The sequence below is a fragment of the Hyperolius riggenbachi genome, chromosome 2, assembly GCF_040937935.1.
Source record: "Hyperolius riggenbachi isolate aHypRig1 chromosome 2, aHypRig1.pri, whole genome shotgun sequence".
Classification (NCBI taxonomy): Eukaryota; Metazoa; Chordata; class Amphibia; order Anura; family Hyperoliidae; genus Hyperolius; species Hyperolius riggenbachi.
In genome coordinates, this window is record NC_090647.1 from 557,214,453 (window position 1) to 557,340,645 (window position 126,193).

Sequence of the window (126,193 nt, forward strand, 5' to 3'; positions counted from 1 at the left end):
ATTTGTCCCGGTTATAAAACCGTTTAAATTATGTCCCTATCACAATATTTGGCGCCAATATTTTATTTGGAAATAAAGGTGCATTTTTTTCAGTTTTACGTCCATCCCTAATTACAAGCCCGTAGTTTATAAAGTAACAGTGTAGTACCCTCTTGACATAAATATTTAAAAAGTTCAGTCCCTAAGGTAACTATTTATTTATGTTTTGTTTTTTAATTGTATTTTTTTTTTTTATTACAAAAATGAAAAGTTGGGGAATGTGGGAGGTAATGAGTTAATTTATTGTGTAAAACTAATGTATTTGTATATGTAAAATGCTTTAGGGTGTAGTTTTACTATTTGGCCACAAGATGGCCACAGTGAGTTTGTATTCATGCTACCTGTAAGCGTCCGGAAGGACACTTACAGGAAGCAGTATGAGGCTGGGAAAATCACAATGATCGCGCTGTTTCTCATAGAAGCAGCAGATCATTGCGGGGGCTTAATCAACGAACGGGAATGGATTTTCCCGTTCATTGATCTCCGGGTGAGCGGGTGCCGGCGTGCATGAGCGGCGGGAGCGCGCGCACGAGCGGTGGGAGCGCGGACAGCGACGGTAGCGCGGGAGGTACGGATTTCTCTGTCCCTTGGTTTTTTAAGGGTGCAAAAAGGGACGGAGAAATCCGTACCGCGGGGGGTAAAGTGGTTAAATTTTAAGATTTTTGCGATAGTTCCTCTTTAAAGAGGAACTGTATTCAAAGTAACATAATGAATATATTTTTGTTTTTTGACAAGATTCATTTATAAATTACTCAGTCAGTGTTTGCCCATTGTAAGATCTCACCTCACCCTAATTTACATTTCTGAAATGTATCACAGGTGGCACCATCTTTACTGCTGGTAGGGGCATCTCTGCGGAATGTTTGTTTACTAATAGTTCTAAAGTCAGTAGAAAATAAACTTGGTCTCCCAGAATGCTGGGGAGATCCCACTGATCAGATTGAAATATGAAGAATTTAGAGGCCACAGAATGTATTTATCAGACCAGGTCACCTCCTTGCGTTGCTCCTCAGCCCAGTTCTGATTGAGGTGGTAAAATGGACCAACCAAGATTGGATGTGTATACCAGGATCTGCTGCCTGCATCTCGGTGCTGCAGTCCACAGGACACCTTCTCAGTTGTTGTGGGGTCCCGGCCTCAGCGGGTCACACAAGGGCCTATCATAGTATAAAGCAGATGGTTTTCATGATGTGTACATATATGACATATTGGGCAGTATGGTGGTGTAGTGGTTAGCGCTCTCGCCCTGCAGTCCCAGCCAGGGCATTATCTGCACAGAGTTTGTATGTTCTCCCATGTCTGTGTGGATTTCCTCCAGGCAATCCAGTTTCCTCCCACATTCCAAAAACATACAGATGAGTTAATTGTCTTCCCTCTAAATTGGCCCTAGACTATATGATACATACACTACACTATACACATGTAGACATATGACTATGGTAGGGATTAGATTGTAAGCCCCTCTTAGGGACAGTTAGTGACAAGACAATATATTGTACAGCGCTGTGGAAGACAGCGCTATATAAATAATAAATAATATGACATAATATATGGATTGCCTGGTCCCCACGCCTCATGGAGTCATCCTTTATCAGCCCCCCCTTCTTCCTGCGCGCAGTGACAGAGGCGGCGGCGTGAAGTGCTGCGGGTGACAAATGATCATCGTGTTGAGCCAGCTGAGCGCCAGACTGCTTAATGGGTCTCATTTAAGCTGCACGTATATATGTTTATCATGCCTGTAACAGCTGCTGGTGGGATTTCTGTATAACGCAACAATGTCATCCCAAACTCCCAGCGTGAATCTGATGAGAACACAATGTGATGTGTTATATCGCTCCGCATCGCTTCATTACACTGATTACAGGAGCCGCCTCCTCCCAGACACGAGGGAGCGAATGCAGTGCGCAGGCTACCGCTATACATACACTATATACACAGCACTCTACTGCAGCCTCCCAGACATGAGGGAGCGAATGCAGAGCGCAGGCTATGCATACACTATACACACAGTGCTCTGTACTGCAGCCTCCCAGACACGAGGGAGCGAATGCAGAGCGCAGGCTATACATACACTTTATACACAGCACTCTGTACTGCAGCCTCCCAGACAGGAGGGAGCAAATGCAGAGCGCAGGCTACCGGTATACATACACTATATATACACAGCAGTCTGTACTGCAGCCCCCCAGACACAAGGGAGCGAATGCAGAGCGCAGGCTATACATACACTATATATACACAGCACTCTGTACTGCAGCCTCCCAGACATGAGGAGGCGAATGCATACCTCCCAACATTTTGAGATCAGAAAGAGGGACACTTAAGCCACACCCCTGATCACGCCCCATCACACCCCTAGTCACGCATACCATAAAGATTTCCTAAGAAAAATGTTGTTTTATAATTCAAAACACACTGGTACTTTCTATCCTGGTTCGTTTTTCTTCATAGTAACATTTTAAAATTAGTAATATATCAATTTAAAGGATGGGAATAAAGTTTAGAGTCAATTAAACACATTTTTTAGTAGAGAAATATATATATTTACAAAGAAAGAGGCACAAAGTCCTGAAAGAGGGACAAATGAGGAGGAAAGAGGGACAAAGGGACAGGGCACCCAAAGAGGCACTGTCCCTCTGAAAAAGGGACAGTTGGGAGCTATGAGCGAATGCAGAGAGCAGGCTATACATACACTATATACACAGCACTCTGTACTGCAGCCTCCCAGACATGAGGAAGCGAATGCAGAGAGCAGGCTATACATACACTTTATACACAGCAGTCTGTACTGCAGCCTACCAGACATGAGGAAGCGAATGCAGAGAGCAGGCTATACAAAGACTATATACACAGCAGTCTGTATACACAGCAGTTTGTATTGCAGCCTCCCAGACATGAGGAAGCGAATGCAGAGAGCAGGCTATACAAAGACTATATACACAGCAGTCTGTATACACAGCAGTTTGTATTGCAGCCTCCCAGACATGAGGGAGCGAATGCAGAAAGCAGGCTATACATACACTATATACACAGTCAGCAGTCTGTATTGCAGCCTCCCAGACATGAGGGAGCGAATGCAGAGCACAGGCTATACATACACTATACACACAGCACTCTGTACTCCAGCCTCCAAGACCCGAGGGAGCGAATGCAGAGAGCAGGCTATACATACAGTATACATACAGCGCTCTGTACTCCAGCTTCCCAGACACGAGGGAGCGAATGCAGAGAGCAGGCTATACATACACTATACTAGAGTGACCAGATTTTTGTGGGTCCAACCTGGGACGGGGGCGTGGGGGGGGGGGGGGCGGCGCGCTACGCGCGCCGCGGCGAAAAGTGGGGAGGACTGAGTAGCGCGTAGTGACGAAGACTGGGGGGGGGGGGGGCTGCGGCGCGCGCAAAAATGGGTGAAAAATGGGCGTGGCCATGACATTGTATGGGCGGAGCTAACGTAATGATGTAACAGCGAGGCATAAGAAAGCAGTGTTTACGCCATGATGTGGACAAACGAGACTTTGCATCATGGGTGTGCAGAAACTGTGTGATGCTAATAGTATACCGTAACCACAAAGCAGCAAACATAGCCATCTATGACCATTAAATAATAAATGCAGTAACGGTTACCCCGGACACCAGAAAATAAACGCAATAGGCAACATGTCAGCACAAAATAACCGCAATGCGGGCAACATGTCAGTATAAAATAAATGCAATGCGGGCAAACAGGTCAGTACAAAATAAACGCAATGCGGGCAAACGTCAGTACAAAATAAACGCAATGCGGGCAAACGTCAGTACAAAATAAACGCAATGCGGGCAAACATGTCAGTACAAAATAAACGCAATGCGGGCAAACATGTCAGTATAAAATAAACGCAATGCGGGCAAACATGTCAGTACAAAATAAACGCAATGCGGGCAACATGTCAGTACAAAAGAAACGAAATGCGGGCAAACATTTCACCAGAAAAGAAACGCAATGCGGGCAAACATTTCACCAGAAAAGAAACGCAATGCGGGCAAACATTTCACCAGAAAAGAAACGCACTGCGGGCAAACATTTCGCCGGAAAAGAAACGCACTGCGGGCAAACATTTCACCGGAAAAGAAACAATGCGGGCAAACATTTCACCAGAAAAGAAACGCACTGCGGGCAAACATTTCACCAGAAAAGAAACGCACTGCGGGCAAACATTTCACCGGAAAAGAAACAATGCGGGCAAACATTTCACCAGAAAATAAACGCACTGCGGGCAAACATTTCACCGGAAAATAAACAATGCGGGCAAACATTTCACCAGAAAAGAAACGCACTGCGGCCAAACATTTCGCCGGAAAAGAAACGCACTGCGGGCAAACATTTCACCGGAAAAGAAACAATGCGGGCAAACATTTAACCGGAAAAGAAACAATGCGGGCAAACATTTCACCTGTAAAAGAAACAATGCGGGCAAACCTTTCACCTGGAAAAGAAAGCATTGATTTACTCACCTGGCAGAAGTCTCCGGCCTCTGGCACGCTGCTCCCGGGACCACCTTCCTCCTGAAGTCTCCCGCGCTGACAGCCTGGCAGAGCAGGGCTACGGCAAGATGGCGCCCGAAGCCCTGTACTAGAGACACAAATAGGTCTCCAGTACAGGGCTTCGGCAGCCATCTTGCCGTAGCCCTGCTCGCCTGCCGGTGTCGGAAACAGACACCGGAAGAGGAGGCTGGAGCGGGGCTGCAAGCAATGAACTGGCACGGCGTCTATAGACGCCGCTGCCAGTTCATTGAGGAGAGAGTGGCCAGAGTCCCGAGGCCGGGACGTCCCGCTGCTGAAAGCGGGACGTTTCCCGGGACCTCATTAAGCCTGGGACAGCGGACCCCGAATCCGGGACGTGTCCCGGGCAATCCGGGATGTCTGGTCACTCTAATTATACACACAGCGCTCTGTACTCCAGCCTTCCAGACACGAGGGAGCGAATGCAGAGACCAGGCTATTCATACACTATATACACAGCCGTCTGTACTGCAGCCTCCCAGACAAGAGGGAGCGAATGCAGAGTGCAGGCTATACATACACTATATACACAGTGGTTTGTACTACAGCCTCCCAGGCAGACACGAGGGAGCGAATGCAGAGAGCAGGCTATTCATACACTATATACACAGCCGTCTGTACTCCAGCCTTCCAGACATGAGGGAGCGAATGCAGAGAGCAGGCTATTCATACACTATATACACAGCCGACTGTACTGCAGCCTCCCAGACAAGAGGGAGCGAATGCAGAGCACAGGCTATACATACATTATATACACAGCGCCCTCTTCCATGTGTATCATCCATGTAAAGCAGCCCCCTCCCATTCCATGTGCAGTCCCCTCTCCCATGTGTATCATCCATGTACAGCTTCCCCCTCCCGTTCCATGTGCAGCGCCAGCGCCCTCTTCCATGTGTAACATCCATGTACAGCAGCCCCCTCCCATTCTATGTGCAGCCCCCTTTTCCATGTGTAACATCCATGTACAGCAGCCCGCTCTTCCATGTGTAACATCCATGTACTGTATCCCCTCCCATTCCATGTGCAGCCCCCTCTTCCATGTGTAACATCCGTGTACAGCAGCCCCCTCTTCCATGTGTAACATCCGTGTACAGCAGCCCCCTCCCATTCCATGTGCAGCCCCCTCTTCCATGTGTAACATCTGTGTACAGCAGCTTCCTCCCATTTCATGTGCAGCCCCCTCTTCCATGTGTAACGTCCGTGTACAGCAGCCCCCTCCCATTCCATGTGCAGCCCCCTCTTCCATGTGTAACATCCGTGTACAGCAGCCCCCTCCCATTTCATGTGCAGCCCCCTCTTCCATGTGTAACATCCGTGTACAGCAGCCCCTACCATTTTATGAGATGGGCCTTTGTGGCCTTTTCTAGTAATCCAGCCCTGCTAGTGACGCGGTCTGTACAGCACACGGCCACAAAAGTTCGTCAGAGCGATCGACTCCCGATACCTGTGGACGACAGTGTGCGTCTGTGCACATCTTAACACCAAATTTATCAATATCAATGAAGTGTAAGCTCCGCCCAGCACAGTCCCCTCCCCCTCACTGGGTGTGAATAGTATCCTGTCCCCTATTTGTCAGATTCCCAAGCCCCATACACCAACACAGGAAATATTTCATCCCGTGAGTGAGGAAGGGAATAATGAAAGCTGCCTGTAGTTTGGCAGCAATTCCATTTACAGAAATGATTGTGACTGCATAGTCCCCATACATGTGTGGAGGGCTGCTGGGTAATTGCTGCTTACAGCTGGAGGATCCCCGGAGGGCTCTGCAGCCACCTAAGCATGCAATTGTCTCTGCCAGGAACCCGGCCCCGCTGCCAGATCGCAGATTACGCCCGCAGAGCAGCCGCCGGACTAATACGACTGCAACGGGAGAGCATCAATTGCAGCCAGCCTCGTCCTTATCCATTTTACTGACGCTCATTCCGTCCATGGCGAATCCAAAACAGGAGAGCGTCAGAACGATGGAGGGAGGAGCACAACTCGGGCTTCTCTGAGAAATTTCAGGGTAATGACAACCAGGCCCGGATTTACATCACAGAACCAACAAAGCCCTGCCGGACTGCACCGCAAGTGTGCTGGCTGGCCCAGCTGTCACTTCTCCCTTACTAACCTTGCCTGTCACAGGTAGCTACAGGTGTCCCTTAGCAGTAGCTAGTCAGAAGCACCCTCAGTATTAAGTAGCTAGAGGTGCCTCTGACTAAAGGGAGAGATCTGGTTAGTGCAATGCTGAGAGCTGGGTGAGTAACCTTTCATTTAGGCCTAGTGCACACCGAGCGGTTCAGTTGCGTTTTTAGATCCGCTTGCGGCTGTGGATACGCTAGGGTAATATATTTCAATAGGCTGGTGCACACCAGAGCGGGAGGCGTTTTGCTGAAACCAGGGACGGATCAAGACCAAGTTGTGCCTGGGGCAAGGTCAGGTTTTGGAGCCTAAACTGCCATTCTTTTTGCTGCCTTTTTAAAGAGACACTGAAGCGAAAAAAAAATGATGATATTATGATTTGTATGTGTGGTACAGCTAAGAAATAAAACATTAAGATCAGATATATCAGTGTAATTGTTTCCAGTACAGGAAGAGTTAAGAAACTCCAGTTGTTATCTCTATGCAAAAAAGCCATTAATCTCTACGACTTTCAAAGTCGTGGAGAGGGCTGTTATCTGATTTTTATTATCTCAACTGTAAGTGAACTAATTACTTTTTCTCTGCCAGAGGAGAGGTCATAAGTTCACAGACTGCTCTGAAAGAATCATTTTGAATGCTGAGTGTTGTGTAATCTGCACATGTTAGAGAATGATGCAATGTTAGAAAAAACACTGTATACCTGAAAATAAAAATGAGGATATTTTCTTTGCTGCTAATCTTCTAGTAATTATTCATAGTACACAACCAATTCACTATATCATATATTTTTTTTCGCTTCAGTGTCTCTTTAAGAATTCAACAAACTGCGCCTGGGGCAAGAGACCCGCCTGCCCCCCCCCCAGATCCGTCCCTGGCTGAAACGCATACTCCCGGGCTGCAGCATTTTTTGGATTTCAGAGGCGTATCTGCCTCAAATGTTAAGTATAGGAAAAACGCAAAACGCTCTGAAAAACGCCAGATCAGAGCGGTTTGCCAGACATTTTTGTTACAGTAGCTGTTCAGTAACAGCTTTACTGTAACAATATATGAAATCTACTACACAAAACCGCAAAACGCTTCATAATAAGAAAAAATGCTTCAAAAAACGCTAGCATTTTGCGGATCTGCTAGCGGTTTTTGGTGTGCACCAGGCCTTACTCTGCTCGGGACTCTGCATAGGGAGGGAGGGAGGCACTCAGGGAGAGGAGTGAGCCAGCTTGCCATCATCAGGCGCCTGTAGGCACGTGCCTACACTGCCTTATGGTAAATCCAGCCCTGGTGAGAACTCAAGGGAGTTTAACCCCTGAATTACTCGGGCAGGGCAAATTAGCCACTTACCTGGGGCTTCTATCGGCCCCCTGCAGCTGGAATGTCCCGCGCCGTCCTCCTCCGATGCGCTGCCGGTCCCGGTGTAATTATTCATCTAACTAAACAATTATTCATCTAACTGCACCCACGCAGTAAGCTCCCGCTGTCGCATGCAGGAGCGCGCACGTGCGCGGCCACACCTCTATTCGTCTAGTTAGACTAATAATTACACTGGTGCCGGCGGCGCATCAGAGGAGGACGGCGTGGGACATTCCAGTTGCAGGAGGCCGATAGAATGCCCAGGTAGGGATGCTCGCTGGATTCCGCGATTCCGGACGGAATTAGGTCAATTCCGATTCTGACGGTCGGAACGGAATTGCTAAACCTGTAAAACGGAGTTCCGCGGAATATTTTTTATTTCCGCGGAATTTAAAAAAAAATCTCTCTCCCTCCTCCTCCTCCTCCTAGGGCATACATGTCAAACTCCGGCCCGCGGGCCAAATTTGGCCCCCAAGTGGTTTCCCCACTTTACATTATATTTGGCCCACTCTAGACCACAAGGGAAGCTATATTTGAAGTGAAGTCCTAGATCACCAGGAAAGCCATATGGGGGAGGTAGAGGGAAAGTACTAAACACTAGGCAACTGTATAGGGGAGGGTGGGGGCCTCTAGACACCAGGGAGCTGTATAGGGGATGGAGGGAGGACCACTAGACACCAGGGAATTGGGGATGGAAATGGTCCACTAGACACCGGGAAACTGTATAGGGGTTTCAGGGGAGCCATTAGACACCAGGGAACTTTATAAGGGAAGAAGGTGGCCAGTAGACATTGAGGTTGGCCCACGACTAGGTTCCAGAGTTCAATTCCGGCCCACTTTGTATTTGAGTTTGACGCCCCTGTCCTAGGAGGATATCATCTTCCAGGGAATTGTAGTTTTTCAAAAGCCAGCTTACATACCATGGCTGGGAATTGAACCCAGGTCTCAGTGTGTGGGAGGCAACTAAGTTATCCACTATACCACCAACCTAGCATATACCAACACTATACCATGCCAGCCTAGCATGTACCATTATGATCAATCCAAGAGAAAAAGTAGCTTGCTTAAGGATTCGTAGCATGTCAAAAACAAACTCACCGTGGCTGGGAATTGAACCCAGGTCTCAGTGTGTAGTAGGTAACTGACTTATCCGCTATACCACCAACAACACTACATGCTGAAGCCAGCCTAGCATGTACCATTATGATCAATCCAAGAGAAAAAGTAGCATGCTTAAGGATTTGTAGCATGTCAAAAACTAACTCACCATTGTGATATACCCAAGAGAAAAATGAGCTCTCTCTCTCTAGGACTTGATGCCATTGAACTGAATTTTCAGCTTAAAACCATCAACCGGTACCGGCAGAATTTCACAGGCATTTTCGGAATTCCGCCAGAGGAGAATTTTTTTCCGACGGAATCCTGCGGAATTTCGTACAAATCTGGCGGAATTTTCATAGCGACGGAATTTAACACTGACAGAATCCGTGATTTCCGGCGGAACGGAATTTGCTGGTTACGATCATCCCTAGCCCTAGGTAAGTGGTAGTTTTTGTTTTTTTAAGAGAACCCCTTTAAAGGACACCTGAAGTAATATATGGAGGCTGCCATGTTTATTTACTGTTAAACAATGCACATTGCCAGCCTGTCCTGCTGATCTCTTTGGCTGCAGTAATGTCTGAATCACACACCTGAAACAAGCATGCAGCAAATCCTGTCACAGTTCAGTCAAAAACACCTGATCTGCATGCTTGTTCAGGGGCTATGGCTAAAAGTATTAGAGGCAGAGGTTCAGCAGGACAGCCAGGCAATCTGCATTGTTTAAAAGGAACTAAATATGGCAGCCTCCATATCACCCTCAGTTCAGGTGTGCTTTAAACAGACACCTGAGTCCCACAGCTGACATGAATTCTCCTGCGATGTTGTGCAGATAGCCCTGTAATTCACATGGATCTGACAGTCCAGCTACCCTATTAGTGCTGTGACTTCACTACTGGAGGTAGCAGGGACCAGCACACACTGAAGTTAGTTTACTATCAGTATAAGCAAAGAGTAACAGCTTATACTGTACATGCTGGAGTTAGCAGATATCAGCAAACGCTACAGCTAGTTTACTATCAGCACAGGCACAGAGTAACAGCTTATACTGTACATACTGGGGGTAGCAGAGATCAGCACACACTGCAGCAAGTTTACTATCAGTAGAGGCACAGAGTGACAGCTTATAATGTACATACTGTAGGTAGCAGAGACCCACACACACTGCAGCTAGTTTACTATCAGTACAGGCATAGAGTAACAGCTAATACTGTACATACTGGAGGCAGCAGATATCAGCACTCATGCAGCTAGTCTACTGTCAGCACAGGCACAGAGCAACAGCTTATACTGTACATACTGGGAGTAGCAGAGATCAGCACACACTGCAGTTAGCTTACTATCAGCACAGGCACAGAGCAACAGCTTATACTGTACATACTGGGGGTAGCAGAGATCAGCACACACTGCGACTAATTTACTATCAGCACAGGCACAGAGTAACATCTTACACTGCGCATATTGGAGGGGTCATACCAGCATCTTAAATTTGGACGAAGGACAATAACGCAATTCTATTGCAAAACTGCAGGGACACTGAAGTCCAGGATAGGCTGTTGTCACATAACTGCTGAGTAACAGCTGTCACCAGCGCTCTCTGCATTCTGAAGTGACCCAGGTACAGACAAGGCCTGCAAACATTTCCCTGGTAATAGCAGATAAGTAAACAATAATCAAACCCAGGTGATCGGTCCTGTTTTCCACTGTCATATAACCTCAGTAAATCACCCCGTGTCATTTGTGTACACAGACAGGGGTGACAGAATGGCCTGTCTCTGGTGACACAAGCCACAGAGCCACAGAGACTTCCTGTCCTCGATAACAGCGACAGCGTCATCCGCAGACTAGTCATGTAAACAAGACGAGTTTTATCACAACCTGAATGACTAATCATCGTTTCCTTCAGGCCACCACCGGAAGCAATGACAGAGGGCCTGTGAGCGTCACAAACTGACTGCGCAGCAATGGAAGATCGGGGAAATAGTGTATTGGTTTCCTCCAAACTGTCTGATTGATCATCTGTGGGATGTGCTGGATCCATGGAGGCAGGGGCGTAACTAGAAACCACTGGGACCCCCAGCAAAACTTTGGATGGGGCCCCCTCCCCCTGCACACTGAATAGGGACGATCTACAAATCTTTGTCTACAAAACTTTGTATGATTTCTTATCAGTGGCTGAGCAGATGCAGTCATTAGAACAATTGTAAGAAGAGCAGAACGTTTGTTCTTTCCTTGCCCTTAGTTGTCAGTCTCTCAGGATGGGGCCCCCAGTGGCTTCTGGGCCTTCCTGCGGCTGCATCCCTTGCAGGGTCTATTGTTACGCCCCTGCATGGACGCCTCACCTCATGGCTTGTCTGCTGATACCCTCTCAAGGCCGGACACCACAGGACACCCTCATAGCTCTGCGGAGTGCAGGTCCTGATGGCTCAAACATCAATAGGCTGACAGGAATGCATACCAAATATCATTAAAGGACACCTGAAGTGAGAGGTGTATAGAGGCTGCCATATTTACATCCTTATAAACAAAACCAGTTGCCTGGCAGCCCTGCTGATCTCTTCGGCTGCAGTAGTGTCTGAATCACACCAGAAACAAGCATGCTGCTAATCCAGTCACACTTCAGACAGAGCACCTGACCTGCTGCATGCTTGTTCAGGCTCTATGGGCTTAAAGTGAACCAGAGACGAAGCACCGTTACCATATATATATATATATATATATATATATATATTTATATATATATCAGTGGAAACATTAGAGTAAACACCTACCCTGCTTTCTGTTTCATCCTTCCCTGCTCAGCCTGCTTCTAAGCAGCCCTGATAAAATCCCCCACTGAGCATTCAGTCTGGCTTTGCTCAGGAATCATTATAGCTGAGGCTGGCTTCTCTGATGTCTTTTCAAAAAAATGTGAAGGCCAGACATTGTTTTATCAAAAATTTATTGTATGCATTTTTTTCCAGTATCTGAGATAAAATATAAATACAGGCCCACTATGAGGGCCTGTACACACTGAAAATCGGCAAGCGCAATGAGATTTTAAAATTGGATATTGTACATTTTTGTAAAACTACATTTTTGTGATTTTTGAAATGCTGTTTGCATTTTTCTTGTGATTGGCTAAAAGTTCTTCCACAGGAAGTTGCAAGGTCTCTTGGGATTTGACCTTGCAGACATGCAATGCAGTCGCATTGCATCAAGCTTCTGTATGAGTTTTTTCAAACACAGCGCTCAAAAAGCACTGCAGTCGCTGCCATTTTCTAACATCGCATGTCACCACTGTGTATAGTTCATCATGGTTTTCATAATTATTAAAAAGGCTCTGTGATTAAACAACACATGCAATCATAAAAACCCAGCGCAACACAGCCAGTGTATACAGGCCCTCAATGGAAATTTCATAAAGAAACCCCCTTAAGGTGCCTACACACCTTTGACTCGGCGCATGTCACAAGGTGCGCGGGGGAGCGGAGTGTACAAAGAAGTTGGGCATCGCTCAGCCAAATTATTTCGCCCAGATAGCTTGTGGAGCGGCAGTCGCTGTACACACGTGACTATCAGCTGAAGCGATCGTTATCAGCCCACCTCAGATGACTTTAGTCAGGCTCATGTACAAGACTTAAATCCTTACAAATGGAGTATAAAACGTTGGCTACTGACATCCTTTTAAACCTTCCCACCTGCCCAGAAGCCACTCCGGATCCAGACACAGCTCTTTACAATTTATTTTGGTTTTGTGGCCCACTAGCCTTTGTCATCTCTAGAGATAAAGTCTTTAACTCCATCTTACAGTTTTAATGATTTTAGATTTTTTGAGTACTTCTGGTAGCCTTAGTACGGACTGCGCTTAGAATTTGTTTTGTTCAGTTTTGGGTTTCATGTAGTTTTCAGTAATATATGGAGCAAACTGGAAGACAGTTTGTTTAGCAGTAAATCACGGCAGCCAATCAGATGTCAGCTTTTAGCACATAAGCAAGAACAGCGCTAAAGGTGCTGGCCTGTGATTGGCTGGTTTAAACTGTCAATGAGTGCTGTGGTAGGCTGGAATCTATAAGCAGCGGCGTACGGTCAGACTGGTCAGTCTCAGGACGTTGGTCTCTGGATCTCCTCTCTTAGCTGTCACTGAGTGGTGTGGTAGGCGGGAATCTAGAAGCAGCGGTGGAGGGTGGGACTGGTCAGTCTCAGGACGTCGGTCTCTGGATAGTCTCTCTGAGCTGTCACTGAGTGCTGTGGTGTGGTAGGCGGGAATCTAGAAGCAGCGGTGTACGGTCAGACTGGTCAGTGTCAGGACGTCGGTCTCTGGATAGTCTCTCTGAGCTGTCACAGAGTGCTGTGGTGTGGTAGGCGGGAATCTAGATGCAGCGGTTACGGTGGGACTGGTCAGTGTCAGGACGTCGGTCTCTGGATAGTCTCTCTGAGCTGTCACAGAGTGCTGTGGTGTGGTAGGCGGGAATCTAGAAGCCGCGGTTACGGTGGAACTGGTCAGTGTCAGGGCGTCGGTCTCTGGATCTCCTCTCTGAGCTGTCACAGAGTGCTGTGGTGTGGGAGGTGGAATCTAGAAGCAGTGGTGGAGGGTGGGACTGGTCAGTCTCAGGACGTCGGTCTCTGGATAGTCTCTCTGAGCTGGTGGAGCTTGCCATCTTGGAGGGCACCTCGCACCGAGCGGAAGAAGCTGAAGTAATGCTGGAAGTTGTGGATCATCAGCAGGATCCCGCCCAGCAGTTCTCGGACCGTCAGGAGGTGGTGGATGTAGGCGCGGCTGTGGTTGCGGCAGCAGTAACACGCACATCCCGGCACCAGAGGCCTGAAGTCTTCCTGAAATCTGGCGGACAGGAAATGGTCATAATTAGTGAGAGAATATAACCCCCAACCCTCCCCCCCCCTCCCCACAAACTATATGTGATAGTATTCAACAAGAATGTCAATGTTATGCTAATATTTCTGAGTTGATGCGGCTTGAAAATGATAACATTTTAAAACAGCAGCAGACTCAGAATTCTTAGCAAGCACAAGTTATGCAATCAACTGAAAAAGTTCTATATCAGTGTCAAGATTAGAATTTACCATATGCACTTTATTGCACTTTCAAAACTTCTTGTCATTGCTTATTATTTATTGCACGGAACACTTTTGTATTTGATACCCTATTCACATTGTCAACCAGAGAAGCTTTTTCTATATAGACTTTTTGCATTTGCACGTTTTTGTATAAACTCTCAGTCATGGAGTGACTTTTTTGCACAGTGGTAGAGGTTTGCAGCAACTTTGGCACTTTACGTATTCTGTAGGAAACCCCTGCCATTATTTAAAATGCTTAGCATGCTTAGAGGGGTGCTGCTTACTTGCAGTGTTGGGGGATTTTATTTGTATTGTTTTTAAATGTTTTCGTGGGATATGTCACTAATAAGTGGATATTTTTTGAGGACTTGAACTAGTCGGATCATTTATATATTCGCTTGATACTGTATGGGGTGTTAGTGTAACCCACAACCATTAACAGGCATCTTTTTTTTTCTTGTGAACTAGAATTTACCATATTCAGAGGGGTGCGGTCAGAGTGAGGCTAGCCATGTAATTATAATCACAGCTATGTTTTATTGCTAATTAGAGTTAATGATACCTTTAGCTTACAACTTTGTGCACATGCTACAGGGCTCTGAACAAGCATGCAGCCAGCGGAGTCAGAGCATGTGATCTGTATGCTCATTCTGGGCCAGTGACTTATAGTATTAAAGGCGGAGCATCAGCACAGAAGCCCGGTAACCAGCATTGTTTATTAGAGAATGAAGGAATGGCAACCTCATATCCCTTTCACTTCAGGTTCCCTTAAGACAATAACTGAAATGCCTTCATCAACTTCTGCTTCCACTTCTGTGTTTTCAGCCCAGGGAGAGGAAATACAAATATAGGAGAAATGTTTTCTATTCGTGGGACATCCTTCCTCAGCGTTGCCAACTACTTCTGTAAAGTGTCATTTTTACTGCAAGTCCAATTACAAGTTTCTTCAGTAGTTCAGCCTCCGTTTTTTTAAGGCATGTTATAGTGAATTGGAATGAATAGCGATACACAGACGTTTGTACATTGCATTTCTGCACTCTTTGCAGTGACCATATTAAAATGTACCTGGCTGGCTGGCTCCTGTAGCTCCATTTCAAGGTGAGACGAACACAGATTGTGCAGTTTTATTGGGCAGACCGCTGTTCAAACTCCTCCCATTGTCCTGTCACCACACACAGGACTAGGGAGGAGCCTAGGTGTCACCTGACCATGCTCACCTCATGAGAGTAAATCTCCACTCTTAGATCAATGGCAATGGGTGTAGTGTGTAAACAATGCATGGCCAACCCGTGGCGCTGTCGGAGCCAATGGGAATGTGCCCACAATTTTATGACCACTGTGATTGGTTTGGCTAAACGTCAATCATGATGCTGGCGTCCGTTTCCATGACCCCCGTGTACCCACCCACAGCGCTGTCAGCACCTATTGATTCAAGTCAAGGCGGATGCCTGACTTGTGAAGGATACAGTCAGTCAGATCTTGCGTCCCCGCCTTCCTAACAGGCCATCTTGAAGCTGGAAAGACTCAGAGGCAAACCCAGGATTTTCAACGGGGGGATTCCTGAAAGGTCTCCCTCAGTCACGCACAATATAATATAATAACATGGTAGGACATCATGCTGGGTACACATATTGCAATTTCCCGTCAGACCGACAACGGGATCGATCAGGAGCAGTTTGCGTACAGATAGTAATGAGGACAGTCAACATTGGTAATGAAGGGGAAAGTGAAGCATTCACACAGCAAGGCACTGGCTGTGCTCATACTGTACCTGACTCTGTTAAGTTCCCCAGAGCTGCTCCATGCTCTGTACACACGCTGTTGCTCCATGCTCTTTACACACGCTGCCGCTCCATGCCCTGTACACACGCTGCCGCTCCATGCCCTGTACACACGCTGCCGCTCCATGCCCTGTACACACGCTGCCGCCCCATGCCCTGTACACACGCTGCCGCCCCATGCTCTGTACACACGCTGCCGCCCCATGCCCTGTACACACGCTGCCGCCCCATGCCCTGGACACACGCTGCCGCCCCATGCCCTGCACACACGCTGCCGCCCCATGCCCTGTACACACGCTGCCGCCCCATGCCCTGGACACACGCTGCCGCCCCATGCCCTGTACACACGCTGCCGCCCCATGCCCTGCACACACGCTGCCGCCCCATGCCCTGCACACACGCTGCCGCCCCATGCTCTGTACACACGCCGCCGCCCCATGCCCTGGACACACGCCGCCGCCCCATGCCCTGCACACACGCCGCCGCCCCATGCCCTGCACACACGCCGCCGCCCCATGCCCTGCACACACGCCGCCGCCCCATGCCCTGCACACACGCCGCCGCCCCATGCCCTGCACACACGCCGCCGCCCCATGCCCTGCACACACGCCGCCGCCCCATGCCCTGCACACACGCCGCCGCCCCATGCTCTGCACACGCTGCCGCCCCATGCCCTGCACACACGCTGCCGCCCCATGCCCTGCACACACGCTGCCGCCCCATGCCCTGCACACACGCTGCCGCCCCATGCCCTGCACACACGCTGCCGCCCCATGCCCTGCACACACGCTGCCGCCCCATGCTCTGCACACACGCTGCCGCCCCATGCCCTGGACACACGCAGCCGCCCCATGCCCTGCACACACGCCGCCGCCCCATGCCCTGCACACACGCCGCCGCCCCATGCCCTGCACACACGCTGCCGCCCCATGCCCTGCACACACGCTGCCGCCCCATGCCCTGCACACACGCCGCCGCTCCATGCCCTGCACACACGCCGCCGCTCCATGCCCTGCACACACACCACCGCTCCATGCCCTGTACACACGCCGCCGCTCCATGCCCTGTACACACGCCGCCGCTCCATGCCCTGTACACACGCCGCCGCTCCATGCCCTGTACACACGCCGCCGCTCCATGCTCTGTACACACGCTGCCGCTCCATGCTCTGTACACACGCTGCCGCTCCATGCTCTGTACACACGCTGCCGCTCCATGCTCTGTACACACGCTGCCGCTCCATGCTCTGTACACACGCTGCCGCTCCATGCTCTGTACACACGCAGCCGCTCCATGCTCTGTACACACGCTGCCGCTCCATGCTCTGTACACACGCTGCTGCTCCATGCTCTGTACACACGCTGCTGCTACATCCAAAGTCAACTGTAGCAGGGAAAGACAGGGAGCAGTGCTGTGAGCTGCAGGATGCCTGCAGATATTCTGCTGTGTCTCAACTTGTTCCTGTCCCCAGACACTGCACCGGGCCTGGTCTGGGCAGCTGTTATCCCCCCCCCTGCGTTTGCCTATGAAGGTGGTTGGCTGGAAGTTGTATTGCAGTCATCCATGTGACTTTCTGTGATTGGGAGATAAGAGTGATTGGCTGGCTAGTGTGCCTGCATCATATCGCGTGAGAGAATAAAGCAAAAATACAGTTTGATAATCCCTGCAATAAGGGATGTAAATCAGATGCTAATCATTTTGAGATGATGCAAATTTTATATAGCTTGTAAAACGACCAATCCAAGCAGCAAAGATTAGCGGCGAATGTGCATGAGTTCAGAGTTCATTAACATCTCATTAACTAGCCCTACTCGCAATCTATAAGGACTGGTTCACACCGGCGATCAGCAAAGCGCTAGTACAGTGTTACCCCACGAGGGTGTTCCCACAGATTTCCCCAAAAATCTAAAGCTTTTTTTTTCTTTTCTTTTTTTTTAATCGAGCAAGAAATCTAATCAGATTTCACTTTTTTTTAGTCGATAAAGGTCAATCGGGAGTGGTGGATTTTTCTGATCCATTTTTATGAAAATTGAATGGTGTGTGGTAGATTGTCAATATATTAATATATTCATCCGAGCAATTTTCTCACAGTTTTCAATCTTTTTTTTTTACATACTTGGGGAAAAATGTAACCCGTGTGTGGTACATTGGTCAGAATTTTGAAATGTTACAATCAGTCAGAAAAATGTATTGCAATTATTGAATTGGAAAGATATTTGGAAAATTGTATGGTATGTGGCCAACTTAACACAAACAGGAATGTCCCTTTAAAGAGTACTTGAAATATAAAAGATTGGCTTAATAATAGGACTTGGGGAGGGATCTCGGGGTTAATGACTTACCTGATCAGCCGTAATTAATTCATACAATGCTCCACCTCCTGGTTTTTTTTTCAAAATTCTGTTGAGGCTCTAGCCACCGCAATCTGTATTACCGCAACCTGCCCCCTAACTTGGCAGCCGAGACCTTATTGGTGGCTGCCAAGTATGGGGTGGGCCGTGGCAAATTATGGTGGATCAGGTAATTAAAGAGGAGCTCCAGCCTAAACAAACATACTGTCATTAAGTTACATTAGTTATGTTAATTAAAATAGATAGGTAATATAATCACTGTTTTAAAAGAACAGGCAAATGTTTGATTTCATGATGGCAGCCATCTTTTTGGTTGAAAGGAGGTGACAGGGAGCATGAGACACAGTTCCAACTGTCCTGTGTCCTGAGCACCTCTCCCAGTTGCAAAGGCAACGTAAATAACAACATAGGAAATCCCATCATGCTCTGCACAGCATCAGGGAAAAAAAGCCCGGGCTTTTTTTCTTTAATGGGTGGAGCTTAGCTAAAAATGCAGCTAAAAATGATGCTTTGGTAAGAAAAACAAAGTTCTGATGCTGTGAAACTGTTAAACACCAAGCCTTTTCAGTTTTGCTAAAATGATTTTTATTCCGGAGGTTCACTTTAAGTAACCCCGAGACCCCTCCCCATTCTGCAGCACTAAAGAAAACCTGTAACATAAAAAAACCTCTGGGTGGTACTTACCTCCGGAGGGGGGAGCCTCTGGGTCTTAACGAGGCTTCCCCCCGTCCTCCGCTGTCCCAGCATTGCGACCACCCAAACAGCAGCGAGATAAATATTTACCTACTGCGATCCAGCTCAGGCCCAGTAGCGGCTCTTCGTTCCAGTAAGGCAGAAATAGCCGAGCCGGATCATATCTGCTCTACTACGTAGGCGTAAAGGACTCGAGCGGATACATTCTGGCTCAGCTATTTTTGCCTTAGCCTGAACAAAGAGCTGCTACTGCGCTAGATAAATGTTTACGAACAGACGCAGAACTTGTCAAGGAGATTTTGGGGGAGCCAACACTGGATTCCCCCAAGCTACAGAGGACGGGGAAGCCTCATTGGGACCCTGGGGCTTCCACTCTCGAGGTAAGTATCTCCCAGAGGTTATTTTTTTGTTACAGAGTCTCTTTAAAATAAAAAAAAAAAAAACAGATACTCACCCAGGGCCGGTTCTAGACTTTTTGCTGACCGAGGGAAACTTGTGAGGATGCGCCCCCCCCCCCCCCCCCGATTTGGAACGATCGCGCAGCACCCGACAATTTAGATTTACGCTGCTTCATTTAATGTTCTCACGTTGACATGCTGCTTGGCTGTGAGTCTGTGACAAACAAACTGCTCACCCTCAGCCAGTCCATTCCTCCTTAGTCGGGACAGCAGTGCCACCTCCTTCCTTCTGCTGTGCAAGTCAAATGAAACACTGCTGCTCTCCTGCCTCCTCCTCCTCACTGTCAGACTCCTCACACAGCACAACAAGCTGTTTTTCCCCAATGATGACCTCTTCACCTCGCTCTCCTCTCACTTCTCCTCCTACTCTGACTGCATGCTGTTAGTGTAAACAGTACAAACATGCTGCCCCTGGAATCTCTGCGTCTGATGCAAATGTTTCACCTTGCTTCATGAGAGAACCGGCCCTGTACTCAGCTAAGGAGAGGGAAGGCTCTGGGTCCTGTGCAGTCTTCCCATTCCTCCAACGGCGGAGCCAACCCTGGAGCGTGGAGACCGTAGGAGGAACGGGAGGGCTCTATAGGACCCAGACCATTCCCTCTCCTTAGACGAGTATCTGTTTTTTTTTTTTTTATTTTAATTACACTTTAGACTCCCTTTAAGACAGAGCATGACATGACAGGTTCTGTCATTTATACTGGAGGAAGTCTTTAATCTTTACAGAGACTTTTATCCCTGGCCACACCCACCTTTTCTCCTTCAGGCAGATCTCGTAGGAAGTCATTTGGGATTGGTCAATCTCTGGATCACAGTTTTTCTTTGGTTCCTCCCCATTCTTATCCTCATTGCACAGCTCCGCCTTCTCCAGGACTAAAAGGGAGAACCGCATTTTACAAGTGTGCAAAACTGGCACTCACAATCTGATTTTCTACAATACTGACTTTGTAAAATGAACCAGTGTTCAATTAATATGTCCAAGAATCTAATCATACAAGAATTGCAGAGCTCTCCTTTAAGGCAAACTTTTCATTTCTTTCTTTCTTTTTTCTTGCTGCAAGTTGCAGATAATGTTACATTTATTTTAAAGGACAACTGTAATGAGAGGGATATGTAGGCTGCCATATTTATTTCCTTTTAAGCAATACCAGTTGCCTGGCTGTCCTGCTGATCCTCTGCCTTTAATCCTTTGAGCCATAGACCCCGAACAAGCATGCAGCAGATCAGGTGTTTCTGACATTGTCAGATCTGACCAGATTAGCTGCATGCTTGTTTCTGGGGTAATTCAGACACTACTGCAGCCAAATAGATCAGCAGGACTGCCAGGCAACTGGTATTGTTTAAAAGGCAATAAATATGGCAGCCTCCATATAACTCTCACTAGAGGTGTCCTTTAATTCTGCATAACAGACGAGCTGCCACAGTATGTCCCTATTGTTACTTCTCCCACAGCTGACATTTATTGCCTTGTTTTTAGAGACACACTGCAGAGTGCTTTTTGCTCCGTTTTCATTTTTTTTAAAAAAGCGCTCCCATTGACTTGCATTAAAATCGCGGCGCGCAAAGTTACAGTCACACCACTGACAGGCCAGGCACGCAAAGTGACAGTCACACCACAGACAGGCCAGGCACATAAAGTGATAGTCACACCACAGACAGGCCAGGCGCGCAAAGTTACTGTCACACCACAGACAGGCCAGGCGCGCAAAGTTACTGTCACACCACAGACAGGCCAGGCGCGCAAAGTTACTGTCACACCACAGACAGGCCAGGCGCGCAAAGTTACTGTCACACCACAGACCAGGCCAGCAAAGTTACTGTCACACCACAGACAGGCCAGGCGCGCAAAGTTACTGTCACACCACAGACCAGGCCAGCAAAGTTACTGTCACACCACAGACCAGGCCAAGCACGCAAAGTTACTGTCACACCACAGACCAGGCCAGCAAAGTTACTGTCACACCACAGACCAGGCCAGCAAAGTTACTGTCACACCACAGACAGGCCAGGCGCGCAAAGTTACTGTCACACCACAGACCAGGCCAGCAAAGTTACTGTCACACCACAGACCAGGCCAAGCACGCAAAGTTACTGTCACACCACAGACCAGGCCAGCAAAGTTACTGTCACACCACAGACCAGGCCAAGCACGCAAAGTTACTGTCACACCACAGACAGGCCAGGCACGCAGAGTGGCAGCCTCACCACAGACAGGCCGGACATGCAAAATTACAGTCACATCACTGACAGGCCAGGCAATTGAAGGGACAGTCACACCACAGACAGGCCAGGCACGCAAAGTGGAAGTCTCACCAGGAATGCAAATTGGCAATCACACCACAGTTAGGCTGGGCATGCAAAGTTACAGTCACACCACTGACAGGCCAGGCCCACAGGCAGGGCAGGCACGCAAAGTGACAGTCACACCACAGGCAGGGCAGGCAGCCTAAGTGATGGTCACACTACAGACAGCCCAGGTATGCAAAGCGACAGTCACCCCACTGACAGGCCAGGCATCCTAAGTGATGGTCACACCACTGACAGGCCAGGCATCCTAAGTGATGGTCACACTACAGACAGCACAGGTATGCAAAGCGACAGTCACCCCACTGACAGGCCAGGCATCCTAAGTGATGGTCACACCACTGACAGGCCAGGCATCCTAAGTGATGGTCACACTACAGGCAGCACAGGTATGCAAAGCGACAGTCACACCACTGACAGGCCAGGCCCACAGGCAGGGCAGGCACGCAAAGTGACAGTCACACCACAGGCAGGACAGGCACGCAAAGTGACAGTCACACCACAGGCAGGACAGGCACGCAAAGTGACAGTCACACCACAGACAGGCCAGGCATGCGAAGTGACAGTCACACCACAGACAGGCCAGGCATGCAAAGTGACAGTCACACCACAGAAAGGCCAGGCATGCAAAGTGACAGTCACACCACAGAAAGGCCAGGCATGCGAAGTGACAGTCACACCACAGACAGACCAGGCATGTGAAGTGACAGTCACACTACAGACAGGCCAGGCATGCAAAATTACAGTCACACCACAGAAAGGCCAGGCATGCGAAGTGACAGTCACACCACAGACAGGCCAGGCCCAGAGGCAGGGCAGCCACGCGAAATGATAGTCACACCACAGACAGGCCAGACCCACAGGCAGGTCAGGCACGCGAAGTGACAGTTTAGACACAGATACCGGGAGACACACATGGGTGATGTTCAGGGCTTGGATGTCCACCTGCAGTCTCCGGGTCCGGCTGGTACTGGTGATAGAAGGATAAGGCACAGCCTCTTTCTGTCACCTCATATGGGAAAGTGCTGTCAAACAGATCCACACCCCGCTCTACACAATCCAGAACCTCATCCGGCCGCCCAACACTATGAATGAACCTGCAGAGAGAGAACGAGAAAGCAAAGAACATCAGGAACCTTCGAGAACTTCAAAGCATAACATCAACCAAAACTTTATTCTTTTGAGCTTTGGGGGGAGAGGGAGAGAGAGAGAGAAAGAAAGACACTGTTAATGGCAGGGTTCTCAAACTTTGCACAGTTGGCCACGGGGTGACTGGGATTAACCCTCCTGGCGGTATATTAAAAACCGCCAGGGGGCAGCGCAGCCGTTTTTTTTATTTTTTTTTTTATTTTTATATCATGTAGCGAGCCGAGGGCTCGCCACATGATAGCCGCTGCTCAGCGGCATCCCCCTAGCCCCGCCGATCGCCTCCGGCGATAGGCGATCAGGAAATCCCGTTCAAAGAACGGGATTTCCTGGAGGGCTTCCCCCGTCGCCATGGCGACGGGGCGGGATGACGTCACCGACGCCATGGACGTCGTGACGTCTAAGGAAGTCCCGATCCACCCCTTGCCGCTGCCTGGCGCTGATAGGCCAGGCAGCGCAGGGGTCTAGGGGGGGGGCTGTCTTGCGACGCGGATAGCGGCGATCGAGCGCGGGGCGGCGGCGATCGAAGTGCTGACGCAGCTAGCAAAGTGCTAGCTGCGTTCAGCAAAAAAAAAAATATTCAAATCGGCCCAGCAGGGCCTGAGAAAACCTCCTGCGCGGCTTACCCCGAACTACGTTCGGGGTTACCGCCAGGAAGGTTAGTATTCAGAAATGTGGGTGGAGCCTACAAAAGCCAATCAAAATTCATCTATTGATTTTTCAAGGGGAATAGTTAATTGCTCCTATTCTTCCACTGTTAATGGCACAAGCCTCAAACCTAGTACAGTTGGTCATTGGGTAACTTGGGTTCAAATTCAGAAAAGGGGGTGGAGCCACAAACAGCCAATCAGATTTGTTTCATTTCAATGCAAACTATTGATGCCAAAGACCGCAAAGCTCGCAAACTAGGTCATTGAGTCATTGTGTGTGAGAAAAAGTGGGCAGAGCCACACCAGCCAAATACATACTCGGGCAACGCCGGGCCATCAGCTAGTTTAATAATAAAAATCAATCAACCCTTCGCACTCTCACATGCAAATGTTCAAACAAATGCATTTACAGATTCACTCATCCAGGCACAACTGTTATCCCTACAGCTAAATTAAAAGCCGGGGTTTTAGTTCACAGAAGAATGCATTCTTATGCTTCGTCACCTATACTGCGTAGAAGTACCCAGGTAAACATAGGTGTCCTAACTCTGGCCCTGTAACATGCATAGTGCAGACAAGCAAACACATTCATTGCATCAAACCTATCAATGGATTAGGAGCACACATCCTAACTTCCTCTCCTGGGAAAGACAGTGCATCTTACCAATCGCACAAGGGAGCTAACGTTATGTGTCCATGTGCACCATGCACATACACCAGCATAAGCTGTGTGCATGCTGACAAACATACAGGGGAAGGAGGGAGTGCACTGAATTAGACCCTAGCCACAGGGGTCAATGATAAGAATAAAAATACATATATCCAGGCACATCGCCTCTAGTTAGGACATTAAATAAATTATTAGGGAAAGGGAGGTGCTGAAGGGGGTGTGGCTAGAAACATCAAAAATCAATTAACCCTTCGCACTCTCACATGCAAATGTTCAAACAAATGCATTCACAGATTCACTCATCCAGGCACAACTGTTATTCCTACAGCTAAATTAAAAGCCGGGGTTTTAGTTCACAGAAGAATGCATTCTTATGCTTAGTCACCTATACTGCGTAGAAGTACCCAGCTAGTTTAATAATAAAATGGAACACTGGCACAGACAGCGACAGAAATTAGCATTATAAACCAGATAAGAAATCTCAGGTTCATCATCATTAAAAAAAAAAATAAGAAGAAGAAGAAAAACAGACGGACCGTGGCTTGTCCTCCGGAAGCTCGGCCGTTATAGACGTGATGAGGTTCAGTTTGGTTTCCCGGTTCATTGCGTCTCCCTGAAAGCCGTCCAGTAAGAACCCACCCACCGGTCTCTTGGCCGTCTCCCGTGCGGATCTCAGCCTCTCTTCCAGGAGGTCACACCCTTCAATGGCTCCGATGACGACCTTCTCCTTCAGTGCCTGTGGCCAAAACGGTCCAGAATGTCAACAATTCGAAGTCTGTTCACATAGGCCTTGTTCACATCATAAACCGAAATCACTGGCACCAGCGATTTGCGATTTTTAGCACGATTATTTTTAGTGCTTACCTGCGTGTTGTGATTTTTTGTAAAGTGCTTTTCAAAGCGCTTTTGCAGAGCGATTTGTTTTTTCACATGTCAGGAGGCGAACTCTTTGACCCGGAAAATAATAAATACAATGTATTTATTCTTAAAAGCGCGGGGTAAACCGCTATACACAGCGCTTTTTCAAGCGCTGTGCGATTTCCCTATACCTTCCATTGAGGCAAATCGCCCCAAAAAATGGTACAGGCAGCGCTTTGGTGAGCGTATCGGAATGGAACCGCTCATACGTGAGCACTCTCATAGGGAATCATCGCACAAGCGATTTTAGGCTTTTGAAAATCGCTGGTACTTAAAAAAAGCCAAAAGCACCCTTAGTGTGAACAAGCCCTTACTGAAGAACTCCGCCGCATAATATAACAAACTAAACAAAAACAAACTTTACTTATTGAAGTATTTATAAAGCACCAACATATTACGCAGCACTGTACAGAGTATATTGGCTTCAATTCATCAAAGGGTGTTCGATAACAAAATCCCAGTCCTTAAAATACCGCATTCGGTATTTTACACTTCACTGTGCTAATTCATCAATATTTTCACACATGTGGTACATATTCGGTAAGTTACCGAAGAGGTCCGTGCAGTGAGGGCATTACAATAGGAAAGAGGCAGCACCGACATCCCTATACATGTGCCTTTTATATTTGTTGTGCTGCCTCTGCTCTTGCTGAATCTGTCTCATTAGTCTTAAGTTTCTATTTACTTGCCACAGCTTAGATGAACTGCTGAGAAACATTACACATTCCCTGCTTAGGTCATTTTGCCACGAGCTCCCACTTGCATCCCTGCATATTTAAACAGGCACTCAAGAGGTTACACTACCGAAGGGTGCCTAGAAAAGAAGGGTACCTGGAAAATAACTTTAATTCTTTTCTCTCCCCTGGCTGCCTGGGGGGGGGGGGGGGGTCTGTTCCACCGGAGAAGCCTGGCCAACCTATCAGCAGCACTTGCAGGGGACAGGGGAGGTTTCTATGGTCCTGTCACACACTGAGAAGGCATTCCAAGCTCCTTATCCACAGGGGAGAGCTGGAGATAAACACCGCACATGTTATCGAATGCTGTGAGCTTGATGAATTACCATTTGCTGACATTTTACTGACATGTGTTGAGGTAATCACTTAACAAGTCGGTAATTTATCTCTCTGCACAGGAATGTCTGCTTCTCATGCGGTAACTGCTTTGATGAATTAACATTTTACTAAGTGCTCCGTAAAGTCAGCTGTTTTCAGCATTACCGAATGCGGTAATGCTTGATGAATTGAAGCCATTGTCTTGTCACCAACTGTCCCTCAGAGGGGCTCACAATCTAGTCCCTACCATAGTCCTATGTCTATGTATGCATTGTGTAGAGCATGTATCATAGTCTAGGGCCAATTTTAGGGGGAGCCAATTTACTTATCTGTATGTTTTTGGGGTGTGGGAGGAAAACGGAGTGCCCGGAGGAAACCCACACAGATACAGGGAGAACATACAAACTCCTTGTAGATGTTGACCTGGCTGATAGAATAAACAAATATTTAATTGCCATATTGCGGTGAGATCTGATTTTTTTTTGTAAAGCGTACACTAGTACATATTTTATAAGCAGGTTATAGAATATAATGTATTTCTCTAAAGTGCATTTGTCTGGACTCACTTCATTTTTGGCCAGAAGCTGCAGGCACTCATCTAAGAAGCTCAGAGAGCGGTCCACCGCCTTCCTGGCCCTCTTCCTGGAGCATCCAGCGGGCATCACCTCCCCATCGGCCAGACACTGGAACCAGTCCACCTTCAGAGCGCTCTGCAGAGAGATGAACTTCTGAGGTGTCATCTCCAGCCGTCCTCCTGATCCCCACACCGACACGGTCTGTGAAGGACACAACATCAGGACACTAACAGTCAGTCTCTAGTGTATAGGCCATGTATAGGCCGTGCTTCTCTACAATTCATTTAGGGACAATGGGGGACATTTATCAAGAATGAGACAAAATATTGCTAAGTTCTTAGAAATCCATGCAGAACTGTCTCAGGCATCTTAAGAAATCACTGAACTTGTTGTAAAATAGGAGGAGTTAGGAAGGTCTCTCAGACAGTGCAGTGTATGTGAGGGGAATTGCTGTTGCTGAGGTAACCAATACATCTTCTGTATTGATACCGACAGGCTCTGAGAGGAATTCAGCAGGGGGGAGGAGCCCTTCACAAATCATGCCTAGCTTGCACTGCTGCACTATCTGTAGAACTGCTATTAAGCACTTTTTAATATGTGGCAGTTTGGGGAGGGATTTGCACTTTTCTTAACTGTAGCGTAAGCTCTAGAATATCACACTAAACTGTCAATATTAAGTAGGATTTAAGAAGTTTCTTATTATCATGCAGAACAGTCCCCCTGCTGTTTAGAACTGTTTAAGAAGAAAAACCAGTCGGTGAAGCTTTGATAAATCTGGCCCAATGTTTTGGGTCCATATGGATACGTTAGATGGGACACTTTTGCTTGCTTTATTTAAGGAAACACAGCAGTTATGTCCTCGGAAATAATAACTGGCACCATAAGATCCCGCTAGAAAGAAGTGCCGCCATAATGTCCTCACATAAGCAATGGCAACATAAGAAGTGCTATTGTGATGCCCCCCTGAAAACAAATCTGCCGTAAAATCCCCTCCTAAACAATACTCCCGAAACAACAACCCTTATAATACTTCATACTACAAGTGTGCCTATAATATTCACCCCCTGAATCAAGTGTACCCACAAAATTCCCTCAAAAAAAAAATAATTATGTGAACCCCTCCCATCCACCTCAGAGAACGCTCTGAAACAAGTGTTCCCATAAAAAGGTTGGCACACCTGAATAAAAAAATGGGTATGTACCCAAGTAGAGGGAGGCCTCTGGATGGCCCCACCCGAGGCTACCCACTACCTCCCCACCCCCAAAGGCTTACTGCCCTGGTGTGGTCATACTCTCGCATGTCCAGCACACCCTAACACTTCTACATGGTAGGAAGCGCGGCCACAAGAACATATCTGACCAGGGAGTCTCTTTTTGTTGAAGGCCGTGCTGTGGACTACTGTGCAGACGCAGATCACACTCACGCATGTGCTTTACGGTTGCGTTCTTTCACAAATGGGTGCACAGACACACAAGCGTATTTGACAAGCCCTTGTCAAATATGTTTAGAGGGTCCCAGCGCTGGATTGGTGGGCCATAGGGAAAGCCTCTGGACTATGAATTGAGGTATCTATCATTAATCTTTCAGGTCACTTCAGGTGCGCTAACTCTATATCAAGCATTACTAATCATTCTGACATGCACTTTGTATTGCAGAAGTGTGAAGCTGCACATTTTGGCAGCTGTAGGTAAGTATGAGCGGCCAGGCCATTAAGAGGCAACGCTGGTCGGGCCTGGCTGCCGTCTACTAGGTAATTATAGGGCAGACAGGCCATTAAGAGGCAACGCTGGTCGGGCCTGGCTGCCGTCTACTAGGTAATTATAGGGCAGACAGGCCATTAAGAGGCAACGCTGGTCAGGCCTGGCTTCCGTGTACTAGGTAAGTATAGTATAGGGCAGACAGGCCTTTAAGAGGCATCACTGATCAGGCTTGGCTGCTGTGTACTAGGTAAGTATAGGGCAGAAAGGCCATTAAAAGGCGTTGCTGTTTGGGCCTGGCTGCTGTGCACTAGGTATGTATAGGGCAGACAGGCCATTAAGTGGCGTCGCTGGTTGGGCCTGGCTGCCGTGTACTAGGTAAGTATAGGGCAGAAAGGCCATTAAAAGCGTTGCTGGTTGGGCGTGGCTGCTGTGCACTAGGTAGGTATAGGGCAGACAGGACAATAAGAGGGGTCGCTGGTCGGGCCTGGCTGCCGTGTACTAGGTAAGTATAGGGCAGACCGACCATTAGAAGGTGTTGCTGGTCGGGCCTGGCTGCCGTTTACTTGGTAAGTATAGGGCAGACAAGCCATTAGGAGGCGTAACTTGTTGGGCCTGGCTGCCATGTACTAGGTAATTATAGGGCAGACAGGCCATTAGGAGGCGTCACTTGTTAGGCCTGGCTGCCATGTACTAGGTAATTATAGGGCAGACAGGCCATTAGGAGGCGTCACTTGTTGGGCCTGGCTGCCATGTACTAGGTAAGTATAGGGCAGACAGGCCATTTGGAGGCGTCGCTGGTCGGGCCTGGCTGCCATGTACTAGGTAATTATAGGGCAGACAGGCCATTAGGAGGCGTCACTTGTTGGGCCTGGCTGCCATGTACTAGGTAAGTATAGGGCAGACCGGCCATTAGGTGTCGCTGGTCAGGATTGGCAGCCTTGTATGCGTTACCTTGTTGGTGTTGTATCCGGAGGGGCTCGGGGTGAAGGGGTCACTGACTGAACAGTAGAGGAGGGTGTCTGACAGACCTGCATGATAAAAACACAAACAGCCTGTGTTATTGGGGTCATTTCCTGCAGCGGAGTTCCTCCTTCACATCTTTCCAGCCACAAGTCGTCATTGCTGCAGAGAAGATGTCACCACACAGGACAGGAAGTGCTGCAGAGAGCACAGCGAGGTCACAGAGAGCAGAAGAGGAATCCCAGACAGGAGGAAGTGAAATCACAACCTGCAGAATCTCCCACTTCCCCCGGCAATCTATTCATGCTTCTCTGAAAACATTCAAGAGGAACTGTAGTGAAAATAACCTAATGAATAAAATAACTTATTTATTTATTTTTACAATATTAAAGGGGTACTGTAACGCAAAAATAAAAAGAGAGTTTAACTTACCTGGGTCTTCAACCTGCCCCCCCACAGGAACAAAACAGTCCCCCGGTGCAGCTTGCTTCCGGTATTTTCGACTTTAATGTTGCAAGCCACTGCGCCTGCACGGCCCTGGCCACGCGTGTCCTTGCTCCAGGAGCTACCTGCGCAGGCACAGGATGTCTGGGGGGGGGGGAGCCGGTAGAACCACGGGGTAAGTTAAACTCTCTTTTTATATTTGCATTACAGTACTCCTATCTAGCCAGATGTTTGCCCATTGTAAGAACCTTTCCTCACCCCGGATTTACATTCTGAAATTTATCACAGGTGGTGAGATCTTTAAGCCTGTCAGGTGGAGCTCTGCAGAATGTTTGTTTACTGAAAGTTCCAAAGCTAATAGAAAATATACCTGGCCTCGCAAAATGCTCTAAGAGGAGAATTTTGCATAGCTTCTCAGCCTGGACTAAACGAACTACCATAAAAGTGGGTAATTTACTGCATTTTACTATATGTCACCACAGGGCCTCTTCAAAAACCATGCCCCCCCCCCCCCTCAGGCTGCCAGAGCAGCTCTAATCCATCCTGGCCTGCACTCCATAATAGCTCTGATGGTGCCCTACGGCATCTGACACCAGGATGTTACCAGCAAATCCTGGTAACATCAGATTATTGCCCCAATGGGTTATTTAGGGTGTGCTATAAACTTCAGGTAGGTGGTCTGTGTCAGAGTGATATGCACATGAACTGAAAGTAACCACGACTCATCAAGTCAGGCCACCGACTTCCATCCCTTCAGGTTTATGCCATGTAGAAATAGAGTGGTCCGCACCGCCGAAAGTAATTAAAGCTCTTTATTGATCAAACTCACATAAAAGCATTGAAAGCGACAGCCCGCTGTTTCTAGGGGATGACCCTCTTTGTCAGCTGCTTTCCAGTTTGGATGCCGCTGTAGACCCTTTCAGTGGTGGGCGGGGCTTACACGGGCACTCTGATCTGTTTCTATGTGACCCCCCCCCATACCTAGCAACCAGCGATACACTGTGTAATGCCCACCCTTCTCTATGGCCAGCATTATAATTTCTTAGCAGTTTGTTGTGTAGTGATAACTCTTCTGTGGGACCAGTCGGGATACACGTCACTACCCACATTCATCAATGGGACTTGTGGACCCGTCACCCGCTGTCCTAACATGCAGCTTCTCCATCCACTAGGGGTCAGTGTTGCTTTTAATGACATTAGCTGAATGTACCTACCTGCAAATTTTCCGATCCCATCTTTGAATTCCTCCAACACTTCCTGATGCTCAGCTCTGTAAGAAGACATAAGGGACAGGCTTCAGTGAAACATGGAAATGTATGGGAGGGGCTTGCCACGGTTAAAGGAACACTATGGATTAACATGCTTTGTTTTTTTTCAATTGAGATAGAAATAGTTTGGAAAGTGCTGCTAAGTACTGGTGCATAAATGTGAATGCTTATATCTTTGTTTACTGTTATCTAATTCCTTTCACTCTTCAGTGTCACCAAAACTAACGCTGAGTGAATAATGAGGGGAGGGGGAATTCCCTCACAGTGCATCTGTTAACTCTGTGTGTGTGAGAGAAAGCTCTGCCCATGTTTCTGACTGAGATCTATGCAGAGAGCAGAGGAAATGTATCTTATGTGCAACATAAACATTTTTAATAGTGTGTGAAACCCTACAGCTTTTCATGTAACTCTGCTTCAATATAATACTATTCTAAGACTGCAGAGATTCACCTTTTCAAATGAGATATTCCAACTGAACTAAAATGCACACACAATCAATTACAGCTTTTGCCTCTGATGTTTAACATGCAAAGTAGGAAAATGTTTACACAGCTACTTAGACATTATTTGTACATTGTCATTATAGAACACTTCGTTTGATAGTGTTCCTTTAACGTGTAGCTCCACCTTTGTTACAGGAAATTTGAACAAGAGCAATAAGGAAAAAGCCATTATTGACTTTATTTGAAAAATGTCACTTGACTGACACTGTGCTGATCCTTTGCCTGTGAAATCATCTGAATGAGAATGGTAATGCGGTACCCTGACTCTGCTGACTGCATGTTTGCTCCAGGAGGAGGCTGGGCAATTAGTTTGGATGGGGAGTGCAGGAGAAGGTCTGGAGAACAGGTGGGATTAAGTCTTCATGCTCCAAATGCCAAACTCAGGGGAGGGAGGGAGGGAAGGAGGCTGGCAGAGATATATGGCCCGTCCTTTGGCATCCTAGTATTGGATACCTCCAGCCCCCCAAAAAAGTCACTCAGAACACATGACCACCTCAGCATTGTCCCTAGTTGGGCCAGTTTCTCAGAGGCTAAATAATTGTATTCAATGCCAAGCAGCTGCAGCTAAAGCAAATAACATTTTGGGATATATTAAAAAGGAAAATAAAAATTTAGGATGCTAGCATTATACTGCCCCTGTAAAGCCGTATCTGGATTATGGAATGTAGTTCTGGGCACCGCATTACAGGAGGGACATTGCAGTTTTAGAGCAGGTGCAGAGATTAGCAAAAAAAAAAACAAAACTTATTAGAGGGATGGAAGGTTCCACTTACTAAGAAAGGTTAGATAAACTGGGCTTATTTAATCTGGGAAAAAGATGCCTTAGAGGAGATCTAATTGACATGTATAAATACATAAGAGGGCAATATAAAAGCTTGGCAGATGGGCTTTCTGTCCCTAGGCTTGTGCAAACGACTAAGGGGCATGGTCTGCGCATGGAGTAAAAAAAAAAAGTTTTAGCCATTCATTTAGGAAAGGTTTTTTTTTTTTACAGCAAGAGTCATTAAAATCTGGAATATTTTCTATAAGAAGTAGTTGTGGCAAATTCTATATCTGCATTTAAAGTGGCATTATACTCCCAAAACTAAAATTTCACTAACTGCTCTTAGTTACATAACATAACATTTGGATGCATTCCCAGGCATTCCTTGTCTGTAAAATTGTTTATTGCCACTGCAGAGAGCAGGAGAAGTTTGATTATCTCTTATCGGCAATCATTTCTGTGCCTGTGTCTTAACTCTGCCCCCCCCCCCTTTCTGCTGGAATGACTCAGCTGTTGCCAGGGCGATGTGTCTATTCAAGAGGGAGGAAGGAAGAAAGACAGTGCAGAGAGCTTCAGCCAGCAAAGATCGCATTTACGGATGACCAGAGATAAGCAAGCCTCTACTGCTCTCTGCAGCAAAAATAAACTTACACTCAGGGAATGTTTGGAAATGCTTTCAAATGTTCTTTTATGTAACTAAGAGTAGTTACTGAAATTTGAAAGTTTTGGAAGTATAATCACGCTTTAAGGGGGGCTTGGATGCTCTCCTTGCATTGAAGGACATCCATGGCTATAATTACTAGGTCAGTGATCTGCAAACATGGCTCTCCAGCTGTTAAGAAACTACAAGTCCCACAATGCAGTTGCCTTTATGACTCATGACTGTCAGAGTTCTGCAATGCATTGTGGGACTTGTAGTTCATTAACAGCTGGAGAGTCAAGTTTGCAGATCACTGAACGAGGTCATTCTTGGTGGTGTTGATTCAGGATTTTATCTTGTTGCCATCTGGATTCGAGAAGGAATCTTTTTCCCTTACAGGGCTAATTGACCCAAGCTTTGTAAGGGGCTTTTGCCTTCTTCTGGATCAAGTGAGCTATGTGAGGGTGCAGGCCATATTTTCTGTTTGAACTCAATGGGCTAATGTCTTTTTTTAACCCCACTAACTATGTAGCAATGATACAGGAAGAAGATCCAAAGTCAGTGATGGCACCTTCTACGTTCCTCTCACTTTATGGGATCTGTAAGATAAGACAGGTCGCCCTCCCTGGAGCGGTCAGATTACTGACACAAGGATCTCAGCACACCCAGAGCAGCCGAGGGTTCAGGATCAGATTCCATACAAGTCAAACTTCGTGATCCCTATAGGCTGGTATTACAGAACTCCCTGTAGCCCCTCTGAATCAGCCCCCCATCACCGCCTGTCCTGTATACTCACAGGCTGGGGAGGGTGACATGTGTCACTGGGGGGACCCCCTCGATGGTCTTCAGCGTGTCTTGGGTCAGGTGGGGTGGTGACGCAGTCTTTGTGTACAGAAGACATCCGGGAACCTCCAGCGTTTTCTCTCCGCTCTGGCCGAGGCTGGTGATGATCCCAAGGCGCGCTCTGCCTGACACTTTACTGATGGTCAACTTCATCATTATGCCAAGACGTCACTCACCGGCAGCATGGAGGCACCCCGATCCAAGACTGAGAGGAGACAGAAAACACATTAAGTGGCTAATAGGAAAATGTAAATACACTGCTCAAAAAAAATTAAAAATAAAGGCAACACTTAAACAACACAACGTAACTCCAAACCCTGTGCTCTTCACAGAGCAGGTTCACACTGAGCACATGTGACAGCTGTGACAGAGTCTGGAGATGCCGTGGAGAACGTCCTGCTGCCCATCCTCTAGCATGACCGGTTTGGCAGTGGGTCAGTAATGGTGTGGGGGTGGCATTTCTATGGGGGGGCTGCACAGCCCTCCATGTGCTTGCCAGAGGTAGCCTGACTGCCATTAGGTACGGTGAGATCCCTTGTAATGTCTCCTAATGTCTCGCTCCATACACCAATGCCACGTTGCACCACAGACTGTCCAGGAGTTGGTGGATGCTTTAGTCCAGGTCTGGGAGGAGATCCCTCAGGAGACCATCCACCACCTCATCAGGAGCATGCTCAGGCATTGTAGGGAGGTCATACAGGCACGTGGAGGCCACACACACTACTGAGCCTCATTTTGTCTTGTTTTAACCACCCTGGCGTTCTATTAAGATCGCCAGGGCGGCTGCGGGAGGGTTTTTTTTCAATAAAAAAAATACTATTTCATGCAGCCAACTGAAAGTTGGCTGCATGAAAGCCCACTAGAGGGCGCTCCGGATGCGTTCTTCTGATTGCCTCCGGCGGCCAGAAGTAACACGGAAGGCCGCAATGAGCAGCCTTCCGTGTTTCGCTTACCTCGTCGCCATGGCGACGTCATGGACGTCAGCCGACGTCCTGACGTCAGCCGCCTCCGATCCAGCCCTTAGCGCTGGCCGGAACTTTTTGTTCCGGCTACGCTGGGCTCAGGCGGCTGGGGGGACCCTCTTTCGCCGCTGCACGCGGCGGATCGCCGCGCTGCGGCGGCGATCAGGCAGCACACGCGGCTGGCAAAGTGCCGGCTGCGTGTGCTGCTTTTTATTTGATGAAAATCGGCCCAGCAGGGCCTGAGCGGCGTGATGGACGAGCTGAGCTCGTCCAGACCGCTCAGCTGGTTAAGTACATTACATCAAAGTTGGATCAGCCCGCAGAGTTTTTTTTCCATTTTTATTTTGAGTGCGACTCCAAATCCAGACCTCCATGGGTTGATACATTAATCATTTTTTTGTGTGATGTGGTTGACGGCAAATTCATCTATTATTGTGTGAGAGCGGTACATAGAGGACACAGAGGCAAGTCATGGGCCACGGTACATACCTCTGTGTCCTAACTGCCACCCCTGTAAATTACTTTTTCCTGTGTCACTTACAGGAGGTATTAATAATCTGATGACCTCTTACTGACAGGTTTTAGAATAGTCCATCTCCTCATGGAAGATTTTCAAAGTTTCCTTTATTCATTTATAAGAACTCCCTGACCAGAATTTATACAAAGATGCCAGCCAACCAGGCTTCCTACTCGCTCACACAGTATTCTGGCAGTTGGACTGTACAACTGCCATTTAATAAGTGAAATCCTTATGCTGGGTACAAACGATGCGTTTTTTCGGTCGATTTTCTTTCCGATTGATTTTTGATTTGATTTTCCGATTGATTTCCGATTCGATTCTGTTATCTTTTCTTATCAATTTTCATTCACTTCTATGAGAAATTGATCAGAAAACCGATTGAAAATAAGATCAGACATGTCGAAAATTATCTATCGAACCATCTAAAACAAAATTGTATGGTGTGTACCTAGCAGAAGAATCCTCCTGAAGAGATGGACTAGTCCAAAACCTGTATAACATATTAAAAAATGTCAGATTATCGACACTTACTGTGACAGCAACAAACGTGTGGAAATGTGCGATGTAGAATTGCAAAAATTTACAAAATTGCGTTCGTTTTTTAATAAAAATGCATGTCTTGCAGCATAAATTCACACATCACATGCAAATTCCCATTGATGTTCATTAGCTGTGGGGAAAAAAAAAAAACCTTGTGAAAATTTCCATAGGAATGCGCATTTTAATGCACAAAAAAACTGCACATGCAAAAAATGTTCCGTTTTTCGCAATGATTGATGAGAAACTGTAAGGCCTGGTTCACACCTTAGTGTACTGGTCTAATTGTGAGTCATCATTCTGAAGTTGGTGGATTTCTGTGCATGAATTTGAATACAAGTAAGAGACCTCTAGTGGCCACACATTGTAATGCAGCTGTAAATTCAAAAATCTGTATTAACCACTTCAAGGGGAGCTGAAGTGAGAAGTATATGGAGGCTGCCATGTTTATTTCCTTTTAAGCAATACCAGTTGCCTTGCAGCCCTGCTGACCCTGAGCCTCTAATACTATTAGCCAAAGCCCCTGAACAAGCATGCAACAGATCAGGTGTTTCTAAGGACCACAGTCTTTTCGCCCCTTAAGGACCAGAGCCTTTTTCTCCATTCAGACCACTGCAGCTTTCACGGTTTATTGCTCGGTCATACAACCTACCACCTAAAGGAATTTTACCTCCTTTTCTTGTCACTAATACAGCTTTCTTTTGCTGCTATTTGATTGCTGCTGCGAGTTTTAGTTTTTATTATATTCATCAAAAAAGACATGAATTTTGGGAAAAAAATGACTTTTTTAACTTGCTGTGCTGACATTTTTCAAATAAAGTAAAATTTCCTATACATTTGAGCGCGAAAGTTATTCTGCTACATGTCTTTGATAAAAAAAAAACCATTCAGTGTATATTTATTGGATTGGGTAAAAGTTATAGCGTTTACAAACTATGGTGCCAAAAGTGAATTTTCCCATTTTCAAGCATCTCTGACTTTTCTGCGCACCTGTCAGGTTTCATGAGGGGCTAAAATTCCAGGATAGTACAAATACCCCCCAAATGACCCCATTTTGGAAAGAAGACATCCCAAAGTATTCAGTGAGAGGCATGGTGAGTTCATAGAAGATTTTATTTTTTGTCACAAGTTAGCGGAAAATGACACTTTCTGACAAAAAAAAGAAAAAAAAAAAAAAGTTTCCATTTCTTCTAACTTGCGACAAAAAAAAAAAAAAATGAAATCTGCCACGGACTCACTATGCTCCTCTCTGAATACCTTGAAGTGTCAACTTTCCAAAATGGGGTCATTTGTGGGGTGTGTTCACTGTCCTGGCATTTTGGGGGGTGCCTAATTGTAAGCACCCCTGTAAAGCCTAAAGATGCTCATTGGACTTTTGGCCCCTTAGCGCAGTTAGGCTGCAAAAAAGTGCCACACATGTGGTATTGCCGTACTCAGGAGAAGTAGTATAATGTGTTTTGGGGTGTATTTTTACACATACCCATGCTGGGTGGGAGAAATATCTCCGTAAATGACAATTGTTTTATTTTTTTTACACACAATTGTCTATTTATAGAGATATTTCTCCACTCAGCATGGGTATGTGGAAAAATACACCCCAAAACACATTATACTACTTCTCCTGAGTACGGCGATACCACATGTGTGGCACTTTTTTGCACCCTAACTGCGCTAAGGGGCCCAAAGTTCAATGAGTACCTTTAGGATTTCACAGGTCATTTTGAGAAATTTCGTTTCAAGACTACTCCTCACGGTTTAGGGCCCCTAAAATGCCAGGACAGTATAGGAACCCAACAAATTACCCCATTTTAGAAAGAAGACACCCCAAGGTATTCCGTTAGGAGGATGGTGAGTTCATAGAAGATTTTTTTTTTTTTTTGTCACAAGTTAGCGGAAATTGATTTTAATTGTTTTTTTTTCACAAAGTGTCATTTTCCGCTAACTTGTGACAAAAAAATAAAATCTTCTATGAACTCACCATACTCTTAACGGAATACCTTGGGGTGTCTTCTTTCTAAAATGGGGTCATTTGTGGGGTTCCTATACTGCCCTGGCATTTTAGGGGCCCTAAACCGTGAGGAGTAGTCTTGAACCCAAATGTATTAAAATGACCTGTGAAATCCTAAAGGTACTCATTGGACTTTGGGCCCCTTAGCACAGTTAGGCTGCAAAAAAGTGTCACACATGTGGTATCGCCGTACTCAGAAGAAGTAGTATAATGTGTTTTGTGGTGTATTTTTACATATAACCATGCTGGGTGGGAGAAATATCTCTGTAAATGACACATTTTTGATTTTTTTTACACACAATTGTCCATTTACAGAGAGATTTCTCCCACCCAGCATGGGTATGTGTAAAAATACACCACAAAACACATTATACTACTTCTCCTGAGTATGGCGATACCACATGTGTGACACTTTTTTGCAGCCTAGGTGCGCTAAGGGGCCCAACGTCCTATTCACAGGTCATTTTGAGGCATTTGTTTTCTAGACTACTCCTCACGGTTTAGGGCCCCTAAAATGCCAGGGCAGTATAGGAACCCCACAAGTGACCCCATTTTAGAAAGAAGACACCCCAAGGTATTCCGTTAGGGGTATGGTGAGTTCATAGAAGATTTTATTTTTTGTCACGAGTTAGTGAAAAATGACACTTTGTGAAAAAAACAATAGAAATCCAATTTCCGCTAACTTTTGACAAAAAATAAAATCTTCTATGAACTCATCATACACCTAACAGAATACCTTGGGGTGTCTTCTTTCTAAAATGGGGTCACTTGTGGGGTTCCTATACTGCCCTGGCATTTTACGGGCCCAAAACTGTGAGTAGTCTGGAAACCAAATTTCTCAAAATGACTGTTCAGGGGTATAAGCATCTGCAAATTTTGATGACAGGTGGTCTATGAGGGGGCAAATTTTGTGGAACCGGTCATAAGCAGGGTGGCCTCTTAGATGACAGGATGTTTTGGGCCTGATCTGATGGATAGGAGTGCTAGGGGGGTGACAGGAGGTGATTGATGGATGTCTCAGGGGGCGGTTAGAGGGGAAAATAGATGCAATCAATGCACTGGGGAGGTGATCGGAAGGGGGTCTGAGGGTTTGGCCGAGTGATCAGGAGCCCACACAGGGCAAATTAGGGCCTGATCTGATGGGTAGGTGTGCTAGGGGGTGACAGGAGGTGATTGATGGGTGTCTCAAGGTGTGATTAGAGGGGGGAAATAGATGCAAGCAATGCACTAGCGAGGTGATCAGGGCTGGGGTCTGAGGACGTTCTGAGGTGTGGGCGGGTGATTGGGTGCCCGCAAGGGGCAGATTAGGGTCTAATCTGATGGGTAACCGTGACAGGTGGTGATAGGGGGTGATTGATGGGTAATTAGTGGGTGTTTAGAGGAGAGAAGAGATGTAAACACTGCACTTGGGAGGTAATCTGATGTCGGATCTGCGGGCGATCTATTGATGTGGGTGGGTGATCAGATTGCCCGCAAGGGGCAGGTTAGGGGCTGATTGATGGGTGGCAGTGACAGGGGGTGATTGATGGGTGGCAGTGACAGGGGGTGATTGATAGGTGATTGACAGGTGATCAGTGTGTTATTACAGGGAATAACAGATGTAAATATTGCACTGGCGAATTGATAAGGTGGGGTCTGAGGGCAATCTGAGCGTGTGGGCGGGTGATTGGGTGCCCGCAAGGGGCAGATTAGGGTCTAATCTGATGGGTAACAGTGACAGGTGGTGATAGGGGGTGATTGATGGGTAATTAGTGGGTGTTTAGAGGAGAGAAGAGATGTAAACACTGCACTTGGGAGGTGATCTGATGTCGGATCTGCAGGCGATCTATTGGTGTGGGTGGGTGATCAGATTGCCCGCAAGGGGCAGGTTAGGGGCTGATTGATAGGTGGCAGTGACAGGGAGTGATTGATGGGTGGCAGTGACAGGGGGTGATTGATAGGTGATTGACAGGTGATCAGTGGGTTATTACAGGGAATAACAGATGTAAATATTGCACTGGCGAATTGATAAGGGGGGGTCTGAGGGCAATCTGAGCGTGTGGGCGGGTGATTGGGTGCCCGCAAGGGGCAGATTAGGGTCTAATCTGATGGGTAACAGTGACAGGTGGTGATAGGGGGTGATTGATGGGTAATTAGTGGGTGTTTAGAGGAGAGAAGAGATGTGAACACTGCACTTGGGAGGTGATCTGATGTCGGATCTGCGGGCGATCTATTGGTGTGGGTGGGTGATCAGATTGCCCGCAAGGGGCAGGTTAGGGGCTGATTGATGGGTAGCAGTGACAGGGGGTGATTGATAGGTGATCAGGGGGGATAGATGCATACAGTACACGGGGGGGGGGGGGTCTGGGGAGAATCTGAGGGGTGGGGGGGGTGATCAGGAGGGGGCAGTGGGCAGGGGGGGGGGGGGATAAAAAAAAATAGCGTTGACAGATAGTGACAGGGAGTGATTGATGGGTGATTAGGGGGGTGACTGGGTGCAAACAGTGGTCTGGGGGGTGGGCAGGGGGGGGGGGGTCTGAGGGGTGCTGTGGGCGATCAGGGGGCAGGGGGGGGGGGAAATCAGTGCGCTTGGGTGCAGACTAGGGTGGCTGCAGCCTGCCCTGGTGGTCCCTCGGACACTGGGACCACCAGGGCAGGAGGCAGCCAGTATAATAGGCTTTGTATACATTACAAAGCCTATTATCCATATGTGCAGCGGCGATCCGGGTGCTAGTAACCCGCCGGCGCTTCCAAACGGCCGGCGGGTTACTACGAGTGACACGATCGCCGCATAGCCACTCCCGCAGCCGCCCCCGCCGATGGGCGTATTGCGGTCGTTTGGGCCCGGACTTTGCCGCCGCCTATCGGCTGGGGGCGGTCCTCAAGTGGTTAAAGTCAGATCTGACAAGAGTAGCTGCATGCTTGTTTCTGGATCAGATACTACTACAGAGAAATAGACCAGCAGGGCTGCCAGGCAACTGGTATTGCTTAAAAGGAAATAAACATGGCAGCCTCCATATACCTCTCTCTTCAGTTCCCCTTTCAGCCTTCAGTCGTTCTTCACCTTATGCATCCGAGCAATTTTCACCTCCCATTCATTCGCCAACAAATGTATCACTAATTATCACAATAAATTGATCTATATCTTGTTTTTTCTGCCACTAATTAGGCTTTCTTTGGGTGGTACATTTTACTAAGATTTATTTTTTTCTAAATGCATTTCAACGGGAATTTTAAGAAAAAAAGTGAAAAAAAAAATAATTTCTCAGTTTTTGGCCATTATAGCTTTAAAATAATACATGTTACCATAATTAAAATACACGTATTTTATTTGCCCATTTGTCCCGGTTATTACACAATTTAAATTATGTCCCTATCACAATGTATGGTGCCATTATTTTATTTGGAAATAAAGGTGCATTTTTTCAGTTTTGCGTCCGTTACAATTTACAAGCAAGCGAGCGCTCTCGCTTTTCTTGGATGTGAATGGAGGACAAGAAACTTTTTTTCTTTTCAGAAAGATTGCGGCTTCTGAAAGAAGCCTGTTGGTCTTTCTCTGGGCTAACGGGCGGCTGCACGGGAGCATGCAGCAGCATTAAAGAAGCCTTTTGGATGTAGCAGCAATGTCCAAAAGGCGAAAAAGGTTAAAGTTTATCTGTAATAAAACAAAAGTGCCCCACAGGGGCGCACACCTCAATAGAGGAAGCCTGTGGATTCCAGAGGCTTCCCGCGTCCTCCAACCGGGTTTTTGCAGCGCTGCGTCCGCTCGTGCATGCGCAGTGGCACCGACCCGATCGAGCCTCAGGTGTCTCAGTGCTGGAAGGCCTAGGGCGGGTGGAGGATCCAGAAGCTTTCCTCTCCTGAAGTAAGGATCACATTTTTCACTTTTAATACCTCGCTGGTTTATCTTAAAGTACACCTGAAGTGAGAGGGATATGGAGGCTGCCATAATAATTTGCTGTTAAACAATACAAGTTGCCTGGCTGTCACACTATGTTGAGGGCAGTTGGAGATCTCAGATTACCAGACCTTGCTTGGCTGCCCGAGACCAACAAGAAGGACAAATTAACATCCCTGCTGCAAACATTTTTATTGACAATAAGATATTTCCTTTAAAGACTAGAGATGTTCACCTTCTTCTACAGAAATCCCCCATAAGGAGAGTTTGCAGAGAAGCGTGGCATCGGTTTGATTAGGTGACTGTAAAGCTAGATGGTTGTTGGCTGAGGCAGCTGGTTGGGTCGGTGTACAACAGGCCACCTTCAGTCTAATCTGCCTGGTGGATAGTCTCGACCGAGCACAACCCCAGGGCATTGTTCTCCAACTCACTTGTCTAACTCGCCACTCCATCAGCCCCCCTTCCCTCTCCATAGCAACAGAATGCGTCACTAGCCTCAGCCCCAATCTGTTGCCTGAGGGATCGAGTTCCAATCTCTGCCGAGTGACAGTCCTCGTGTGTGTGCGCGTATGCCTAGTAAAAGTGCACCTGACCTGGGGAAAGGCTACCTAAGCTAAGCACAGAGATATGATTACACTGGATCCTCATACCTCTGTGTGTTGTCCAGCCCTCTCCTTGTTCCTCTGATTCCTGTTATCACTCCTTAAAAAATGTTACTTTTCTGACAGAAGGAGGCAGACTTGCTATGATGTTCCCTCCTATCACCCTCCCATTACCTCCTCTTCCCCGCCCAATTCACTCCCCTTAAAAGGACCACTGTCACAAAAAATGTAAAGTACATACATAATAAATGCAAATTTTTCCCAGAATAAAATGCACTATTAATTATTTTCTTCCAATGTTTCTATTACTTACAGCAGGTAGTAAAAAGCTGACAGATTTTGGACTAGTCCATCTCCTCATGGGAGATTCTCAGTATTACCTTTATTCTTTGCAAAAGCACTCCCTGAAAAGGATCTATACAAAGATGTGAGCCAGCTTCACTACTCGTTTGCACGCTATTTTGGCAGCTTTTCTGAGCAACTGGCATTCAGTAAGTGCTTTTGTAAATATAAAAAGAAGAGAATCCCCTATGAGGAGATGGACTAGTCCAGAAAGGAACTGTCAGATTTTCACTACCTACTGTAAGAGACAGCAACATAAGAATAAAGACACATAGTGCATTTTTACTCTGGGAGAAATGTGCATGTGAGTATCTTAAATATTACTATTTTTTGCGATAGTAGTCCTTTAAGAGGAGGGAATGGAAGGGTGATGGGAGGGAACATTGCAGGAAGCCCACCTCTTCCTGTCTGAACAGATAACACAATGAGGTATGGCGATCCTGCATGAACATACCTCTCTGTGCTTACCTGGGTAGCTTTCCCTCGGGCCAGGCTCTCTAACTGGCTGGTTGCCATCATGTCTCACTTTTTCTTCTTTATTTAAAGTGGACCCAAATTAAAAATACAAGATTTCAGAAACAAAATCTATATTCTAAATTATAATAATAAATATATAAAATATTTTACATTTATTGGAGGAACCCCTCCCTTCCCTTCATATTGCCGGGACAGAATCCGGCAGACTGGTGGAGGAGATAAAAAACAAAACACAGGCTGCTACTGATGATGTCACAGGGGAGGTGATCTCAGCTTGTGAGGGATCACATAGACGACGCCCCTGTGAGGGAGGGTAGCTGATGACAAACAAACCCATAATCTAAAACCTCCTACTAAGCTCAGAAGTAATGGCTGCCACCTGTATAACCCTAATTATGAAAAGAGAAGGGTGAAAAGCATGCACTGAAATGCTCATAGGCTTGAACAGCGGCGTAGCTAAGGAGCTATGGGTCCCGATGCAAGTTTTACATGGGGCCCCCCATGCACTCTATACAACTGATACGGCGCACCAAAACCTGCCAATGGCAACTACAGTGTCAGAGGTGCAAGAAGGGGATGGGGAACAGCTTGTTAATGACAACCACTATTCAAAGCATCTATAGAAGTGATTATTATGAGCACAGGACCAATAGAGAGGTAATACTGCAGTTGAGGGAGGGCCCTTTGGGGGCCCCTCTGGCTCAAGGGCCCAGATGCGGTCGAAACCTCTGCAACCCCTATTGCTACAAGGATTGTTTATTTATCTCTCTATGTATCAGAGTGGTGCAACTAAATATTTTGAATTAAAAAAATGTTTGGTTTGGGTCCGTCTTTAACCTTTACAAGAAGCAAGACATGGTCACATGATTATAACCAGCCAATCAGAGATTTGCAAATGAATCACCTGATAGAACAGATCCCTTCCTTCTCTGCAAATTCTCCTAAAGAACACATGTGAGGACAATGGAGGATTCAATGAGGGGATATGTTTTCTCAGGTAATGCTGGGAATACAGCATGAGTTTTTTTGGCAGATAAATGACTCAATAGGTCCGATCTGATTTTGATTTGTTTTTCTGATCGATTTTCTCATAGAAGTGAATGGAAAAATGATCGGAAAATCGATTGGACAGTAAATTTGCTCAAACAAAACTCATCGTGTATTCCCTGCATTAGACTGAAGGCCTCTGCTTTACAGAAATCCCATTACTGCTCCTGTTCCATGCCCTTTGTGTATACATATCATTCTCCACAACACCATAATACAACCTGGCTTCACGTGGACCTGAACTCTTGCACAGGACATAAGGAAAACAGAGAAATGCACCCTGTATGTATTTAGAGTTTAGCCTGTCTGAGTCCCCCTCATCTGTGACTAATCACACCTGTAATTTGATCTCTCAGCGGTGTGAGCTGCCTGCCCCGGCAGAGCAGCTAATTTGTAAACACAGGATGTTACCCTATGTTTGCTTCCATGAAAGCAGGAAGTAGACACACTGTAGGTTTATTGCAGGATTCGTATCAGCGGTAACAAATGTTTTTCTTTAAAAGTTATTATGCTGTTGCTTAGCTTTTAGAGCAGAGAGGAAGTTTTGAGTTCAGGTCCGCTTTCAGAGCAACAAAGAACTACCAGGCCAATGTAATATATTCTGGCATTGTTTACTCTGGTTTATTAAATAGAGCCAACACCAAGAATTACTGACGATTTTATTTTACAAAGAAGTAAAAAAACCCTCATATTTGGCCGTAGTATTGAGACCGATAAATAACATTACAATAATAAAAAAAAGACTATATACAGTACCGATGAAAATACGAGTTTGGCAAATGCAGAAGTAAATATAACAAAAACGTACAGTTAGAATACAAGAGAACAAAGTGTGTCTGGTCAGAGGAAAGCACTTCTGGCTGAGAAATGTTCACAGAGGAAGATTAACCCGAAAATGATTTCGGTTTCCTCAGAGCCCCATAACACAGACCATCCGTACGATATCCGCTCCATGTACTGTATGTAAGGTATCCAAACCTTTATAACCACTTCTCTTCCACAGGTTTTTTCCCCTTCAAAAGCTCCTCCCATTCATTCAGTAATAACTTTATCGCTAATTATCACACTGAAATGATCTATATATCATTTTATGCGGGACAAACTAGGCTTTCTTTCGGCAGTACTTTATGCTAAGAATTATACTATTTTATATGCATTTGACAAGGAAGAAGAAGAAAAAAATGAATTAATAATTTCTTAGCCTTCAGCCATTGTAGCTTAAAAATAAAATGTGCTATTGTAGATAAACACCTCACATTTTATTTGCCCATTTGTCCCGGTTATTACAATGTTTAAATTGTGTCCCTAGTACAATGTATGGCGATATTTTTAGGGGGTTTAGGGGTGAAGGAGTTAAAAAAAATAATAAAAACATATTTAATTTTTCTTTGGTAATTAAGTGTATAATGGTGGATTTAGAAGTAGTTTTACTTTTTGGCCACAAGATGGTGCTATACTAACTCCTTTTCTAAAAATAGAAAGCAGAACCAAGTGTTTACAGGTGTTCATAAACAGGGACTTAGAAAATCGTGGCAGAAGTTGCTAAGTGGTTAAATTTGAGGCATCCAGTAAAACAGGTCATGTTTAATACCTCCCAGGGTCCTTAGTCATAACTGCATACACAAACTCATGGCCGGTTTAAATACCCTCCCGCAGCTGAGTGATAACACACTGGCCCTGCCCCACACTGGGGAAAACCAGAACCCCTACTAAGCTGGGATAACTGATTAAACCAGTGTTGCACTGCATAATGCAGTACAATGCTGTGGGCAGTTGACCTAGATTTTCCATCCTAGGCTATAGATAAGGTCAGGAATATTTTGTCATAATCGAATGAAATGATCTGACATTTTGGGGAAATCAATTTCCAGCAGATGAATCAATTCTGCAGGGAATCAAACAGGAGAAACCAAAGTGTGTATGAGCACCCTAAGGTCCAGGGCCCATGGCAGCAATTTTCAACACGATTTGCGCTTTCAAGGAATCGCTGGTGATTGCCAAAGTGCTAGGCTAATGAAAGGTTATGACCGTGATTCCACTACTGTGATTTGCCGAGATCGCAATTGTGTCACCTGCTGCATTTTTGGAGTAATCCGATTTAGGGAATGCAGAGTTCAAAAACTAATTTCCTGAAATAAATTTTACTGGTAAGATCGTGCTAAAAAAAAACTTTCATTTTTGAAAGTGATTTGTGATTTCTATTGGCTCCCAGTCCTAACTCTTCACAAAAACTTGAGTGGAAATAATCTGAGAACTACAAATCACATCCATTTAAAGGGACTCCGAGCAGTGCAGAAACTATGGAAAGATGCATATCATTTTAAAGCTCTCTTTCTCCTCTTTCCAATGATATATAAACCGCTGCCCTACGCCTTTTAGTTTTCGCTATTTTCGCGATTGAAATTGCCGCGGCCGCGATTTCAATCGCGAAAATAAAGAAAAATAAAAGGCGTATAGCGACGATTTAGGTGTCGCCAGAAAGAGGAGAAAGAGAGCTTTAAAATGATATCCATCTTTCCATAGTTACATTGTATTACACAGGGCGACTTTTTCTGCTGAATGGAGCTGCTGACTTTGAGAAAAAGTCGCCCTGTGTAATACAATGTAACTATGGAAAGATGCATATCATTTCAAAGCTCTCTTTCTCCTCTTTCCAATGATATATAAACCGCCGCCCTACGCCTTTTAGTTTTCGCTATTTTTGCGATTGAAATTGCCACGGCCGACTTTACACAGGGCGACTTTTTCTCAAAGTCAGCAGCTCCATTCAGCAGAAAAAGTCGCCCTGTGTAATACAATGTAACTATGGAAAGATGGATATCATTTTAAAGCTCTCTTTCTCCTCTTTCTGGTGACACCTAAATCGTCGCTCTACGCCTTTTAGTTTTCTTTATTTTCGCGATTGAAATTGCGGCCGCGGCAATTTCAATCTCGAAAATAGCGAAAACTAAAAGGCGTAGGGCGGCGGTTTATATATCATTGGAAAGAGGAGAAAGAGAGCTTTAAAATGATATGCATCTTTCCATAGTTTCTGCACTGCTCGGAGTCCCTTTAAAACACTGCACCTGTTGTGAAATGTCCTCAACTCAGCTACCCACTGAACTCTTATGGAGCGAGTTTGTGAGGGGCATTTTCAAAGGAGGAGGTTGTGTCATGTACACAACAGTGAAAGTGAATAGAAGCTGCTGCACCCATTAGAAGCAATAGTCAATCGACTTATTAAAGGAGTACTGTAAGGGGGTCGGGGGAAAAATGAGTTGAACTTACCCGGGGCTTCTAGTGGTCCCCCGCAGACATCCTGTGCCCACGCAGCCACTTACCGATGCTCTGGCCCCGCCTCCGGTTTACTTCTGGAATTTCAGACTTTAAAGTCTGAAATACCACTGCGCCTGCATTGCCGTGTTCTCGCTCCCACTGATGTCACCAGGAGCGTACTGCGCAGTCATAGACCATACTGGGCTTGTGCTATACACTCCTGGTGACGTCAGTGGGAGTGAGGACTCGGCAACGCAGGCGCAGTGGTTTTCAGACTTTAAAGTCAGAAATTCCAGAAGTGAACTGGAGGCGGGGCCGGAGCATCGGTGAGTGGCTGCGTGGGCACAGGATGTCTGCAGAGGGACCATTATAAGCCCTGGGTAAGTTCAACTCATTTTCCCCCGACCCCCCTACAGTATCCCTTTAAGGAAGTGGGAAGTTCTGGGTTTCTTATTTCTCATTTTTTTTTAATAATGGTTAAGTGCAGTTTTAGTTATGGAGCTCTGAGGAACATCTGAAAGGAATTATCTTCTGAGCATCGTCCAAATGACCCTTTGGAACACTAGACAAAAGATCTAGACCTCTGATCCGTGGACAACAGACAATGGACGGATCTAGGGTTTTGTGAAATTTCTGTCCTTCTAGACTTCCACAAAAAGATCTTAGCCCCTGAAGCGACATTCAAGACATCTGTAAGAATAGGTTTCATAAAGGCTTGACTGGCGGGATCATAGATCTTCTGGAGGCAGTACTTGGTCACCTGATGTGTTCCTTCATCTGCCCCACAGGAAGCCCCTTTGAATAAAGTCTTCATCCTCTCGATGTTGTGGTTGTACTCCAGGGCTGCCAGCTGGGTGCGCGCGACCGTTTCGTCTATGGTGTAATTGTTCCTTTTGGAACGGTATTTTAGTGCAGTACTCCGGAAAACGTCAAACTCCCAAGACTGCCAAAAAAGGGACAAGCGATCCAGGTCTTTCAAGAGCTTGCTGTCTGCAATGACTTCCTTAAGCCTACAATGAGCAGATGACCCGGGCTTCAGCCATTCCCTGTCTCCCTGTTCCTTCCCTGACAGCGGTTTGTGGTTGCACCTCTTGTACACAGATGCGTCCTGCCATTCGTGGTGGTTTGCCACATGATGTATTAAAGACGTCCATTTCTCCCGCAGCAATTTAGGGTCATGAGCGCAAGTGCTTGCCGCCCACCATAGATGTTTCTTTACTGGAGCAATCCAGGGTGCTAAATGGGTGCAATCTGACTTTTGGCTGGCATTGGTTAATTTGTTGGCCACCGATTTTGACATGTGCCATATATTATACAAGTGTTTTATTTGCCTGTAGTGACTTTTCAGTAACTTGCGTATGGCAGGGCTCCTGTCTGTGCACAGTACACGGATGTTCACTCTGTCCGCCAGCAATCGGTCAAGAGTCACCCGACATGTTTTCTGTTCAACGTCCATGACTCTGACGCCTGGCTCCCATGGCTCCACTTGGAAATCGATAATTTTCTTTGTGCTGTGTTCAAAAAGACTGTACGCGCAAAACTTGGCACCATATCCAGGTAAATTATACTGACTGTCTCCGGCTAATGCTACGGGCTGATCCTGCACCCTTTGGACTGTTTGTAAGCGCTCTTCTTGCCAGTGATGCTCAATAGCTGGAAAGAGGTAACTGTCCATATTCTTTCGATGTGTTGATCTGCAGATGCTGTTGATGCCGATTAGTCGGAACAAGCTTTCCACCTTGGCAAAATTAGATCCACTACACAGAACACCAGCCGATATCAGGAGATTGCCGACAGGGATCCTGCCGATGATTGGTTGGCTATTCCATAGGTGGAAACGGTGTTTTAGGGAACAGAAAGCGGTGACCGATACAGCAGATCCAATCCGGTATTTCTTAATTTTAACAATGTTGCCGGTACAGGTTTTCGTGGCCTGGCATTTGCAACACATGAGAAGCTTGTCAAGACAAGACTCAAAGACTATGAACTTGTTCTCTTGGACGTGATTTACCGGTTCAGTGTTCTCCGGAATGTAGATGTAGGAATTGTCCAAGTCTGTTGGATCAACATACGAATCTTCACTTTCCATCATTTCTCTTAAGAATTCATCACCCTCCACTGCCTTCTCACGGTCTTCTTCAAGACTTCCAGGACTAGGACTGTCCTCAGGTTCAGGGTCTGACATCACGATGTCTACCACATCGGCTTCATCCTCGGAAACTGGAGGTGACCAATCCGAGGAAGAACTATCGATTTCCTTGATAATTAATTGGGGTATTCCTTGTTGCTTTTTGTTGTGACGAAATGATGTCTCTGACTGAGGCGATCCCAGATTTCCTTGATTGTTCCCCATGTTGCACTGTATTCCTATGGATCTATGAGGTGGCCTCCTAAAGGCCTGGATCATCTTGACCTTCGTGCCCATGCGTCTATCAAACTGGGTGTTTTTGTGCACCTGGCCCGGGAAATATTCTGTCACGGTGCCAACAGTACGTGTTGTACGAAATCTCTTCTTTTTCTTTTTAGACTGAAAACTCTGAACAAAAGTTTCTTGGTCAGCTAAGGGCTCTACAGAAGAAGTTGCAACCTCTTCAATGGCTTGCACGTCTACGAGAGAATCAGTTGACTGCCCCATGGTGAAGTAGACATGGGAGGGAATCATATGGTACATGTCCTGAGACGATGAAGGCAGTTCAAACGTTTCGGGGATGCTTTCTACAGCCATAGGTGGTGGGCTTATTTTTTCGACAGGTTCATAATCCCCAGTTCTCCGGCGTTTGGTGTAGGAATGATCATCCATTTCATCATCTAAGTAAAGGGTGGGTACAGCGTCTTTTTTTAAGAACATCATGCTGCCACGCTGTTCATAGCATTCTCTGGTGAAATGTCTGGCACATACGCGATAAGCTCCTCTCCTGTTCTCTTGGATTTTCCGGGCTAGTTCCTCTACCCTTAAAGAATCGTTGTATAACTGGCACAGCCACTTCTTAATCATCTCTGGGGTTCGAGGAAAGACGTGTAAGGAAATATCACAGTCTTTTTTCCAGCGGGAATAGCACTGTGGCACAAGGCAGCCCGGCATCCTGGAAAAACAAAGGACACCATTATCAGGATGTTAAGGGAAATCAGATATAAAAAAAAAAATATAGGCAGCCAGTGCAGATCTCCGTCTAAAATGCTATTTGTCCTGCTCTTACGCTGCGATCACCTAGTAACACAATGACAATTAACTTTCTATTGCAGAGCTGGGTGGGACTGTCTGTGTTTGCACTGGTCGTCCACCTCCCAGAGTAAGGAGGTATCATACTTAACTATCAGTACTCCAGACCCCTATAACTAAATGCATTAAAGTGAACCTGTAATATAAAAAATATATATTTTTATCTCCTTGCATCAGTAGGAGGAGACTCTCATTGTTCCAGAGGCTTCCTTGATCCTCCCCGACTCTCCTTATGTTCGCGGCTGCACTGCTTAGGCACCAGTGGGTTTGCGCCTGTGCAGTTGCACAACAGAGCAGCTCATGCTCCTGTGGCTCGGGTGGGGGCTATACGCTGCGTCTCCACAGTGTGGTCGCACTCGTAAACGGAGGGGAGTCAAGCACGAGCAATTTTCGACTTTAGTGTTGAAGATTGTTCCGAAGGTCTGAGCCCAGCGCAGGAAGGGTGTAGGGAGACCAGGGAAGCCTTTTAGATGCACCCTTGAGAGGCTCCTCTCTACTGATGTAAATAATCTAACTTTTTCTTTTCAAACTAGTTACAGGTACCCTTTAAGAAAAAAGGGGGTGTGTTTTGATGCTTTCTGATAACAAAAGTCAATAAAAATCTATAACGTTACCTTGCTGGAGAGTGTGGCTAAGTCCTTATGTACTCCGGCAAGGAAAGACGATGAAATATCCTGGATCGAATGGGCACATCGCCAACTGCAAAATAAGAGATAACAGGTGATTGCGGTAACAGTATATTATACACAACATATTTAATATATATAAACGTTTCAGAAAACTTCTCAGAGTAATTATCGGGACTGGGGGTGATTTACAGTGAAGAAAACCTGTATTTATGGGCTGCCTGCAGTAGATTCTGGGAAGGGCAAGGCCTTTAAAGAACAGAACACCATTTTTAGCACTCCAGGCTTCTCAATAGCACATTAAATATGCATGCCAACAATGTGGCTCAGTAATACAAAAAACTTCAATTTTACCTCTTTTTTTTTTTACATTTAAAAGTTTAGCAGGGGTATTAGCCTACTTCCGAGGCCTGCCCAACCCCAGAAGTTTTCAGGCAGATAAGGACTTATGTAATTATACACAGAGAGCAAACAAAAGCTTTCATCAGCAGGGGGGAGGGTAGATAAAACACTGTGCTTCAAAGAGTTTACAGAAGTCACAGATGCTATCTTCACACCTTCCCCTGGATAAATAATGGGGAGCTGGGGGAGGTGATATGGCAGCTTCTATAGATATTTGAAACCAGGAAATAAATGTGGTGCTTAGCGCCCTTTAAGTTGTAATGAGTGAACAAATCGGTAGTGGTTAGTAGGGATGATCAGTGAGTTGCTAATAATGCAGAGATGAAGCAAATGTTATGCTCCTTTCAAGAAAACATAGGTAGGAAATAAAAGTGTTTATGACACATGTAACCTTTACCTTACATACAGAAAGAATACCTACTAGAGGTTTTTTTGCCTGGACGCAAATATTAGGGTTTCTTATTGCATTAATTTAAAGCTCTCTTTTTTCAAGGAGTGATTACGGGGGGCTGGGGGGAGGAACAAGGAGAGGAATGGACAAGGCACAGAGGTATGGGGGATCAAGCATGCGCATACCTCTGTGCTTACCTTAGGTAGCTTTGCCAGGGTTCAGGGGTGCTTTAAGGAAGAGGCGAGTATGACTCCTGACTCCCTGGACTCTAACCTTTTTATTGCCTAGAAAGCCACTTTAAAAACCAATGTAAATACCTTTTTTAGGGTTTGTTTACACTGAGCGTGCTGCCAATTGGTTCGCTCTGCTCTACAACGCACAAAGACGTATGCAACACTTAAAGTTGGTCATGCTGCAACTTTGTGTGGTGCAATGCGTAGCCTGATTCAGTGGGGTCAGAGATGCACCAGACAGCAATGAACAGAATGCTTGTGCCAAAAACTGGGGGGAACAATGAGACGCTGCATTACTGGCTTATACAATGCCCCAATCCCCCATACATAGGAAGGAAAGGGCGGAGCCACGCTGAAGAAGCCCCAGATACCCAGCAAACAATGGGGAAGTGCTGCGGTCACTGCTTCTTCAGGACTAAAAAAAGGTATTTACAGAGACGTTTTTAAAAATTCTGAACCTATGGGAAGCAGTGTTTTGGGGTCGCTCAAAGGGGTGGATTAGAGGCATCCAAAGCTCAGCTTTGATTTAGTTGACTGTGTAATCATTTTGAGAAAAAATATATATAAAATATATATATAATCACGTTTATATAAAAAAATATCAATTCTAATTTAGGGATGAAAGAGTAATTTACCTTAGTACAAATCTTGTGTCTGAGCATCTCCAGCGTCTCACAGCTCCCAGAAGACCGCAGCCGTCAGGCACCTCCGACTGATGCGCGTTACTGGGCGGGGACTAGCCTAGAGTTCCCCGTTATTAGTAACGCCCATTTCCAATGCCCCCGACGCTCGGTAGCTGACGCGTGGCACACGAATAAGCCGCTGTACAGAGAGAGAGAGAGGGGGCGGGGGGGGGGGGGGGTCTCTGCTGGAAGTATTCGGGTTTATGGTTTCTAAGCACAAGGGTTGGGTGACTTCACAAGCTCAGCAAGGCACACAGCAAGATTACGCACCTGTTCACTACTTTACTTGCCTTCCAGGCTTATAACTCCAGTTGTACCTGGAGTCTTACTTTAACATAGACAAGTGTCTTTTATATGTATTGCAGTGTTCTCCCCAGAATTTTTTTCCAGCCGGGTGGCATGAAATAGTAGCCGGGTGGCATGAAAAAGTAGCCGGGTGGGTTGGGATGAAAATGCAGGGCAACTCTGCTTACAGCATAGGAGGAGGTCAGGAAGTGAGTCGATGACAGCCGGGTGGTCACCAAATCTAGCCGGGTGGAGCACCCGGCTAAAAAAGCCTGGGGAGAACACTGTATTGGAAAGTGGTGTTATTTCCATTGTTCTGCCTTTCAAATCCAGTGTTTTCCTCCTTTGAACTGCCCTAAACTTTCTGGTCTTTCAAACTCTTATTTTAATTACAAGCCAAATGAAGAGAGAGATGGGCACAGCAGCTCTTATTTTAATTAATTCGCAGAAATTAACTGTCTGGGTTTATTTCTCTAACACAGAACAACAAAAAAAACCTTTGCATCCCTACAAGCCCTTCAAAGTGTATCTAAACTCAGAAATTCCTCTCTGCTCTAAAATATTAGGCACAGCATGATAACCTCTGGGGAAAACTATTCATTACAATTTACGGAAATCATGAAAAAAAAATGCAGTTTTAACTGGGTTAACACTGCAGGGAGCACAGAAAGGGGCTCTCATTCACAGCTACCGATAAGGCTTAATACACTCTGATGTAGCTAAACAAACACACGCAGCTCAGTGCCGTGAAACTCTACAGCATTTATATGTGGTACGAAAACTTTTTATTGTGTGTTGTGTAAGAGATCAGGTCCACTTTAAATGTACTGTTCTTTACAAGGCTGAAATAAAAATCAAGCACACAGTAATTCTTGCAGTAGAGATAAATAAAATCAATGTAGGAGACTTGAAAATCATTACAGTGCAAACCCATTTCAATTGATAACCTGTTCAGAAATGTATTCATTATGCAGTAAGAAGTCACTTGATAACTGCCAGATTCCACAAAAATAAACAAAGAAGGAGACAGAGCAATTTAGTCGGAGGTTCCATAAACCGAGGAGTCGGATGATTTTTGTACCAACTCCAGACGGGGAAATAGCCGAGCCAAATTGGGTCGCACAAGTCGCCCGCGCAGTAGGGCGGACCCGAATGGGCTCGCCAATTTCCACCTGAGCCACTACTGTGCTGGATCCCGGTAGGTAAATATTTACCTCTCCGGTGTTTGGGGATTTCCAGCGAGGGGATTTTAAGAAGGCAAAATTATAATATTTCAGAGATGGGCAATGAGGTGCAAATAATTTCTACTTGCATTCAACTTTCATGTAAATTATATGATGCCTGAACATGGGCCAATGACAACTGACAGGAAGTTATTGTGATTGGTCCAATTACAAGCTGCATACAATTTACAAGAAATCTGAATGCAAGTAGAAATTATTTGCATCATCTCATTGGCCATCTCCTTTATATTTACCTACGCCCACACTATCCGGCCAATCACAGTGCTTCCTGCTGTAGAGGGTGCTGTGATTGGAGAACTCTTCCCAATACCTCCCAACTTTTTGAGATGAGAAAGAGGGGCACTTAACCACACCCCTGCCACACCCCTAATCACGCCCCCATTACATCCCCATCACACATACCATAAAGATTTCATAAGAAAAATATGTTGTTTTATAATTCAAACCACAGTGGTCCTTTATATCCTGGTTCATTTTCCTTCATAGCAACATTTTAAAATTAGCACTATATCAATTTAAAGGATGGGAGTAAAGTTAACCCTCCTGGCGGTTAGTTGTTTTTGCCAAAAAGGCAAAAATCCTTTTTTTTTTAATTTTTTTTTTTTTGTTTCATGTAAAGCTACCAGAGTGGTAGCTACATGAAACACCACTAGAGGGCGCATGTGTCCCTCTAGTGCGATCGTCGCCGGCATCAATAGCAAACAGGGGAACGCGTATATAACGCGTTCCCCTGTTTGGCTTCTCCTGTCGCCATGGCGACGATCGGAATGACGTCATGGACGTCAGCCGACGTCCTGACGTCAGACGCCTCCGATCCAGCCCATAGCGCTGCCCGGAACTCATTGGTCCGGGCAGCGCAGGGCTCTGGCGGGGGGGGGGGGCCCTGTTGCGCCGCTGCGTGCGGGCGATCGCCGCAGAGCGGCGGCGATAAAGCTGTACGCGCGGCTAGCAAAGTGCTAGCTGCGCGTACAGCATTTTAAATGAAGAAAATCGCCCCACCAGGGGCTGAGATATCTTCCTGCGCGGCATAGCCCGAGCTCAGCTCGGGCTTACCGCCAGGAAGGTTAAGAGTCAAACACATTTTTTAGTAGAGAAATATATATATTTACATAGAAAGAGGGACAAAGTCCTGAAAAAAGGACAAATGAGGAGGAAAGAGGGACAGGGCTCCCAAAGAGGGACAAATGAGGAGGGAAGAGGGACAAGGCTCCCAAAGAGGCACTGTCCCACCAAAAGAGGGACAGTTGGGAGCTATGCTTCCCTATGAGGTTTCCTGCTGGGTCCCCTCAGCTAGACTAGTGCCACCATTCTGTCATGTAAGATAAATTAATTGGCTTCCCCCTAAATTGGCCCTAGACTAGAATACATAAACTACACGATAGACACATGACTCTGGTAGGGACTAGATTGTGAGCTCCTCTGACGGAGTTAGTGAGAAGACAATATACTCTGCGCCGGTAGACTTGGGCGCAGGATACAGCGGTATACAGCTGATCCTGCTTCTGCACAAGTCCGGGCCGATTTAATTACTATTCCCTCTCCAGGCCGCCATGGATAGTAGGGGAATGAAATAATTCGGCTTCCAGCGATTGCTGGAGGCCGAATTATTATGTTTCTAAGCAACGGAGCCGACGTTACTCACTGAGCGCTTCAATAGGAGGGATTCCTATTGAAGTCTATGGAGGCGCCGGCTGCGCCCAAATCTAGCAGCGCTGAAAAGCACTGCTCCGATACTCTGTACAGCGCTGCGTAATATGTCTGTGCTATATAAATACTAAATAATAATAATGTTTACTCATCCACTGACTATCCTGATAATATACCTAAGATGAGGCTTGGGAATGACAGGAGTGCAATGCATGCTGGGTGAGAGAAAGCAGCACAGGTCTGACCTGCAGCAGTAGGGACATCAGTAACTCCATGATCTCTAGTTCATTATAATGTGTCATTTATTGGACAGAGCCCCACAGATCAGCCATAGATCCCACCCCAGCAGAGCCTGGCCCGGCCTCCAGGGGGCGCCACTAGCCCTGCTGTATTATTTCTCACTGATACCCCCTGAGCTGCTCTGTATTCCTGTAACTATCGCTTACCGCAGCCTCTCCTCTCCCAGCCACACTATGCAACAGTCATGTGCGCGCCTCCCGGAAGCCACACACCTTGGCCAATCCGCGACCTACACGTCATCACCCGGCGCTACCGTCGCAGCTTTGCCGTCCAGGTTGCCTGGGAGACCGCAGAACGCAGTCGTTGGCCGCGCGGCATCCTGGGAATGGTAGGCCGCCTGCGCCCCGCCTCCTAGAGTGAGGGATGGAGGAGGCAGCGACAGAGGACTACCATTCCCGGCGTCCCCCACGGCTGCGGAGCCTGCAAACTGGAGGATGCTGACCGGGGGGATGCGGAGCGCTGCTGGGGGCCACCGAGCGGAGCTGTACCGCTGGAAGAGGACAGAGAAGGGGGGCAGCAAGGTGAGAGCCCGATACTGCTTACTGCAGGGACCCCCCATTACTGTAGGGACTTCCCATTACTGCAGCCCCCCCCCCCCCCCCCATTACTGCAGGGACCCCCATTACTGCAGGGACCCCGCCCTCTCATTCCCTTCTGTACAGCTTCCCCATGGAGAGAGGAGGCCTGTGCTTATCCCCTTCCTGTGTACATATACTTTACACCATCCATAGCTCCCAACTCACTCTTTTGGAGGGACAGTCCCTCTTTGGGAGCCCTGTCCCTCCTTTCCTCCTCATTTGTCCCTCTTTCAGGACTTTGTCCCTCTTTCTGTGTAAATATATATATATAGTTCTCTAATGAAAAATGTGTTTGATTGACTCCAAACTTTATTCCCATCCTTTAAATTTATATATTACTAATTTTAAAATGTTAATATGAAGGGGGGCGCATGCGCGGCGCGCTATGAGGACGACGCATTCCCCGTAAGCTCCGCACCTGATTCGTCTACGGAGGGGTTTTTATACCGCCGAATGCTAGCCGGAAAACTGGATCAGCGCACCGCTGGGTAGCCAAGAGCCTGCCGCACCCGGGCATGTCAGCCAAAACCGGGAAGAATAAGGGAACACAGCCTTCTTCACTTGATTTCTTCAAGCCAAGGGAAAAAGCAAAGATGGCGCCTGAGAAACAACAGGGACAGGGAGAGGAAGAAGCGCCTGCCAAAGGAGCGACAACAGAGTGCACAGTGAGTAATGTAACTCTAAAAGATATCTCAGACTTGCTAGATAATCTAAAAGAGTCGCTGAGACTGGAGATTCGCTCGGCAGTGCATACCTTATCCTCCCAGATTGAAGAGCTAGGGGAGAGAACTAATAATTTGGAGAAGAGAGTAGACGACATATCTGACTCCCTGAATGGTATACAGGATAAAATGGAGGCGCAGGAAGAAACAAATGCTACCTCAGAAGCAAAAATTGAAGATTTGGATAACAGGGGGCGCAGAGAGAACTTAAGGATTAAAGGAGTCCCTGAGAGCATTAAAGACTATAAAGAGTACGTTTTTGCTATGTTTAAAGCACTGTCCCCGGACCAGCCAGATGAAATGTTCCGTATGGATCGCATCCATAGAGCCCTGAAACCGCCCAGGGATACAAGCAAACCCAGAGATATAATAATGAAGCTTCACTACCCGGAACTTAGAGAACTAATATTAAGAGCTGCAAGAGATCTGGGAACACAGGGTATAGGAGAATATAGAGTGCAAATATATCCTGATATCTCCCCAATAACTCTAGCGAAACGGAGAACACTGAAACCGGTGACAGCAATTTTGCAGAAAAAGGCAATAATGTATAAGTGGGGTTTCCCCTTTGCTCTTCTTGTCACCCTAGGACAAAAAAAGTACCAAATTACATCTCTCCAGGCAGGCCTCAAAGCTTTAAAAGAGAATAACTTACTTTCATCTCAGGAAGATATGATGGTGGAAACACCGAACACGGCCAAGAGAACCCAGAGAGAATGGACTGAAGTCCACCATTCTACCTCCAAGAAACTCCGGGAGAAGCAAGTAACGCCATCCAAAATACCCTTTGCAAGAAAGTCCTTAGCTCTACAAGCTAGCAATACTTAACTGTGGACAATAATTCCTCCCTGGAATTAAAACTGACCCACCCCAAGGCAACCCAGCTGTTGTGCATTATACAAAATATTAAGGTTAATGAGTATGTTTATTGCAGGCGGACTAAGATGTTTTGCTTTTTCTTTTTTACCCTCAGTAGACGGGCCAGAGTAAATGGTACCCCACCTGGAACCTCTGTCCAGGTACAGTAGATACCTGACACCTGAAGTTCCCACATTACCTGATAGGGTTATTTGTTACCAAAGGTTAAACATTAGAGTTAAGTTTACTTATTGGTTAGATAGTTTTGTTCTAGATTGGTTTTATGTCAACAATATAACTATTCAGAAGAGATATAAGAAGCAAATGAGCAATAGATGTACGAGTTGGGGCTGGAATTTTAGAAAAGAGGGGAGGGAGGGGACGAGGAATTTGATGGCTAAAATGCATTTCATTGGTTTGGGGTAACATGGGCTTGAAAATCCTGACCCACAACACCCAAGGGTTTAATAGCCCCTTTAAGAGAGCAAAATGTTTTAAAGTATATTCGGCTAAAGCGCCAAATATAATCCTGTTACAGGAAACCCATTTTAAAGGGCAACAATCCCCCACCTTTTTCCACAAAGACTATCCGACATTTTACTTGTCTAACAACCCAGAACACAAAACTAACGGAGTGGCAATTTTGATTCATAAGAACACCGCTTTCTCTTGTGAGAAAGAATTTAGGGATAAAGAAGGTAGACTTCTTATAATAACAGGTACCATACAGGGTAAGAAAATATCAATAATTAATATATATGGCCCTTCTGTTAAAAACAGTGCCTTCTATAATTCCTGTTTAGAGCTCATAAGGAAACATTCCACAGGGAGCTTAATTATGGGAGGTGACCTAAATTTGGTAATAAATCCCTTAGTGGACTGCTCCAGCTCCAACGCTAGAAGAAATAGACCAAAGCCACCAAAATCCTTTTTTAGATTTTTAAAAGAACTGAATCTAGTAGATTCATGGAGAGAGTCACATCCCAAGAAGATGGATTTTTCCCACTTTTCCCATCCCCACTTAAGCGCGGCTCGTATAGACTACATCCTGCTTTCTAAAGATTTGATAAATGGTCTAATACAATCAGACATAGTTCATAATTCCATTTCAGATCACTCCATGATTATATCCAAAATCGCCCCCCTTACAAATTTTCCTTCGCGACCGAAATGGAGGGTCCCACCCTTTTTATTCTCTTCAAAAAAGAATGTCACACAAATAGCATCCTCCCTCCAAGATTATTTTCGAATAAATGTACCGGAGGCCACTTCAGCCTCTACCTGGTGGAACGCTCATAAATCCTTTATAAGGGGTCAAATTATTAGCCTTACATCACACCTGAAAAGGAATAAGCAATATCATAGAGATATTCTAGAAAGAGAACTCAACAGATTGCAATCAACTCATGCTACTAACATGACTATAAATATACTAAGACAAATCCAGAAAATAAAGGAAGAATTGGATACTATTCTAATTAAAGAAGTAGCCCAAAACTTCCTCTGGCTAGGTCATAAATATTTCACCTTAGCCAATAAAGCCCATTCACTTCTAGCCAGGAAAATCCAGGCAAAAAAAAGAACGAGGGCTTCCCATCCCATGAGATTGCCACACGGAGGATCAACCCATAACCCGGGGAATTATATTCCATAAATAAGCCACCTAACCCCAAAGATATAGACGGCTTCCTACATGATCTAGATCTCCCAAAAATCTCTACACTGCAAAATGAAATCATGAATAAACCTATAACGGAAGAGGAAATCAAGAGAGCAATAAAGAACTTAAAGCCATTTAAAGCTCCAGGGCCTGATGGTCTAACAGATGCATACTATAAAAATTTCCAAGAAATTCTAGCCCCCCAATTATGTAAATATTTTCTGTCAATAAGAAAAGGAGAAGACATAAGTGTAGAAGCAAACAAAGCCACTATAGTAGTTATTCCCAAGGAGAACAAAGATTCCTCGTTATGTAAAAATTATCGTCCGATATCATTAATAAATATTGATCATAAACTAATGACCAAAATTTTAGCTGACCGTCTAAATTCTTTTCTCCCTGAATTGATAAATCTAGACCAGGTAGGCTTTATACCATCCAGACAGGGACCGGATAACGTCAGGAAACTCTTGGACCTGATATATTATACTAATAGAAATAAAATACCAACGGTACTAATGGCTATTGATATCGAAAAAGCCTTTGACTCCCTTAACTGGCAGTACCTATTTAAAGTCTTAATGAAATTTGGGTTTCAAGGACAGTTTCTTGACACAATCCGCACCCTCTACTCGAATCCCTCAGCAACGGTTCTGGTCTCGGGCCTAGACTCAGATTCCTTCACCATATCCAGAGGCACGAGACAGGGATGTCCCCTCTCTCCCGCCCTGTTCGCCTTGGCCTTCGAACCATTGCTAGAATACATTCGCTCCAACTCCTCGATCAAAGGTATAGAAATTAATGACAAGGAATACAAATGCAGTGCTTTTGCAGATGATTTGCTTCTATCAATACAACAACCCTTGATATCTATTCCAAACATCTGCAAAGCACTAAAGGAATTTGGGCTCTTATCAGGCCTCAATTGTAACCAAGAGAAAACGGAAGCTCTTACTTTAAATATGTCAGCGGGCCAAGAAATGCATTTAAAGTCTAATTTCCCACTCACTTGGCAGGATAACTCCATCAAGTACCTAGGTATTCAGATTCCCAAAAATTCAAGTCAAATGTATGACCTGAATTACCCTCCATTATTCAAATCCTTAAGGGCCAGTCTCATGGGATGGGACAAAATGAATATCTCCTGGATAGGACGCATCAATATAATTAAAATGGTAATCCTCCCTAAATTAATGTACCTATTTCGATCCATCCCTATAAAAATCCCTAAAAGCCAAATTGACTCTTTCCAATCCTTTACTAATTCCTTTATATGGAACTTTAAAAGACCCAGAATAAAAGCCGAAATTATGTACAGAGAAAAAATTAAAGGGGGCCTGGGAGTTCCCTCGTTCCACAAGTATTTCCAAGCAGCTAGGATTGCTCAACTGTTCCAGGCTACACACACTCTTAACAATCCTAACTGGAAAGAACTAGAGAACTCTATCATAAAACCTTACTCACTACAGAACATTTTCTGGCTCCAATCCACTCCACCTCTTATATGGTCAAAAGCATTACCAACAACAGTAGAGACCCTTAAATTATGGAACAGGCTTAAATTTAAGTTCAAACTGATATCGGATCCCTCCATATTTTCCCCAATAACTTTGAACCCGGATTTTCCCCCAGGTAACAACCCTGTCTTGTTTAAATGGTGGACTACAAACCATATAGTAAATTTCTCCAACCTAATAAAAGGAGGACATTTTACCTCCTTTCAGGCACTTCGCCAAGAACTGGATATACCGCTGAGAGAATATTACACATTTTGTCAGCTACACCATTACTTTTATAAAACTTTCAATAGAGCTCAGCTCTCTGAAAAAACGATGTTAGAGAAACTATCTCTCTCAGAGAGGCCAGCTAAACATCTTATCTCTAGTATCTATAAACAATTAACCTCCTTAAACCTGGAGGGAAAATCCCGTTCACAGATACAATGGGAAACCGATATCCAATCACCAATCACTAAAGAAGAGTGGGAAAAAATTTGGAGGCTGACCCCGAAATGTTCAACCAATATCTCCTTAACCGAAACTGCCATCAAAGTCCTCCACCGTACGTACTTAACACCAGATAGACACCACAAGATCTCCCCGGATAAAAACCCTGTCTGTTTTAGGAATTGCAATGTATTGGGTAGCTTTAGACACATCTGGTGGGACTGCCAGACAGCCCAGAATATATGGGCAAAAGTATATAGCTGGATGAGTTCAATTGTAGGGAGCGGTATCACACCGGAAATTACTAATGCTTTATTAAACCTACCACTTCCAGGCCTTACGAAAAATGAGAACTATCTTTTGAGCAAAATTTGTACAGCTACAAAGCAAACGATAGCTGCTCATTGGCGTAAACCAGACATACCATGGCAATTGATTACCCAAAAAATGAACACAATCTGTCTAAATGAATACCTCACCAGTCTACTGCAAAGAAATTCCACAACCTTTCTAAGGCTTTGGATCCCATGGCTCCTCTCACCAGAGGGAAAACATATACTGACTAAGATAGAAACAGTAGATAGTTTATAGAGAGATTTATAATAAATAACTTCAGAGTATTGTCTACAAGTGTGTTATAATATACTATTATTATTATACCAGTGGCCTTCCCTCTATGTAAATTCTAGAACTAAGTACATTGAAGTCCTAAAATCCTAACCGCATAGATCAAATTGGGTTCCTCTCTTCTGAACCCCACTGATTACCCCAAAAGGTTATTAATACTCAAGTTCATAGGTTATTTCGATAAAGACAGGAAGTCATTATTGATACATGTTAGGTAAATCACCTGGTTTAACATTACCAAATACCCATATTGCAATATTACCTGATACATATATTCAATGTATGTTTTTCCTTTATGTTAACTTTATATATTTCAATAAAATCACGTTGAAAGTAAAAAAAAAAAAATGTTAATATGAAGGAAAATGAACCAGGATAGAGAGGACCAGTGTGGTTTGAATTATAAAACAACATATTTTTCTAAATAAATAAAACCGCTGTGCTAGCGACATGCAGCTTGTAGGTAGCAGGCTGTTTACCTCGGAGTGTCTGTCACTCCCCGCCTGCATCCCTTCCCTCCAATCAGCTTACGGAGGCGGGGAGGGAAGGGATGCAGGCGGGTAGCGGCGGTGACAGACACTCCGAGGTAAACAGCCTGCTAGCGACAAATTGCATGTCACTAGCACAGCGGTTTTATTTCTAGGGGACAGCAGAGAGTAGGGGGGAGACTGGGGGGCACAGTACAGACACAGAGGCCGGTGATAGTATGCAGGACCAGCCTCTGTGACCTAATGGCATTCTTAAAACCCACCTCCGGTTCTCTTTAAGAGCCCAACTTAATAGTGAAGCCTTTAAACAGCCCCACTTCTCACAGCCCGCCCCACTCACACACATAATAGTGAGACCCCTATTTAATCTTAAGTTCCATGCACCCCTCCCCAAACCCAGCACTACCACTAATTTACTCTAGGGGACTCAGTAGGAAACCTCATAGGGAAATTCAGCTAACGTGATTGGATGGACAGCACCTTCTCAACCTGTTAAAGGACAACTGAAGTCAGAGATACAGTTTATGGAGGTTGCCATATTTATTTCCTTTAAAACAATACCAGTTGTCTGGCAGCCCTGCTGATCTATTTGGCTTCAGTAGCATCTGAATCACACCAGAAACAAGCATGCAGCTAATCTTGTCAGATCTGACAATAATGTCAGGAGCACCTGATCTCCTGCGTGCTTGTTCAGGGTCTATGGCTGAAAGTATTAGAAGCAGGGGATCAACAGGACAGCCAGGCAACTGGTATTGCTTAAAAGGAAATACATATGGCAGCCCTCCATATCCCTCTCACTACAGTTGTCCTTTAAAGAGAACCCGAGGTGGGTTTGAAGAATATTATCTGCATACAGAGGCTGGATCTGCCTATACAGCCCAGCCTCTTTTGCTATCCCAAACCCCCCTAAGGTCCCCCTGCACTCTGCAATCCCTCATAAATCACAGCCACGCTGCTGACAAACAGCTTGTCAGAGCTGGCTGTGTTTATCTCTATAGTGTCAGTCTGCTGCTCTCCCCGCCTCCTGCAGAACTCCAGTCCCCGCCTGCATCCCTTCCCTCCCTGCTGATTGGAGGGAAGGGACAGGGGCAGGGACTGGAGCTATGCAGGAGGCTGGGGAGCAGCTGAGACTGACACTACAGATGTAAATACAGCCTCACAACACGGCTGTGAGTTATGAGGGATTGCAGAGTGCACGGGGACCTTAGTGGGGTTTGGGATAGCAACAGAGACTGGGCTGTATAGGCAGATCCAGCCTCTGTATGCAGATAACATTCTTTAAACACACCTCGGGTTCTCTTTAAGGTTTACAATAGGTTGTTGCAAGCTACACCCGCACTATTTGACCAATCACAATGCTTTAGGCTGTAGAGGATGCTATGAGAACTTCTCCTTATGAGGTTTCCTGCTGGGTCCCCAAAAGTGAACTAGCACCCCCATCCCTTCGCAATCCCCAACACACAGCCCTTTAGACCTTGCTTTCCATTGTTGCCATTTTGTAATTCATAGGTGCCCACCTTAGATATCTGTGGTGTATGGATGCGTAAACACCGAAATGCCTCTGGCCATCTGTAGCAGTCTAGGGTTTAAAGGACGTCCGAACTGGGGAGGTTTGGGGTGAGCAGAGGGATTAGATTTACTTAAAGTGGACCCAAATTAAAAGTACAAGATTTCAGAAATAAAATCTTTTTTTTCTAAATTATAATAATAAATAGCAGCTTTTTTTCAGCTGCATGATGACAGATATAAAATATTTTACATTTATTGGCGGAACCCCTCCCTTCCTTTCATATTGCCGGGACAGAATCCGTCAGACTGGTGGAGTAGGTGGTGTCCGGCAAAGGAGGAATTGCTAATGGCTGCCACCTGTATAACCCTAGTTATGAAAAGAGAAGGGTGAAAAGCATGCACTGAAATGCTCATAGGCGTGAAGGAGTGTTTATTTATATTTGTATATGTCAGAGTGGTGCAACTAAATATTTTGAATTAAAAAAATGTTTGGTTTGGGTCGCCTTAACGGGGGCCTCTTCCAACCCTCAGCAGCCTTTAAGGTCCATTACTATAATTCCCTTGCCCTCCAGTGTGCCACTGTCCCCTTGAAATCTCCCCAGCCACAGCTGTGTTAGTGGGCTGCTGTGCATGAGTGCCCTGGAGGGCAGGGGAACTAAAACAGGGGTGTGATAGACTGCTAGGGGGTGGAAGAAGCATCCTACCCCCAGCTGAATGTTCTTTAACTCTACCTGACCGTAAGAAGTGTTTTGTATTACTGATTTTCCTTTTCTAGTTTTTATTTTTTTTTTTTGTATGTAAATACTTCTGCACTGCAAGCCACATGTCAATCTCTCTCTCTATCTCTCTCTGCACTTGAAGCGTTCTGCACAAGTATTTACAACCGTAGATATTTGTGCTTCACCAACAGACATTTGATCGTAACCTAATTCAGACATTTGGTGTCTCTACGGGACTATTGATGTGTTGTACAAACAGAAAGATAACTTATTCATGACTGAAAGCGTCACCTTTTCTGTCTATCTTTTCAGCCCGCTTTTGACTACGACAATGTGGAGCACTGGATTAAGGTACATCGCTGCACCCAAACACCTGCTGTAGAGGCGTTATTATGTTTGGATATGTTGGGAAATGATTCAGGAATAGGCCTGTGTCACACTGACCACTGTGTAAATGTCTAACTGGCAACACATCACTGCAACGGATGGCACAAACGAGTCAGGAAAAAAACGCTGCTGCAAATTCGGGTGCAGCCGGCGCCGCCATAGGCCGTAATGGGATATATATAGATATATAGAGCTATAGCGGCGCTCAGTCAGTAATTTGGGCGCCCTCAAAAGACGGAGCCCAAATAAAAAAAAAACGGCATAATTTGGACGCCAGCAATAGCTGGAAGCCAAATTACATCTTACTCCAGTGTCAATGGTGGCCTGGAGGGGGAATAGTAATTAACGCCACCGGGAGGCTGTCATATTTATTCCCTTTTACCAGTTGCCTGGCTGTCCTGCTCATCCTCTAATACTGTTAGCCACAGACCCTGAACAAGCATGCAGCAGATCAGGTGTTTCTGACATTATTGTCAGATCTGACAAGATTAGCTGCATGCTTGTTTCTGGTGTGATTCAGACACTACTGTAGTCAAATAGATCAGCAACTGCAACTGGTATTGTTTAAAAGGAAATAAATATGACAGCCTCAATATACTTCTCGCTTCAGGTTTCCTGTAATTACATGTATGCTGCATACAATGCATCTACTTATGTAGGTACAGTATTAGCATTGCTTCATTGTTAGTGGTCAGAATAGCGCCTTATTTACTGTTGATGAGCAGCAATTTGCAGGTAACAACAGAGCTTATCTGAGTTTGACAAAAAAAAAATGTAGTTTTTGCTCTCTTTCCCAAATCTTAGACGCTTGTCTCCTGATTTGGGGAGGGGAGTCCCCGGAAACTACATTATGTGGTGGAATAGGATTGGCGCTGTCATGCAGACATTGGCAGGAATGATTTTCTGATTATAGTATTCCTGGCCATGCAAGCAGCCTTTCCATGCAGCTGTGCATTAGAGGAAGTTCCCATCTCTCCCCTGCAGGAAGTGACATCACAGAACTTTGGAAACATACCACGAACCAATCAGTCAGGATCAGCACAGCTTCCCTGCTGAACTCTGCATGTGATGTGTGAATACTTCCATCATTTACATGCTGTATTTCAGGAAGACGTGGGCTTCTCAGAGGCACCCAGGCAGTTTGATGATCGTGTTCTGCCATTGCATCAGAAAGATTTGTCCTTCCTTTTCCCGTCAGATTTATGGTGGAATCGATCATTTCCGGCAGGTCCGATGTGATTTCTGATCAATTTGCCGATCGCTTCTATACAAAAATCGATCAGAAAAAAGATTGGAATTCAAATCGGACCTGTGGGAAATTATCGATTTCACCGTCAAACTGATAGGAAATTGCATGGCGTGTACCGGGAATAACAGTTTCAGCAGCACCTTAAATGGCAATGGAGCGACAATTCCCTCTGACCACTTCCAGTTTTATAACCAACTAGCTGATTGCCCGGCGTTGCCCGGGTATGTATTTGGCTGGTGTTGGCTCCGCCTACTTTTTCTAACCCTAACACACAATTACTCACTGACCAAGTTTGTGAGCTTTGCGGTCTTTGGTATCAATAATCTGCATTGAAATGAAACAAATCTGATTGGGTGTGTGTGGCTCCACCCCCTTTTCTGAATTTGAACCCCAGTCACCCAATAACCAACTGTACCAGGTTTGAGGCCTGTGCCATTAACAGTGCAAGAATGGTAGCAATTAAATATTCCCCTTGAAAAACAACAGGTGAAGTTTGATTCACTTTTGTAGGCTCCACCCACTTTTCTGAATATTAATTTCAGTCACCCAGTGACCAACTGTGCAAAGTTTAAAAACCCTGCCATTAAAGAGAACCCGAGGTGTGTTTAAAGAATGTTATCTGCATACAGAGACTGGATCTGCCTATACAGCCCAGCCTCTGTTGCTATCCCAAACCCCCCTAAGGTCCCCCTGCACTCTGCAATCCCCCATAAATCACAGCCCTGCTGTGAGGCTGTGTTTACATCTGTAGTGTCAGTCTCGGCTGCTCCCCCACCTCCTGCATAGCTCCGGTCCCTGCCCCCATCCCTTCCCTCCATTCAGCAAGGAGGGAAGGGATGCAGGCGGGGACCGGAGTTCTGCAGGAGGTGGGGAGAGCAGCAGACTGACACTATAGAGATAAACACAGCCAGCTCTGACAAGCTGTTTGTCAGCAACGTGGCTGTAATTTATGAGGGATTGCAGAGTGCAGGGGGACCTTAGGGGGGTTTGGGATAGCAACAGAGGCTGGGCTGTATAGGCAGATCCAGCCTCTGTATGCAGATAACATTCTTCAAACCCACCTCGGGTTCTCTTTAACAGAATGGCTGCAGTTTACATTTTCTCAGTGAAATTTGTATTTGTCTTCACCCACTGGTGACCCGGCGTTGCCCGGGTATGTATTTGACTGGTGTTGGCTCCGCCCACTTTCTAACCCTAACGCACAAACACTCAATGACCAAGTTTGTGAGCTTTGGGGTCCTTGGCATCAATAATTTGTATATTCCCATAGAAATTAAACAAATCAGATAGGCTGTTTGTGGCTCCACCCCTCTCCAGCATTTGAACCCCAGTCAACCAATGACCAACTGTAGCAGGTTTGAGGCATCTGCTATTAACAGTGTAAAAATGGCAGCAATTTAAATATTCCACTTGAAAATCAACAGGTGAATTTTGATTGGCTACTATAGGCTCCACCCACTTCCCTGAATATCAATCTCAGTCACTCAGTGACCATCTGGGCAAAGATTGGGAACCCTGAAATAAACAGAAGGGCTGCAGTTTACACTTTTCCAGTGAAATTTGTTTTTGGCTCCGCCCACTTTTTGTAACCTGGACACAAAGTCACTACTCAATGCCCAAGTTTGTGAGTTTTGGGGTCCTTGGCATCAATAATTTGTATTTTCCCATTAAATGAAACAAATCTGATTCACTGTTTGTGGCTCTGTCCCCTTTTCTGAATTTGAACCCCAGTGACCCAATGACCAACTGTACCAGGTTTGAGGCTTGTGCCATTAACAGTGCAAAAATGACAGCAATTTTAATATTCTCCTTGAAAAGTGACATGTGATTTTTGATTGGCATTTTTAGGCTCCACCCACTTTTCTGAATATTAATCCCAGTCACCCGGTAACCAGCTATGCTAAGTTTGAGAACCCTGCCATTAACAGTGAAGACGGGCTGCAGTTTACAATTTCCCAGAAAAATCTGTTTTTAACTCCACCCACTTTTTGTAACCTTGACACACAGTCACTACTCAATGACCAAGTTTGTGAGCTTTTGGGTTCCTGGCATCAAAATTGTGCTAATATAAGCAGTTTATCCAGCAAAGAAATCTGGCTGTTTTTGGCTCCGCCCCTTTACTGAATTTGAACCCCAAACACTTAAAGGGAACCTGAAGTGAGTAAAATTATTTAAAATAAACACATGACGTCGCTGCAAATGAATATTACATACTTACCTCACTGTCAGTTCCTCTCAGAAGCTCACCATTTTCTCCTTACAGTGATCACTTCCAGTTCTGACAATATTTTGTCAGAACTGAAATATACCAGTTGCTGTCAGTTATATATCAGCAGCTGTCAGTTACAACTGAATGTACAAGGTAATGTCCATGTTTCCCTATGGCTCAAGTGAGCGATATTACAGTTTAACAGTGTGATGAGCAGGAAGCTGTTATGGGGTAATGGCCATTTTTAAAATGGAGGACGGAGAATTCCATTGATCACAGTGGACAAATGGGACACGGGAGAGGAGAAAGAGATTGGGGAGTAGACTGCACGGGAGGTAAGTATGACCTGTGCATGTTTATTTTGACTTTTTATTTTCAGTTCAGGTTCTCTTTAACGACCGACTGTAGCAGGTTTGAGGCCTCTGCTATTAACAGTGTGAGAATGGCTGCAGTTTCAACATTCCCCTTGAAAATCAATAGGTGAATTTTGATTGGCTCTTGTAGGCTCCACCTACTTTTCCGAATATTAATTCTAGTCAACCAGTGACCAACTGTGTGAAGTTTGAGAACCCTGCCATTAACAGTGTAAGAAAAGCTGCAGTTTACATTTCCCCATGTAAAAAGTTAGTTGTTTTTGGCTCTGCCCACTATTTCTAATCTTGACATACAGTCACTTAATGACCAAGTTTATGAGCTTTGGCATCAATAAGTTGCATTTCACCATTGAAATTAAACAAATCTGATTGGCTGTTTTTGGCCCGCTCCTTTCAGAATTTAATCCCCAGTCTCCCAGTGACTGACTGTAGCAGATGTTAGGCCTCTGCCATTAAGAGTGCATGAATGTCAGCAATGTAAATATTCCCCTTGAAAATCAAAAGGTGAATTTTGATTGGCTGCTGTAGGCTCCACCCACTTTTCTGAATATTAGTCCCAGTCACCCAGTGGCCAACTGTGTCACGTTTGAGAACCCTGCCAATAACAGAATGGCTGAAATCAATCTAACAAATCTGATTGGCTGTTTGTGGCTCCACCCCTATAGTGAATTTGGACCCCAGTCACCCAATGACTGACTGTATCAGGTTTGAGGCCTCTGCCACTAACAGTGTAAGAATGGTAGCAATGTGAATATTCCCCTTGAAAATCAATAGGTTCATTTTGATTGGCTGTTGTAGGCTCCACCCACATTTCTGAATATTCATCCCAGTCACCCAGTGGCCAATTGTGTAAAGTTTGGGAACCCTGCAATGTAAAAAATGAAGTTGTTGGCACTGCCCACTTTTTCTAACCTTGACATACAGTCACTCAATTATCAAGTTTATCAGCTTTGGGGTCCTTGGTATCAATACTTTGTATATTCCCATTGAAAAATAAACAAATCTGGCTGTTTGTGGCTCCGCCCCCTTCCTGAATTTGGACCCTAGTCACCCAGTGTCCAACTGTACCAGGTTTGAGGCATCTGCTTTTACCAGTATAAGAGAATGGTAGCAGATGAAATATTCCCTTTGAAAATCAAAAGGTGAATTTTTATTGGCTGTTGTAGGCTCCACCCACCTTCCAAAATCTTAATCTGTCACCCAATGACCAACTGTGCAAAGTTTGAGAACCCTGCCATTAACGGTGTAAGAATGGTTGCAGTTTATATTTTCCCAGTAAAAGTTGTTTTGGCTCCACCCACTTTTTGTAACCTTGACACACAGTCACTCAATGACCAAGTTTGTGAGCTTTCAGGTTCCTGGCATCAAAAATGTGTGAATGGAAGCAGTTTATCCACTAAGGAAATCTGATTGGCTGTATGTGGCCCCGCCCCTTTAGTGAATTTGGACCCCAGTTACCCAATGACCGACTGTAGGAAGTTTGAAGCCTCTGCCATTAACAGTGTAAGAATAGCAGCAGTTTAAATATTCCCCTTGAAAATCAATAGGTGAATTTTGATTGGCTGTTGTAGGCTCCACCCATTTTCTTGAATCTTAATCGCATTCACCCAGTGACCAAGTGTGGCAAGTTTGAGAACCCTGCGATTAACAGTGTAAGAATGGCTGCAGTTTACATTTTCCCATTTAAAATGAACGGCTGAAATTTGATTGGCTGTTTTATGCTCCGCCCACTTTTCCTGGATTTGTAACCTCGGTCACCAAGTGACCAACTGTGCCAAGTGTGGGGACTTTGGCTTGATTACTGTGAGAATGGCAGCCTTTTACATTTTTTCCATTGACTTGAATGGGTGGAATCTGATTGGCTATTTGTAGCTCCGCCCACATGTGCAGGGGGGCCGCGAGACCCCCAGAACATATCATCCCAGGTAGTAAGGGATCTGTGTACCAAGTTTCGTTCAAATCGGTCAAGCGGTTTTCGCGTGATCGCGGCACATACATACATACATACATACACACACACACACACACATACACACACACATACATACATACATCCGATTTTATATATATAGATGATTAATGAATTGTTGGGCCATAATAAGTTGCTGTAGTTTAGCAGTTTCCTCACTGACCGTACATCACCAGTGAGGACATCGCCCAGGTGACATGGGGCACAGATCTGAGCCACTCCAGACAAAATGTAGTTATTGAGTACATTGAGAAGGGTTAAAATGTATGTAATGTTGTTAATAGGCATGGGCTTCAGAGTCAGAAGCCACTCGAATTTGTGATTAAAATGAGGCTTAATTGCCTCAGGTGTGAGCACGGGGGACAGGGGGTTACTTAGCCAGAAGTCTGTCGGCTTCTATGTGCATCACACGATTTGTACGCAGCCTATGGGACACGTTCCACGACTCACTACTGCGCACTTCCTCCTTCAAGCCGTAAGGAGGCAGTGTGCGGTAGTGAGTCTTGCAACGTGTACCATAGGCTGCATGCGAGACGTGTGATACGCATAGAGGCCATTGGACTTCTGGGTAAGTAACCCCCTGTCTCCCATGCGCACACCTGAGGCAATTAAAGAGAACCAGAGATGAAGCACCCTCTTGTATTTTACCTTATAAATCAGTGGGAACATGACAGTAAACACCTAATCTGCTCCTTGTTTAATTGTTCTCTGTTTAATCTGACTGTTATCACCTCTGATAAGAATCCCCGACTGAGCACTCAGTCTGGCTTTGCTACGGAAAGATTATAGCTGAGTCTGTCTTCTCTGGTGTCTTTTCAAGCCCAAGCCTGCCCCCTTTTGGCTCTGCTATAATGACTCAGCAATAATCATTCCCAGCAAAGCCAGACTGAATGCTCAGTCCAGGATTCTTATCACAGCTGTGAACAGAAACTTTTAGCAGTGAGGATGAAACAGAGAGCAGGGTAAGTGTTTTCTCTAATGTTCTTACTGATATACATGGTAAAATACACAAGGGTGCTTCGTCTCTGGTTCCCTTTAAGCCTCATTTTAATCACAAATTCGAGTGGCTTCCGACTCTGAAGCCCATGTCTATTTGTTATTGTTGTCTGGGGAACATTTCTGATCGAATCTGATCAGTTAGGGTTCTGTTCTGTTACCTGCCCGCACACTGCAGACAGATTTCCAAATGATTTCAGAAGCGCGCCACCCGGGCCTGTGGTGAGTGTTGAAGGCTCAGCAGTCATGGCGGTGTGACCAGGCCCGGTTTTACCTCACAGGAGCCCATAGGCCCAACTGTCCTTTAACCTTAGAATTCGCCCTCCATGATCATAAAACCCCCACCTAACTGCACCGCAAGTGTGCTGGCTGACTCTTTTCACTTACTTTTCTTACCCATCATAGGTATACTAAGCTACCTAATACTAAGGTTCCCCTTAGTATTAGGTAGCTAGAAGTACCCTCAGTATTCGGTAGCTAGAGGTTCCCCTTAGTATTAGGTAGCTAGAAGTACCCTCAGTATTCGGTAGCTATAGGTGCCCCTTAGTATTAGGTAGCTAGAAGTACCCTCAGTATTAGGTAGCTAGAGGTGCCCCTTAGTATTTGGTAGCTAGAAGTACCCTCAGTATTACGTAGCTAGAGGTGCCCCTTAGTATTAGGTAGCTAGAAGTACCCTCAGTATTACGTAGCTAGAGGTGCCCCTTAGTATTAGTAATAACAATGGAGATGGAAATAGGTCTGGCACTATGGTTTAATGTAGCAACTTAGACACTACAGGTGATGGATAAAGTGCATACACAAACTGTGGCTTAGCAGTGAAACATCAAAAACGTAAGTCATACCATGGTGTCTAGATGGGTGCCCTGGTGTAGTAAGGAGGCAGCAGCTGTGGGTGCCGGTTGGTGCACGGCCTTACGACCGTTTCGTGTGGCAAACGCCAAACTTCTTCTGAGGCTGAAATGTGCAGTAGGTGCAGGATACATTGTGCGGAATAAATGGAGGTGCGTGGTGACGCACTTCCGTGCCGCTCGCAATGACCCACCACTTCCGGGAATCCCAGACCCTGATCCCTGCTGACTCCACCCTCTGACAAGCTGGTGACACGCACGGCCATAGCGGCGGAGGCGCGTGAACGCGTCATGGATGACGCCGCTATGTGCTGGCCATGGGTGTAATGCGGATTTCCTGCTACATACGGGACTGCTATGCAAACGTTCACGTAATGTAACTAAGCGGTTGCCATGGAAGCTTCGGTCAGATCATGCACGATATGTGTGTGCAAGAGGAGACAGAAGCATGCATACCAGGCTGTACCACAAAGGCAAACACATTTAAGTTTCGTGTGTGTAACGCAGGAAAAACGTATAGAGGCATTCTCATATACATATAAGCTATATTAGCTCAAGTTCCAGCCTGTTGGATGGATAAATTGATATATGATGGGCAAGGGAGGGAAAAATGGGAAAATAAAACCCCGGTTGGAGTGGGAAAAGAGGAGAAAACGTGTACCAACAGTGTAGAAAAAGTGATAGGTGGAAGAAAAGAAAGGGAAAAAAAGGGGGGGGGAAGAGGAAAAGGTGTAGAATGGTGATACACATAGTGAGAGAGCCGGTGGGGGCTCAGGAGCGGCCCCGAGATGAAGAGGCCCAACATGGAAGCCCAGCATGGAAAGTCTCCTTAAACACAAAGATTAATTAATAAAATACGGGTCATTTATTATGCAAAAAAGAAATATAATTAATTAAAATATAGGAGATAACAAAAAAAGGCCATGCTGGGAATGAGTGGGCAACAGGAAGAGGCCAAAGGGCAGAGATAGGAATATTTGGAGTGGTTTAGGGATCGAGGAAGCAAGCAAGGTCGACATAGTCGTTAAGACCCAGAGGGCCCATAGCATCAGTGCGTAAGATCCAATGCGCTTCTTGTCTGAGTAAAAGTTTTTTCTTATCACCACCTCGACGAGGGGTTTTGCATAAGTCGATGCACGCGAAAGAAAGAAGATTAGGGTTGCTCTGATGAGCAGCCGACATATGTTCAACAATCCTAGGACAACCTTTGTTTTTGGGGAGCAAGCGAGCATGCTCCAAAACGCGCTCTTTTACCATCCTGGTGGTTTTGCCAATGTAAAAACGTTGGCACGGGCACCACAAAGCATAAACCACGTATTTGGTTCTGCAGGTGGCGAAAAAAGGTACACTACATTGGACAGGACCTAAAGAAAAGGTTCTGCCTGTCTTCATCAAGTGACATGCCTTGCAAAAACCACATTTATGGTTGCCTGTAGATACAAAATCATTTAGCCAAGTGCGCTGTGGATGTTCGCAAAAGTCGCTATGCACCAAAAGATCACCAATAGTGGGTGCTCTTTTAAAAGCAATTAACGGCTGTGAGGGTAAAGTATTTTTTAGTATGGGATCTTCAAGCAAGAGAGACCAGTTTTTACTAAAAGCCCATTTGATTTGGCTAGCCATTGGGGAGAAATCAAATGAAAAGACTCCTGATCTATTGGGCGATCTGTCCCAGTTTCTCCTTTTAATCAAGTCAGGCCTATCTTTGTCCAGTGCTCTTTTAATGGCTAGATCCAGGTTATGTTCTTCATATCCCCGGGCGAGGAGTCTCTGTTTGAGCTCCTCTGCCTGGTGAAGAAAATCCTGGAGCTTGGTATTATTTCTGCGCAAGCGCAAGAATTGGCCATATGGAAGGGATTCTGTCACATGTCGGGGATGGTAACTCCTGCAGTGTAGAAGGGTATTAGAGGCAGTCGGTTTACGATAGCCCTTAGTGATAATGCCTTCTTGTGTGATGGCCAGTTCTAAATCAAGAAAGCAAATGCTTATTGCTGACCATTCCATAGTGAAGAGCATATTAACGTCATTGTGATTAAGATACTCCAAAAAACACTGCAAGAGTGAAGCATCCCCTGACCAAAAGGCCAAGACATCATCCACATATCTGGACCACATCCTCAAGGCCGAGCGAAATGGATTGTTAGGAGAGTGTATGTAGATCTCTTCCCATGCACCTAGGAACAAATTTGCATATGTGCAAGCGACCGGGGTCCCCATTGCGGTACCAGAGATCTGCTGGTACCAAGTGTTCCCGAATAAGAAGGCATTATGGGTAAGGACAAATTCCAAACACTCACAAACAAAAGCATTATATGGGGCATCCTTGTTAGTGTTTCTGTCCAGAAACATCCTAACAGCACTAATGCCATCAACATGTGGGATTCTGCTGTATAGACTTGTAACATCAATAGTCACCAGCAGATCTCCCTTGCACCACGATGAGGACCCCAGGCCCCCCAAGACATCAATGGTGTCGCCAAGGTGTGATGGTATATAAGACAGCAGAGGCCGGAGAATGTGGTCCAGATATCTGGAGAGTCTTTCCGTGACCGACCCCAGGCCAGACACAATCGGTCGGCCCGGTGGGTCGGTCAGGGATTTGTGGATCTTTGGGAGACAATACCACACGGGTTTTACCGGGTGGAGGGGAAGGAGGTTGTTGGCTAAGGTTGAAGTCAAAAACCCATTTTCTACCCCTCTTCTAAGCAGTGACCTTAAAGCAGAATGGTAATTAACAGTGGGATCTCCTTGTAATAATCTATAGGTGGAAGTGTCCGACAATTGTCTCATCGCTTCCATCCTATATTTATCGGTTGAAAGAATTACAACCGATCCTCCTTTGTCAGCTTTGCGGATGGTGAGGTCAGAACGATCCCTCAACCACCTCAAAGCTCTATTTTCTGTTGGAGATAAATTTGAGGTTATTTCAGGATAGAGGAGGGCCTTGATTTCACTATCGACTTGTTTTTCAAAAAGGTCAATACAGGAGCCTGTCTGTGTAGGAAATGGCATAACGGATCTACATGGCCTGAATTTGGTGTCGTCAGTCGCCGATACATCAATCGACGCTGATTCTGCCAAAAGTTCATTCAAGGCAGTAATTTCTCCGAGTTTTATCTCATTCCAAGAGCCAGTGGGACTGAAACCCAGAGCGCCCACGGAAGTTAAATCAAAGTTCTCAGGACCTCTTAGGGACGCAGTTTCTTCTTTTTCCATTTTTCCAAAGTGATGTTGTATATTAAGTTTCCTGACTCCTTTGTAAAGATCAATTTTGAATTGAGAGTAGTGAAACTGTTGAACTAGTGAGAAATTGAGTCCTTTGTTCAGGAGGCTCTCTACTCCATCTGGTAATTCCACTGTAGTTAAGTTCACTAAGCTTGTCTTGATGTTAGAAGGCATTTCTGCTAATGGATTGTTTTCCTTTTCTTGCCCCTCCCTTTCGGTTTGTCTTCCCAAGTGACTCTTTTGTCTTTTTCTTCCTCTCCCTCGCCTGATGCGCCGCCTAAAGGGGCACCAGTAGGATTGTTAGGGGGTTGCTTTTTAGGAGTGCGTTTTGGACGTTGTTTTGGTGCGTCCTCCCCACTAGACTCAGAATCAGTGGTCCAGTATCCTCTGGGCCTTTTAGGTACGGCTGGTCTCGATCTTGGGGTAGGGCCAAAGACTTGTACCCAAGAAAAAATTCTCCCAAACTTGTAATCCTCTTTGTCACGGAGGAATTTATGTAATTTGCGTGCTTTTATGTTGTCTTGGACTGCCACTAGCTTCTTATCGATTTTGTCAACTGTGGTTTTAAATTGCTCTTCAGTTACTAGTTTTTTAAGTTCGACCTTGTTCTCAGAAATTGCGCTGGTGAGTAAATCCAGTTCAATCTTGCTTCTGTTTAGAACGATCTCTTGTAAACGAGCCGAATGCTCTAAAAATTCCTGCTTCCAAGTTTCAACGAATTTTGGATCTTGCTTATACTCGGATGGCTCCTGATATCTCCTAAAGCCCCTGGCCACTAACTGCTCTCCCTTGTACCTCTCCAAGGTGGTGACCGTCCAGAAGACACCCACCTCTCTTTCACATAATCTCCTCAGATTCTGCTCCAGCACCTTGGCACCCACAGAGCTGTTAGAGCTGCTGGACCCACCAGTGTTCGTAAAAAAGTTGGTAAGGTCAGACCTCCCTGCTGTGACGTGGTCACCATGTACAGAGGCCAGCTGTTCAGCAATGTCCAGATCCTCAAGGGGACTGTCCTCATCGGAATTGGGCATGTCCGGTGCTCACGCTGCAAGAAGTAAGGCAGTACAACGTTGTGGGAGAGTTAGCGGGCACTCGGGCTAGGCTGATATTAGCTGACACTGAATCTTAGGAGGGTCACCCAAAGACCATGTGCTCAAGACCATTAGAAGAAAAAAAAGTCTTTGTAATAACAATGGAGATGGAAATAGGTCTGGCACTATGGTTTAATGTAGCAACTTAGACACTACAGGTGATGGATAAAGTGCATACACAAACTGTGGCTTAGCAGTGAAACATCAAAAACGTAAGTCATACCATGGTGTCTAGATGGGTGCCCTGGTGTAGTAAGGAGGCAGCAGCTGTGGGTGCCGGTTGGTGCACGGCCTTACGACCGTTTCGTGTGGCAAACGCCAAACTTCTTCTGAGGCTGAAATGTGCAGTAGGTGCAGGATACATTGTGCGGAATAAATGGAGGTGCGTGGTGACGCACTTCCGTGCCGCTCGCAATGACCCACCACTTCCGGGAATCCCAGACCCTGATCCCTGCTGACTCCACCCTCTGACAAGCTGGTGACACGCACGGCCATAGCGGCGGAGGCGCGTGAACGCGTCATGGATGACGCCGCTATGTGCTGGCCATGGGTGTAATGCGGATTTCCTGCTACATACGGGACTGCTATGCAAACGTTCACGTAATGTAACTAAGCGGTTGCCATGGAAGCTTCGGTCAGATCATGCACGATATGTGTGTGCAAGAGGAGACAGAAGCATGCATACCAGGCTGTACCACAAAGGCAAACACATTTAAGTTTCGTGTGTGTAACGCAGGAAAAACGTATAGAGGCATTCTCATATACATATAAGCTATATTAGCTCAAGTTCCAGCCTGTTGGATGGATAAATTGATATATGATGGGCAAGGGAGGGAAAAATGGGAAAATAAAACCCCGGTTGGAGTGGGAAAAGAGGAGAAAACGTGTACCAACAGTGTAGAAAAAGTGATAGGTGGAAGAAAAGAAAGGGAAAAAAAGGGGGGGGGAAGAGGAAAAGGTGTAGAATGGTGATACACATAGTGAGAGAGCCGGTGGGGGCTCAGGAGCGGCCCCGAGATGAAGAGGCCCAACATGGAAGCCCAGCATGGAAAGTCTCCTTAAACACAAAGATTAATTAATAAAATACGGGTCATTTATTATGCAAAAAAGAAATATAATTAATTAAAATATAGGAGATAACAAAAAAAGGCCATGCTGGGAATGAGTGGGCAACAGGAAGAGGCCAAAGGGCAGAGATAGGAATATTTGGAGTGGTTTAGGGATCGAGGAAGCAAGCAAGGTCGACATAGTCGTTAAGACCCAGAGGGCCCATAGCATCAGTGCGTAAGATCCAATGCGCTTCTTGTCTGAGTAAAAGTTTTTTCTTATCACCACCTCGACGAGGGGTTTTGCATAAGTCGATGCACGCGAAAGAAAGAAGATTAGGGTTGCTCTGATGAGCAGCCGACATATGTTCAACAATCCTAGGACAACCTTTGTTTTTGGGGAGCAAGCGAGCATGCTCCAAAACGCGCTCTTTTACCATCCTGGTGGTTTTGCCAATGTAAAAACGTTGGCACGGGCACCACAAAGCATAAACCACGTATTTGGTTCTGCAGGTGGCGAAAAAAGGTACACTACATTGGACAGGACCTAAAGAAAAGGTTCTGCCTGTCTTCATCAAGTGACATGCCTTGCAAAAACCACATTTATGGTTGCCTGTAGATACAAAATCATTTAGCCAAGTGCGCTGTGGATGTTCGCAAAAGTCGCTATGCACCAAAAGATCACCAATAGTGGGTGCTCTTTTAAAAGCAATTAACGGCTGTGAGGGTAAAGTATTTTTTAGTATGGGATCTTCAAGCAAGAGAGACCAGTTTTTACTAAAAGCCCATTTGATTTGGCTAGCCATTGGGGAGAAATCAAATGAAAAGACTCCTGATCTATTGGGCGATCTGTCCCAGTTTCTCCTTTTAATCAAGTCAGGCCTATCTTTGTCCAGTGCTCTTTTAATGGCTAGATCCAGGTTATGTTCTTCATATCCCCGGGCGAGGAGTCTCTGTTTGAGCTCCTCTGCCTGGTGAAGAAAATCCTGGAGCTTGGTATTATTTCTGCGCAAGCGCAAGAATTGGCCATATGGAAGGGATTCTGTCACATGTCGGGGATGGTAACTCCTGCAGTGTAGAAGGGTATTAGAGGCAGTCGGTTTACGATAGCCCTTAGTGATAATGCCTTCTTGTGTGATGGCCAGTTCTAAATCAAGAAAGCAAATGCTTATTGCTGACCATTCCATAGTGAAGAGCATATTAACGTCATTGTGATTAAGATACTCCAAAAAACACTGCAAGAGTGAAGCATCCCCTGACCAAAAGGCCAAGACATCATCCACATATCTGGACCACATCCTCAAGGCCGAGCGAAATGGATTGTTAGGAGAGTGTATGTAGATCTCTTCCCATGCACCTAGGAACAAATTTGCATATGTGCAAGCGACCGGGGTCCCCATTGCGGTACCAGAGATCTGCTGGTACCAAGTGTTCCCGAATAAGAAGGCATTATGGGTAAGGACAAATTCCAAACACTCACAAACAAAAGCATTATATGGGGCATCCTTGTTAGTGTTTCTGTCCAGAAACATCCTAACAGCACTAATGCCATCAACATGTGGGATTCTGCTGTATAGACTTGTAACATCAATAGTCACCAGCAGATCTCCCTTGCACCACGATGAGGACCCCAGGCCCCCCAAGACATCAATGGTGTCGCCAAGGTGTGATGGTATATATATTTTAATTAATTATATTTCTTTTTTGCATAATAAATGACCCGTATTTTATTAATTAATCTTTGTGTTTAAGGAGACTTTCCATGCTGGGCTTCCATGTTGGGCCTCTTCATCTCGGGGCCGCTCCTGAGCCCCCACCGGCTCTCTCACTATGTGTATCACCATTCTACACCTTTTCCTCTTCCCCCCCCCTTTTTTTCCCTTTCTTTTCTTCCACCTATCACTTTTTCTACACTGTTGGTACACGTTTTCTCCTCTTTTCCCACTCCAACCGGGGTTTTATTTTCCCATTTTTCCCTCCCTTGCCCATCATATATCAATTTATCCATCCAACAGGCTGGAACTTGAGCTAATATAGCTTATATGTATATGAGAATGCCTCTATACGTTTTTCCTGCGTTACACACACGAAACTTAAATGTGTTTGCCTTTGTGGTACAGCCTGGTATGCATGCTTCTGTCTCCTCTTGCACACACATATCGTGCATGATCTGACCGAAGCTTCCATGGCAACCGCTTAGTTACATTACGTGAACGTTTGCATAGCAGTCCCGTATGTAGCAGGAAATCCGCATTACACCCATGGCCAGCACATAGCGGCGTCATCCATGACGCGTTCACGTGCCTCCGCCGCTATGGCCGTGCGTGTCACCAGCTTGTCAGAGGGTGGAGTCAGCAGGGATCAGGGTCTGGGATTCCCGGAAGTGGTGGGTCATTGCGAGCGGCACGGAAGTGCGTCACCACGCACCTCCATTTATTCCGCACAATGTATCCTGCACCTACTGCACATTTCAGCCTCAGAAGAAGTTTGGCGTTTGCCACACGAAACGGTCGTAAGGCCGTGCACCAACCGGCACCCACAGCTGCTGCCTCCTTACTACACCAGGGCACCCATCTAGACACCATGGTATGACTTACGTTTTTGATGTTTCACTGCTAAGCCACAGTTTGTGTATGCACTTTATCCATCACCTGTAGTGTCTAAGTTGCTACATTAAACCATAGTGCCAGACCTATTTCCATCTCCATTGTTATTACAAAGACTTTTTTTTCTTCTAATGGTCTTGAGCACATGGTCTTTGGGTGACCCTCCTAAGATTCAGTGTCAGCTAATATCAGCCTAGCCCGAGTGCCCGCTAACTCTCCCACAACGTTGTACTGCCTTACTTCTTGCAGCGTGAGCACCGGACATGCCCAATTCCGATGAGGACAGTCCCCTTGAGGATCTGGACATTGCTGAACAGCTGGCCTCTGTACATGGTGACCACGTCACAGCAGGGAGGTCTGACCTTACCAACTTTTTTACGAACACTGGTGGGTCCAGCAGCTCTAACAGCTCTGTGGGTGCCAAGGTGCTGGAGCAGAATCTGAGGAGATTATGTGAAAGAGAGGTGGGTGTCTTCTGGACGGTCACCACCTTGGAGAGGTACAAGGGAGAGCAGTTAGTGGCCAGGGGCTTTAGGAGATATCAGGAGCCATCCGAGTATAAGCAAGATCCAAAATTCGTTGAAACTTGGAAGCAGGAATTTTTAGAGCATTCGGCTCGTTTACAAGAGATCGTTCTAAACAGAAGCAAGATTGAACTGGATTTACTCACCAGCGCAATTTCTGAGAACAAGGTCGAACTTAAAAAACTAGTAACTGAAGAGCAATTTAAAACCACAGTTGACAAAATCGATAAGAAGCTAGTGGCAGTCCAAGACAACATAAAAGCACGCAAATTACATAAATTCCTCCGTGACAAAGAGGATTACAAGTTTGGGAGAATTTTTTCTTGGGTACAAGTCTTTGGCCCTACCCCAAGATCGAGACCAGCCGTACCTAAAAGGCCCAGAGGATACTGGACCACTGATTCTGAGTCTAGTGGGGAGGACGCACCAAAACAACGTCCAAAACGCACTCCTAAAAAGCAACCCCCTAACAATCCTACTGGTGCCCCTTTAGGCGGCGCATCAGGCGAGGGAGAGGAAGAAGAAAAAGACAAAAGAGTCACTTGGGAAGACAAACCGAAAGGGAGGGGCAAGAAAAGGAAAACAATCCATTAGCAGAAATGCCTTCTAACATCAAGACAAGCTTAGTGAACTTAACTACAGTGGAATTACCAGATGGAGTAGAGAGCCTCCTGAACAAAGGACTCAATTTCTCACTAGTTCAACAGTTTCACTACTCTCAATTCAAAATTGATCTTTACAAAGGAGTCAGGAAACTTAATATACAACATCACTTTGGAAAAATGGAAAAAGAAGAAACTGCGTCCCTAAGAGGTCCTGAGAACTTTGATTTAACTTCCGTGGGCGCTCTGGGTTTCAGTCCCACTGGCTCTTGGAATGAGATAAAACTCGGAGAAATTACTGCCTTGAATGAACTTTTGGCAGAATCAGCGTCGATTGATGTATCGGCGACTGACGACACCAAATTCAGGCCATGTAGATCCGTTATGCCATTTCCTACACAGACAGGCTCCTGTATTGACCTTTTTGAAAAACAAGTCGATAGTGAAATCAAGGCCCTCCTCTATCCTGAAATAACCTCAAATTTATCTCCAACAGAAAATAGAGCTTTGAGGTGGTTGAGGGATCGTTCTGACCTCACCATCCGCAAAGCTGACAAAGGAGGATCGGTTGTAATTCTTTCAACCGATAAATATAGGATGGAAGCGATGAGACAATTGTCGGACACTTCCACCTATAGATTATTACAAGGAGATCCCACTGTTAATTACCATTCTGCTTTAAGGTCACTGCTTAGAAGAGGGGTAGAAAATGGGTTTTTGACTTCAACCTTAGCCAACAACCTCCTTCCCCTCCACCCGGTAAAACCCGTGTGGTATTGTCTCCCAAAGATCCACAAATCCCTGACCGACCCACCGGGCCGACCGATTGTGTCTGGCCTGGGGTCGGTCACGGAAAGACTCTCCAGATATCTGGACCACATTCTCCGGCCTCTGCTGTCTTATATACCATCACACCTTGGCGACACCATTGATGTCTTGGGGGGCCTGGGGTCCTCATCGTGGTGCAAGGGAGATCTGCTGGTGACTATTGATGTTACAAGTCTATACAGCAGAATCCCACATGTTGATGGCATTAGTGCTGTTAGGATGTTTCTGGACAGAAACACTAACAAGGATGCCCCATATAATGCTTTTGTTTGTGAGTGTTTGGAATTTGTCCTTACCCATAATGCCTTCTTATTCGGGAACACTTGGTACCAGCAGATCTCTGGTACCGCAATGGGGACCCCGGTCGCTTGCACATATGCAAATTTGTTCCTAGGTGCATGGGAAGAGATCTACATACACTCTCCTAACAATCCATTTCGCTCGGCCTTGAGGATGTGGTCCAGATATGTGGATGATGTCTTGGCCTTTTGGTCAGGGGATGCTTCACTCTTGCAGTGTTTTTTGGAGTATCTTAATCACAATGACGTTAATATGCTCTTCACTATGGAATGGTCAGCAATAAGCATTTGCTTTCTTGATTTAGAACTGGCCATCACACAAGAAGGCATTATCACTAAGGGCTATCGTAAACCGACTGCCTCTAATACCCTTCTACACTGCAGGAGTTACCATCCCCGACATGTGACAGAATCCCTTCCATATGGCCAATTCTTGCGCTTGCGCAGAAATAATACCAAGCTCCAGGATTTTCTTCACCAGGCAGAGGAGCTCAAACAGAGACTCCTCGCCCGGGGATATGAAGAACATAACCTGGATCTAGCCATTAAAAGAGCACTGGACAAAGATAGGCCTGACTTGATTAAAAGGAGAAACTGGGACAGATCGCCCAATAGATCAGGAGTCTTTTCATTTGATTTCTCCCCAATGGCTAGCCAAATCAAATGGGCTTTTAGTAAAAACTGGTCTCTCTTGCTTGAAGATCCCATACTAAAAAATACTTTACCCTCACAGCCGTTAATTGCTTTTAAAAGAGCACCCACTATTGGTGATCTTTTGGTGCATAGCGACTTTTGCGAACATCCACAGCGCACTTGGCTAAATGATTTTGTATCTACAGGCAACCATAAATGTGGTTTTTGCAAGGCATGTCACTTGATGAAGACAGGCAGAACCTTTTCTTTAGGTCCTGTCCAATGTAGTGTACCTTTTTTCGCCACCTGCAGAACCAAATACGTGGTTTATGCTTTGTGGTGCCCGTGCCAACGTTTTTACATTGGCAAAAACACCAGGATGGTAAAAGAGCGCGTTTTGGAGCATGCTCGCTTGCTCCCCAAAAACAAAGGTTGTCCTAGGATTGTTGAACATATGTCGGCTGCTCATCAGAGCAACCCTAATCTTCTTTCTTTCGCGTGCATCGACTTATGCAAAACCCCTCGTCGAGGTGGTGATAAGAAAAAACTTTTACTCAGACAAGAAGCGCATTGGATCTTACGCACTGATGCTATGGGCCCTCTGGGTCTTAACGACTATGTCGACCTTGCTTGCTTCCTCGATCCCTAAACCACTCCAAATATTCCTATCTCTGCCCTTTGGCCTCTTCCTGTTGCCCACTCATTCCCAGCATGGCCTTTTTTTGTTATCTCCTATATTTTAATTAATTATATTTCTTTTTTGCATAATAAATGACCCGTATTTTATTAATTAATCTTTGTGTTTAAGGAGACTTTCCATGCTGGGCTTCCATGTTGGGCCTCTTCATCTCGGGGCCGCTCCTGAGCCCCCACCGGCTCTCTCACTATGTGTATCACCATTCTACACCTTTTCCTCTTCCCCCCCCCCTTTTTTTCCCTTTCTTTTCTTCCACCTATCACTTTTTCTACACTGTTGGTACACGTTTTCTCCTCTTTTCCCACTCCAACCGGGGTTTTATTTTCCCATTTTTCCCTCCCTTGCCCATCATATATCAATTTATCCATCCAACAGGCTGGAACTTGAGCTAATATAGCTTATATGTATATGAGAATGCCTCTATACGTTTTTCCTGCGTTACACACACGAAACTTAAATGTGTTTGCCTTTGTGGTACAGCCTGGTATGCATGCTTCTGTCTCCTCTTGCACACACATATCGTGCATGATCTGACCGAAGCTTCCATGGCAACCGCTTAGTTACATTACGTGAACGTTTGCATAGCAGTCCCGTATGTAGCAGGAAATCCGCATTACACCCATGGCCAGCACATAGCGGCGTCATCCATGACGCGTTCACGCGCCTCCGCCGCTATGGCCGTGCGTGTCACCAGCTTGTCAGAGGGTGGAGTCAGCAGGGATCAGGGTCTGGGATTCCCGGAAGTGGTGGGTCATTGCGAGCGGCACGGAAGTGCGTCACCACGCACCTCCATTTATTCCGCACAATGTATCCTGCACCTACTGCACATTTCAGCCTCAGAAGAAGTTTGGCGTTTGCCACACGAAACGGTCGTAAGGCCGTGCACCAACCGGCACCCACAGCTGCTGCCTCCTTACTACACCAGGGCACCCATCTAGACACCATGGTATGACTTACGTTTTTGATGTTTCACTGCTAAGCCACAGTTTGTGTATGCACTTTATCCATCACCTGTAGTGTCTAAGTTGCTACATTAAACCATAGTGCCAGACCTATTTCCATCTCCATTGTTATTACAAAGACTTTTTTTTCTTCTAATGGTCTTGAGCACATGGTCTTTGGGTGACCCTCCTAAGATTCAGTGTCAGCTAATATCAGCCTAGCCCGAGTGCCCGCTAACTCTCCCACAACGTTGTACCCCCTTAGTATTAGGTAGCTAGAAGTACCCTCAGTATAAGTAGCTAGAGGTGCCCCTTAGTATTAGGTAGCTAGAAGTACCCTTAGTATTACGTAGCTAGAGGTGCCCCTTAGTATTAGGTAGCTAGAAGTACCCTCAGTATAAGTAGCTAGAGGTGCCCCTTAGTATTAGGTAGCTAGAAGTACGCTCAGTATAAGTAGCTAGAGGTGCCCCTTAGTATTAGGTAGCTAGAAGTACCCTCAGTATAAGTAGCTAGAGGTGCCCCTTAGTATTAGGTAGCTAGAAGTACGCTCAGTATAAGTAGCTAGAGGTGCCCCGGACTGAAGGGAGATCTGGTTAGTGGAATGCAGAGAGTTGGGTGAGTAACCTCCCATTTACACTCTCACCAGAGTTCTGCATAGGGAAGGAGGCACTAGGGGAGAGGAATGGGCAGCCTTTCCATCATCCGGCGCCTGCAGGCACGTGCCTATAGTGCCTTATAGTAAAGCCAGCCCTGGGTGTGACTCTTGGCCTTTTCCTGTATCCGTCATCTTTTTTGAATTGCCATAACAAACGCCTGTACCACGTGACACCTCGGCAAGTACTGGCGTCACTACATGCTCTGGTGTCACGTGGTGTAGAAAGACTCCGGAGGAGGCGAGGAGTTGCATCGGCATGACAGGTAAACCTGCAGCACTCACCATTGGCCAGGGCCAGGGAAGACCAGTGATGTTACCGCCATGCACCCAGTCGAGCCCTTTTCACTGACGTTTTCCAGCATGCCCGATCAACGGTTTTGATTAATTAAAACAGAAATAGATTGAAACAATCATGGAGAGGAGGGGGGTGGGGGCATGTTGCAGCATCAATCATATTGGCTGAATATTGGTGCTGGAAATCGAGCAATGCACGGGCCCCCCTTAATCTGTGGTGCTTCTTCTCCTGATTACTGTTCATTATGCTGCAGAGAGTGGAGCAGGCCTCGGAATTTGCCGTTTCTGAAGTGTTCTCCCCTAAGAAGCCGGCACAGCGTGGGCAGAGAGGCCCACGTCCCACCCTGGACCTCACATCCACCGATCAGCTCCACGATCATGACGATGCTTACACAGAAGGTAGGTCCACAACGTCCGTGGCTGGCGTAATCAGTGACTCCTGTTAATTGCCAGAAGAAGCGGGGGAAATACCTGTGAAAGGTGTTGTACTGTTTTGTGGAGTATACAATAAAATTTGCTGGAATTTGACAATTCAAGTCTTGAGGTAAGTCCACCACTACCTCCCATTTTCAAACAGTTTTTAGTGTTTTTTTTTATTCTTCTTGGAGCCTCTGCTTTGTCCTATTTCCTATAATGGATTTTTTATGTGTGCTGATTATAGGGAGGGCAACTGTAGTGTTCTGTGGTGATTATTACCAAAGAATTACCCCGTTCAGCCCTCCCCCCTTGCATAGTGTGGTGATCCCAACGGAATGACTTTGTCTAACTCCTCCCCCTGGCATAGTGCGATGATCACCATGGAATTAACCTGTTCAGCCCCTCCTCTGGCATAGTGTGGTGATCACCATGGAATGACCCCATTCAGCCCCTCCCCCTGATATATAGTGCTGGCATGGTGTGGTGATCACCATGGAATTACCCTGTTCAGCCCCTCCCCTGGCATAGTGTGGTGATCACCATGGAATTACCCTGTTCAGCCCCTCCCCTCGCATAGTGTGGTGATCACCGTGGAATCACCCCGTTCAGCCCCTCCCCCTGGTACATAGTGCTGGCAAAATGCCTGGAAGGTAATGATTCCCCTTTGTGTCTTCCAGCCCAGGAGCTGCTTAGCGAGTGGCTGAGTAATAAGCTGAGGCTGGAACTGGCCAGTGAGGAGGATGAAGACTCCGGCATCATCTCTGCAGAGCCTCCCAAACCACCAGCTCCGGAGTTCATCAAGTACAACAAGTTTGACGGTAAGATTCCTGTAAGGTCCTCCACCTCTGGGGGGGCGCTGTGCAATAATAGTTCTTGCTGGTGACACATTGAGGGGAGCTGCAAGTCCAGGCAATAAATGATAGTCTACAAGTTGCTGAGCCCAGATAAACCCACAGCAGTGTTGCAATTGCAAAAGCGCTGGCTGCAGCATTTTTTGGATTTCCCCGGAGCGGTTGCATTCATGCCAATTAGGACAAAATCGCAATGGCCCCGGAATTGGGTGCAAACACATTTTTGGCAATTCGGAAACCACTAGAGAATGCAGCTGCAAGTGGGCGCACTTAGTGGGTGCTGTTCCTACTATCCCAAACATTAAGAGAGGCGGCAGTGGCAAAACTTTTATGGGGCCCTCAGATGTAGGCACTCTTAAAGGGAAGATTCAGGGACTGTAAAAAAAAAAAAATCAAAATCCACTTACCTGAGGCTTCCTCCAGCCTGTGGCAGGCAGGAGGTGCCCTCAGCGCCGCTCCGCAGGCTCCCGGTGGCGAGCCCGACCTGGCCAGGCCGGCTGCCAGGTCGGGCCTCTTCTGCGCTCCAAAGTGCGTGTCACTGGTGCGCCCTGACGTCGTCGGACATCCTCCGGGCTGTACTGCGCAGGCGCAGAACTACTGAGCCTGCGCAGTACAGCCCGGAGGACGTCCGACGACGTCAGGGCGCACCAGTGACAAGCACTTTGGAGCACAGAAGAGGCCAGACCTGGCAGCCGGCCTGGCCAGGTCGGGCTCGCCACCAGGAGCCTGCGGAGCGGCGCTGAGAGCACCTCCTGCCTGCCACAGGCTGGAGGAAGCCTCAGGTAAGTGGATTTTTATTTTTATTTTTTTAAACAGTCCCTGAACCTTCCCTTTAAGTAATGCCACCTGTCACTACACTATGGATATGAGTTCATTGGGCAATTTATATTCTCATGCAATCAACACTGCAAAAGTGCACATAGTCCATGGGCATTGAGACAAAGTTTGAGGTTGAGGGAACACAAGTAAGTTAATGGTGAGTACATTAATATACGTCAAAAAGGCTGCATGTGCTCTTCTGCGGCACCCGTAATCCCGGCCTGCGGTTAGTTAGCCAGGGAATCAGTCAATCGGGACATGGTGCCTGATCACTGATCCCTTTCCCTGACAGAAAAAGCGACGGCTTCTCTTGGAAGCCTCACTCTTTCTGCCTCCTACATCCCCCCTACGTCCCTCTAAGCGTACATGTTACGCTTAGAGTGACATAATGTAAACAAATTCATCGTTGCCATCTTGTGGCCAAATAGTAAAACTACATCTACATTTAAAGAAAATAAAAATAAACACATATTTACCGGTACATTAAAAAATTACTATTTACATCCCACTCTCCCAAAAATACCCAAATAAAATGTTTAATAAAAAACAACAACATTACAATAAAAAAAAACGTAAATATTTACCTAAGGGTCTAAACTTTTAAGATATCCATGTAATAATGAAATATTTCTATTTTTTTTTAATTAATATTATAAGCTTGTAAATAGTGATGGATGCAAAACTGAAAAAAGGCACTTTTATTTCCAAATAAAATATTGTCGCCATACATTGTGATAAGGACATAATTTAAACGGTGTAATACCCGGGACTATTAGGCAAATACAATACGTGGGTTTTAATTATGCAGGCATGTATTATTGTAAAACTATAATGGCCGAAAACTGGGAAATAATGAATTTTTTTCAGTTTTTTTCTTATTGTTCCTGTTAAAGTGCATTTACAGTAAAGTAGCTCTTATCAGAATGTACCGCCCAAAGAAAGCCTAATTGGTGGCGGAAAAAACAAGATATAGATCAGTTTATTGTGATAATTAGTGATAAAGTTATAGGCAAATGAATGGGAGGTGAAAATTGCTTGGATGCAAGTGAAACACGACTGAGAGCTGAAGTGGTTAAGTACCACCTGGGCCCCCTATGCTCCAGGGCTATGGCTGCTATGGCTATTGCTACGCCCCTGAGAGGCGATAATTCTCCACTGCAGGTTTCAGTTGCTCTCCTGGTATTCCAGATTTAACACACATGGCCTCAGTTCTGGTAGCTATATGAGGTAAATATTTTTTTTCTAGGTAAAATACCTCATGAGGTATTTTCCTCTTTTTTTTTTTTTTTTTAACAATTCTGAAAGATTTTTCTCCATTTCCAAACATGAGGTAAAACATTAGGTATTTCAGTGGTAAGAATTAAGTAAATAAATAATAGTAGTCTTTTTAATAATTGTCTTCCAGAAGTTAGGATAGTCTTTGGAAGATGTTTTTTTTTTTTTTTTTTTTGAGGTGGGAAGAGGTGTATTTGATTATGTAGCAACCTATGAAAAGTATATTTATAGACATTCCTTCTAAAAAAAATTGAGTAAATATTTGGAGTCTTATTTCTAGTATCCTTTTCTATTACACAGCCTGAATAGGAACAACACTAAAACAGCAATAGGAACTCCACTAAAAACTGCAAGATGCATACAAATTGACTTAACCTCCAGGTGCAGGCAGGTCTTAAACTGATCATTAATTTATGTGCTAACATGCCCCCTAATTTCCAGGAGAATAGCTATTTTCTGTAAATGACCTCACGAATTACCTCATAATTTACCTCACGAGGCAAAACATGACTAAAACCTACCAGAATTGCTAAATATCATTACTTCATGAGGTAAATTACCTCACATGAGGTAATTTGTTTGATAACCCTACCAGATTGAGGCCATGGGCGTGGTGTCAATCACTAAGGACAAATGCCTCCCTGTACACCCAAGTGTGAGAACAAGAAATGCATGAGCGGGTGCCTCCATACAACCCATCATACCTGGCAGCTTACCATCTCTTACTGACAGGTGACTAGCAGCACATTATGTCCTGTGGGATCATGGGATGCCTGTGCAGAAATCAGACCACTGGCACATTACTAGTGATGCCAAGCCATGGAAACACTGGGTGCGACGCCCATACAGAGAGCTTTGGTCCTCATGTCCCAGTGGTGTGCTGTCACTCCTATCACATGTTTATGGCAATCCTCTACTTTCAGATCTCTATCAGCATCTGGAGCAGGAGACCGATGACTCCAACACTCAGGACTTCCTGCAGCAGCTCCTCCAGAAGGAAGTGGTCAATTCCGGCATCCTAGAAAACCTGAGGAGTGCAGATGGAGAGAGGCCAAGCAAGCGGAGGGACCCCCGAGTCACTATGGAAGCCAGACACCAGCAGGTGGGGGGCAGAGACACTGAGGGGGCGGAGACACTGATAGCCATTGCTGTAGTATACACAGGAATATAGTCTGAATAAGGCTGATTAGCTGAAAGCTTACTTTTTTTTTTTTTCCCTCTCTGCGTTTGGTCACAGCGTTCATAAAGCAGTTGCTTCTTTTGACCGCCATTACTCTGAAACGCTGAGCAAACAACAATGCGCAATCCAATAGTATTTGGAAGCATCTGCCACCCATGAGGTGCTGCACACAAGTCTATTCTACTGGCTGATTAACACAATCACAATGCTCATTATGACACCCCGTGCGTGACAATACTCCTGTTTCTATGGGCCCGATCCATTTCACTTTTTCTCCTAAGTTTTCTCCTGGGAGATAAAAGTATCTAAAAGTAGGTGAAAAAGTGCTGCCAAAATGATTATTTTTTTGCTTGCTGGTGGCTGAAAAGCTATTTTATTCATAAGGTGTGAAAACATCACCTAGGACAGTGATGGCTAACCTTGGCACTCCAGCTGTGGTGGAACTACAAGTCCCAAGAGGCATTGCAATACTCTGACAGCTCTAAGCCTAACTTGGGGAGGCAGAGGCATGATGGGATTTGTAGTTTTTTTCACGGAGTGCCAAGGTTAGCCGTCACTGTCCTAGGAGAAAACTTAGAAAAAGTGAATTGGCTTGAATTTGTGGAGGTTTTGTTATAAGTCTTTGGCAAGAGGAGAGGAAAGGGATTTATCAAAACCAGTGCATGGAAAATGGGGGAAATGTGTGGCAAAGTGGCTGCTCAGAGCTGCCAATCAGGATCCTTCCTCTGGTCATGTGCTGCACTCTCGCTCCTGTTCTGTCCTCACACTGGTGTAGATAAATCTGCCTCGCTGGGTATTGCGGTTGGTCGCTGAGCAGAGACTCTGCCATTTCCATGTTGTATGTCACTGACGTGTCTCATGATCTGTTCAGGTGAAAGAGAACCGGGCTCAGAGGCAGAAGCAGATGGAGAAGCAGAAGCAGGAGAGGGCAGTGAAGAAGGCGGCCTTATCTCAGGCTCAGCTCCTCCTCCAGGAAGAGAACAAGCACAAAGCCCTGAAGGTCAAGAAAGAGGAGGAGGAGATCCAGAAGGAGATGGTGAAACTTCGCAAGGAGATGACCGAGCGCCGGACAGTGATGGAGGAGGCCAGGAGGATGTAAGCAAGTCCCGCCTCTGCTAGAGACATAGGAAATATTACAGATAACAGTTTCTGTGCTCAGATCTCCCCCTGCTGGATTCGCTGGAAAGCAGAGAAGCTGCTTGTTTTACTGCTGTAGTAAACCAGTCTCTAGTAATACACAAGACAAGTCTGACCCGATGATTAAATAGGCCCTGTAGTGACATATGGAAGAATGCAGTTATTATTATTCAGGATATCGATTTGTATGGTAATTATCCTGGTTTCAGCATTAGAAACACTTCCTATATCTATACCTATATTGCTATATATTGAATGTAGCCCGGTCCTTCCAGAGATGCTTAGCAGCCCCAGGCTGATTAGCTAATAAGGTATTATCTCCCCCCACATTTCCCTCGAGCATTCCATGAGACCAAGTATTATTTGCACTGGCTTCAGAACTATCTGTAGCCAAACATTCCGCAATGTTTAAAGATGTCGCCACTTGTGATACCCTGTCTTTATTTAGAGAGTTTAGCCTGTCTAATTCCCCCTCATCTGTGACTAATCATAAGGGTAATTTGATCTCTCAGCTGTGTCAGCTGACTGCCTCTGTAGAGCAGCTAATTTGTACACACAGGATGTTAACCCTATGGCTGCTGCCATGAAAGCAAGAAGTAGAAACACTGCAGTTTTTTTGCAGGATTTATATCATCTGTAACAAAGAAATGTTTTTCTGTAAAGGTTATTATGCTGTTGCTCATCTTTTAGAGCAGAGAGGAAATTCTGAGTTCAGGCCCGCTTTAAAAGTGTGTGCTCTCTGACTTAGCCTGAATTGTGTCGTCAGATGGTGTCTTTCAGGAACACATTTCTAATGATTCCGGCTTTAATAAAAATTGCATGCCAGCCACTTGGACTTGGGCCTTTTAAATGCACTTCCCGCCCATTTTTGATTACCATAATTTGAAGCTATATAGACTTTGCATTAAATTTGCATGCAAGATGGAGTTATTTTCATCTCATTGACCATCTCCTGTGTATTTTACAGTAACATAGTGGTGATAAGTTATGTCTCCCAGGCAGAACCCAGCCACGCTATAGTTCCCAAAGTCACTGTGCTCTATGGATCAGTCAAGCAGTCCGTTTCTGTAGCTTTCTGTTCAGCTAATTCAATGCATTAGTCAGAATTCTGAGCCGCTGATTTCAACTGATATACAAACTTTAATATGTAAACTTTTTTTTAATCCAGTGACATTTCAGGGAATGTTCATGTAAAGGGGTCCATACACCTAACGATTTTCCCGCCGATATACGGCCGATTCGATCACAGTGATCGAACCGGCTGTGAAATCGCCACGCACACCGCTGACAGAACGATCGATTTCCGTCCGAAATTGGTCGATTCCCGTCGATCCGTCCGTGCGGAAGATTTTTCTCGATCGCCGGCGGGTCAGGAGTGCGTCGATAGCGGCGTTTGAATGCCCGACGACCGACGCAATACAGCGGGTATACATTACCTGTTCCGGCCGGCGCGAGTCCCCTGGTCCCCGCTGTCTTCTTTCCGCGCTGGGTTCCAGACCGGCTGCAGCTACACAGAACTTCCTGTCCCGGCAGGAAGTTTAAACAGTAGAGCGCCCTCTACTGTTTAAACTTCCCCTGGACAGGAAGTTCAGTAGCTGCAGGAACGGTCCGGAGTGGAGAAGAAGACAGCGGGGACCAGGGGAGTCGCGCCGGCGGAACAGGTAATGTATGCGGGGGGGGGGGTGAGCTGGGGCGGTGGCAGCTCCACAGATTGTGATCGGTTTCAGGCTGAAATCGATTCACAATCTGTTTGCAGTAAAGGCAGCCATACAATCCCTCTCTGATCAGATTCGATCAGAGAGGGATCTATCTGTTGGTCGAATCTGATGGCGAATTGACCAGTGTATGGCCACCTTAAGACTATTTTCTAGGTATTCAGCTATTTTATGGCCCGCTCTCCACATGCAGGTTGATGGGGATTTGGCAGCTTTCTGTGTGTTGTTAGTGTGCGGTCTTTAGAAGGATGATGAAGTGTAATTTGTCGTTTGCAATCCTGAGAATGGCTGAAATTCTGGGCAGGCCTAAAGTCTGGTACACACTTTCAATTTTGATTGGCCAATGATCTATTTTACCACCTCTGTATAGTACGAAGGTCAACAGATTTTGAATACTGTAAACAGGTTGTGCAGACAAGCTCTTATACTGGAGGTGGTAAAACTGTCAGTGATTGGCCAATCAAAATTGGAGGTGTGTATGAGGCTTTACCCTGAGACCTGTGGTCATATTCTGACCCCATTCATTGTCAGGTGTCCTTTATTCCTCTAGGGATTGCCAGGTGTCCTGTATTCCTCTAGGGATTGCCAGGTGCCCTGTATTCCTATAGGGATTGCCAGGTGTCCTGTATTCCTCTAGGGATTGCCGGGTGCCCTGTATTCCTATAGGGATTGCCGGGTGTCCTGTACTCCTATAGGGATTGCCGGGTGCCCTGTATTCCTATAGGGATTGCAGGGTGTCCTGTATTCCTCTAGGGATTGCCGGGTGTCCTGTATTCCTATAGGGATTGCCGGGTGTCCTGTATTCCTATAGGGATTGCCGGGTGTCCTGTATTCCTATGGGGATTGCCGGGTGTCCTGTATTCCTATAGGGATTGCAGGGTGTCCTGTATTCCTATAGGGATTGCCGGGTGTCCTGTATTCCTATAGGGATTGCCGGGTGCCCTGTACTCCTATAGGGATTGCCGGGTGCCCTGTACTCCTATAGGGATTGCCGGGTGCCCTGTATTCCTATAGGGATTGCAGGGTGTCCTGTATTCCTATAGGGATTGCCGGGTGTCCTGTATTCCTATAGGGATTGCAGGGTGTCCTGTATTCCTATAGGAGTTGCCGGGTGCCCTGTATTCCTATAGGGATTGCCGGGTGCCCTGTATTCCTATAGGGATTGCCGGGTGCCCTGTATTCCTATAGGGATTGCCGGGTGTCCTGTATTCCTATAGGAATTGCCGGGTGTCCTGTATTCCTATAGGGATTGCCGGGTGTCCTGTATTCCTATAGGGATTGCCGGGTGTCCTGTATTCCTATAGGGATTGCAGGGTGTCCTGTATTCCTATAGGGATTGCCGGGTGTCCTGTATTCCTATAGGGATTGCCGGGTGTCCTGTATTTCTATAGGGATTGCCGGGTGCCCTGTACTCCTATAGGGATTGCCGGGTGCCCTGTATTCCTATAGAGATTGCAGGGTGTCCTGTATTCCTATAGGGATTGCCGGGTGTCCTGTATTCCTATAGGGATTGCCGGGTGCCCTGTATTCCTATAGGGATTGCCGGGTGTCCTGTATTCCTATAGGGATTGCAGGGTGTCCTGTATTCCTATAGGGATTGCAGGGTGTCCTGTATTCCTATAGCAGTTGCCAGGTGCCCTGTATTCCTATAGGGATTGCCGGGTGCCCTGTATTCCTATAGGAATTGCCGGGTGTCCTGTATTCCTATAGGGATTGCCGGGTGCCCTGTATTCCTATAGGGATTGCAGGGTGTCCTGTATTCCTATAGGGATTGCAGGGTGTCCTGTATTCCTATAGGAATTGCCGGGTGTCCTGTATTCCTATAGGGATTGCAGGGTGTCCTGTATTCCTATAGGGATTGCCGGGTGCCCTGTATTCCTATAGGGATTGCCGGGTGTCCTGTATTCCTATAGGAATTGCCGGGTGTCCTGTATTCCTATAGGGATTGCCGGGTGTCCTGTATTCCTATAGGGATTGCCGGGTGTCCTGTATTCCTATAGGGATTGCCGGGTGTCCTGTATTCCTATAGGGATTGCCGGGTGTCCTGTATTCCTATAGGAATTGCCGGGTGTCCTGTATTCCTATAGGGATTGCAGGGTGTCCTGTATTCCTATAGGGATTGCCCGGTGCCCTGTATTCCTATAGGGATTGCCGGGTGTCCTGTATTCCTATAGGAATTGCCGGGTGTCCTGTATTCCTATAGGGATTGCCGGGTGTCCTGTATTCCTATAGGGATTGCCGGGTGTCCTGTATTCCTATAGGGATTGCCGGGTGCCCTGTACTCCTATAGGGATTGCCGGGTGCCCTGTATTCCTATAGGGATTGCAGGGTGTCCTGTATTCCTATAGGGATTGCCGGGTGTCCTGTATTCCTATAGGGATTGCCGGGTGCCCTGTATTCCTATAGGGATTGCCGGGTGTCCTGTATTCCTATAGGGATTGCAGGGTGTCCTGTATTCCTATAGGGATTGCCGGGTGCCCTGTATTCCTATAGGGATTGCCGGGTGCCCTGTATTCCTATAGGGATTGCAGGGTGTCCTGTATTCCTATAGGGATTGCAGGGTGTCCTGTATTCCTATAGCAGTTGCCAGGTGCCCTGTATTCCTATAGGGATTGCCGGGTGCCCTGTATTCCTATAGGGATTGCCGGGTGCCCTGTATTCCTATAGGGATTGCCGGGTGTCCTGTATTCCTATAGGGATTGCAGGGTGTCCTGTATTCCTATAGGGATTGCAGGGTGTCCTGTATTCCTATAGGAATTGCCGGGTGTCCTGTATTCCTATAGGGATTGCAGGGTGTCCTGTATTCCTATAGGGATTGCCGGGTGTCCTGTATACCTATAGGGATTGCAGGGTGTAGGGATTGAAAATTGCACAAAAGGTGGATCAGCGCATTACCAGGCCGCCTCCGAATGGCCTGGAATCAGAGGTGCGCTGAGCCCCCCCAGAAACTGCAAACGCACATGAACCCAAACAGAAGCTCTGCATATACACCAAAAGCAAAGCTGTTAAGTGGGAGCAGCTGACCAAAAATTGAATTAAATAAGTACATGGCAAGGAAATGAACAGCGCTACTTAAAAACAGATAAGTGCCTACCTGCAAGAGAGTGCAAGCCCCACTTGTGGATAAAATACACACCGAGCATACACATAACCTGTCTACCACTGGAGGATGTTGGTTTCCTGTAACAGCTTGCATACAACTTTACTTGTTAAGTACTCGTCCCTCCCGCTGCGGAGAAGTCATCCTCATATGGGAGGAGACCTAACACTAACTAAATCCTAACCTATGCATATGCATAGCCTGGGTGCGCCACCAAGTAAAACTGAAATTTGAAAATGGCGCACCCAGGCTATGCATAGGCATAGGTTAGGATTTAGTTAGTGTTAGGTCCCCTCCCATAGAGGATGACTTCTCTGCAGTGGGAGGGACGAGTACTTAACAAGTTGTATGCAAGCTGTTACAGGAAACCAACATCCTCCTCCAGTGGTAGACAGGTCATGTGTATGCTAGGTGTGTATTTTACCCCACAAGCGGGGCTTGCACTCTCTTGCAGGTAGGCATTTATCTGTTTTTTAAGTAGCACTGTTAATTTCCTTGCCAGGGTGTAAGGATTGCCGGGTGCCCTTTATTCCTCTAGGAATTGCGGGTGTCCTGTATTCCTATAGGGATTGCCAGATGTCCTGTATTTCTCTAGGGATTGTCGGGTGTCCTGTAATCCTATAGGGATTGCCGGGTGTCCTGTATTCCTCTAGGGATTGCCGGGTGTCCTGTATTCCTATAGGGATTGCCGGGTGTCCTGTATTCCTATATGGATTGCCGGGTGCCCTGTATTCCTATAGGGATTGCCGAGTTCCCTGTATTCCTATAGGGATTGCCGGGTGCCGTGTATTCCTATAGGGATTGCTGGGTGCCCTGTATTCCTATAGGGATTGCCGGGTGTCCTGTATTCCTATAGGGATTGCCGGGTGTCCTGTATTCCTATAGGGATTGCCGGGTGTCCTGTATTCCTATAGGGATTGCCGGGTGCCCTGTATTCCTATAGGGATTGCCGGGTGCCCTGTATTCCTATAGGGATTGCCGGGTGCCCTGTATTCCTATAGGGATTGCCGGGTGCCCTGTATTCCTATAGGGATTGCCGGGTGCCCTGTATTCCTATAGGGATTGCCGGGTGTCCTGTATTCCTATAGGGATTGCCGGGTGTCCTGTATTCCTATAGGGATTGCCGGGTGCCCTGTATTCCTATAGGGATTGCCGGGTGTCCTGTATTCCTATAGGGATTGCCGGGTGCCCTGTATTCCTATAGGGATTGCCCGGTGCCCTGTATTCCTATAGGGATTGCCGGGTGTCCTGTATTCCTATAGGGATTGCCGGGTGCCCTGTATTCCTATAGGGATTGCCGGGTGTCCTGTATTCCTATAGGGATTGCCGGGTGTCCTGTATTCCTATAGGGATTGCCGGGTGCCCTGTATTCATATAGGGATTGCCGGGTGTCCTGTATTCCTATAGGGATTGCCGGGTGCCCTGTATTCCTATAGGGATTGCCGGGTGTCCTGTATTCCTATAGGGATTGCCGGGTGCCCTGTATTCCTATAGGGATTGCCCGGTGCCCTGTATTCCTATAGGGATTGCCGGGTGTCCTGTATTCCTATAGGGATTGCCGGGTGCCCTGTATTCCTATAGGGATTGCCGGGTGTCCTGTATTACTATAGGGATTGCCGGGTGTCCTGTATTCCTATAGGGATTGCCGGGTGCCCTGTATTCCTATAGGGATTGCCGGGTGCCCTGTATTCCTCTAGGGAATTCTCCTGGAGAGCTGATAGGGGGTGGAGTGTAATGCTGCTGCTCGACCTGTCGTGTATCTGTAGTGACCCGTATGTAACATGCTTGTGCAGGGAGTGGAAGAGACAGCAGTCAGAGAGTAAGAAGAAGCAGGAGGTGCTCCAGGCTCCGCCCAGCCTCCGAGGACCGGAGTCCGACAGAAGCAGACGGGAGAAGGAGGCCAGGATCCAGGAGCTGCTGAGCCAGGTGTACGCTGCTAATCGCAAGGTGAGGCCACCACTGAATCCGCAGGGGCCGGTCTATATGAAGAATTAAAGGCCGGAGCCAAGAATATTTTTTCCTAACTAATCCGTTGCAATTTATATAGCTAAACCATGCTCCCCAACACCAACTTTCCTCATAGCCCTCTTCCCATACAAACACCTGAGCACTGTGTCTACATCATACATGCCAAATCTGGCCCTCAGAGCCATCAGATTTGACCCTCAGGTGGTTTCCCCACTTTGCATCATGTTTGGTCCACTTAGGACCACCAGAGGAGCTATATTGGAGGGTAAGCTTTAGATCACCAGGGAAGTTATATGAGGAGGGGTAAAGCACTAGGTACCAGGGAACTAGATAGATAAGGGGCCCCATGGACACCAGGGAACCGTATAGGGGAGGGAAGGGGGCACTAGACACTAGGGAACTGTATGGGGAGGGAAGGGGGCACTAGACACTAGGGAACTGTATAGAGGATGGAGGGAGGCTATTAGACACTAGGGTACTTTATAAAGGAGGGAGGTGGCCACTAGACATTGAGGTTGGCCCACGACTTGGACCCAGAGCTCAGTTTCTGCCCACTTTGTATTTGAGTTTCACGCTTCTGGTCTAGAGGAATGTGGTTATGAAAGCCACTTAGTCTCCCATCTTACTGTCCTGATGCCCCTCCCATAATTCCCAACAGTGCATCTTAGAAACCCCTAATATATCTCTGTGCCACCAGCACATTATGGGTGATTCTCCAAACACCTACACAATTACCTTGTGCTTGGCACTAATGGGTTAGAAGATGCTCTTCAACCGTTAGCATTGGTATGATTGCTGTGCGCTGCCTGTGCATGGCAATCTTACTGCAGTTTGGTGACTCTTGTGGTGTGGTGTCCACCCTGTGTATGTTTTATTTAGAGAACAGCCTGTCTAATCCCCCCTTCTCAGCGAGTAATGAGCCAGTGTAATTCGAGCTCCTAGCTGTCTGCCAAGTTGTGAGCTAATAGTTAAACATCGGAGGTTAACCCTTTCTGTGCTTCCAGCAAACCAGAGAGTAACTACACTGCAGCATCTCGGTAGGAGCTCGATAAACTGTAACAAGGAAATGTTTAAAGGTTATTATACTGTTGCTTATCTTTTAGAGGAGAGAGAGGAAATTCTGAGTTTGACAGTTGAAGATGCAGCCACTAACTTTTCTTGGTATTGAACAAAAGTTCCTCTTGCTTAGTATGGCCACATTGGTCAGCCTGCATCCCTTCCGTGTTAAAGTTCAGCCCAGGATGTGGCATCAAGGCTCCGCCTCCTCTGTGTATGTCATGCAAATGTTCTCAGTGCAGGATGTATGCAGTGCTGTTGTCTCCACGCCCCATAATTGTGCTCCTTTCCTCCAGTGCCTGCAGACTTGCTTCTCAGCCTGGTACAAGCTGGTCCTGGAGCGCCGGGTCAAGCTGGGTAAGGCCCGAGCCCTGGCGGACTGGAAGCTGCAGCTGAAGGTGTTCCGTGCATGGAAACAGCTTGTGTGGTCACAGAAGATGGAACGAGAGTCCCAGAAAATGGAGATGGAGCTTCGAGATCAGAACAGGTAATGGCTGTTAAAGGATCAATGCAGGTACACTGCAGTATTGATCAGAGCTTCATTTTTATTTTATTTACATTTTTTTTTTATTTATGGGTACACTGACATTTAATCTCTTATTACATACCTCCCAACTTTTTGAGATAAGAGAGACATTTAAGCCACACCCCTAATCACGCCCCCAGCACTCCCCTAGTCACGCATAACATAAAGATTTCATAGGAAAAATATGTTCTTTTATAATGCAAACCACGGCGACCAACGTACACTTGCCTAATTATTGGCTCAGGCAGTTGTTATCGGCCGCCTTAGTCAGGCATGTGTATAGACCTTCACAAAACCATGGCCTGTAATTTCTGCCACTCCTTCTACACTTAGGTGTACATGTATATACAGTGCATACTTTCTCCTGGAATGATCATGCTCAACATGCACCAATCTGCTAGTCTTGAAAATGAAGCTCACAGCCCCTCCAGCTGACTTCCCTACTTGTTTTTATCTTTGTCCCCCCGATTCTTAGTTGACAAGTGCCCTGTCCTTTTGTCCCATGTCTTTATAGTTATTTTATATACCCTGCTGTATAACGTGTTGGAACCTTCTGCAGTGTGCTATCATCACCCCCTTTTCCCTGCAGGAAGCAGCAGGTGGCGGTAGAGAGTTACCACAAACGTCTCCTGCGTCACTGCTTTATGGAGTGGCAGCTCTGGTGCCGAGCCGAGAAAGAGAAGAGAGAGCTGGACGCCCGCAAAGAGGAGACCAAGAGGAAGATGGCGGCTCTGCTGGAAGTGGCGTCATCCCAGGGCGGAGCCAGGAAGAGCAGCGAGGGTGGCAGGGAGGCGACAGTCAGGGGTCCGGAGACCACCCAACAAAAGGTAATCCCCCCCCCCCCTCTACACCGCAACTCCCAGAGATCACAGGAGGGCTGCAGAGAAGATTCAAGAGTTGATCTCTAGAAGTGTGATTTGTATTGAAAATGGGCACAGACAATTCCTCAATGTATCTTCAGTAACACAATAACGGCTGCCTGTTCAGGAGCAGATCTCTGCTCTGGTGATACAGGCAGGAGCAGGCCAAGGCTGGGGAGGCACCAGCCTTTGGGCGCACAGCCCTTGGGGCACGCCTGTTCCTCCCTTCACCCAACCATATGCAGCGTCGCGAGTGGAGCTGTTAGTGATGTCACTCACCTCTCCTCCTTCCGCCAGGATCTTCAGTCATGTCGCAGGCTTGCAGCATCTCTGTGTCTCCCTCTAGTAGCATCTCTCATTACGTGCATCACCGGAGGGAGACGAGAGGAGATGCTGCAATTCCGCGACAGGCTGAAAATCCAGCAGTACGTGTGCTGAGCACCACATGGTCAAAGCCACATAAATACCCAACATGTTTCGTTGGAAAATCTCCAGCTTCGTCAGGGATCATGACTCTAAAGACTGGCAGTGATGCTTTCAGAGATTGTTCTACTCCAGTGATGTCCATCCCCCCCCCCCACCACCACTTCCAATCCCAGAAAAGATACGAGGGTAGCAGCCCCCAATCACAGCTTCTCTCATTACCTTCTCATAGTGCGTTTTACTGGAAGGGGCGGGCTGTGACAGCCACCTTGGATTATACATCTTGGGGCAATTTTCATCTCTGTTATAGTGGTATTCAATAGCGATTTACAAAAATTCTAGCATGCAAATCAGAGTGAGGAATTCAGCCAACCAGCACCTACCTCCTTTGTATTCGGCTAGCTGACTGGTAGCTGCTGGCTTTCATTTGCTCAATCCCTTTCCCTTCCTGGGCTGGTGGGAATGTGCATGTTAGCATAGTTATTTGTCACTAGTACTGAGGGAGGAATGGACTGGGACGTGTAGGAGACTTGTTTGGTAGGTCAGTCTGGAAATGTGTCTATTGTTGTTATTATTTACTATTTATTCAGCACTGGCCTCTTCTGCAGCACTGTACAAGCTTGTCACTTAAATATCCTTCAGAGCGGAGCTCACACTCTAATCCTACCATAGTCCTAATGTAATGTCCCCCCATATTATTATTCTGTATTTATATAGCACGGACATCTCCTGCATCACATTACAGAGTACATAGTCATGTCACTGACTGTCCTCAGAGGAGTTTACAATCTAATCCTACCATAGTCCTAGTGTAATGTCCTACCATATTATTATTATTATGTATTTATATAGCACTGACATCTTCTGCAGCACATTACAGAGTACATAGTCATGTCACTGACTGTCCTCAGAGGAGCTCACAATCTAATCCTACCATAGTTATAGTCTTATGTTCTACCATATTATTATTATGTATTTATACAGCACTGGCATCTCCTGCATCACATTACAGAGTACAAAGTCATGTCACTGACTGTCCTCAGAGGAGCTCACAATCTAATCCTACCATAGTCATAGCCTAATGTCCTACCATATTATTATTATGTATTTATACAGCACTGGCATCTTCTGCAGCACTATACAGAGTACATAGCCATATCACTGACTGTCCTCAGAGGAGCTCACACTCTAATCCTACCATAGTCATAGTCTAATGTCCTCCCATATTATTAGTATACTAGTAGACCTAAGCCCGTTTAAAAACAGGCTCTAGGTCTGTGTTGGAACGCCCCCTCCCTCCCCTCTCCCTGCTTTAAAAGACACCAGAAGTGAGAGATATATGGAGGCTGCCATATTTATTTTATTTTAAGCAATGCCAGTTGCCTGGCAGCCCTGCAGGTCTATTTGGCTGCAGTAGTGTCTGAATAACACCAGAAACAAGCATGCAGCTAATCCAGTCAGATCTGACAATAATGTCAGAAACACCTGATCTGCTGCATGCTTGTTCAGGGGCTATGGCTAAATGTATTAGAGGCAGAGGATCAGCAGGGCTGCCAGGCAACTGGTATTGCTTAAAAGGACATCAATATAGCAGCCTCCATATACCTCTCTATTCAGTTGCCCTTTAAAAGAAGGGTCTGAGCTGGATCTTCAGCAGTGGCTGCGGGTGGGAAACATGCACTTCCTTGCATTATACTCTCCTGGTGGGTTGTGCGGGGAACATGCAAAAACGTATGCATTAGAAAGGCCTCTCAGTGGTGATACAATGTCATGACTCTTGTTCCTCCATATTGTATTGCAGGCAGCAGATACCAGCAGTGTAGTCAGTGCGTCTCACACCCCTCTCCCTGTACATAAGAACTCTCCGGCACCGAGGACTCCTAAGTACGCCTGGCAGGTGACCCGGCAGCACGCTGCCCTCACCCCCGAGGAAATGGAGCAGCATCGTCTGCAGACCACCAGCACCCCTCAAACCCCGGCCCCCCAGAGGAAAGGCCCAGCTTACGGGGAGAACTTTGAGAACCGACATCAGTTCCAGCAGCAGATGATCGATGAGCAGAGAAGGCAACTCAAGGAGCAGAAGGAGATGATCCAGGAACTCCTGGAGAACCAGAGACTGATGATTGTCCGAAAGGAGGCCAAGAATGCCACCGCCGCAACCGCACAACTTTCCGGCCAGCTTCCAGCACCTAATGTGACCTACAGGAAAGACAGTGACCCATCTGTGGACCAGTATTCTCCTGCAACTCATGAGGTACCTCGGAGGTAAGAGCTATAGTTACATCTATTCACCACCTTTTCCATAATCTCATCCTGAACTCAGGAACTCTTGTGCAAAAGCTATGAGTACGTTCCTCTCACTAACACATTTCCACACATATGTTGCTTATCTGATGCTGTTTTCAGATAATACTGATCTTATTCACTGTTGAGTCAATCACGCTGCCTGACTGTAGGACCTAGGTCTGACTCTCTGGGGCATTCTTTCTCAAGCAGGGTTCCCTGAGGACATTGCAGGGTTTTTCTTGGCATTCCTTCCTCTGGTGAGACTGGCCTCGGTGGGGTGAAAAAAATGCCTCCTTGACTCCTCTATAAAAAGAAGGGCTACATTGGGGATCAGTATAATAAGGAGCACCGTAATAAATAGTATGATAGTGAGGCAGTATAATAAAGAGCCCTATTCTAGTGGAACACTATAATTGTGGGAACTATAGTAAGAGGCACTACCACAGGTTACTGTAATAGGGAGCACTATAGAGGAGGGACATGGGATTGGGGCTAAACGAGAAGACTGACAGTTCAAGGGCAACTGAAGTAAGAGGGATATGGAGGCTGCCATACTTATTTCCTTTTAAGCAATACCGGTTGCCTGGCTGTCCTGCTGATCCTCTGCTTCTAATACTTTCAGCCACAGCCCCTGAACAAGCATGCAGCAAATCAGGTGTTTCTGACTTTATTGTCAGATCTGAAAGATTAGCTTCATGCTTGTTTCTGGCATTATTCAGACACTACTGCATCCTAATAGATCAGCAGGATTGCCGGGCAACTGGTATTGTATAAAAGGAAGTAAATATGACAGCCTCCATATACCTCTCACTACAGGTGTGCTTTTATAACTTTTTTAGCCACACCTTCTTTTAAAGACAGTGCCACCTGCAAAATAATGCAGAGGTTCCCTGAGATCCCAAAAATATTTGAAGAGTTCCTCCTGGGTAAAAAGATTAAAGGGGAACTGAAGTAAGAGGTATAGGGAGGCTGCCATATTTATTTCCTTTTAATCAATACCAGTTGCCTGGCATCCCTGCTGGTCTATTTCTCTGCAGTAGTATCTGAATAACACCAGAAACAAGCATGCAGCTAGTCTTGTCAGATCTGACTTTAAAGCCTGAAACACCTGATGTGCTGCATGCTTGTTTAGGGGCTATGGCTAATAGTATTAGAGGCAGAGGATCAGCAGGGCTGCCAGGCAACTGGTATTGCTTAAAAGGAAATAAACATGGCAGCCTCCATATACCTCTGTCTTCAGTTCCCCTTTAAGAAAGACTGTTTTAGTGTAAACTAAAGACCTGTACACACGCTAGACTAAAGTTGGCTGAGGCGGACGATAATCTGGCATGTGTACAGCAGCCCCCGACCACCGCCTGGCCAGGGTGCTGCCAGGCAGGTCAATTCAGCCAAGAGACGACCGATGGCTTTGTACTCGCCACTCGATCTGTGTGATGCCACTTCTGTGCTGCAACAGACAGCTGCTTGTAGGCAGACTTCCAGGGGCCCCATCACTGGAACAGGGCTGAAGGGGAGGACTAGTCCGAACCAATTACACACTCCTTCTTACAACATACACTCATCAGCCAAAACATTTAAGCCACCTGCCTAATATAATGTAACTTAAAGGAACACTATCAATAGTCAAGTGATTCTAAAATGACAACATACAAATAATGTCTATGTAGCTGTGCAAACATTTTCCTACTTTTCATGTTAAATATCAGAGGCAAAAGCTGTAATTCATTGTGTGTAGATTTTAGCTACGTTTGGAAAGTCTCATTTGCAGAGGTGAATCTGTAAGAATTTCTGCAGTCTGACATGCTAAGAACAGTGTAATATTGAAGCAGATTATATGAAAACAGGTATCAGGTTTCACACACTACAGTATTACAAATGTTTATGTTGCACTTAAGATACATTTCCTCTGCTCTCTGTGAGAGAAAGCTCTGCCTGTCTCTGACTGAGCTCTCTGCACACACAGAGTTAACTGATACACTGTGAGGGAATTTCCCTCCTCCCCTCATGGCGAGTCTGCCGTCATAAAAATGTGAAAGGAATTAGATAACAGTAATCAAATAGATAAGCAATGAAATGTATACACCAGTGCTTCCCAAACATTTCCAATCTCAATTGAAAAAAACATGTTAATTGATAGTGTCCCTTTAATCCAAGACAAGCACATCTTGTGCAAAATGACAGTCAAAGTATACATATGAAAACAAAAGTTTGCTTTCTTAAAACAGAAAGTATTTGCAATAATTCAGGTTGGAGTGAGCTCTGAAATGTGTCCCACAATGCATCACTGCTGAAATTTGCAAATTATCCTTTGTTGTCCCTGGAAGCTAGCCACACCTGCAGATCTGCTGGAATGCAATGATGTGTCAGCTTATTAACCATTTCAGCCCGCGGGGATTTTTCACCTTATGCATCAGAGCAATTTTCACCTCCCATACATTTGCTAATAACTTTATCACTACTTCTCACAATTTATTGATCTATATCTTGTTTTTTCCGCCACTAATTAGGCTTTCTTTGGGTGGTACAGTTTGCTAAGAATTATTTTTTTATAAATGCATTTTAACAGGATTAATAGGAAAAAAATGGAAAAAATTCATTATTTCTCAGTTTTTGGCCATTATACCTTTAAAATAATTAAAGCTACCATAATTAAAACATATGTGTTTTATTTGCCCGTTTGTCTCGGTTATGACACCATTTAAATGTTGTCCCTATCTCAATGTATGGCGCCAATATTTTATTTGGAAATAAAGGTGCATTTTTTCCGTTTTGCATCCATCACTATTTACAAGCCTTTAATTTAAAAAATGTTTGTAGTATACCCCCTTCAAATATTTAAAAAGTTCAGACCCTTAGGTAACCATTTATGTCTTTTTTTTTTTTTCCATTAAAAAATTTATTTGGGTAATATTTTGGTGTGGGAAATAAACAGTTAATTTTTAATGTTATTATATGTGTAAATTGTAATGTAAAAAATATGTAGATGTAGTTTTACTATTTGGCCACAAGATGGCCACCTTGAATTTTTTTTTTCCCTCCTTGTGCTTCTCGCTAACCGGAAGCTCAAGGGGGACGCGGAAAATTTTACGTGCAGAAAGACTGAAGCCTCTTGTAAGCAGTTTTTCTGCTGGCGACTCGGATCGGTGATCGGGTACCATGTTCCCGTTCACTGATTCCAGGGCTATCCAGCAAGCTCATGGTGATCTGAGGGTGTTCAAACCTGAATTATTGCAGATACTTTCTGTTTTAAGAAGGCAACCTTTTGTTTTCATAGTATTTTAGTAAGGGGGCTTTTAGGACCATTGTAGTCCTTTACACACTCCAATGAGTACCTCTCTGTGTTACAAGCCCTACTCAATAGAGCCAAATTAATCCATGCCATGCACTGATGAGGATCAACCAATCCGAAACATGTTGGAATATTGTGGCTCTGTCATATTAACAAGTTGACACATTATTGCATTCCAGCGGACCTGGGGGTGTGGCTCGCTCACAGGGACAACAAAGGGCGATCTGCATGTTTCAGCAGTGACACAGTACAATTATCCGCCGGAGAGATACGTAGAGGGCACACTGCGATTGCGCGGACTGGCCACGACTGGAGGAAGTTACGGGACCTGGTACAGAAGACTGAGGAGACTGAGGGCGGCGGCGTGGGAGCGATCCATGCGCATGGGGCTGGAGGAAGCTCCAGGTATGTATACCGTATATACTCGCAAGCAAGCCGACCCGCATATAAGCCGACCCCCCAACTTTTTCCTGTAAAAAAGTCAGTCTAGGAAATGCTGGCCGTGTGATTTCCCCCCCCCCCCCCCCCCCCCAGTGTGTCCCAGTATAGTTAGTATAGTGGCCAGTATGGGTAGGTAGTGCCCAGTATAGCTAGTGAAGTGCCCAGTATAGCTAGTGAAGTGCCCAGTATAGCTAGTGAAGTGCCCAGTATAGCTAGTGAAGTGCCCAGTATAGCTAGTGAAGTGCCCAGTATAGCTAGTATAGTGCACAGTATAGGTAGTATAGTGCTCGGTATAGCTAGTATAGTGCCCCAGTATAGCTAGTATAGTGTTCGGTATAGCTAGTATAGTGCCCAAGTATAGCTAGTATAGTGCCCAGTATAGCTAGTATAGTGCCCAAGTATAGCTAGTATAGTGCCCAGTATAGCTAGTATAGTGCCCAAGTATAGCTGGTATATTGCCCAGTATAGCTAGTATAGTGCCCAGTATAGGTAGTATAGTGCTCGGTATAGCTAGTTTAGTGCCCAAGTATAGCTAGTATAGTGCTCGGTATAGCTAGTTTAGTGCCCAAGTATAGCTAGTATAGTGCTCGGTATAGCTAGTATAGTGCCCCTGTAACGGCGATGTGTATCGCCGTTACTATGGAAACCGCTCTGCCTCCAGCTTCCTGTCATCACACAGCAGCCGCCGTGGAGCAAGCTGCTGTGAACTATTTACATGCCCGGGAGACGGAGAGGGGAATAGAGGAAGCCGCACAGTAAGCTAATAGCAGCGGCGGGGCGGGGGGGAGGCGGCCTTCCGCCAACGAGACTCACAAGCAAGCCGACCCCCCAACTTTTGGCCCACTTTTGGGGAGTCAAAAATTCGGTTTGCTTGCGAGTATATACGGTAAATCTTTGAACTTTACTCGTCTCTGGTTTCCTATAACACTGCAGGCTTTGGCATGCAGCTGGGACCAAACCAACTGGGCCCAGGAGGATGAGAATGTTATTACAAATCCTGGGAAATCTCGCCAACTCTGTAATCCTGGTATAATAAATTATAGCATCTTCTGTTGACTTTCTGTTGTTTTTACACCTTTTTTTTTCTTCCTAGATTATCTTTTTCTTCTTCTCAAGCTGAACACCCAAATCACAGCCCCGGCCAGAGTACAGTGTCCAGTGCGAGGAGACCCAGCAGGTCCACCGCTAGCCCCCATCCTGCAGTCAGAGGTGAGTATAGAGAGGGAATGTAGCAGAAGTAACCGTGTGTGAACCCTGCTGTACAGACATTCTTTCTCATGCTGTCTGACCCCATGTTATCTGTGTGGCCTCTGAATGGAGCATCTCAGGAGAGCGCCCTCTCTGGCTTCTGATGGTATGAACAGAACTTCCTTGTGAGGAGGGCTGTGGAGGCGTCAACCTTCCCGGTCCCACCCACTGAGTGACCCAGCAGTGCTTGCTGTGATAACTGGGGCTTGCTGAGATATACACATCTTCTTTTACAGCGATGGAGGAGAGGGCGGCGCAGCGGGCTGAGCGGAAACGCTTGCTGGAGGAAGTGAAGAGGAAACGGGAGGAAGATAAGTTGGTGAGTCCTTAATATATAGTTGTTACAAGGTGTCTTCTCAGATGTCAGACGAGGAGTACAGCTGGCTGGGGGCTCACCGGGACTTGTAAGGAACTGAAATGCAGGTCATTCCAAATTGATGCAGAATTATTTGTTTTGGATGCACACTTAGGCAGTTTGCAAATGGACCAAGCAAATCCCACCTTGGCTCCATTTGATTGGTCCATTTTCAAGCGGCATACATTTGCATAATTCTGCGTCAGCTGGGAATTATTGGCATGTTACTGACTTTTAACCTCCCTGGCGGTAAGTATATGCCGCCGGAAGGCACCGCTCAGGCCCCGCTGGGCCGATTTGCATAATTTTTTTTTTTTTTGCTACACGCAGCTAGAACTTTGCTAGCTGCGTGTGCAATCCGATCGTCAGCGCTATCCGTCGCGTCGCAGCCCCCCCCCCCCCCCAGACCCCGTGCACTGCCTGGCCAATCAGTGCCAGGTAGCGCTGTGGGGTGGATCGGAGTCCCCTTTGACATCCCCTTTGAGGGGGAAGCCCTCCAGGAGATCCCGGTCTTTGGGGCTGGGGGGATGCCGCTGAGCAGCGGCTATCGTGTAGCGAGACCTTGTCTCGCTACATGAAATTTTTTTTTTTTTTTTTTTTTTAAACGGCTTTGCTGCCCCCTGGCGGATTTTAGTAAACCGCCAGGAGGGTTAAGCACCCCAATGGGTGCTTACTCATACCTATGACATGCGTTTTACCCTCCCAACAGGTGCTTACTCTAGTACAAGGGTGTCAAACTCAAATGCAAAATGTGCCGAAATTGTACACTAGGACCTAGTCGTGGACCAAATTCAATGTCTACTGGCCATCTCCCTCTCATGCAAGCTGGAGTTGGTATCCCTCTGTCCGCAGGGAAGAGAGTGCATGTGAGTTCAGTTGAGTCAGACTTTGTAGAAGAGGATGTGTGTGATCTGCGTACTCTAAAAATGATTGTGGAATTTGTAAAATGATTGAATTCTGATTTTTATAATGCTGATAAATGTACTGTATATTCTTGTGACTCCATGTGCCGTGCCTGTGATTCCTTGTAGGCCCAGCTGAGGGCAGCAGAGGAGCAGAGACTGGAGATGGAGGCAGCAGAGAGGGAAGCCCAGCTGGAGAGGAAGAGAGAAGAGAGGAGGCAGCAGAAACTGGTACCACTTGTCCCCTATGAGCTCTGTATACAGCCCCCTACTGGCACACCACTCACGTTACACCATTTCAGAGATTCAAACAAAGCTGTCTTCATGTACAAAATAATACTGCTTTTCTATTACATGTTTTTCTTGTTACAGGATACAACATTGTGATGTAAATAGTTTAAAACACTTTACCAACCAAAAATCATAGTTTATACTATATGCCAAAATGCAGAGATGACCAAAAGCAAATGATTTACCCACGTTTCACCATGTATAACAGAACTCAACTTACAAAGAGAACCAACCTACAATCTCCCGACACAGAACCTGTTTGTATGTAGGGGACGACCTAAATATTGTATAATCCGTACATTGCCGTGCTTGCTTTCATCTTGGTTATGTTATTTGCCTAACAAGTCAGAGGCCTCTGTTCCTCCACTTCGCAACCACCACTCTTATTACTTCACTGTAAAGAGCACCTGTACTGAGAGGCATATGGAGGTTGCCATATTTATTTCAGTTGACCGGCAGTCCTGCTGATCTTCTACCTCTTATACTTTCAGCCATCGACCCTGAACAAGCATGCAGCAGATCAGATGCTCTAATCCGGGGCAGCACAGTGGCGTAGTGGTTAGCTCTCTCGCCTTGCAGCGCTGGGTCCCTGGTTCGAATCCCAGCCAGGGCACTATCTGCAAAGAGTTTGTATGTTCTCTCTGTGTCTGCGTGGGTTTCCTCCGGGCACCCCAGTTTCCTCCCACATTCCAAAAACATACAGATAAGTTAATTGGCTCTCCCTAAAAAATTGGCCCTGGACTACAGTACTTACACTACATAATATAGACATATGGCAATGGTAGGGATTAGATTGTGAGCTCCTTTGAGGGACAGCTAGCGACAAGACAATATATATACATTGTACAGCGCTGCGTAATATGTCGGCGCTATATAAATACATAATAATAATAATAATAATAATTGAACCGTGACCGGATTAGCTGCATGCTTGTTTCAGGTGTGTGATTCAGACACTACTGCAGCCAAAGAGATCAGCAGGGCTGCCAGGCAACTGGTAGTGTTTTAAAGGAAATAAATATATTAGCCTCCATATCCCTCTCACCTGCGGTTACTTTAAGGCCCCTGGAGTTGTTCCTGTAGTAATTGTGACAAGTAGAGCAGGCGTTGGCCTTGCTGTAGTACAGTGTTTATAGCAGTGGGCAGCAGACAGAAGCAGCCGATCAGACGTCTCCCCATATCGCTGCGCTCTGCTCTTTATGACACACGTGTTCTGGTTATGTTTACATGGATTATCATCCCTGTGTGCAGAGAGAGGAGGAGCGGCAGCAGCGGCTGCAGAGGGAGAAGGAGCTGCAGGAGAAGGCCGTCATTCACTATGACCGGACGCTGCTCAGATCCCGGGGCCTGGAGCCGTGGAAGAGGCTGATGACGCAGTCCAGACACAATATGGAGGTACAGGCGTGGTGGCCAGAGGTGTATGGGGTGGTGTGATCACTGTATGGCTGCCACAGGGGGGTTCTGGGATATCTTTCCTTCTGAGCATCACAGGAGCCCAGACACTGGGCACATTGCACGTTCCTGAGAGAAATATAAAGGGTTGTCCCTTACAGCACAAGGTGGTCCTGTGTGTATTTAGAGAGTTTAGCCTGGATAATTCCCCCTCTTCTGTGACTAATCACGACTATAATTTGATCTCTCAGCTGTGTCAGCTGGCTGCCATGGCAGAGCAGCTATTTTGTAAACACAGGATGTTTACCTTATGTCTGCTTCCATGAAAGCAGGAAGTAGACGCACTGTAGATTTAATGCAGGATTTGGATAAGGTGTAACAAAGAAATGTCTCACCACCTGTATTGTCTGTGTAGTAGGGGGCGGAGTCTCACCACCTGTATTGTCTGTGTTGTAGTGGGCGGAGTCTCGCTACCTGTATTGTCTGTGTTGTAGTGGGTGTAGTCTCACCACCTGTATTGTAGCGGGCGGAGTCTCACCACCTGTATTGTCTGTGTTTAGTGGATGGAGTCGCACCACCTGTATTGCCTGTTTGGCGGGCGGAGTTGCACCACCTGTATTGTCTGTGGTAGCGGGCGGAGTCTCACCACTTGTATTGTCTGTTGTAGCGGGTGGAGTCTAACCACCTGTATTGTCTGTTGTAGTGGGCAGAGTCTCACCACCTGTTATGTCTGTTGTAGTGGGCGGAGTCTAACCCCTTGCATTGTCTGTTGTAGCGGGCGGAGTCTCACCACCACAGTGCTCTGCTCAGAGGCGTCCTGCGGGTTTGGTTGCACACAGCTCAAGAAAACATCGCTGAGAAGAACCGGCAGGCAGAGCGTCTGTGGGCCACCATCCTGCTGCGGAGGACTTTCCACCGGTGGCTGAAGGTAAGCTGAGGGACCTCTGCTAGACTCCACCCTCTCCACTATGTCTTATAGCAGGGAGATGCAGCTCAAGTCACCATTTCAGTTTAGGCAAATTATTTCATCTGTATAGTGGATAGATGCATCTTTAACCTCCTTAGTGGCGAATTGCTCTGCACCCTTCAGCACCTCAGCACTTTATGCTCTTCTCACCCTGTGATTGGCTGTCGATGAATACTGGGTCATGAGCCAGAGGAAAAGTTGGCTTTTACTTCCCTGGGGCTTTTTCCTCCTGTACCCACAGTTCCCTCCATTGATCTGCCGTCAGCCCCCGCAAAAGTCCACACTGGTGCTTGCGCTGACCCAGCAACCCGCCTCGATTGCCCTCCTGTGGCCAGCATTCTGCACATGTGCGTTTTGCCAAGACTCATAACTCTGCATGCGCAGGACGTTCCTGGCGACCGGAGTGTGATTGAGGAGGCGTACCGCCGGGTGAGCTCAGGTGCTTGTAGTACCCTATCCAACCGACTTACGGACTTTACCAGGGCTGAGAGTGAATCAATGGTTTATTATTGTCCCGTCTGACACATTCTTTAAATGTTTTACAGCTCCCATCCTCAATTACTGACCTTTATTCTCTGCACTCAGACCTGCAAGTTTTATGGCCTGTAATGTTATTGGTGAGGCCCCGTTCACATCACAGAACGCAGGCACGTTCCGTTCAGAACACAACACACAGGAGCGCATGTCATGTGAATGGGACAGCCGCGCGTTTTGTTAGGAAACGTGTGCAGCATGCGTTCCCGGACCGCACAGGTCCGGAACGCATGCAGTGTGAACATCAGACAGTGTAGTCTGTGCACTGTCTGATGTCGTGCGTGTCTGCCTCCCGCACGCGTTCCCGAAACGCGGACGGGAACGCGTGCAATGTGAACGGGGCCTGAGAGTTGCTACTGTCCACTCCCCTCTGACCGAAGAGAATTTACATACCTAAATGTTTAACCCTTACAGTGAGGAAAACATTTAATATGGTAGCCTAGTTTTAATGTAATGCAAATGACCTATGTGCAGCTTGGAATTGGGCCAAGGAGTGCAAATGATTGGCTCAGGTTCAGGCTGCATACAAATTAATTTTACTTGCAAGCCGAAGTGATCAGCATCTCATTAACCGTCTCTGTATGTTCTACTTCTCTTCCAGTACAAGGACTGCCTGTTCATCCAGGAGCAGAGAGCACAGCGCCACCATAAGGCCGTTCTGCAGAGGAAGACCTTCACTGCCTGGCTGGACGTGACACAAGAGGAGAAGATCAGCATGTGGGAGAAGCAGAGGGCGGCGGGGGACCACAACCAAAGGTGAGCGGGGTAACCTTTTATATTCCCCCATAGTGAACACAGAGCATCCAGCAGAGAGCAGCTCCAGAGGTGGTGAAATGCTGCTAACCTGCCACGTCTCTTCACTTTCCCGTGTATGAGAACAGAGCAGCCCCCCCCCCCCCCCCCCATTATACTCCCCATAAGTAACTTCCCACATCCCGATGCCTTACTGCCTTTCATAGACTCAGGGTGCGTATTTCACCACTTCAATGTAGTACGAGAGTCATAATATGAACGGATTGTACAGGTAAGCTACACATACTCAATGGAAGTGGTAGAATTGTGTACGCACCCTAAAATGCCATACACACGCTGGATTGGTGTTGCCCTATGGGAATCAGGATGACATCACTGAGCCGGGGCTGTGCAGATGCAGAGTCTGTGTGTGTCACATGTCTATTGGCTGTTTGAGTTGATTCGCCTGGTGGATTGCTGGTTGGCCAGGGGCTGCTGTACACACACTGGATCATCGGCTGGGGTCGTCATTGCTGTTCTGATCACACTGACCCAGAACCTCTGCTTGTCTTCACACTGAGGGAAAGAGGTGCCGGGATGTGATAAAACCAAATAAAATTAGAATAAGTAGAGGTGGCTTCCCTCTCAATACAAAACCGTCAAAGGAGGAAACACATTTTTTATATCGAGGCGCTCTGGGCTATGAGGATTTTGAACTGCTGCACTTTAATTGGCCTGATGTTGTGGGCTTGCTCCCACAAAACGTGTTGCCAGTGCAAATAAAAATTTGTCTCCTCCATTGACTGTGTCCTATTGAGAGGTAAGCCACCTCTACTTATTTTTCTGATTTTACTTGGTTTTATCACATCCCGAGCACCTCTTTACCTCAGTGTGCTAGTTCAACCTCCCCTTCTCACAGGAGGAAGGGTAGGGGGGGGGAGGGGGAAGGTTCAGGTGTGCAGTGGGCTTACCACTTGCAGGCCGTGATTTCCTTTTTCAAGAGTGTGACCACCATACAGCCAGCCATACCTAGAGGTAACCAAGAGGAGATGGGCTTAAAGAGAAACCGTAACAAAGAATATAACTTCATCCCAATCAGTAGCTGATCCCCCCTTTCCCATGAGAAATATTTTCCTTTTCACAAACTGATCATCAGGGGGTCTGTATGGCTGATATTGTGGTGAAACCCCTCCAACAAATGATGTCAGGACCATGGTCCAGGCAGTTTTCTGTCTGTGACCTCATTGCATTGTGGGAAATAGCTGTTTACAGCTATTTCCATCTGCCAAAAATGAAGCAGCATCTCCTTACACTGACATTACCTGCCAGCAATAAAAATATCACCATGTGGTAAATGTCAGATCGTTTGCAAAAGTAGTACATCGTTGGAAACGGTCGTTTGTACTAGACTTGACATGCGCATTTCACTATTTATCCATGGAACTTTTCATTTTTATGCGCAGGCGCAATAGGTGCTTTTACGTGAAGTAACGTTCGTTCTAACGATGTGATCGTTACACACCTTTTAAAACTAACTTTACTTAGGTCGTTCTTTCGTCAATAAAAAGTTTGTTCATCGTTGACAACGAACGATTGTTGTCGCATGTGTGTACGTAGCTTCAATAATTTATACATAATTATTGTAAAAATGAAGTACTTTTTTTATTACAATTATTTTCGTTTGAGTTCCTCTTTAAGTTCTCCACCTGCTTCCTCTGGATGGTGGCCCCTTCATGCAACCTTGTGAGTAATTTCCTCTGAGTCTCTCTTCTCCGGTAAAGAAGTGACATACTGCACTATTGGACTCCCGCTGTCTCTGTTTCTCTCCAAGGTGTTCACCACCCTTCCCCCTGTTGATCTCTGCTTGTCTTGCAGGCGGATCCTCAGCACGGCGTTTAGAACGTGGAGATGCTTCCCGGCTGAATTGAAGGAGCAGCGACAGAAGGAGGAGAGGCGAGAGATGCTCAGGAAGAAAGTGTCTGAGATTCTCCCCGACTTCCAGGGTGGGGGAGGAGAGAACCCCAAGAGCTGACAATCGCTGTATAAACCACAGGTGGACTGAATCTACCACAGGGACTGTGAACTAACCAATAGGATGCCTGAATCCAGAGTATACCACCATCGCACCATACACAGCAGAGCATGGACCTGGCCATACACGTCACAATCTGATTGTACAACCGCAGACGTGTGTATAACAGGAACCCTGCTGTGCCACATCACCAGATATCGGATTTGGTTATAGAAAATAGTGAAAAGACGAGTTGGATCCTCTTCTCTGAAGCTCAAAAAATTGTGTGTGTGTGGTGTGATTGTACATATTCACAAATCCGGTTGTAAAAGGGAGAAGAATTTTTTTCTAAATTGGGGGCAGTCGATGACATGTTCATGATTCTGAGTTGATGTAAATACATGTACTCGGGAAACTGAGTGCTGCATGATATTTGCATCAACTTGGAATTATTAGTATCTTATTGGCATCACTCCTTTAAAGAGAACCTGAGGTGTGTTTAAAGAATGTTATCTGCATACAGAGGCTGGATCTGCCTATACAGCCCAGCCTCTGTTGCTATCCCAAACCCCACTAAGGTCCCCCCTGCACTCTGCAATCCCTCATAAATCACAGCCATGCTGTGAGGCCATGTTTACATCTGTAGTGTCAGTCTCAGCTGCTTCCCCGCCTCCTGCATAGCTCCTGTCCCTGCCCCTGTCCCTTCCCTCCAATCAGCAGGGAGGGAAGGGATGCAGGCGGGGACTGGAGTTCTGCAGGAGGCGGGAAGAGCAGCAGACTGACACTATAGAGATAAACACAGCCAGCTCTGACAAGCTGTTTGTCAGCAGGGTGGCTGTGATTTATGAGGGATTGCAGCGTGCAGGGTGACCTTAGGGGGGTTTGGGATAGCAACAGAGGCTGGGCTGTATAGGCAGATCCAACCTCTGTATGCAGATAATATTCTTCAAACCCACCTCGGGTTCTCTTTAAGAGGCTACTTTTAAATGGTCTTTAATGATCTAATCCTGCGGCTGATCGATTGTTTGTGGTGATAATCGAACGGAAATGATTGGTCAAGCACATTAACAGTTGAATTCCCGTTAACTGATCAGATCAATGAGATTGATATGAAAAATGGATTGATTATATTAATCTGATCAAATTGGTTCCATGAATGGGCACGACCAATTGATACTTATCGATTACAGCGGCAATAGGAAATGATTGAGTGGTTAAGATTTTGTATGGTTAATGGGCAGCTTTAAAGTGAACCTCCGGAATAAACATCTCCTCAGCAGAACTGAAAAGGCTTGGTGTTTCTTTAACAGTTTCACAGCATCAGAACTTTGTTTTTCTTACCAAAGCCTCATTTTTAGCTGCATTTTTAGCTAAGCTCCACCCATTCCCTGATGCTGTGCAGAGCATGATGGGATTTCCTTTGTTGTTATTCACGTTGCCTAGCAACTGGAAGGGGTGATCAGCACACATGACAGTTGGAACTGTGTATCATGCTCCCTGTCGCCTCCTTTCAAACAAAAAGATGGCTGCCCTCATGAAACATTTGCCTGTTCTTTTAAAACAGGGTGGGTAAGAGATTATATTACCCATCTATTTTAGTTAACATAACTAATGTAACTTAATGACAGTATGTTTGTTTGGGAAAAATACATATGACAGAAATATAAAATAATATTTGCCTGGAATTTATCTTTAAAGAAACTTCAGTTCCTCTTTAAAGATAAATTCCAGGCAAATATTTTATATTTCTTTCATCTGTATTTTTCCCAATGATACCAGACCTGATCCCAAAATACTAAACAAGTAGATGTGTGTATTATGCGGTCCTGACACTGACAGGTCCCCATTTGGCTGGGTCCTCTCTGTGGCGCCAGTGGTATGGAGGCAGGGAGGGGCACATGCTCCCTCGCACTCTGCATTTCCTGTATATCCACGCGTTTCTTGGCTGCCGTGGGCCTTCCAACACTTTAGAACTTCCTGGAAGCACCCAAATGGCCGCAGGAATGAAAGTGCCCAGACCCAGCTCTCATCCCTCACAGAGCCAATAGCACGTGATGTAGCAAGGGTCAGCACCGCCCAGTGACGTAGCAATAGGGGGTGCAGAGGTAGCGATCGCATCGGGGCTCTTGGGCTAGAGTATTCGCTCTTTATTGGTCCTGTGCTGATAATATTCACTTCTATAGTTAATTTGAATAGTAGTGATCATTAACACACAGATTCCCATCCCCTTCTTGCACCTCTGACACTGTGGTTGTCCTCCGTGGGTTTTGGTGTGTTGTATCAATTATCTTTAGCATGCTTGGAGGGCCCCAATGCTAAATTTGCACTGGGGCCTACAGCTTCTTAAAGTGAACCTCCAGACTAAAAATCGACTCAGCAGCACTGAAAAGGCTTGGTGTTTCTTTAACAGTTTCACAGCATCAGAACTTTGTTTCTCTTATACAAGCCTCATTTTTAGCTGCACAGAAGAAAATTGCCCGGGCATTTTTCCCGATACTGTGCAAAGCATGATGGGATTTCTGATGTTGTTGTTCTCGTTCTGCTGTTTTGGTGCAATTTTTTAGCGTGTGCAGCTGGGAGGGGTTATCAGGACACAGGGCAATTGTGTCTTATGCTCCCTGTCACCTCCTTTCAACCAAAAAGATGGCTGCCCCCACGAATCACAAACATTTGACTGTTCTTTTAAAACAGGGTGGGTAAAAAATTATATTACCTATCTATTCTAATTAACATAACTAATGTAACTTAATGACAGTATGTTTGTTTAGGCTGAAGTTCCCCTTTAACTACGTGACTGGCACCGGCCATAGTACTCAGGGCTCTTGCACACTACATGCGATTCAGATTTGCGATAATGAAACAAATTTACATGCGATTATGATTTTAAATACCGTGTTTCCCCGAAAATAAGACACTGTCTTATATTAATTTCAGCCCCAAACATCATGCTAGGTCTTATTTTCGGGGAGGGCTTACAATTTTTTTCCCAGTGGCAGCCCCCAGCCCAGTAAAGCCATTCCCTCCCTCCCTGATGTGCTGCTGGTACATAGCCGAGGGGACCTTGTCCAGAACGGCAACGGCAGGCCAGTAAAGCCCTTCCCTCCCTCCCTCATGTGCTGCCCTGGACTACCGTAGGTCCCCTCGGCCGCAGAATGGCAGCCCCAGCCCAGTAAAGCCCTTCCCTCCCTCCTTCCCTCTGCAGAGTGGCGAGCGGGCATTACAGCGCAGGATACTCACCGGCTTCCGACGTGCCCGCGTTAGCGTCTTTCCTCAGCAGCGTCCAGCTTCCTCTCCCTGGCAACGGTGGCTCACGTCATGTGACGCGGATGTGCGTGCGTCACATGACTAGAGCCGTCGTTGCCAGGAAGAGGAAGCTGGACGCTACTGAGGAAAGACGCTAATGCGAGCACGTCGGAAGCCGGTGAGTTCCTTCTGCTGTAATACGGTAATGCTCCGCTCGCGACTCTGCCAATGGAGGGAGCGAAGGGGACGGGGACACATTGTGTGGCCGAACTAGGCCTTATATTCGGAGAATGTCTTATATTTCAAGCTTGCTTGAAATATAAGACCTGTCTTATTTTCGGGGGATGTTTTATTTTAGGGGAAAGACGGTAGGTACTGCATGCTGCATTTTTTTCTTCTTGTTTTGATAACGTCCAGAGAAAAATGGAATCGTTAATCGGATTTGCAGTGTTAGGGGTGCCTTACAGCTCTTTATTCACTACAAAACTTCCATAAGTTTGTAAAAACAAAAAGCTGCAAGATCTCTTTATTGCTTATAAAGAGCTCATGCAGCTTTTTGTTTTTACGGAAGAGCTTTTTATTGCTTTTATGGATGTTTGTACTGAATAGAGGTTAAGGTGTTATTGGCAGTGCTGACCTCCTGCCTGCATTATAATACACACTGACATATTTAACATTTTCGGGGTCAGTTCAGGTGTGCTTTAAAAAGATCCCCTACCTACTCATCCGGGCAGAATTGCGGGTCTGAGAGCAATACAATACTGGAAGTGGTTCAGCTGTCTAACCCTTTGAGGCTGTTATGTGCCTCAAGTCACGTCTTAGTGCACCTAAGCAGTGTGATGATGTCATCACATCAGACCTCTAAGGTGGAAGCACTGCATCCATCAGCCCCTCCCTAGACCTCTGAGGGTGAAGTATTGCATCATGGGAAGATTCCTTGTTCAGCCCTTTTGGGCCAGTGGATTTTAGTTGTTTAAATGAAGACTGGGGTTGTTTTCCTGATGTTTGAGTGTATATATAATTCAGTGTTTCTGCCTGCTGTGAGGTTGGAAAAGTCAACATCCTGGATCATATCTGAAAACTGCGAGGATTGCTGAAGGCACAGTGAGCTGGTAGTTGCAGCTCCACAACCTGTTTTCTCATATCTATGTTCCTGAATTATTTAAAAAAAAAAAAAAAAAACCTTTTCTGCTGGAGGTATCTGTGCCTTTAGTACTACCTGTAATTCACTATATTTGTATTTTGAATTGCTTCACATATTTTCCAAGCTTAGGAAATCGCTACCCCGTGTAATATAGAGGTGGACCTCCCAGCTCTGCAGCCTCCATCCTCACTGTGGCCGGATGCTTTGCTCTGCCATTATCCAGCCATACTCTTCAACGAGTCGACCACTATATGCAGCTAAACACAATTCTACAGCAATAAATGCCAACATGCCTTATACAGGTCCTCTTCACACGTCTATTCTATCCCTCTATTCATGTGACATTAACCATAATAAAGGACTTTTTATTTATTCATTAATTATACAGATGATTGTGTTTGTTACTGCATTGGGGGAGAAGATGGCTAAACGGTTGGAGGAGATTTTAAACTAGGATCTGGGGGGAGGCGGGAGGATAAAGTCTCAACATATAGACAAGATAAGGTAAAAAGACAGTGGGAGCCTAACATTATGGGGGGTGGAGAGGGGGGTGGGGACAGTGTAAAGATTAAGGAGGTTGGTAAAACTTCAAGTAGCCCATTTCAGGTAAACAAAATTGGTAAATGTGGTGGTAAAAATATAAAGTGCATGATAACCAATGCTCGGAGCCTTGCAAATAAAATAGACGAACTAGATTTCATTCTGAATGACAAAGGCTATGACATTGTGGGAATACCCGAGACATGGATGGATGAAAGTCATGACTGGATAGCCAATTTAAAAGGATACAATGTGTTCAGGAGGGATAGAACAGGGAAAAAAGGTGGAGGGGTTTGTCTCTTTGTTAAGAATTCTTTTACAGCTGTCCTCAACGATGAGATGGAGGAAGATTGCGAAGATGTGGAGTCCGTTTGGGTAAATATTCATGGTGGAAATAAAAGTTGCCAATTGCTTATTGGGGTATGCTACAGACCACCTCATATTAATGAAGCTGCAGAACTGCAATTACTACAGCAAATTGAAAAAGCGGCAAGTAAAAATGAGGTCATAGTTATGGGCGACTTCAACTTTCCAGACATTGACTGGGGTATTGAGGCTACCCATTCTGGTAAAAGCAGCAGATTTCTGGCAGCACTACAGGACAATTACTTGACTCAAATGGTAACGGAACCAACAAGGGGGAATGCGTTACTGGATCTGATCATTTCGAATAGACCAGATAATGTAACAAATGTGCAGGTTCAAGAACATTTGGGAAATAGTGATCACAACATGATAACGTTTGATCTGGTGACTGATAGGCCACGGGGCAGCGGGACCACTAAAACTATGAATTTTAGAAAAGCAAAGTTCAATCAAATTAGGCAGGCACTAAGTTTGGTGAACTGGGATAATGTACTACAAGGGGACGACACTGAAGGGAAATGGCAAGCTTTTAAACGTATTCTCAATCAATATTGTAGTATGTATATCCCATATGGAAACAAAATGTCTAGGAATAAAAAAAGGCCTCTATGGATGAATAGAAAGGTTAGAGATAAAATGAAGAGGAAAAAGAATGCCTATAAGGTCCTAAAACAGGAGGGGTCCGAGGCTGCACTCAGCAATTACAAGGAGTGCAATAAAAATTGTAAAAAAGAAATTAGGCTGGCAAAGATCGAAGCTGAAAATCAAATCGCTAGGGATATCAAATCTAACCCAAAAAAGTTTTACAAGTACATCAACTCTAAAAAAAGAAAGGTTGACTGTATAGGACTCCTAAAGGATGAAGGTGGAAACTCAATGGTGGATGACCAAGGTAAGGCAGAGTTATTAAATGCTTTCTTTGCTTCTGTCTTTACAAAGGAAACAGCACTGTTGCAAATTACAGAGGCGGAAGAGTCTCAATCTTCTAACTGTAATATTAAATACTTAACGCAGGAAGAAGTAAAGGCAAGACTAAATAAATTAAAAATAGACAAGGCACCTGGCCCGGATGGCATGCATCCTCGGGTCCTAAGGGAATTAAGTTCAGTTATAGATAAACCCCTTTATCTTATCTTTTGTGACTCTCTTGCAACTGGCAGAGTCCCAGTGGATTGGCGTACAGCCCACGTTTTCCCATTATTTAAGAAGGGCAAAAAATCAGATCCAGGAAATTATAGACCTGTAAGCTTAACATCAGTTGTATGCAAACTATTTGAGGGGTTACTAAGAGATACTATACATGACTTCATAGTAGAAAATAATCTTATTTCTCAGCATCAACATGGGTTTACTAAAGACAGGTCCTGTTTGACTAACATGCTCAGCTTTTATGAGGTAGTGAATGCTAATATGGATATTGGGAATGCTGTAGATGTGATATACTTAGACTTTGCTAAGGCCTTCGACACTGTTCCCCACAAAAGTCTGGTGCAAAAGATGAGGATGCAAGGACTGGGGAAGAGTCTGTGTTCATGGATAGGGAACTGGCTAATGGACAGAAAACAAAGAGTTGTGGTCAATGGATCGTACTCAAAATGGGAGACTGTTAGCAGTGGGGTCCCACAGGGGTCTGTACTGGGTCCAGTGCTCTTCAATTTATTTATTAATGACCTAGTGGATACAGTAGTGAGCAATGTTGCTATTTTTGCAGATGATACAAAATTGTGCAGAATCATCAACTCTAAGGAAGATAGTGTTATATTGCAACAGGATCTGGATAGGATGGCTATATGGGCACATACATGGCAGATGAAATTCAATGTTGACAAATGTAAAGTCATGCATTTTGGTCGTACCAATGGTCTAACACCATACAAAATAAATGGGATACAGTTGGGAACATCAAACTTGGAGAAGGACTTAGGAGTACTCATCGACAACAAGTTAAATAATCGTACTCAATGCCAAGCCGCTGCAGCTAAAGCTAACAAAATTTTGGGATGCATTAAAAGGGAAATAAAAACTCGAGATGCTAGCATAATATTGCCCCTGTTTAACTCTCTAGTAAGGCCACATCTGGAATATGGAATTCAGTTCTGGGCACCACATTACAAAAAAGATATTGCAGTTTTAGAGCAGGTGCAGAGACGAGCAACAAAATTGATACGTGGGATGGAAGGTCTCACTTACCAAGAAAGGTTAGATAAACTGGGTTTATTTAGTCTAGAGAAAAGACGCCTTAGAGGAGATCTAATTAACATGTATAAATACATCAGAGGGCAATATAATAGCTTAGCGGATGAGCTTTTTGTCCCTAGGCCTTCTCAAAGGACTAGAGGACATGATCTGCGCATGGAGGAAAAACGTTTTAGCCATTTATTTAGGAAAGGGTTCTTTACAGTAAGAGTGATTAAGATGTGGAATGCATTGCCACAGGAAGTCGTTATGGCAAACTCTATACCTGCATTTAAAGGGGGCTTAGATGCTTTCCTTGCGTTGAATGACATCCATGGCTACAATTACTAGGTAATGCCAATGATGTTGATCCAGGGATTTTATCTGATTGCCATCTGGAGTCGGGAAGGAATTTTTACCTTGTAAGGGTTTTTTCGCCTTCCTCTGGATCAACAGGGATATGTGAGGGAGCAGGCTGGAGTTGTACTTTGTACTGGTTGAACTCGATGGACGTATGTCTTTTTTCAACCAAAGTAACTATGTAACTATGTAACTATGTTACGTCTTGAGGTCGGTAGCTGTGCTGTAAACTATCAGACACGTCTACAATATTGTTTAATGATTAAGGTCAGGAACGCTAAAACACTACAAAGTGGGGATGGAGATACCAGTATTAGGGCTGGGGCACACCGAGCGGCGTTTTGAGCGTTTCTGCAGCCGCTTACGGCTGCGGATCCGCTAGGGTAATGTATTTCAATGGAGGTGTGCACACCAGAGCGGGAGGCGTTTTGCAGAAACTAATCCTCCCGGGGTGAGGCATTTTTTAGATTGCGGAGGCGTTTCTGCCTCAATATTAAGTATAGGAAAACCGCAAACAGCTCTGAAAAACGCTACATCAGAGCGGTTTGCCAGGCGGTTTTGTTACAGAAGCTGTTCAGTAACAGCTTTACTGTAAACAATATATGAAATGTACTACACTGATATCCGCAGCAGCAATCCACAAAATGCTAGCAAAACACCTCATAAAAATAAAAGCGTTTAAAAATCTGCTAGCATTTTGCGGATCTGCTAGTGGGTTTTGGTGTGCACCGGGCCTTACTGAGTTGATGCAAATTGCACACGGCTTGGAAGTGATCCGCATTGCAGTGATTTGAATGGAATTTGCATCAAATCAGTGTTATTAGCATCCGCTGACAGTCCCTGAGCCATTGTCCATAGCTCACAGCTGAGTAGGGCAGTTGCTCATTTTTGTGGGAAGAGCCTGGAAGCAATTTAAAAAAAATTGTGACTATTGCAAGGCTGGTTTTAATCACAATGGCCTCAATTCACTAAGCAGTTTAGACTAGTCTACTGATGGTTTTGTCAGTTGCATCAAAGGGGAATTCACTATTACCAAATGTTTTAGACCTGGTCTAAACCATTTGGTAATTAGGTGGGTAAAGCAGGGGAAATCGTCAAAAGATGCAATTCACAAACAAGTAGCTCTGACGGACATCCATCCTCACACCTAAAATACCTCACAGAATTACTTTACCTACACAAATCAGCTGGTCTAATCTCTGTTAGAAAAAGTGGGCGTGGTTACTCTTTGTTTGCCTTTGTGAATTGCGTAATTACTGCATGTTAGACCGGGTCTAAAACATTACACCAAACCATCTGTAGACTAAAAACCATCTGTACACTAGTCTAAACTACTTAGTGAATTGAGGCCAATGGGGCAAAATTAAAGCCTGGGGTTCCCCGGAAATCCCCCCCCCCTTAGGCAGCATTAGGGTCTCCTGCAAATTTGG

The 126,193-nt window shown here is 45.9% G+C and overlaps 2 protein-coding genes across 7 annotated transcripts; one reads left to right on the forward strand and one right to left on the reverse strand.

Moving 5' to 3' along the window:
* Window positions 1-12,071: 12,071 nt before the first annotated feature.
* QTRT2 (queuine tRNA-ribosyltransferase accessory subunit 2) lies at window positions 12,072-56,828 on the reverse strand. Of its 6 annotated transcripts, XM_068270880.1 has the most exons (10): window positions 56,727-56,800; window positions 41,621-41,847; window positions 33,876-34,127; window positions 31,120-31,175; window positions 29,453-29,529; window positions 26,792-27,001; window positions 24,792-24,991; window positions 22,705-22,886; window positions 20,238-20,358; window positions 12,072-13,969 (listed from the first exon to the last, which is right to left on the reverse strand). In XM_068270880.1, exons 3-10 carry the CDS (start codon window positions 34,076-34,078, stop codon window positions 13,738-13,740), a joined length of 1,281 nt encoding a protein of 426 aa, XP_068126981.1. In that variant the 5' UTR covers window positions 34,079-34,127; window positions 41,621-41,847; window positions 56,727-56,800; the 3' UTR covers window positions 12,072-13,737. The 6 variants fall into 6 exon arrangements, with proteins under 6 accessions (XP_068126981.1, XP_068126982.1, XP_068126980.1 ...); XM_068270881.1 differs by lacking the exon at window positions 41,621-41,847 and having other exon boundaries at window positions 22,735-22,886; window positions 56,727-56,828; XM_068270879.1 differs by lacking the exon at window positions 41,621-41,847 and having other exon boundaries at window positions 56,727-56,828.
* Window positions 56,829-56,847: 19 nt separating this feature from the next.
* On the forward strand, window positions 56,848-117,182 carry CCDC191 (coiled-coil domain containing 191). Its single transcript, XM_068270876.1, has 17 exons — window positions 56,848-57,101; window positions 66,000-66,038; window positions 87,415-87,559; window positions 88,255-88,395; window positions 91,446-91,624; window positions 92,574-92,797; window positions 99,448-99,601; window positions 100,975-101,165; window positions 101,794-102,031; window positions 104,289-104,752; window positions 109,597-109,712; window positions 109,988-110,070; window positions 111,138-111,239; window positions 112,551-112,694; window positions 113,467-113,619; window positions 114,794-114,948; window positions 116,800-117,182. Exons 1-17 carry the CDS (start codon window positions 57,015-57,017, stop codon window positions 116,954-116,956), a joined length of 2,772 nt encoding a protein of 923 aa, XP_068126977.1. The 5' UTR covers window positions 56,848-57,014; the 3' UTR covers window positions 116,957-117,182.
* Window positions 117,183-126,193: the final 9,011 nt, after the last annotated feature.

What these genes read in the sequence shown, in the direction of transcription:
- QTRT2 (XM_068270877.1), bottom strand. Translation starts at nt 50,631, where the DNA reads ATGCCGGGCTGCCTTGTGCCACAGTGCTATTCCCGCTGGAAAAAAGAC.
- CCDC191 (XM_068270876.1), top strand. Translation starts at nt 57,015, where the DNA reads ATGCTGACCGGGGGGATGCGGAGCGCTGCTGGGGGCCACCGAGCGGAG. An exon ending in TGACGATGCTTACACAGAAG is followed by an intron (nt 87,560 to 88,254) that starts GTAGGTCCACAA and finishes TGTGTCTTCCAG; the next exon opens with CCCAGGAGCTGCTTAGCGAG. An exon ending in GAGCTTCGAGATCAGAACAG is followed by an intron (nt 101,166 to 101,793) that starts GTAATGGCTGTT and finishes TTTTCCCTGCAG; the next exon opens with GAAGCAGCAGGTGGCGGTAG.